Genomic DNA, 138,962 nt, shown 5'->3' on the forward strand with positions numbered 1-138,962 from the left:
GCAGAGGATGCAAAGAAAAACAGCAAAGAGTTCTTTACCGATGTAAACTCTAGAAGGAAAGGGATGAATCAGATTGGTCCACTGGATATTGATGGTTCAACAGTTGAGGATCCTGCTGAGGTGGCTAACAAACTAAACGAGTATTTCACATCTACATTCACACATGGGGAGTTATTCAGGAAGGAGAATGCCAGAGGTGAAGTAAACTTTGGCAGTGAGCTAGATGATTTTGTAATAACTGAGAGGAAAGTGTAGGAGAAATTGTTGAGGATAAACGTAAAAAAGGCACCAGGGGTGGATGGGATCTATCCAGTTATATTAAAGGAGGCAGCAAAGGAAGTAAGCAAACCCTTAGCCATAATTATAAGAGATTCTTTGGACTCAGGGGAGGTACCCATAGACTGGAGAAGTGCAATTGTGACCCCAATTCACAAAGGAGGATCAAAGGCTGACACAAGTAATTATAGACCTGTGAGTTTAACTTCTGTTCCAGGAAAATTAATGGAGGCACTGGTTAAAGGGATCATCTATACAAGACTTCAGTAACGATCATTCAGACAAGACTTAACAAAACCATGCTCGGACACAGCATGGTTTTGTTAAGGGGAAGTCTTGCATGACCAATTTGATTGCATACTATGATGCAGTCACAAAAAGAACTGGATTGCAGGGAATAACTTTGATATTATATATTTGGATCTTAGAAAGGCTTTTGATACTGTTGCATATGGAGGACTGCAGCACAAATTGGAGCAGTGTGGCTTTGGAGGCAAATTGCTGCTAGGGATAAAGGGATGGTGAGGGGGAGAAGACAGAGAGTGGTAATCAATGGACACTGCTCATCGTGGACTAATATTATTAGTGGAGTCCCTGAGGGTTCAGTGTTGTGTTCATTATTGTTTTCTGTATTTATAAATGATATTGATGATGCTATATCAAGCTTAATGTTCAAGTTTGCAGACGATACAAAGGTTGGCAGGGTTGTGAAGGACACTATTGACGCTATGCTGCTGCAACAGGATCTGGAAAGGTTGAGAAGATGGGCTGAGAGGTGGCAAATGAAGTTTAACACTGACAAATGTAAAGTACTATACTACATATGGGAAACAGCAACCCCAGAGCAACGTATCAACTCTGTGATACTACACTGACAGTGGTAGAGAATTAAAATGACCTGGGGGTGATTGTGCAGGCAGATATGAAGTTTTCTGAGCAGTGCAGACGGGCTGCAAGAGTAGATCACGGTGTCTTGTCAATGATATACAGGAATTTTTCTAGCAGAGATAAGGAGGCGGTTATTCCCTTGTATAAGGCAATGGTAAGGCACACCTTGAGTACTGTATACAGGTGTGGAGGCCTCATTTCAAGAAGGATGTAGAGCTGCTGGAACGAGTACAGAGAAGGGCAACAAGATTGGTGAATGGAACAAAGGGTTGCTCTTACGAAGAAAGGCTTAAGTTTTGCAAATTACAGTGTCTGGAGACTACGCACCGGCGAGGTGATCTGATAGAGGCGTATAAAGCATTGAATGGTTTGAGCATGCTCAATGCCGATGGAATTCTTCCTCTTCCTCAGAATAATCACCAGAGAGGGCATAAATTCAGATTGAGGAAAGACAGATGTAGGATAGATGTGAGGAAATTTGCCTTTAGCCAGTTGGTTGATGGAACAGACTTTCATCCTTCATTGCGGAAGTTGATAGCCTAAATAAATTTAAGCCTCAGCTGGTCAGATATTTCGAACGAACGGAGGGGTGAAATGGAAGTGGTGTTTTTTTTTTTTTTTTTTTGGCTGATGCTGCATAAGCTTGCTTTCTTGCATCATATGCCTCTACTAATGCTAAACATGCATATTTACCCATACTGCCAGGGGTGGTTTCACGATGACAGTGAGATCATCCACTGAGCCCAATCTGTAAAAAAGATTGGGCAGTGTGGATGATTTGTCATCTTACAATAAAAAAGATCACAATGAAATTTCATTGTCTGGCCAGCTCAACGCTAGATCTCAATCCCACTGAACATTTGCGGGAATAACTGGAAAGGCGTGTTCTTCAGCATAATCTTCTGGCCACGTCATTCTAATTGAGTACAGCTTTATTCTATGACGGGTCCAATATTCCTTCAGTTACTTTTGAACACCTTATTGACTCCATAAGACGTCGTGTCGGAGCAGTGATTCAAGCCAACGGAGTTCCAACACACTATTATTGCCTTGTGGCAGCACAACGTTTTTTTTTTATCAATGCGCGCCCACCCTGGGTGAAAAAGGTCTGAGTTTCAATTCCTCAATGACGCAAAAAATTCCTATGCGCTTTTTTTTTTTTGTTCACAACTTGGCTGAATTCGTTTGTTTCAGGCGAGGGTTGCATGGTTTTTTCCATCTCGGAAACTTCGCTTTTTCGTCCATCAAACAGCAAACGGACCGAAGAATACACGCAGTTAAAGACACAATACCCTTTGAGTTATTTTGACGCTTAACACACGCGCACACACCTAATCTAATCTAACCTAACACGCTATTTGTCCATGGTCCTAATAAAGTGGCTAGGCAGCGTACATTTCAGGCGATTAGCAAATACGGTGCACACCGCTTATTGTGATAATGTTATCACTTTTACAAAGTCTCGATCAGATGTACACTAATATATAGAGAAAAAATTTCGTTTATTGTAATCAGCGCTTTGTTTTATATTATTGCTTTTTTTGCTTTATCGCGGTTTATGCATGTGCAATGGAAGTGATTAAGTAACATACCGATTTGTTCTTGAACTCTATCGTTATTCTGTGAAAGAAAATACTGTATCTGTACTCCTGCCAATCTGACTCTTTTACAGTAGAGCATTAACGCTTTTCTAATTCTGAGATTTTAATATTTTCTTATTTCTTTTTAGTTGTTTGTATGAATTTCCAGCAACATTATGACAGTTTCATTTTTATTGATGACTTTCTGGAGAAATAGTGGACAATCAAATTAAAGTATTTTATGTTGCTTGATTTTCACGTTTTCTTTCTGTCCAAAGCTACTTTTTTGTGTATAAATTTTCGATCTGCATTAATAAACAGCGCTGAATATCTGCATTCTTGTTTCTTCGGTTCTTGTTATTAAATAAGTTGAGTCTCGAAGATATATCACAATAAGTGGTATCCCATGTAGTAATAAAAAAAAAATTTAAAAAGTAAAAAGAAACGACTTTCATGCGCTAACAGAAAACATGGAAAAAATAATAATTCCAGGATTTCTTCTACTGGTCGAATTTAATTAAATTTGGGAAGGCTTAACAAACCGGCCTAAAAGAGCGAAATAAAAAAAAATCATGAAAACTATCTACAGGAAGTCGAATTATTACATGCGGACGGACAGACAGAGAAATAATAATTCCTCGATCGGATTTCTGTTGGTCTGATTTTAATGAAATATGGGATTACTCTACAAACCTTTCCAAGAGACCTAACTATAAAATTTAATAAAAAATCGATCCAATTGGAGTCGAGTTAGTACATTCGAATGGATGGGCGGACAGACTGATGGACTTAGTGAAGACAAAGGCACATTACACATATATGCTAACATTCATAAAACTCAGATTAACTAACTCATAAAACTCAGATTCATATTCTCAAATGACTAAGTTAGCTATGACATAATTTTATATATGTATTATAATTAATAAATGTTATAAATACTTCTAAAATTTCTAAATAGTAATTAAACAACTGTTTAATTGGCATAATCCCTTAAGAATAGCACAGTATACACGATGTTACCAAAAGTATAGGAATACATAAAAAAAAACGATTTATAGTTCAGATATTAATACCACACATTGTTCCCATTGAACACCTTCCTCCAATTTGGCAATGTCCACTGATACATTTCTCCATTCCTTCAGCCAAGCCAGCCGAAAAGTTTTAACTGAGAAAGTGATTTTGACCTCCATAAACGAGCCCGCACATGTCTTTTCATTCACACTAAAAGTATATTTATACTTATCAAAAAGTTCGGGTACTGACTGTATCTTGAAATCCCAGCGTCGTAATGAGTTGCGACTTGCAACACATTTTCTTTCTTACAAAATCAGCCATTTATCTCAACTGGCGCAATTCCCGATTTCCTTTTCAACTCAGTCACTGAAACTGTTCAAGCACTTGTCGCAGTGGACTGCTTGACTATGCCTCTGTAAGTTTGAACTTTGTGATGTAAACTAACCTTCGAACTCATTCAGGTTTTTTGTGGGTTCAACAAAGAAGAAACACGCATCATCGTAAAGAAAAATCACTCCCTAAGACAGTAAGTAATCTAGATCAGTTTTAGCATGTAGAGTTTTCAAACAGTTGCCAAACACGCGACCTGAATGATCACACTGAGAAAGTTCACTGAATTTCTGAGAAATTTTGGCAATATATCATAAATTTTTTTGTAATAGCATTACCCTATTGCATCATCCATCTCTAGCGTTTATTATGAAAATTATCAGAAACTGGGAGTCTAAACAGGAAGAAAGGAAGTGGATGTCCAGAATATCTTCTGCAGACCAGGACAGCTTTCTAGTCCGTCTGTTATGTCCGAAACAGAAGATCCTCATCGATAGATCTCAAAACAGCATAGGAGGAGGACATAGGAGTAAAGGCAAGTACTATCGCCTTTAGGCGATAGTACTTGCCTTTACTCCTATGTCCTACTCCTATATGTCTACTTGCCTTTACTCCTATCGCCTTTAGGCGATAGTACTTGCCTTTACTCCTGTGATTAGTAGCATGTCGCCCAAAAAATGAAAGTCCAGCGTCTAAAGTGGGCAAAAAGCATGCTAATTGGTATGACGATCAGTGGAAATGTGTCATTTTCTCGGATGAATCAAAATTCAACTTGCATGGTTCGGACGGCCAGCAGACTATTAGACAAAGAAGAGAAAAAGAATTTCATACTGACTGTATCGTCGTCTCCACAGTGAAATATTCTGCATCTCAAATGATATGGGGCTGTATTTCACTTAGAGGAGCTGGTCATTATTTGTGACGGGCACAGTGAATTCTGAGGTGTACAACGACATTCTTGAGACAAAATTACTTCCCATAAATTTCACTATGGGAATGTTGCCAATCACTTTTTCAGGACGACTCTGCTCCATGTCATAGAGCCAAGACCGTAAGTACTGCTTCATAAAATTAGCAAAAGTTTTAAATTTATAAAACGTCGCACGCTGGCTTAAAAAATATGTGATTTATTTCGCTGTCTCTACTGTCCACAGATGCAAAAGTTGTTGAAGGATAAATCAATTCACACAATAGGTCTGGGATCAGTCGAGACCTCAATCCAGTTGAAAATTGTTGGAACAAAATGGGTGTTTCGGTAATGCAAAGGAAACCAGAAACACTTAGAAAGCTGCAGGAGGTATTAATCCGTGTTCGGTACCATGAGATTTCCCAGGAATACATTCAGAACTTATCCAGTCGATACCACGACGATGTGCTGCAGCTATCAAAGCAGGAGGGGGACGAAATATTAGTATGAATTTGGTGGTGTTTCGTTATTTTGCTTCCTGTTGTCCTAGAATGAGCAAAATAATGAAAAAAATCACTGCTTTCATATAAATTTGGAGAAAATTTCTTATTTCATTATATATTTACCCATAAGGCATAAAAGTAAATGTTTCTGCAATTAAGTTTCATATGCATACTTTTATTACTTATTTATGTTCTTTCGGTAATTTCTAAAAGATCACCTCAAAAAAAAAAAAAAAAATGAGGTGATGCAATTTTTGAGCACCACTGCAGTTGAAATTTTTCAGTGTTTCGAAACAAAATTCGAATTATTTAATGATCTCCTGCTCGTAAATATTCATATGGTTTTTTAGTTTAATTAAAGTATACTTTGGGATAAAAAAAGGCTTACGAAAATGTATTACGAGGTTGCTAAAGCAAAATTCCCGTAGTCTAAAATATATGCTTAAAAAGAGGGAACGAGAATATGATATCCGAAAGATATCTAGCGTTTACAGCGGACGCACGTTAACTACAATCGTATAAATATATTATTATTATGTATAAGTATAGTGCGAAAGCATCAATAATACATAGCCAAATCTGAATGAACAGAATATTAGTAAAGCGGCATCGTTTTAAGTTATATATCATATTGTGAATACCTTCACAACGAGTTGCCATGATATTGCACTATTTCGAATAAGTAACGCTCCACGTGAGGAGAAGATTAATGTTACTTATTCTCAGATGGATACCACCACCCAGACGGCACCGTTTCATTTTTTCTACATAGTCTAGACTTTCCATAGCTTGAGGCTTACGCCCTAAACGCTTTGTAGTTTATATATCTTATTATTATTAAATTCGAAATGACAAACGAAAACATTGCGAATAAAATCCATTCTGGCGATCCCCTATTCAACTCACTCTAATTTCAGGTGGCCTTTTGCGATTTGTATAACCTCGTTAACGCCTTAAAATTAAATCTTAGTGAAGTTTCGGATGGGAAAGAAAATGCATAACGCGATGAAGGGAAGGGATGTGAATATTAATGAAATTTTATGAGAATTTTGATGAGAATTTTAAAAAGTTTCGTATTTTTATGTGTATCAAATTAAATACAGCGACTATCTCGGAATTGCAAACTCATTTAATTGAAATGTAGAAATGATTGATAAAAATGTCTTTCCGAATTATATTTTTTGAATATCAAATACTGTCATAACCATGTAGATGCACATCATGAGATGAATATATTGAATTACCGTAATATGAATATCTACCAATTTTTTGTTTTTAATAGTTTACCGAGTGGTGTCACATTAATATTCTCCAGACAAGTAATGCTATTTAAAATACTCACCCTGCCAATATGCTTATTTAAATAAGTTGTAGCCATAGCTACTGTAATTAACGCTAGATGGCAGCAAAGGCTGAACGTACACGAGGTAAAACGCCAGATTTCTTAACTCACGCAACTCCAAGCACGAGCAACTTTAGGAGAGCGTGCGACCTATCTTGAATTAAAGATGAGTTAATTGAAAATATAAACACTACACTTTCAAAGTCCGCTTCTTGAAAATTGCAATTTAGATTATATAAAGCGGTGGCTGCCAGCATTATTCTATTATCAAACGAGTGCAGTGAAAATACAGATAATAATACATCGTTATTGAATATTATACAATTACAGCGAAATCAATAATTTCACTCAGAAAAAGCTTCTTTGAATTTATAACTAATTTGTAAGTTTTGTGTGATATTTTTTTTAATTTTAACCCGCTGAGTAGAAGTGAATGGAACGTTGGATTAGCGTGATAAAATATTTAATACCGAGCTGTAACTCCTTCAAGTGGTTCCTGATCGGCTTATCGCGCATCTTCTTGTAAAAATATATTTTTCCATCTACTCCCCACTGGAAAAAAAAAAGTAGCTAATATACGCAGCGCATTACATATCAGGCGCGTTAACAAATACTAATAATTCATGATATATATATTATATAAATAAGAAAAAGAAAAGGGCAGAAAGCAATGACTTTTCTGTAAGAAAGAAAAGCATTTCGTTTCTGCACATTCGCTATATTCCCATTGATTTCCTACAATTAAAAGGGGGGGGGGGAATAGTAATTTTCTATTGGTCCCATTTTAATGAAATTTGGGAAGGCTCAACCAAGTGAGCCAAATATAAAATTTCATGAAAATCCAACCACTGGAAATCCAATTATTACATGCGACGGATGGCCAAACAAATAACAACTGCCGGATTTCATAGCACAAATTTTAAAGGCAGAACTGCAGCTCACAAACCATCTGCATTTATTTTTGATTTAAAAAAAAATCAAATTCGCATTAGCGAATCACATTGTGTAAAGCACGCCAAACTTGAATTGTTGATCAATAGAAATCGGTCCAGTATAACAAGTCACGCTACACGTATTCACATTCTACATTTATTCTGATGCTCACTGTGAAGTTGGTTAGGTTAGTTGTCATGGTCTGGAGGAGATGCTTCTAGTGGTATAGTCTAGGTCCACATCTCGCCATCGCTGGACATCTCAAGGCGTGGAACCATGAATGTTCCCTCCGCGCTTGACGTTCTATACTGCAGGTCTGTAATCGGCGACTAACAGGACACATGTGGCCCACGGATCCTTTTTTGTGCAGGGTGTTTGACTGATAAGCTAAAATGCTTCGCGTATAATAACTATGGTAAATCAAAAATCGGCGGAATAATTCATGGGGGGGATGACCCTACTCCATCACCTGCGATCAGCTAACTACAGTCTGGAATGAAAAGGATTTTAGAAATTCTTTCACCCATCGACAGGAATCGAATTCAAATGAGTGACAAGTGGCGCAACCACTATACTGTCCCGGAGGACATAGCATTTGGCTTACTTTAAACCTTTAACCAAACTAGTGCTTGATTGGAATGAAGAGGAAAGGGAGTTTTTATACTGAACGTTGATGAAAGAGATATATAAGAGGAGAGGGAGTTGAGTTGGCCGAGTTAAGCCGAATCTCAGAAGAGGATATCATGGTTTTATTTTCGGAAACTCCAGTTTTCGTCAGGCAAATAAACAAAGCACAAACACACACACACGCCTCTAAATTCTCATCTCTCTATACATTAAAAAAGTTTTCCTCCTAGTAATATTTATTCGAGCCAATGGGAGAAGAGGCGGGGAAATTACGTCACTACAAATGCGAAAGTAAATAATTACATTGTTGTCTTCCATTGAAAGATAACTGCCTTCACTGTGTGCATGTGCTTCACTGTCTAATACATGACCACGCCCGGCATCATTTGATTTTCCATTGTAATGTCAGCTGATGAAGGTACTTCATATAGTTTGTATATTTGTAAATAGTTCAGTATTTTGTAAAATTTTTAAATATTTGTATAGTTTGTAAATATTTTAGTCCTGCTCTTTCGGATGCAACAACATTCTTCATGCATTATGGAACCCGAAGCAAAAGGCCTTTTCCTAAGTGACCAGGGCCGGATTTAAACTTCTCTCTTACCAGTCACCTGTTAAAATAAAAAAGGATTTTTTAAGACGGAGTGAGGCCCCTTGTAATGCGAGGCCCTAAGCTGTATAGCTTGTTTATATCATATGTAAATCCGGCCCTATAAGTGACCTATGTAAAATAATGACATAGTGATATTTATTTCACCTTCAAAATGCCACGTGGTGGGGTAGCCAATGGGAGAAGAGGGATGAAGGTCACGTGGTACAAGTGGGCGGGGATCAATTACGTCACTACAAATTACTGCAAATAATTACATAGGTCATTTCCTGATTAGATATCGATCAGTGCGTTTCAACAGGTGTCTTTCACGGTCTGCGCGGTAACACAGTGGTATCGTCACCGTCCTCCCCACACCGGGTGAAAAGGCCCGAGTTCGAATCCCGTAGAAGACGCAAAGAACTTTAATGGGCCTTTTTCGTTCCGTGGTTGAGTTAGTCGGTCTCAGGCGTAGATAGCAAGGTTTTCCCCCAGAAACTGGTGGTTTTCGTCCAGAAAAACAGACAAATCGACCATAAAACACACGCAATTAATAGACATAAGACACACAGCACGGCAAAGGAATTTAATTTTCGGGTGGCCTAAAAGTTTTAAACTTTATAAATATTTGACGTTCTCCGTCATACCTCTACATTTTACGTAGAAAAGCATGCGCGGGGGATGGCGAGCAGGGGGCGAAGCCCCTAGTGGTCCATTAAAAATAAAATTATTTATTTATAATACACTGGCACGATATATGGCCTAAGGTGCTGATTCGACGTAAAACGACTACTACCACCAACAACCATCCCCCAGCCTTTATAAAACCTTTCAACTCGCAACCCATCCACGATACAGTATATCGTAGCCCACAAGCCATGCATGATACTGAATTGAAAAACCTAGATATGATATAAAAGTTTTTTCATTTTAATTAAAAAGAAAACTTTAAACTTTATAAATATTAAAGAAAACTTAAAAAATTTGTAAGGTATTAAATCATAAAATAAATAAAAATTTAAAATCAAAGATAACCGTTGTAAAAAATATATTTATATTTTATTCTATATATATATATATTTATAGATTAGAATAATATAGTTTCTATAAATTTATATTTATAGAAACTATATATTATTCTATATAGTAAGTCTAGATTCACTAGCCTAATTAAATACGAACTTAGAAAGAAATCTTTCTCAATGTGTACAAGCAGATTCAAATATAATACGAATAATAATTTAATTATCACATGTTCGATTTTTCAAATTTTGTAAATAAGTTTGTAAATATTTAATTAATGTAATCAAAAATGGTAGCTTTACCACGTACATATATATTCACACATCAAATAATTTTGAACCAGTTACAAATATTTAACTTCAGCATTTTACTTAACCAACACTTCAAGATACAATATGACGTCGATACATAAACGCAGCAGACGATGAATCTAATTACGCATTTCGTTACTTACAAAAAATTCCAATACGTGGCACTAATACAAACATAATTAAAAAATAAACAGAATAAATTACTTAATATAAAGTATTTTATTAATTATATCGTAAAGAATAAACAGAAATTTATTTATTAATATTTATACTAATATAAAGTACTAATATTAAATATTAATATTCATGCTAACGTAAAGTACTAATACACGAATATTACTATTTGTGCTAATGAAAACTACTAATATACTAATATTAATGTAAATATAAAGTAATTTATTATACTAATTTATATTAGTGACAGATATGGGAAGCAAATCTGTGTTACAGTAACAGGGTGTAGCTATCATCCTCGCAAACCAATCTGATTTTGGATTGGGATGTGACGAATGTATAATTTTTTAGAATGGCCTTTTGCGATTAAATAATTATTTAAATGTGTCCTTTCTAGTATATGATTTTTCTCTCTTCTAAAGATATATATTTGTTATTTGTTACTCTATGTTAGCTTACCTTATATCAGAGATGGCGAGCCTTTATACCGCCTGCTGCCAAAATTAAAGGATATTTTAGCTTATAATTTACCGATGCAAAGTGATGCTAATCGTTGGCTTATGCATTTCTATGCGAAAGTTTTCTTAGCGATATTCATTAAGAAAGTAGCTAATGGTAGCTGCTGTAAGTTCTCTTGGCTTGTATGTTTTAAGCAACCCACACTGAAATAATTGAAATGGTTTCGTGCGTCTTGCTAAACCTTTCATTTGTAGCATCCATTTGATGGTTTTTAATATTTTAAAATTGGCCTATATTTATTATTCTGACCATAATTTAAAATTCATACCAGTGAAACCTCAGTCTATGTCACATTTGGCAGTGGTACAATAGCTCGCCATCTCTGGATTAAATTAGAAAATTTTATATTAAACTAATAATAATATTAATTGTGTGAATCACCCTTTAAATCATAGATAACAATAATGGTTTAATTTTTTCATTGTCTGCCTGCCAGTGACATAAATATTACTGTAAAGACTTCAAAATAACCAATGCAAATAAACATATCCCCCACCCGACATGAAAATGTACCATTAATAAAATTTTCCTTTAACGCTCTTTCCACTGGTGAAAACGTCCACTAATACGTTTTTGTTTTGCTGCTACTGAGGTCCACCGGCTGGATACGTTTGTACCTATATTAATACCACCCTGGCTAAGGAATATTAACTGAATTTATCTATTGTGGATATCTATCTATTTTGTGGAGTTTCAGAAATGTGATATTAGATATTAACTGATCAACCTTGATAACATCATATTTGGAATTTTATTTATTAATACTCGCATTTTTAAGTTTATTCATTGATAATCTCAGACATCAACAGGCTAATACAAAAGAGGCGTTCACTCTTTTTATCTACCGCTTAGAAAAGACTCAAGTTCTTGGGCCTTCCCTCTAAACAGACGGAAGTTTTATGAGTCTTCTCCTCTAAACTCGAGTTTTTCATTCAGCAAACAGACAAAAGTTTTATGAGTCTTCTCCTCTAAACTCGAGTTTTTCATTCAGCAAACAGACAAACGACATTAGAATGCGCTTATACAATAGTAATATACGTTTTCAGTAGTGTGTACGATGTTAATAAAGGTATAATTTTTTTTTTTAAAACTTTACAGTGACGTCTCCTAGCTTTATCTGCCTTTGTGTTTATTGTTTATCCCAAAAGAAAGAAACAATGAACAATACACAACTATAGTATTATATATTAATGCAACTTCTCTTTTTATCAGTGCCAACTGTTTATAGTATTTGTTTTAAAATGAAGCTGAATGCTAAAAAAAAAAAATTTGATGAGTTTCCTGATATTCGGATTTTATAATTCGAATCTCAGGAAGTTCATTTTTTCCTTGGCTATCTCAGAGGAGTTATATCTCGCTACGTAAGCGTGATAGTTTTTAAAGCATAAAAGAAACTGTTCTCTGAACCGCAATAAATCACTTCTGTTACTCCAGGACAGCCATTTGAAATTAAAAATATCAATGCTGTCCAAAAAGCTGGTCTCAAGATACGAAATATATTTTTTAAAGTAAAAATTCTCATTTTTCTCTGCATGATCGAGTTCTTTCATATCACAATGTTGTGTACAGGGTAGTCAAAAAGTTATTGAACAAAAAAGCTTGGTTATCTTTTATGTAAATTGGTTTTGAAACATTTTTTTTTTTCATCTCCGTGTCTGTCGCTCTTTCTCTTTCCTTCTTTTTTCTGTCGGCTATCCATCCATCACAAGTGTGGTCCCATGTTAAGTGAAACGGTGCCACTCCCTCCCTTGCAGTAGCACGGAAGATCGGAGGGAACTCCGCTAGTCCATGCAATATAAAGACGTTACTTCTCCTAGTTCCATCATCCGCATTCAAATGCGATCAACGAGGCAGAACGTGCGAACAGCAATTCCAGCAAACCAGAACTGAAAACCGTGCTTTTCTGGCTGGGACGGCGTTCCGGGGGTATGCGCACGAACTGCTCGCGCTCGTTTGTCTCCCTTAGTGACTAATGACGACACCGGGAATTCGACGACTATTCAGGAACGCCGCTCTGAAACGCCACTAATTAGGTAGAAATGTCCCAAGCACATCTCCAGTTGTTTCTTCCGTGGTTCGTCCATACATCAGTACTCCAGCGGACCGAGACTGGCGGGGCTGGAACTCGAGGCTCGGAGAGTTTCTTTTACAGGCGGCTGCTTCGCAGAAAAATGACGGCCCCAACTAGCGTGGAAGAGTAGGAAATGAAGCAAGTTGCACTTGAACGCTTGCACAGGTTCGGATCTTCTCGTATGTCGGGATGACAGTAGTGGAACCAGCAGTAAAAGACAACGCGATGGACAAATGAACATGCCGACTTACGCAAGCTTAATGCGGTATACGTTACAAAGCAGATAAACAGTAAATAAGGGAGCTCAGTTAGGCATGCTCCTGTGATTGGTTAGCTATCGTGCTGATAGAACACAATGTTAAACGGTCAACTGTAAACTAAGCGTGCTTGCGGTGATTGGCAGCTGTTGTGCTTATAGCGTGTGTATGCTGCAAGCATCAGCTGATTTAATTCCCTAACTTGTAATCAGACCGTAAACTCCTCCTCAGAATGTGTATCGTGGTTTGGATTTCACTTTCATATTGAAGCACACTTTTCCAAGTATATATGCAGTAGTGAAACTGGCAACTTGTTTGATCGTGTTTACATTGAAATGATTTATTAAAGATTACTCAGCATTATGACGTTCTTGGAGTAACTGAAGTATGAATTCGTCCAGAAACAGTTTGGAATACAAAGCACTTTGGGAGTCAAAATCTGATATCCAGAGCACGCATTACAAACAGGAAGATTCGGAGGAGGTGCGTGCGAAAATTCATTGCACCCGGCCACGCGTTTATAATGAATAATAGAGAATCGAAATTTAAGTTTTAATCTCAAACATACGAATGGGAGTCTTGTCATAAAGCATTTTTCCGTTGGTTATAAATAATTATTTCTAGAGTTTGCGGTTTATAAAACAGAATTTATCTTCGTACAATCAAAGCACAAGAATAATGAAATAAATAAATGAACATTAATATTTTTGCTCGGGTAACAAAGGCCGTGAGGCCTCAGTGTATCTGTAAATGTCCTGTGGTCCATTTCCTGTTTTTGGAATGAAAAAATCGGTTTCATAAAAAAATACTTCTTCATGTGAATTGATTAGCATCCCTTACCAATGAAGTGCGAAAATGCCACTCTCCAGAGGACTCGAACCTAGGCCTTTTTCTATATATCTGGAAGAACGCCGACCTTAACTCAGTACTATTCGCAAAACTCAGTACTTTCACGCTATGTTACTTTCATTAACTGTTTTGTTTAGATTAAGCACGCATGCCCAATATATTCTGTCAGTTTGCATGTTTTCAATGGTTTGTTTGTATATTTCTTGCAGAAATGCAGCCCTCGCCAGAAACAAATATCCCTAACTCCAATCACTCTCATCGCATGATTGGAATCCAGCGATGAGAAAAGGTAGAGGTTGCCGCCACTGTAACTGGGTTAGGGCTAAAATTTGGCCCTATTGTCTTAATATATTGTCTTAATATACTCTGCCCTCCAAAAGTATACGAACCCCTGTTTTCAAAGTCTATTGGACCTTCCCAGATAAATAAGTGACTCGGCTGGTATATAAGGAAAGCGAATGAACTACACAAGTTAGTTGCCTCGTCAAGGCAAGTAGAGCCGAGCTGACTGATTTCGAGATGGGTATTATTGTCGGATGTCACATTGCTAGCTTGTCGGATGTGTATAATTGCTGACGACCTACACCATCTACAGTGAACTGTTAGTAATGTCATGAAACGGAAGCATGACGGTATCACGACCGTCCGTTAACATGGGAAGACAACTGACGCTCCTCTACGTGCCCAGAGAGTACTTGGAAGGGTAATACGATAATCTGGTGAGACATCCCTACAAAACATCAACCAGGAGTTTAAAGCGTCAATAGGAGTTGAAGTTTGTACGAACACACTACGTACGCAGCTCCACAGCCATGGTTTTGGAGAGAGGTGGTGCATAAGCCAAATATCCCTAACCTACATCAGCGGTCTCGCCTTGCATGAGGATTTTTTATCTGCATACACTCGGATGTAGTCGGGTGCACATGCAGATAAGAAACAAGCATAAAAAATGCACGAAACGCCGAAGATATCAATAATAACAACCAGAATAAGTTGTGGTAAGCGGTCCTTGCGCAGTTCAAAAGAGCTGTGCTTGGGTTGTCAGTTGCCATGTAAGTAATTTGTCTGTGATACAACATCATCCACGAAGATAAGCATGATCCGGTAGCTAAAACAAAATGATAAATATAAGTCGGTGAATCTTGAGGTAGATGGCTTCATCATACTCGAAGACGTCACTACCAAATTTGACATCTAGAACCGAAGTTGTTTGTTTTTCATGGGAGAATTGTACAGCGGCTCCTTCCTCATCCTTCTTGGACGTTGAAACAAAATGGAACGATGTCCTATGGAAGAACTAGTCGCGCTACACAATGCTCAGGTTTTAAGGACAAGTTTCGATTTGGAGAATTCAAAGAACACTAGCCACCATTATGCATCTCCCAACATAGATTATCAAAAAAAAAAAAAAAAAAACGTCTTTGGGAAATGTTCTCTTTTCTATTTGATAGGTTTTCCACGTATAACACCGAAAAAGCACCAGATATGTTTAGGATGTTCTTAATTAGCGCAAAGGAAACAGTGCGCGTGTATGTGTGTTTATTATTATTATATTTATTTATGTATAAAATATTTAAGGGCAAAAGCCTCATGCTACGAGATAGAATGACTAACGTATGGGGAAGTGCGAAAGCAACTTAACTTAACTTAACTTACCTTAACTACTTCGGTAGCTATCTACCAAGGTAGTTAAGTTAAATTGGCATCGTTTTGATTATATCTCATATCCCATGGCAACTCGTTGTGAAGGTATTCACAATATGAGATATAATCAAAACGATGCCAATTTAACTTAACTACTTTGGTAGACAGCTACGTTAATTGATGCTTTCGCATTTACTCATAAATTTATTTATTTATTATTATTATTTATTTATTATTATTATTATTATTTTTTTTTTTTTTTTGGACAAAAGCAACTTAGACTGTGAGAAGTCAGTATCCTGCGCCTATAAATTGTGTTAGAGGTGGTTCAAAAAAAGATTTGTTTCACCCAGAAGTCGTTGTGATAGAAGTTTAAAAACAAATACCATGAACTCTGACTGTCCTTCAAGCTACGACTCGGCAGCAGAAATCACCTCATCATGTGAGGTGACGGGGGTCCTGCAGCATGCGAGGAATGCGCATGGGCATTATCGTGGACATGTAGACATGTATAGTATCTTATGTACAGCCGCTCCGGAACGTTAGTTCAACTCAGCCCCGGTATTTTGTGATAATACAGAAACTTTTGAAAACGGCCAGAAATGCGTGTAATGTTATGTTTGTGCATCGTGTGTGTTGTTGTGTTGTTTCTGGCCTCTTTGTCACCAGGATGGCGATCACCTGGAAAGTCTGCCCAATGTCCGTCTACACCACGGGGAGGTGGGCCACAACTAAGTGTATCCCTAACTACCAGGAGGTGAGACCCCTACAGTCTTTGTCTGTCTTAGGAAGGACAAAAAACACCCACTGGAGGTAGTGATATACCAGTGGGTGCCAGCAAATCCCATCCCCACAGCTGCTGAAAACTGGGGTAACAGAAAAAAATAATAATAAAAATAATAAATATAAATAAATTAAATAATAAAAAATTATAAGAGGAATAAATATAAATAAAATAAAATAATAAAAAATTATAAGAGGAATAAGTATAAATAAAATAAAATAATAAAAAGAATAAAAATAAAAAATTAAAAAATATAAAATAAAAACTGTTTTTTAAACCGGTTTAGATTTAAAACAACAAGGATGCTCTAACACAGATAATAAGATGGAAGGTGAAGTCAGTTTCTAAAGATATCAATAGACGTTGAAGAAGTTCGGTTGGTTCCTTTTTGTTGGAAAAGACTCGAGAAAAGTTGCTTTCTTTTGGTGAAAACAGCAATGGTAAATTGTTATAGAGCTGAGAACGATAGAGAATTTTCAGTCAGTACCATTTCATTTCCTTCAGAAAATTTGCTAATAGCAGTTTGTAGCGTACATCTGTCGTTGTGATACAGGTTGCAGCGATACAGAATGTGCGTCCAGGTTTCTTCAGCAACACACAAGTAGAGACTGGTGTCGGACAAGTCAAATTGAAATAGTTTGGAATTGATCATGCGCAGACCTTTCGACAGCTTTCCTCTCTATTTTCTTTTATAGCAGCAAGCAGTTTTATAAGGAGGTTGGGATAATACTTCGCCGTAACAGTACAGCCCTTCTGAAGGTAATCTGTATTACACCATGCTGATTCAAAAAAGTTGACATCACCTTTCCAGCACTTGACTGCACCTCTGCCTTTGTGTGGGTAATTATTTTAGATGTTTCCATTATTTTGACATTTGTTTAGTTTCGGGATCACAGTGATGGACCCAAGTTTCATCCATGGTGACTAGTCATGAAAAACTGCTCTTGCTTTTTCCTGGCACGTCGACAACATTTCATGGGAATATTGTACCCTTTGCTTCTTCTGGTGAAGAGTTAGAAGTCTGCGAACCCATATAGCAGACACTTTATTCATATGCACCTGTTGATGGATGATCTCCACAAAGCCTACATTAGTTTGGAGCTCTGCAGCTAGTTCTTTGACGCTAATACGGCGTTCTTCTAGGATTAATGCTCAATTTTGGCAAAATACTCTCTTCTATTACAGCAGTTGCTGGGCGTCGTGGGATTTCTTCATCATGCACTGAGGTTTTCCTACATTTGAATTGCTTATACCAATGTGTAAAGACACTGTAAAATGGGCAGTCTTCACCACAAACAGTTTTTTCTTCGTGGGTGTTTGGGTGTTTTTCCTTGTAGAAAGAGGAACCGAGCCACTAATCCATGTTCCACTTTATCCATTGTGGTGACACTTCATTCAGCGCTGTAAACAAAAAACAAACTGTCAGATCGAAACCAAAATTTGTCTAGTTGCTATATTTCGAGGAATCAAACAAAAAATGTTATCTTTCTATCACAACTACTTCTGGATGAATGCAAATCTTTTTTGAACCTCCCACCCTCGTATATTCTATGGCCGTTTTGCATGTTTTTCTGAATAAAAATTCGATTTTCCGAAGGGATAAAACAGTGTTTCGATCATCGAAGACCAACTAATTGGCCCTTCTTGTGAAAAGTCCATAAAAATTCCTCCCTTCTTCATGTAATTCGAACGCAGGTTTTTTGTCTACAATGTGTACGGACAGCAATCGTCAGCGCTTGACTACCACGCTGAGAAAGTTGCCTGTGTGTGATCTATCTACAACTTGCTTGTATGCGGGATGAAAACAGGCTGGAAAAATCCCTCCCTGAACTTGCTTCTCCCTAAGATTAGATTACTCATCCCCTTTTTCGCAGGCTCAAAATCGAACGAAGTTCACAGCAACACCATTCGGGTTCGTCACACAAGAATCACTAGTATCATGTACATAATATGATTAAAACTGAGATACTTTATTAACCAGCGCTCCGTTTCTTAAAATTTTCCATTTCGATTATTGCTTCTTCATCAATAGAATTTGAACTGGGCCTTTCATAAAGCAAATATATAGAAAAGTAAATATAGCTAAAGAAGAATGTGGATAAGAATATGTATGGAGTGCGTGCCAGCTCCAAGAAGGCTTAAAAATAAAAGCATTTCAATCGAGAATACTGCGCCGAATAAAAACCTCTTTTGGTTCTTTCAACCGTTCCTTTAATTTTTTTTTTTTTTTTTTTTTTTGGGTCGAATTCTGTAATTATTATGTCAGGGCACTTTATTATTGCATTTTTTCTTTTCTGAACTGGTTTTGACTTCACACAACTAACTTTGCAATGAACTTCTGCGACTGCGCACCTTAGCACGAATAGCACAGATTCCATGATCTTCAATTTCCTGCATTTTTGTCTGTGATCGAAATCCAATATTTGGGAAGATATTCCATCGCCATGAGAACTTCTTGTTCGCATCATTAAATGAATAATCTGATCTGACAGAACGGCTTTAGCTTGGTATGCAAAGTTCGAAAGTAAAAACAGAACTTTATAGATTATTATAAATCCTACTTCTTTTATGTGAAAATGCAGTATGTTTTCGTATAAGTAAATTATTACTGAAAGAAGTCCATATCCAATGGTGGGATAAACTAAAATATTTTATATAAACACTAAATTATATTAAAAGTTTTTATATACACATTATATAAAATTTTAATTATAATTTATACATTGGTGGAAAAAAGATCAAGCTATTTATGCACTCACTGGCCAAAAAATTTGAAACCAGTTTCAATGGGCGCCAACACTTCATTAAACGTACGATATGCAAATCTAAGTTGTCACGTGGTATTATCACACGTTCCTTGGTATCAGATAAATACTGTGCTCTTGCCTGGGGCTCTTAGGTCATCCAGCTATGATGAAGACATGTGATCTTTCCGATTTCCAAAAACGTGTTATTGTTGGAGCACGATTAGCAGGAGCCAGAAATTAGAAAACAAAGGAAATCACTGGTGTGTCGAAAGTAACCATCTCAAGAGTATACAATAAGTTCAAGATGAAAGGAGAGTGCAGCTGTAAAGGGAATAAATATGGCTGAAAATTGGTACTCCAAGAACGATTCTGCAGTAATTTAAAGCTAATTGTGCATCAGAATAAACGGTGCAGCAAATGACTGAAATTTTCAATTTAAGCAAAGAAAGATCCATTTGCAACCGAACTATGTGCTGGGAGTTGAAGAATCTGGGATTTCGTTGTCGTCGATAGCCACTTCTTTCTGTAAAAAAATCGAAAGATTCGACTGGAATGGTGCCGCCAGCTCTAAGACTGGGCGGGGGAACAGTGAAAAAACATCATGCGGTCTTACGAGTCTCGAATTACATTTTTTTGCATCAATGGTATGGTAAAAGTATGGCGCAAATCTCATAAAGCCGTGCATCCAGACTGTCTCGTATTCACCACCTAAGCGACTGGAGGTGGTATCATGGTATGGGACATGTTCTGTTATTACGGGCTGGGTACGTTCATACCGTTAGAAGGTCATGTTACCTGGAATGAATTATCTTTCTGTCATATCGGACCAACTTAACCAAATTACTGCTTCAGTTTTACTAGGACTGTAATGTATCCTTTCAAGACAAGAATGCAACCTCAAAAATTGTATCTGGAATGGTTTGAGGAATTTTTCCAAGATTTTCAATATCTACTTTAACCGCCTAATTCTCCAGAGATCCGAATCCAATTGAGAATGTCTAGGATATCTGTACCGGCCAGCATAGAGCAAAACTGACAAATATTCTGATGAAAGACTGGTCAATTATGGAGCTAGACTCCCTCAGACATCTAGTGTAATCCATGAGAGACGTGTATGGGCTGCATTTAAGACAAAAGGAGGCCATAAGAGATAGATATTGAATAAAGGTTTCTAAATTTTTAGACAGTGAGTGTATTTGACAAAAACTGTAATGGTTTTCAAAATAATTGATACAGATACAAAAACTTGGCACGGAAATATATTAGGAATACTACGTGCGAATTTGTGGGTAAAGAACGCATATATGAAGGGTAACTCATAAACCTACATATATAAAAAGGTTTATATATGTAGGTTTATGAGTTACTCCTCGGATAAGCCGCAATAATTTGAAAATTATGTTTATTTATATTGTCTTTTAAAATGCGAATACATCTGGACAGAGACATACCCCGAAACTGAAAACATCAATGAAAGGCACTGCTACAGAGGAAGTGGTCTGATGGCCAAGATGACGATATGATGGTATGCAAAAAAAAAAAAAAAAAAAAAATTGGATGATGTCCCATTGATAGTAAATGGCTATAAGTATTTAATATGGTGATGGGCATAATCGAATGATCAATAATCAAAATAATGAACTAGTATGCAAAGTATTCAACTAAGTCGATCACGAAATCGACTTAGTTGAATAAATTGTGGAGGGATTCGATCCGATGACATCAAAACTGAAGTGTTGTTCCCACTCGGGCAATAGATCTGTTTAGTCTCTGTCTCTGTAAATAGGCTCACTGAATCCTAGATACACCATTGGATTCTTCAGTTGATGTTTAAACTTCAATTGTTTATTGTCTAGAGGGATAAACTGCCAATTTATAAAACCCCGAAGATTCAGAGTTGTCACTTTTAATTTGGTTGCTCCAGTAAATTCCTCCACCATTGCTCAGATTTCCTCCTTTTAATCAACGGTTCCAAATTATGAATGTAATTAAAACAAGCTACTCTTTGTAACAGTGACTGGGTGCCCTCGTAGTACTCTAATAACACACTTCTCAGCCGAAATCGTGAAAAATGCGCATTCATATCTATTACAGGCCATAGGATTTCTTATCTGTATACCATACCCAGAACTTGTAACTTAATTTCCATTTCAAACGGAACTTGCATACATGATATATGATACTAAATAAAAACATTCATATTTTATGAATAAATTTTGTACGTATTTATTTAAAAAGGACATAGATATTTTATCTTATATATTATAAAATAAATAAAGTATGAATGCTGTTTTACCTGCTGAACAAGAGATCGTTGCACTTTTACTATTCACCTTAATGAGAATTTCTTATAGGAATCAACTTCCTATAAGTAGTTTAAATGTTATTAAAATTTCTACTAAAAATTACAATTAGCAGTTTCCACACTGTATTACCATTAAATTAACTTTAAAGTGAATGCTACTTTATTTTTTATTTTTATTGAATTGCCATTTAATGTCAGAAACCTCGTGACAAAACAAGAAAATTCAAACACCAAAAGGAACACATCGCATTAAAGTTGAATTTATTTAGAAAACTTAAAAATATTACTTCCCTCTTTAGATTACTTTACGTAAAAATTGTGAATTAAAAAAATTCTCCTTATTTAATTAACCTCTAAGCGTAATTTTAATGTTATATAGGTTACTTGGTTGTTTTTTTTATTTTTTGTAGTTGTTAGCGTATCGGCTTCTGTGGCCATAATGCACCTTCCAAGATTTTCTGCAGTACTTTGATACAAGCCCGAGGCGGGATTCGAACCCGCGACCTTTGGGGATTGCCAGGCAGGCACTTTACCCATCTGGCTAGCCCGGTCGGCAGGTTACTTGGTACATCAAAAAGTCTGTTATTAGAAAAGCAGACTTCTTTGGAAAACAGAGAAATCGAGAGAGAGAGAGAGAGACCTCTGATATTAATGTATAATAAAAGCATTGAGTAAAAATGAAACTGCACAGTAATGGGAAGTAAGTATTAATAAATTCAGTACTTTAACTGCAAAGCATAGTACTCTGTTTTCTAAAACTTCAGCAATATTCATAAAATATTGCTGAAGTTGCTGAAGGCTAGCATATCGCGGGAACATGTATAAAAACTGTCATAGAGCCACCCAAGAGCTATCTTAACTTCATCTGCCCATGTATATTATGTCCATAAATTGCGTGTGCTCTTTGGTCGATTTGTTGTTTTTTTTTCCTAGACGAAAAACCTGAGTTCCCGGAAGGATAAAACCTTGTCGTCCACGGTTGAGGCAGACTAACTCAGCCACTTTTTGAAAAAAAGCGCTAAAAAATTCTTCGCGTTATTGGCGAAATTCATGCCCTTTCAACCCTGTCAGGAAAGACATATTTACTGGAGTCAAGTAGTAGTGGCGATGCTTTTAAGACTTGAGCTCATATGCTCAGCTCTCCTCATCTGGTTAGGACTAAAAGTCACAAATTATAATGACTCTTCAGAAATCTGAACTCTATAACAAAGAAGTATATGGTGAAACATATGAAGAATATACAAATATAAGTTTGGAGATAACAAACTTTGACTGTAAACAAAATAGGTATCCAACAGCTTGTCCGGAAAGACAGTGATTGTAACCACTGAGCCATTCACGAGGGTCTAAATGAAATCAATAACATCATGTAAATATAATATTAATGCTGTATTAATAATCTGATATGAGCATGAAATTGAATTTAAGATTTCGATTTTGCAATTTTTTTCTCATTAAACTGACATATGGCCCACCTGTAGATTTGGAAAGAGCAAATTACAATTAATGGCAAAATGCGCAAATCATAGAAGACAACATACTGGTTTAGAATAGTTTAATAGTCGTGAGTAAAGGATATGGATCCCATGATTGCAACAGAAAACCCAATATGCTTCTCCATGCTGTGAAGTTTTCAAGAAGATCAGGTGGCAATGATGCCCACTAGCCATAAGAGCACTTTTGCACTGCTGAAGAACTTGTGGAATTGGTTGAAAGATAGTAATATAAATAAATAAATAAATTTTCTGTTTATACTCCGGGACGACCACGCGGTCAGAGGAGTTCACAAGATCGAGAGAACACAAGAAACAGCACCGCATTTAACATTCATGGGCTTGAACCCTGGTCACTCAAAGCACGTGTACTTATGTATCCTCGCACCTGATCACTCGGAAACTGCCGCCGTTTCACACATGCCTTTCAGACCATCCAACACATACGCTATAAGACTGAAGTCGGAAGAGACGTCATCCACATGGTGTGGCTGCACCATGGGGAAAAACGTATAAATTTCCAGATTGCTGTCAAACAGTTTGGTGTGATATAGTTACACATTGCCGTCCAGTAAGATGAAATTGTATCCTGGTGCATATGGTCTTACATAGGGATGTAGCACACAGCCTGGACGAAAGCGTGCTGGTCGAGGTACAAGGCTGGAAGGAGGAGCAAGCGTTAAGTAATTAATAGTGTAAGTTCGTATAAAAGAGTTCCCCATAGAGCCCACTATTGAAAGGTTGCAAACACACTGGTAGTTAGGTCTTCCAAAGAAATTCCAGCTCAATCTTCAGAAGTTTTTACCCATATTACAAGTCCATTTCAGTTGTTTTATCATTAAAATACCATGTTCTTGGCTATCTACAGATGACTACAACTGTGAAATCACTTTGCAGCAATATGGACTCATTGGTAAACAATGCACATCGCACTATTCTTGAAGCTATTGTAATATGCTATCTATTTGTACATCCGATTCAGTTAGGTTTTCATATAACATATGGTGAGGAAAACTCACAGTTCAGCATTAATCATCTTATAAAGAGGCTGACATCATACAGTGTTTGTTTGAAAAAAGTTGTATGATGTCAGTTGCATGAAAAAAGGTTCACATCTGCCTTAGTCCATGGGCTAATAAATATGTAATGCAGATGTAAGATTTTTTGTGGCAGTCAAGCGGTCCGAAAGCAGTCAAGACGGTATTGCCAACTTATTTATATTTAATCAGATTGTTTAATGAAGACAGGTAATTTTAATTGCTGTTTTCTCCCCTCGAAATCTATCTGCATAAGACTAGTATCAGTTCTTGACTTTTCGAACTTCCAAAGTCCGTGAACAACAGTAACAGTTAACACTGAGCCATCTCACTACATCTACTTTGAACTGACTTGCCTCTGCCCTTACTATAACTCTTCGGTGGAAACGTTCAAGCAGGTAATTCTTTTCAGACATTTTTAATACACTGATAAATATGGAGCGACTGTTATATTCCCTGAATGAAGAGTATGCTCGCTCTTCCAACTATCCATATAAAGTATGGTTATTGGATAATATTGCTAGGTTGTGAAACTATATTATGCACGTTAAATGTGTGTTAACAGTCAAGCAACTAGAGTATGAGGCGTCAGAATATTTGTCTGTAACTGCGTCTATTTTTAGTAGCTTTACAGTTTGATGGGCAAAAAACTTGCGTTTCCGAGAAAAATCATAAAACCCTCGCCTAAGACCGACTAACTCAGCTACGTTGTTAAAGAAACCCATAAAAATTCTTTGCGTCATTGACAGGATTTCATTTGAGACCTCTTTCCACCAGGTATGGAAGGACGGTGATTATAATCATTGTGCTACCACGACAGACAGCGTAATGAAAGTAAATTCACATGAAGTACGCTTTGACATATGGTATACGCACCAAAACAAAAAAAAAACATCCTTGTTATACTTGAATAATAAGGCTTGTTTATGATCAAAAGCAGAGCTGAAGTTTGCCCGCCGAATGCAGAACTCATCCCACTTTATATCCCATGTTTTGTACAACCGCGCACTGAGTTGGGTGCATTGCATCTCATGCATATATGTATCCTGCTCATTATCGTTCTACAACAGCAACATCATTTTGATGCACCTAAAATAATCATCAGCAATTTCCAAAATGAAATTATTGTATTGCACAAAAGTGCAAAATGTTAAACTCTCGCGAGTGATACAGTGGTTACGATTGCTGTTCTCCCCACACTGGGTGGAAAAGACCTGAGTTCGAATCCCGTCGATGACGGGAGGAACATATTTTTCACAACGTAGCTGAGTTAGTCGGTCTTAGGCGAGTGTAGCATGGTTTTTTCACTAGGAAACTCGGGTTTTTCGTCCAGCAAACAGAAATCTACCTCATAACACACGCAATTTACAGACAATATACACGGAGCAACATGGCCTTAGTCGCCGATGATCCTAAAACCCAACTACAACAACAGCACAAAACCAAGCAAACAAATAAGATCACAGTGTAAAGATTTTCTTAATTTTAAAGTGCGAATTCTTTCGCCCTTATGATTATTATTACAATTTCTGGTACTAATATGAGGATTACTGTATGTTAAATAAAACTAAATACGTATTACATAAATAAATAACAAAGTATATAACTTATTATGTAATTTATAGAATTTAAATATAGAATAACTACGAATACAGTACTGTCTTCTCCCCAATCAGTGCTCTTTAAAACTATCGGATATAAGCCATAGCTGAGTTTCACTTTAGGCAACTTTAAATACCAGCCGTCAAACCCCATTTTTAACCCCTCCCCTCCATGCAGAGGCAGGCTTGACGTATCGTAGTTTCATCACTACATTTAAATTTAGAAGTGCACTTCTGGGCACACTAAAGATGTATTTCTTTTGTCAATTGGTTTATCATTTATTATCATTATTATACATATATTATAATGAAACAAAATGCATTACAAATCATTATATGGAAACATAATAAACAAGTTTACAACGTTTTGGCATTAGATGGCGCTTCTGCCTTGTCCTCAAAGCGAAAAGCCTCTAGGTGTCTATGTACGGAGCTAAGCCTAAATTGTGCATGTATTGTGTCGTGAGGAATATTTATAAATAGTGTTATTTATATAAATGGCATCGTTAAATAAAACTTGGAAGTCCCTTCAACGAATACATAAAGAAAGACATCAGGTGTGTCTCAATGAATATAATATTGCTTCTTATTTTTGCATAAATTGTTCAATGATTAAATCTTAATGATGCTAGTTCTGCATAATTAAATTTCAGCTATTGCTGAAAGTCTCTAAATCATCAAAAGTAATATGAATACGCATAATTAAATTTTAGCGATAGCTGAAATTTAATTATGCGTATTCATATTACTTTTGATGTATTCATTAAAGTGTGTATTTCCTGTTGTTTATTAAATTTAACTTTTCCAGTTGCAATCAACCTAACTGAATAATGCTATATATCCAGGCAGCTGTTACACGAATTTTGGAACCGTATAACTTTGTAAATAACATTAATACGTAAAAAATCCAAAAATAATCCTTAAAGGTATGACTCAATCCTAAAAAATACTTTGCAGTTTCAACTGAAAATGAAAGTTGTATTATTAAAAGTGTGCTGTAAATTAGGATTTTTTTTCCTTTATAAGTCAGAATGGATTTTCATTTTCTAAGCTGTCGTAGAGTTCATATGAAACGAAAAAATCTGTGATATTGCGAAAGCAGCATATAGTGCCATATTTCAAAACTTGAAATCAAAATTTGGCATATATGACATGTTTAGATAGTGTTTATTAATAATGGTAATGCTTTTGGTAGAAGTATAAAACCTAGAAAAGTATGTTTTAAGGACATGCACACGATCTGTTTCAGAGCCAGCTAAAAGCTTTAAACAAACTTTTTTGAACTTATGACATTTTAAATAGTTCAGTAGTTTACAGTAATTAAAATATCATGAATGAGGTCAGCTTATAGATTTTCCATATATATTATCAATAGATAATTGGTAATCAATCTGCAAAAGTTCACCTTGTCATCATGCAGTTCTAGCCTAATTGTAATGAGGATGACAGTGTAGGAATTTGAAACCAACATTACTATTATTAACCATTGTAAGTTTTATTGTATGTTAGATACTGCAAAAGTTAACAGTGGTATGCATTTTTTGTGGCAGCACAGCATGTATGTTACCAGCCAGCCCCATGTTGAACTATAATGTATTGTGTATATATATATATATATTTTTTTTTTTCTTGAAACATTAGCGCTGTTGATTTTCAATTAAGATCTATTAGGACTGTTTGTGGTTGTTTTAAATTAAATTTTATTGGCATCAGTCACTGCAGGTGAGCATTTGGTTTAGGTTTACAATCAGTCTGCTTGTTGCTGCATAGAGAATGCAACAGGTTAAATTAAACTTAAATTAAAATATATATCAGAATTATATCTTTGCTAATTTTAGTATTCCTTCACATATAGTCTTGACATTTTGATTTGCATTATTGATTATGTTAGAAATGGAGAAGCATGTCTGAAAGACATTTGATTATTTGAAGATCCAAAATCAATCAATGCAATAACAGTACAGTGATATCATCACTGCATTATTATTGTAAAATAAAATGAAAATTTTCTTATGTAACTGATTGGTGCAGTAGAAGTAAACAGTGGACTGGCCATAAAACTTCCTTGAGAATATACCCAATATCTGGGTATATTCTCAGTGGGCCAGAGGCTGATGTGATTTTGGCCATAAACAATATGGCCATAAGCACTAGTATGAGGCCGCTACAAGTTTTCCACAGTAAGAATTTTTGAACCGGTCTGCCTCTGGCAGTAAATGTCTACAAGAGGAGATCATGGTATTCACTTTAGTAGTCACTTAGTTTTTAGAAGAGGTATAAAAAAGAGGAGCCATTAAAGTAGTGACCAATGCATGTTTTGTAATCAAGCCAGAAATATAGTTAATACAGTGTGGTATGTGTAAAAGAAATTTATATGTAGAAAAATAATACAAAAAGTACATTTTTTTTTTATAACACGTGATAAAAGTGACTCCACTTCATTAATTCTGTCTAACTTATTTAAAAATATATTTCAATGATATATGTTTAAATTATATTCCAGAAGAAATATTTCTGTTGAATTATACGTTGCTATGAAGGCGGTAGATGACTCTCATCAACCGGTGCAATACCACCACTTTGCTTATTGGAGGCTTGAAGTGGTGGAACCCATGTTTAGTCTCCAAAGCTAAGTTCCTGCCAACCCTTCCCCATCTCTTCCATCATGCAGTATGACTGATGACTTTTGAAGTTATGATGAACATCATGGCGAGATCCAATCTTCCTTACATTTCGAGGGTACAGCTCTAAAACGGTGTTCGCAGGCCGGCCGCTGGTTAGTACACTGGACCGAACCTATTGGTAACTCTTTAGGAGGCTTCCAGATCAGCTAGTGTATAATCTTGCTACCTCTACTCTGTCAGATAGTGGCTGGAGGGAGTTCGAGTAGTGTGTATGGGGGAGCATTGCCGAGGCCACGTTATGTCAATATCTGGGTATATTCTTACCATGTGTACACCATATCCAAAAATTTCATTACTTCATACACCATGAATTGTCAAACTAATAGAGTAAGCCTATCTGCAAAAAGATCTAAACCGCCCAAACACTTCCTAGTTCATTTCACAAATATACGTGGTCTCAATTCTAATCTCAACGATGTCCCTTTCCACTTGCAGTATCCCAAACCCCGTGTACTTTTTCTGACAGAATCTCAGTTATCGGTTGATTCAGTTGCTGCTCATCTCAGTTGCCCAAATTATTCGCTGTATGATTCCTTTCGATTCAAAGCTGGTACTTGTGCATATGTCTGTTTCGATATTCCCTGTCAGAGACTTTGGAATCTCCTCTTTTCGATCTTCTCTGTCTTAAAATCTCTCTACCTCATTGTGTCAAATTCATGTGTTGTCTCTACTGTTCTCCCACCTCCATTAATCACTTGGAGCTCTTTGACTTCCTCTCTTTGCAGCTTGACTTTCTCCAGTCCAACTTTCCTAACAGTGAGGTAAAATCACCAAGTGATTTTAATGTTGTGAACATTAAAATCACTTGGTGATTTTAATGTTCACAACTGCAGCCGGCTTCTGTTTTCTAGTCACACCAACCCAGCTGATCGAGATGCTGAGGCTTTTGCAATTACTAATGACCTTGCACAGATTGTTCATTTAACTACAAGAATACCGGGCAATCCTAACCATACAGTCAACACACTTGATCTTTTTCTCACAAACAACTCTTCTAAGTAAAAGTTCGAAGTGGGTGGTCCATTAGGCAACTTAGATCACAACTTGGTGATTGTCTCTGCTCCAATGGCGCCTTTATCTCACGGCTATTCCCAACCTCATTTTTGTTTGGCATTACAAGAATGCAAAATGGGATGACCTGCGAGATTTCATTTCTTCTTTTCCTTGGTTGGATTACTGTTTCAAAACTTCTGATGTCAACATTTGCTCAGATCGTGTCAGTGAAATTAGTCTTTTAGGAATGGAATCCTTTATTCCACCTCTACTTTAAAATCTCGTCCTTTATCTAAACCTTAGTTTTCCAATAAATGAGCCAAGGCTGTTCAATAGAAGTACTTTGCATATCGTAATTGGCTTGTTTCCAATTCTTCAGTTTCATTTTCTGCCTACACCAAAGCTCACAACAATTGTAAAGCAGTTATTAATCAGTCCAAACTAGATTTTGAACAGGCTAAGAGTAGGAAACTTGCTTCTTGCCCTAATGGTAGCCGAGCATTCTGGTCTCTTGCCAAAACTATTGGCCGGAACTTTTGCTCATCTCTGCTCCCACCTCTGTCAAAACCAGATGATTCTGTTGCCACTTTAGCCAAGAATAAAGCTGACCATCTAGCATCCCATTTTTCTTCTAACTCATGTATTAATGATCTTGGTAAAACACCTTCCACCATTCCCAACATGCTCCATTCAATGCCTCCTGTGGTCTTCCGTCAAAAGGATGTCAGAAGGATTTTGACGAATCTTGATGCTAAGAAAGCTCCAAGTTCTGATGGCATTTCTCCACTTGTTCTCAAAACCTGTGCTTCTGAACTTACTCCTGTTCTTTGCCATCTTTTTTTCACTTTCTTATTCCAAAGGTGTTTTTTTTTCTGCTTGGAAATTTGCTCATATCTAGCCAGTTCCTAAAAAAGGGTGACAAATCCCTCCCATCCAATTATCGTCCCATTGTAATTACTTCTACTCTTTCTAAAGTAATAAAGAAATCAATTACCCGCCAACTCTTAAACTACCTATTAACCTTTCATCTGATCAACGATCGCCAGTATGGATTCTGTCAGTACCAATCCACTGGCAAAATTCTGGCTCATGTTACTCATTTATGGATTAATTCAGTGGAAAAGTTTGGTGACACACAAGCAGTTGCTCTTTTCTGCCATTTTCTGGAAGAACCTTCATTCATACATATTTCCTGAAAATTACAGTCTACAGAAGTGCAGGTCCAATGTCAGCAAATATCTTGTTTTGTCTTCTCAAACTCCAACCCAAGCACGGTACTAAGTAATATAGGTTCTAATGTGTGACATTCAACAGTGACCTGTACTTAACAAGTACAGGTCACTGTTGAAAAAAAGCCATGAATTAGTGTTGAATTTGAAAGTGTGTGCAATTCTGCCCAGACACGATAGGAGGGAGTGTATGATGAGAGCCTTGTCGATCAATTCAGCCCTGAAAAAATTGTGCAAGGCTCAAGGGGTAGAATTTTTTTCAGCCTGGTCTGTACTTGTTAACAGAAGGGACTGCTTCTACAGGGATGGGATACGCTTAAATAGAAAGGATGCAAGAATATTTTCTGATGCTATCGAGGCAGTGTTAGGTGGGTTGGAAAACTGCTAGCTTGGGGGGGATACAAGAACTAATAGATTAACAGTAGCCACTGGCAGAGGTGAAAGTGATTCTTGCACTGCTTCTATTGGAATGAGCAGAAGCCTGGAAAACAAGATGCAGGATATTTCAGAGACTGCTGGGAGTCATTGCGGTACAAGTAAACACATGGGTTATGTTAGGGTAGCTAAGAAAAAGAGCAGGTGTATGTATTCTTGCGTGTGCACCAATGCTAGGAGTTTGGTAAATAAATTTGATGGATTTGTGGTATTGCTCGCTCAAAGCATCAAAGGCGGATATTGTTGGGATATCAGAGATGTGGTGTCACACAGATATAAGGAATGCAGAACTGGAATTTGGGCAGTAAAATGTGTATAGAAAGGATAGACAGGATAGGAAGGGAGGAGGGGTTATGCTATTAGTTAAGAAACACATAAAATCCAAGGAAGTGAAGCCAGTTGACATCGCTGGACAGTGTAGTGTCGAGTCAGTTTGGTGTGACATATGCATTGGGAGATCAAAATTGAGAGTAGGAGTGTGCTATACGCCTAATGACTCTGATGAGTATAACAAGAAACTGTACAGGGAAATATAGTGGGGCCGTAAATCAGAGTGTCTTATAATGAGGGATTTTAATTTCCCAGATATTGACTGGAATTTGTGGTTGGTCGCTCACACACTAGCAAGGCTTTTGTGTATTTATTGGATAATTGTTTTCTACATCAGCATGTTCGGGAGGCAACTAGAGGGAGTAATACTCTTGATTTGATTATCAGTAGCGATTCTTCATGCATTAAGAATCTGCAGATAGAGGAACCACTAGGTGGCAGTGATCACAGTGTGCTGAAGTGGGATTTACTCAAAGAGGTAACTACCATCAGGGGTAAAGGGAAGGGTTATTGCTTTCGTAAAGGCGACTACGATGGTCTGAGACAGTATTTAAATTCTATACAGTGGGACCAACTGATGATGTTACCAACAGCAAATTCAAAATGCAAAGCATTCAAAGAACTTATTAGCATTAGCATTAGCAGAGGCATATGATGCAAGAAAGCAAGCTTATTCAGCATCAGCCAAAAAAAACAAAAAAAAAAAAAAAAAAAACCCACTCCCATTTCACCCCTCCGTTCGTTCGAAATACCTGTCCAGTTGAGCTTTAAATTTGTTTAGGCTATCAACTTCAACAACCAGTGATGGAAGTCGGTTCCACCAACCAACCACCCGCTGGCCAAAGGCAAATTTCCGCACATCTATCCGACATCCGTCCTTCCTCAATTTGAATTTATGCCCTCTGAGGTGATTATTCTGAGAAAGATGAAGAATCCCATTGGCATTGAGCATGCTCAAACCATTCAAAGCCTTATACACCTCTATCAGATCACCTCGCCGGTGCCTAGTCTCCAGACTCTGTAATTTGCAAAACTTAAGCCTTTCTTCGTAAGAGCAACCCTTTGTTCCATTTACTAATCTTGTTGCCCTTCTCTGTACCCGTTCCAGCAGCTCTACATCCTTCTTGAAATGAGGCCTCCAGACCTGTATACAGTACTCAAGATGTGGCCTTACCATTGCCTTATACAATGGAATAATCACCTCCTTATCCCTGCTAGAAAAATTCCTGTATATCATTGACAAGACACCATGAGCTACTCTTGCAGCTCGTCTGCACTGCTCAGAGAACTTCATATCTGCCTGCACAATTACCCCCAGGTCCTTTTCATTCTCCACCACTGTCAGTGTAGTACCGCAGAGTTGATACGTTGCTCTGGGGTTACTGTTTCCCATATGCAGCACTTTACATTTGTCGATGTTAAACCTCATTTGCCACCTCTCAGCCCATCTGTTCAACCTGTCCAGATCCTGTTGCAGCAGCATAGCGTCAGTATTGTCCTTAACGACCCTGCCAACCTTTGTATCATCTGCAAACTTGGACATTAAACTTGATATCCCATCATCAATATCATTCATAAACACCGAAAACAACAACGGACCCAACACTGAACCTTGAGGAACTCCACTAATAACATTAGTCCACGTTGAGCAGTGTCCATTGATTACCACTCTCTGTCTTCTGCCACTCAACCATCCCCTTATCCATAGCAGCAATTTGCCTCCAATGCCACACTGCTCCAATTTGTGCAGCAGTCTTCCATGTGCAACAGTATCAAAAGCCTTTCTAAGATCCAAATATATAATATCAAAGTTATTCCCTGCATCCAGTTCTTTTGTGACTACATCATAGTATCCAATCAAATTGGTCAGGCAAGACCTGCCCTTAACAAAACCATGCTGCGTCTGAGCTATAACTGAATTCTTGTCTAGATGATCCTGCAGTGCTTCTTTAACCAGTGCCTCCATTAATTTACCTGGAACAGAAGTTAAACTAACAGGTCTATAATTACTTGGAAGCTACTAGGCTTTACATACCAACTAAGAAATATTGTTCAAGGTTTAGGCCTAAGTGGATGTCAGACGAACTAATGAGACATATGGCAGAGAAGAAAAATGCATGGGATACATATAAATTTACACGTGACACAGTAGCCTATGATAGATATAAGTTGATCTGTAACCAAGTTACAAAGGAGATTAGGCAGGCGAAGGCAGACTACGAGAAATATTTGGCAAGGGATGCAAAGAAAAACAGCAAAGAGTTCTTTACTTATGTAAACTCTAGAAGGAAGGGGATGAATCAGATTGGTCCACTTGATATCAATGGTTCAACTGTTGATGGTCCTGCTCTGGTAGCTAACAAACTAAATGAATATTTTGCATCGACATTCACACATGAAGAATTATTCAGCGAGGAGAATTCCAGAGGTGTATTCAACTCTGGCAGTAAGCTAGATAATCTTGTAATAACTGAGAGTAAAGTGGAGGAGAAATCGAAGATGAACAAAAGAAAGGCACCTGGGGTGGATGGGATCTGTCCAGTTATATTAAAGGAGGCAGCAAAGGAAGTAAGCGAATCCTTAGCCATAATTATGAGAGCTTCCTTGGACTCAGGGGAGGTACCCATAGACTGGAGATGTTCAAATGTGACCCCAATTCACACAGGAGGATCAAAGGCTGACACAAGTAATTATAGACCTGTGAGTTTAACTTCTGTTCCAGGAAAATTAATGGAGGCTCTGGTTACAAAAGCACTGCAGGATCATCTAGACAAGACTTCAGTTATAGCTTGGACACAGCATGGTTTTGTTAAGGGGAAGTCTTGCATGACCAATTTGATTGGATACTATGATGCAGTCACAAAAGAACTGGATGCAGGGAATAACTTTGATATTATATATTTGGATCTTAGAAAGGCTTTTGATACTGTTGCGCATGGAAGACTGCTGCACAAATTGGAGCAGTGTGGCATTGGAGACAAATTGCTGCTATAGATAAAGGGGTGGTTGAGTGGGAGAAGACAGAGAGTGGTAATCGATGGACACTGGTCATCATGGGCTAATGTTATTAGTGGAGTCCCTCAGGGTTCAGTGTTGGGTCCATTATTGTTTTCTGTATTTATAAATAATATTTTAATATGGTATATCAAGCTTAATGTCCAAGTTTGCAGACGATACAAAGGTTGGCAGGGTTGTTAAGGACACTACTGATGCTATGCTGCTGCAACACGATCTGGAAAGGTTGAGCAGATAAACTGAGAGGTGGCAAATGAAGTTTAATATTGACAAATGTAAAGTACTACATATGGGAAACAGCAACCCCCAGAGCAACGTATCAACTCTGTGGTACTACACTGACAGTGGTAGAGAATGAAAAGGAACTGGAGGTAATTGTGCAGGCAGATATGAAGTTCTCTGAGCAGTGCAGACGGGCTGCAAGAGTAGCTCATGGTGTCTTATCAATGATATACAGGAATTTTTCTAGCAGGGATAAGGAGGTGATTATTCCCTTGTATAAGGCAATGGTCAGGCCACAACTTGAGTACTATATATAGGTCTGGAGTCCTCATTTCAAGAAGGATGAGAGCTGCTGGAACGAGCACAGAGAAGGGCAACAAGGATTAGTGAATCGAATAAAGGGTTGCTCTTACGAAGAAAGGCTTAAGTTTTGCAAAGTACAGTGTCTGGAGACAAGGCACCGGCGAGGTGATCTAATAGAGGTGTATAAAGCCTTGAATGGTTTGAGCATGCTCAATGCTGATGGGATTCTGCCTCTTGCTCAGAATAATCACATGAGAGGGCATAAATTCAAATTGAGGAAAGACAGATGTAGGATAGATGTGCGGAAATTTGCCTTTAGCCAGCGGGTAGTTGGTTGGTGGAACAGACTTCCATCCCTTGTTGTGGAAGTTGATAGCCTAAATAAATTTAAGGCTCAGCTGGACAGTCATTTCGAACGAATGGAGAGGTGAAGTGGAAGTGGTTATTTTTTATTTATTATTATTATTTATTTTTTTTTTTTTTTGGCTGATGCTGCATAAGCTTTCTTTCTTGCATCATATGCCTCTACTAATGCTAATACCTCTCGTGTTTGGGGTTTTCATTAAAAAAAAAAAAACCCACCTGTTATGGCACTTTTGTAAGTCTGGTTTTAAAAAAAAATAAATATTCATTCTTATATCCGATATAGTATCAAAGTGTACATTTTTAAACTGTTTTTCACTTTTATTCCTAACATATCAAATTAACTACGAAATGTATATATACATACTTGCAACTTTTTTTTTTTTTTTGCAATGCCTGCTGGAAGGATAATACATGCATGTACTTTACCTTTTTGCCTTTTGTGGAATCATGTTCTCTCATGTACCATTTAAATGAAGTTACAGTATTTTATGTTTTTGTTTCAATTTTTTCTGTGTATTATGAAGGATGAGTTGTTTGCTTACTTTTGGTGTCTGTTAGATGACACATGGTTATAGCATCTATTTTTTAATTCATTGGAGTTTACAAACATCTCTCATCCAGCAATTATAATTTATTCTTTAGCCCTCACTATCCAGGATGGTTGTATGGATGAATAAGAGCAGTATATCTCCAATGGTGCATTTTGTAATTTGGATCATTGTTCCCATTGTGTTTATTTTTCTGCCGACCGGGCTAACCGGGTGGGTAAAGTGCTCGCTTGGCAACCCAAAGGTCGCGGGTTCGATTCCCGCCTCGGGCTTGGATCAAAGTACTGCAAAAACCTTGGGAGGTGCATTATGGCCACAGTAGCCTATGCGCCAACAACTACCAAAAAAAAAAAAAAAAAGTTTATTTTTCTGAAAATTTCTATTTGACATTCATTTGCCATATAAAAAAAAACCAGAAACATGAGAAAAGTGGAGTACAATAGAAGATGAGTGAAAAATGCATATAGCACAAGTAATTTTAGGCTGTGAGAAATTAGATAAATTATGTAAATTATTATTAAAGCCCATATTCAATTCTACAGAAAAAGTTAAAAATGATTTTTTTATAATAAAAACAAAGAGTGATGAATAAAATGTGTGCATGGGTTCTATTTAGAGTGGTGCAGATAAGCTAAGATCAGTTTCTAAATTTTTTACATTCTGTATACAATGAAAAAATATATATATTCATTCATTCGTTACACTTAATAGATTATTGTTGTGCATTAGTGTGATGTTTGCAACTGGAACATTAAACTTAAGTGGTAGTGTATGTCAGTTTATTTTTCTTAATTTTAAACTTCATCCAAATAGTGAGTTGTTTATTGTGTATGTTTGGTTTATCTTAGCCTGCAAGTAGGCAGCACCTGGGACTACTTGAAAAGAAGAAGGATTACAAAAAAAGGGCAAGGTATGTATATAAATTTATTTGAAATTTTAGTTATTTTATATTATTGATGCTTTGCCATTTAGGGGTGACTTAACAGATAGGAAAATAAAACAGAGAAATATATATTAACTTCATATATAAATTATGGTGTGTGTATTTTTCAAGATACGCACACCACAAATTCATATATGCTATATGAATTTGTTTACTGAAAATTACAGTTACGTAGGAAAAAGAGACGATGCAGACTAAAATTATCAGTTATTTAAAAGGAGAAATATGATCATTAATAATTTAAAATGTCCTTCCCATAAATGCATAAATTTAATTTATTTCACCTGCTTTGCAGTTTTGCATCAATTTAACAAGGGCATTTTGGGATAACTAATATTAGCTTCACTGCAAATGCACTTTGACCCCTTTCTACCTATCAAAAAGCAGTACCATTTCTGTGTATAAGAGTGGGGTTACCTGAAAGAATCAATTACCACCATAGTGACTCTGATTTTATCTCCTCTAAATTCATCAATTCCCAAAAAAAAAAAAACTTTATGGCAGTTATCTCTTTGAAAGAATCAAACTTTAATGTCACTGACTTTAGTAAAACTTTAGAGTCTAGTTAATTCTCACTTGATGTTAATATTGGTTAGTTATTAAAATAATCAGGTTCTTGTTGACGATCATTTAAGCTGTCAGTGCTTCCAATCTTTAGCACATTGACAGCTGTCAATGTGCTAAAGATTGGATATTATATATGTATAATTTGTATTAATATTAAATTAAATTGTACTAATTTATTAATCTTGCTTTCACTGAAAACATTTCATCTACTGTTTACCTCTTTTTTTGTGACTCTTTAAACTTTTCTTTTAAAGAGTTACATTAAAAACCCATTTATATATATATAAAGTCGAACTTGGTTATAACGAGCATCAAGGGGTCAACAGATTTCCTCATTATAACTGTTACTCACTATATTGGCACCTAAGTTGTTAGGTGGGCAGGAGCAGCAGTGCATACCACATGCTTCTTGATTAGACTGGGGTTCAAGCCCATGATCACCAAATACAGAGGATGTGGAAAGGTCAGGGAATGACCACCGCATATCCCCAGGGCAATATGGCCTTAGTTGCTAATGCTCCTAAAAACCATATAACAAACAATCAAACTCACTATATCCGTGATAGCGGAGATGGGGAAACCCCTGGGGTCATTAAACAATAAACACTATATCAGTGATGAGTTAAATCTACTTCCTGTTTTTAAAATTCTCAATAACTTGATAAAAAGTTAGATTCAAAAAACAAAAGAAATATTAGAGAGAAAAAAAATAATATAAGTACATACTTACATATTATTTGTATCAATATGAATTGATGTTTGTTTTAAAGATTTCACTTTGATATTTCTTAAGTTTCCCCTTAAAACACTTAACACGTTAAAAGTCTTATTACTTGCCTCATTTCCTTCAAAAAATTGACTGTGTCCATTGCACCATGAGTTTGTGAGATTGTCAGCACTGATTTTGATTCACCTGTCATCATATCGTCATCACAATCATCGTCGTTATTGTTTGTTGAGCACAGCATCTACAATGTCACTCTCTGTAGGAAGACCACTAGTTAAGAAGTCATCCACTCATACAAATTCATCGATGTTATCTGTATTAAAACCTACAACGTTGTTAAGTAGCAACCATTCGGATAATGGTAAGTTATTTTCTTCGATTCCATCATCTTCATCTACAATTGAAATTTCATTTGAATTTAATTTCGATTTCTTGAAGAAATTCGATATGGTTGTTGAAATAACATTATTCCATGCATCATTCAATAAATTTATAGCATCCAATATCGATATAGATTCTGTAAGTTTCTGTTTTCTTTGACTGATCAGATGTAGAACTAGAAATCCTTTCAGATAGAAATACTAGCTTAATGTTGGACAAATTTTGAATCTGTGGATGTGCAGGACAGTTATCAACTAACAATAAAATATTTTTCTTCTTTTTCAACAGCTCCTTATTCCAATCATTTACGTACTGCTGAAAAATATCCGAAGTCATCCAAGCTTTTTTGTTTGCAGTGTAATCCACAGGAAGTTTCCTTATGTTTTTGAATCACCCCGAGGTTTCAATGATTTTCCGATAACGAACAGTTTTTTTTTTATCAGTTCCTGTCATATTTGCATATACAAGTATCGTCAAGCGAGCCTTTGAACTTTTTCCACCAACACATTTTTCCTCTTTGAATTTAAATATATTGTGAGGTGTCAAATTATAAAACAGTCCTGTTTCATCGGCTTGTAGACGTCTTTGTCATTGAAATGTTTCCTGATTTCTGCCCAAACACGGTCAATCCATTCGTTTGCCATTATTGGATCTGCAGATCGAGATTCTCCACTCATTTTTGCATAAACGATGTTATGTCGGGTTTTTAAATTGATCCTGCCAACAGTTGTTACATACAAAATCCTCGCATCCAAATTGTTTAGCCAATTTTTTTTGCTTGAGCCTTCAAGATCGGACCATCTATTGAAAATCCAGCACTTCTTTGTGTAGTGAACCATTTAAGTAATGGTTCATAGACATCTGTAACCTCACACTTTCTAAAATTTTTTTTTTTTCTGTTAATGTTCTTTTCCAGTGTGATATGTAAACATTTTTATTCTTCCACAATGTCGATACACTTGAAGAGGACAAAGAAAACTTTTTACACACTTCAACATTTTTTGCACCACATTCTTACTCACGAATAATTTCCACTTTTTCGCGAATTGAAAGACTTTCTTTTATTAGTAGACATGCTTCTGAAGGAAGGGTTCATTTCTAACTGATTGTACTTTAAGAATGATAAAGTGATCTGCGTACAAAGTTCTTAGACAACCTGCAATGCATACAACGTTCTTAGAAGTCAAGAAATCCATTCAATGTTCTTAGAAGTCCCAAAATGCATTTAAAGTTCTTAGAAATCCCATTTCCAAAATTCTTAGAAGTCCCAAAATAAATTTATGGTTCAGTGAATACAAGACAATCTGTAAATAGAGTAATGCAACAAACGGAACGCCAATGCAGTATTGTATAGCCCCCCATCCCTAGAGGACAAGGTCATAAACCAGCTTCTAATCCGATGCAGGCGGTCATAAAGCTAAGTCGCCCTTTTCATTTTCGTCTATTCCAAGAATTGGGGTTTTCCGACTACCGCAGCAATTAAGAATGTTTGCATATTTACCGAAATTTGTTCAGTATATCCATGTAGTACGCTCGTTATAACCGTGAGCAATTATATGGGAATATGCGTAAATTAAAATCATTACAGCCGTGATCTCATTATTGCCATGCTCGTTATAACAAAGTTAGACTGTTTATATATAAATATAAATATAAACACCGGATAGCTCAACTCCCCTACCGAATACACAAATACACTGATATTACCTTTTTGTCTATTTTTCATTATGGTTGTCAGTTTTTTTCTACGTTTACCGTAGTACCCCAGATCCATAACCCAGTCTTATATATATTTTTTTTTTTTTGATAAAATTTCTAAATTTTAATTTCTCATTCCTGTTTACTAAGACTTTCTGTAATTTCATTGCATCTTTTTCATTTTTTATATATATCATTGTTGATTTTGTAAGCAACTAATTTGCATATAGTCAATTGTTTCAAATGACAGTCATTTGATTATGTCTGTCATTGCTTTGGAGTAGTTGACTTCCAATTTAGGCAACCCCCTAAACTACAAGGACTAATCCAGTCCTCATAGTTCAGTTCAGTAGGTGAACTGAACAAGTAGTGAAAAGGGATATTTTGTTCTTACAAAGTTCAAAATAAACCTGAGGTGGCACAATTGTTCTTTACCCTTGTAAGTTGTTGTTGTTATTTGGTTTTTAGGAGCATTAGCAACTAAGGCCATATTGCCCCGGGGATATGCGGTGGTCATTTCCTGACCTTTCCGCATCCTCTGTATTTGGTAGTCACGGACTCGAACCGCGGTCTGATCAAGAAGCGTGTGCTACGCACCTGCCCACCTGGCTACGGAGGCACCTTGTAAGTTGTAAATTTTAAAATTATTGAAAGCAAATCAAAAAGAAATTCTATGAAATCTAAAAGAAATTCTATGAAATCATAAGCAATCTTCAGCTTAAAAAATTCCTTGGCATAAGATGGAAACAACTCTGAGCTGAGTTTATTGACCTGTCTTTTCGATAAGCCTAGTGCTATTCTGAATGGCTCACAAGAAAAGACTGTGAAATTTAGCACTCTTTACAAACTTACAAAGCAGTAGAAATAAACATGGGCTTTGCATTAGTCAAAAAAAGCCTCTCAGCAGAGGTCAAGCACAATTTTGTTGCATTGCTATCAAATTTCCAATAATTCAGTATGATTACATGTAAGTCATGTCAGTGACTTGCATGTATATCATTCTGTCTGTAATCAGGTTAATATCATTCTGTTCAGGTCGATCAATTCAAGAGACAGGTGGCACAATATAAGTTTCCTGGAGTAATAATGTCTCTGACATTTTTTCGAATGATCTTGACACTTGAAGAACCAGCTTCTTATTTGGAAAGTTCTGCAGTGCCAGCATAAAGCATTTGGAATAACTTAAGGTTCTTCATTAGCCAAGGTAATAAAGTGATAGTTCCTATCAGTCTGACAGCTCAGAAAAAGATTCTCTGCTGATGCATGTTGAACACTATGGTGGTCAACATGCATCAGTAGACGGTAGTTGCAGTATAGTCAGTCCTCGTATAACACGTGTTTACACTACACGAATTCGATCATACACGATTTATAAATAGGGGAACAATATCGTATATAACATGAACCGAATTCGTTTATGCATGATTCGCCTTTGTGTTTACAAGAAATGGCAGTCGAACGCGGAATCATCCCAACTGAACGCAACACGATAGGAATGAAGAGAAGATTCTGAAAATGTATTTGTTCTTTTGTATCAATGAAGGGGAAACACATTTCACCACCATAAGGTAAAAACCCACACAATTCCAGCTATCGGTATTATCTCAAATGCCATTAGATCGAGTTTACTACCAGTTTATAACAGATTCCACTAGCAGAAACGCAACTGGAAATTGTTTTTATTGTTTTATGGTAGTAACCCCCAGAAATGTGCTTTAGTAAAATGTGAGGTGTTAATAGTGTATCTCTGCCTTTACGGTTTTGTTTATTCAGTTGCTACATGTGCGCAGCTTTGTTTATGTGTATCAAGCGTGCCTCCTCGTTTTGTAATTGTGCTTTATTCTCTAAAAATGAGTAAAATTCCTAAAAGGTATGAAGAGGAAGTGTCCTGGTGAAGACACTACAGATTCAGAGAGAAAAAGAAAAGCAATATCGATAAACAGAGGCGGACTGGGTCAAAATTTCTTACCCAGGAAAATTTGTAATGGCCTCATACTATAGTTTATGGCCAAAATCACACTGGCCTCCGGCCCACTGGGGTTTCGTCGGTAAGGCTTATGGCCAGTCCACCTCTGTTGATAGAGACAAAATATGAAATTGTGAAATGCTTTGAGCGAAATGAAAGACCATGTGATATTGCACGTGCTATAGGCCTAAATGAGGCAACGAGAGAATTAGAAAGAATGCAGAGAAAATAAAAACAACTTTCATAGCAGGAACAACTCAAAGTGTAATTAAAATCCATTAAATCAAGACACAAAGAATTGGAAGAGATAGAATGGCTGTCATCTGTTTGGATAGAAAATCAAACAAAAATCAAGTTTGCTTACGATATAAGCAAAAACATTAGCAATATTTTATTAAGTAATTACGTAGTAGTGGCATGTGATGCAAGAAAGCAAGTGTATGAGCTTATGCAACATCAGCCAAAAAAAAAAAAAAAAAATCACACCATTCCCTCCAAATGCCTGTCCAGTTCCTCCTTCAACCTATCAACTTCCACAATGACAGATGGAAGTTTGTTCCAGCAATTGACCACCTGCTGGCTAAAGGCAAATTTCCGCACATCTATTCTACATCTGTCTTTTCTTAATTTGAATTTATGCCCCCTTAGGTTCGTAATCTGAACAAGTGGAAGGATCCCATTAGAATTCAGCGTGCTCAACCCATTCAAGGCCTTCTATACCTCAATCAGATCACCGTACAGGTGCCTAGTCTCCAGCCACTGCAATTTGCAGAACTTAAGCCTCTCTTGGTAAGAGGATCCCTTCATTCCCCTCACCAATCTTGTTGCCCTTCTCTGTACATGCTCAAGTAAATCTACATCCTTCCTAAAATAAGGCCTCCAGACCTGTACGCAGTACTCAAGGCGTGGCCTGACCATTGCTTTATACAGAAGGACAATCACCTCCTTTTCCCTGCTAGCAAAATTCCTATATATCCTGCTCTGGCAGCCTGTCTGCATTGCTCAGAAAACTTCATATCTGACTGCACAATTACTCCCAGGTCTTTTTCATTTTCTACCACCTTAAGTGTAGTACCACACAGTTGGTACGTTTCACTGGGGTTACTTCTACCCATATGCAGTACTTTGCATTTGTCAAGGTTAAACTTCAGTTGCCACTTCTTAGCCCATCTGCCCAAATTATCTAGATCCTGTTGCAGTAGCACACTGCCATTACTGTCATTAACAACCCTGCCAACCTTTGTATCATCTGCAAACTTCGACATTAAGCCTGATATACCTTCATCAATATCATTGATAAATATACAAAACAACAGTGGACCCAACACCGAACCCTGTGGGACTCCGCTAATAACATTAGTCCACGAAGAGCAACACCCATTGATTACCACCCTCTGTCTTCTCCCACTTAACCATCCTTTTATCCATTGTAGCAACTTACCCTTAATACTATTCTGCTCCAATTTGTACAATAGTCTTCCATGCGTAACAGTGTCAAAAGCTTTCCTGAAATCCAAATACAGTGAAACGTCTCCTAACGGACACCTCTCTTTAACAGACATCTCTCTACAACGGACATTTTCAAATTCTCCAACTCTCTTTTATTGGTTTTAACGTGTTTTCAGCTGCTGTCTAGCGGACGTTCTCTGTAACAGACGCGGACAGGCAATCTGCACTGTTTCGTTTAGATTAGCACTTAATTTGATCTCCCCATAACGGACAGCGGGCGAGCTCACGGCCCTTTTTCTAGGAACGTTTCTTCCACGTATTGCCTCAATTGTGTTTTTATTTTCTATTTCCGATTCTCTGAATTTTATCAAGGTTTACGTCGCAGTTCTAAACCCTTTTTCAAGAATTTTAAGGCACGTGTAAAACTTCTGATGAATTCGGTGTGTGCAGGGGCGGGAATTTTGTCGGCCTTTCGTCTTTGAGTTTCAGTTTTGTTCAGTGTCGTGTGAAGTGCACAATGTCTTCTCGTAAACATTTAACTTTAAAAGATAAAGTCGAACTCATTAATGCGTATAATTGGCAAAAAAATAGTGTTCGCAATCTTGCTGCAAAATTCAAAATCGGGAAGACGCAGGTAAGCGACATCAAAAAAAAAAAAAAATGAACTGCTCAAACAATTTTCGCAACACATAAATGATCAGGTTCAAAAATCATTCCCGAAAACTGTTGTACTTCAAATTGACAATGTTACGTATGAGTGGTTTTGTCACGCACGTGTCTAAAAAAATTCCCATTAATGGGCCTATTATTAGGGAAAAGGCTTTGGAGGTTGCGAAATCTATGGGAGTAAATGAGTTCAAAGCTTCCGTGTGATGGCTAGACAAGTTCAAAACTCGGCATAAAATTTCTTGGAAAACCGTAAGTGATGAAGGTGGATCTGTTGATACTGTCCACTCTGACCGGTTGTAACAGAGTGGACCGTCAAATTGGAAGATTTATGTCGTGATTTTGAAGCTAAGGACATTTACAACTGTGACGAAACAGGGTTGTTTTTTAAAGCTCTTCCTGAAAAAACAATGAGTCTAAAAAACGAAAAGTGCCAGGGCCGAAAAATTTCTAAGGAACGCTTGACTGTACTATTGTGTACAAATATGCTGGGAGACTTTGAACAACCTCTTGTTATAGGAAAACCACAAAATCCTCGTTGTTTCAAGGGCATAAAGTTGAACCTTTTGAATGTTGACTGGAAGTCTATTAAAAAAGCGTGGATGACACGCGATATCATGAGCGAGTGGATAAGTCACTTTAACCAAAACATGATTCATCAAAACAGAAAAATTATTCTTTTCATGGATAATGCTGCATCTCACTCGCACATTCAATTGTCCACCATTCAAATCGTTTTTCTGCCACCAAACACATCTGCAGAGTGTCAGCCCTTGGATCAAGGAATAATAAAAAAATTTAAACTTCACTACAGAAAACGTGTTTTAAGACATCTCATTGCAAACGTGAACGACGTAACATGTGCGAGTGACCTTGCAAAGAAACTCATCATCCTAGATGCGATTCAATGGATTTCCTCTTCAGTAAACGCAATTAGAAAACAAACTGTCTTGAACTGTTTTGTAAAGTCTGGCTTCTCAAATGCAGAAATTGAAGTTGTGAACAGCAATGTGGAGCGCCAAGAAGAACAAGAACTTCAACATCTATTGATAATGTACGATACTTCCGCTACAAGTGACCCTGGCTACAAAGATATAGACTCGAACCTCACTACAGAAGATGGTGCTCTAGATATCAACGACATTATCATCGATATTTTTCAAGAAGTTCCTCATGAGGATGAAGAAATGGAAGGAGGTCATTCTGTCGATGAAGAAATGGAAGGAGGTCATAACATATTAACGACGAACCACCGATGAAAATAGAAGAAGCGCTCATACAAATCAATCGTTTAAAAATGGTTTTCGCCGCTTAAGAAGATACTGAAGGACTTTCGATGGTTTCTTCACTCCAAACAAATGTTGAAAACAAAATTATCAGCCGGAAGAAGGTGCAGAAGAAAATAAGTGATTACCGTATGTATTTTTCTTAAGATAAAGTCATAATATGCATAGCACAATTGTATGTATATTATTTACAAAAATATTGTTCAAAATCTGTATATATTTTAATTTAATTTTACATTAAATGTTTAACGATTTTTCTTTCTTTCTCTTTTTTTTTCCCTCAGATTTCTTGTTAGCGGACACATTCTCGTTCCCCATGATATCAAAATTACTTTTTGCATCCAGTTCCTTTGTAACCACATCATAATATCCTATCAAATTTGTCAGACAAGATTTTCCCTTAACAAACCCATGCTGTGTCTGAATTATTGCTGCAGTCTTGTCTATGTATTTTATTTCGATTATTTATTGTGTTTGGTAATATTTTGGTTACAAATGTGTGTTCAGTCTTGGGTGGTCGGCACCTAACCCTATTTTTCCCATAGGGTCTGTTGTTTATATTGCACGATTTTGCATTGCACAAGGGTTTCTAGGAACACAACTATCGTGCTATATGAGGACTGACTGTACAACCTAAGTTAGTCTTCTTAGTCCCTTCTTTCTAAGATACAAAAGAGATAGGAGAAAATGACATTGTATAATTCTCCACCAAGCATATAAGTTATTTTGGGTTTGATATTTCCCAAGTGTAAAATCTTGCATTTGTTGCATTAAAACATAGCTTCTACTTTTCTGGCCATCTCCGAATCCTGTTTTTAAGTAGTTATCATGAAGTGCTACCAATCATTAACTACCCTCCTGATCTTGACATCTGCAGATTTTGACATTGCACGTAGGGCTTACAGTACCAGTCAAAATCTTAATATCGGTATTTCGGTATTTTTAATTTATGAAACCGGGATACCGGTATTCCAAAAATAAAATAAACGTTTTTCTCAATAAATTTTGATGACAGTTAATAAAGTAAGGAAAAAACAAGTACTGCAATTACTTGAATTCAAGTTTTAAATAAATATTCTGAAAAAAATCATTAAAAATACAGTTATTCTAAAAACAAAAAAATACATATTGTTACTGCAAAGTTTAGTTATGTTTAAGCATCTACACTACCTCCAAATAAAGTGAGCTCTTAAGAAACATAAGCAATCAATAGTATGATCGTTTAAAATGGATCTATCTAATTTTGGTACATAATTGATTAGCGGCAGAAAACGCCCTTTTGGATTCTATTCTGGTACTGAGATAATCGAAGACGATCTCAGTCCATATTTTCTAGGCTTTGAACTTTTTTAGCAAAAATAGTTAAAAAAGTATTTCATTAATTTCCGACTCAAGTTCATCTTTTAAAATATCATTGGAGTCGGGCAATTTCTTATTTTGGAAAGAATTTGCGGAATGGTGATGTTCTGTTCCATGTTGGTCTTCCAAGATTCGATTATGTTCATCATTTTCTGAAGGAGAAAGATGTTTTATTCAGTGAAGTATAATTTTCACTATAGTATCTTTATTGAGTCTGGGAGAGAGCAAAGAGTGCAGTTAAGGAATTCTTCGCACATATAAATGCAAAGAAGAGAAGGACAAATCAGATCGGACGCATATGTAATTGCATGGGATAGTATTAGATACGCCAACTGATGTTGTAGATAAACTCGACAGTTACTTTGCATCGATATTTACAGAAGAAATGAAAAATTATGGGAGTGAAGTTGAAAAAAATGTAATTAATGATGTTGAAATTTCACATGTTGATTTAATGAGAAGAATTTCGCGCCCACAGGCGAGTAAGGCTCCTGTGGTTGATGGCATATACTCTATAATCTTAAAGGAGGCAGCAAGTAAGTGCATTGAATCATTAAACCATTATGAGAGCATCACTGAACTCCTAAGAGATTCCATTGGATTGGTGTTAATTGGAACATAAAGGCAGTTCTAGGAGTGTAACGGGAAATTACCGACTGGCCAGTCTAACTTCAGTAGTAGGGAAAATCATGGTGCCTCCGTAGCCAGGTGGGCAGGAGCAGCAGTGCTTAGCACACGCTTCTTGATTAGACTGGGGTTCGAGCCCGTGACCACCAAATATAGAGGATGCGGAAAGGTCAGGGAATGACCACCGCATCTCCCCGGAGCAATATGGCCTTAGTTGCTAATGCTCTTAAAAACCAAATAACAAACAGGGAAAATCATGGAGGCAGTGATCATGGGTGGAATTCAGGATCATTTAGATGGAAATGGAATGCTGTAGGATACACAGAATGGTTTTGTAAAGGGAAAATAATGTTTAACAAATCAGGTTAGCATTTTGACAGGTCACTCGTGAGTTGGATTTAGGGAATAATTTTGACAGTTTATTTGGATTTCAGCAAAGCATTCGACTCAGTTCCACACGAGCGGTTACTTTATAAATTGGAGCAGGGTGGAATCATAAGGAAAATTCTTAGATGGATAGCATGATGGCTTGAGGGCACCAGGCAGTGGGTTGTGATAAATGGTTATTTCTCAGACTGGGTTAATGTAAGAAGCGGGGTTCCCCAAGGATCAGTATTGGGACCACTGTTGTTTTTGATTATCTTAAATGACATCTATGAAAGGATACAGGGTGTAATGTCTAAACTTGCAGATGATGTAAAGATCAGTAGAGTAGTTAATGATCGCCGCCAAGCAGAGCTTCTTCAGAGTGACCTAGATAGACTTCTGGGATGGTCAGAAAAGTGGCAGCTATATGCTTTAATTCAGCAAAATGCAACAAGGTCTTACACCTGAGGAACAGCAACCCCAAAATAACTTATACACTTGGTGGAGTTGAACTAAAGTCAGTAGTGGAGAAACGGGACTTGGGAGTTACGATACGGTCAGGCATGAAGTTGTCCGAGAATCGTGGACAGGTTGCAATGCTGCATGGTGCCCTATCGATGATTTATCGAACATTTGCTAGTAGAGATAAGGACATCATAATCACATAAAGGTGATTTTATAACCTTAATGTAATTAGATTATAAACTATTTTTTTTTTTTAAATTAGTACCAAAAAAACGGTATTTTTGTATCAATACTGGTATTTGAATAATGAAAAAAAATTACCGATATCCCGGTATTCAGGAACCCAGTATTGTAAGCCCTAATTGCACTTAAGAAATCATCCATTTCACTTAAAAAAACTCAGAAACAACAGTCATCCTAGCACTGCTCCTAGAGGGACTTGACTTCTTATGTTAACCCAACCTGAAAAATAACCATTAATTACAACCAGTTGCCTCCTGCCTTGCAGTCACCCAGTGGTCCTCTGTCTAAAGATCTTTAACTGGGATCCAAACATGTTTCAGCTTATTCAGTAACCTGTTGTGCCAGATGGAATCAAATGGTCCTTGAAGCTGTCATGGACATTCTCTCAGGTGTGTCAATCTGGGCTTGCTACTCAGGAATCTGAAATGCTGATGGAACTGATATTCAGACTATCCTCAAGTCACGTTGACACCTAATTTCAGTGAAGTCCAGTTGGTCTATGACAGCCAAATTCACTGCTTGCACCTTCATGATGGTGGGGCTGACAGTAACCCTAGGTATAACCCCTGTGTGCAAGTCCTGAAATATGGCACCTAGTATACTGGAGACAACCACTCAAGTGCGAACCAATATAAGCAGGTCGAGGTATAGTGCTCACACCACACAGAGGAATATTGCCCTCTGTGTTACCAGGCAATTCTATGTGGTAGGTGACTCTCATCAACCAGTGCAGTACCACCACTTTGCTTACTGAAGGCTTGAAGTGGGGAATCCACGTTTAGTCTCCAGAGCAAAGCTCCGGCAATCCCTCTCCCATTTCTTCCATCATACAGTATGATTGATGTCTTTTGAGGCTATCGTGGCGAGATCCAATCTTCCTTACATTTCGAGGGTACGGCTCTAAAACGGTGTTTGCAGGCTGGCTGCTAGATAGTCCACTAGACTGAACTTATTGGCAACTCTCTAGGAGACTTCCAGATCAGCTAGTGTATAATCTTGCTACCTTACAGATAGTGACTGGAGGGAGTCCAAGTAATATATATGTTGGGAGGGAATTGCTGAGGCCACATTATGTTAATGAGCTGCATATTCTTGCTATGTGTATGCCATATACAAAAATTTCATTATTTCATACAACATGTTCTTCCTTCCTTTTTCTTATATATTTGATATTTCTAAAATCCCAAAAACATCATGAATAGTCAAACTAATAGAACAAACTTATCTGCAAAAAGGTCTAAACCTCCCAAATGCTTCCTCGTTCATTTTACAAATATATGTGGTCTCAATGATGCCCATTTCCACTCAGCCAAACCTCGCATACTTTTTCTGACAGAATTCCAATTATTGGTTGATTCAAATGCAGCTCATCTCAATTGTCCCAATTATTCACTTTATGATTCTTTTCACTTCGAAGGTGGTATTTGTACATATGTTTGCTCTGAAATTCCCTGGGATGGAATCTTTTATTCTGAACCACACCTTAAAATCCCATTCTTTATCTGAACCTTGGTTTTCCATTAAATATGCTAAGGCTGTTCAAAATAAGAATGTTGCATATATAGCAATTTGTTTGTATCCAAAATCTCCCCATGGTTCACTTCTTTTTCCCACTCTTTTCCTCATGTATATTAATGAACTTCTTCCATTGACTGGAAATTCTAATCCTATCCATAGTTTTTCTGATGATGGCACATTCCATCTTCCAGTTCGAGAAACCTTGCCCTGCACAAAGAGCTTCAACTACTCGAATATCCATTGCCAATTCCTTAAACATTGATCTTCAGATAATTCTCCAGTAGGGAAAAGATAACTTATTTGATTTAAATCCTGCTAAAACTCAAGTCCTGTCTTATATCTCTCAAAAAGGATTCTTCTGCTTCTATGCTTACCTTTGAATAGAGATATGTGATCTTGTCTAGAAATCTGACACAGATTTCTAGATAAGGTCACCTATCTTTATTAGGGATTATTTTGACTTCTAATCTCTCCTGGCATAAGCACATAACAAATATTGCTTCTCTGTATTTAAAAGCCCTGGGTTCCTCTTTTGCCATCATTGTTACTTTTCTTCCAAATAGCGGTTCACTCTGTACAAACCGCAAATCCACCCTACAATGGAATATTGTTTCCACTTCTGGGGTGATGCTGCCAAAACCTCTCTGACTTCTAGATTCCATTCAGAAGAGTTACAGTTAGGTTAATTAATGACTCATCTCTAACAGTCTCTTCATTTTTGCTTGTATATAAAATTTACATTTTTCTTTTATACCTTTTATACATTTGTTATACATTTTGACATAGTGACCTAACTAATCACTAGTCACTGAAAGTTAAAAATTTTTTATATATGACCTGGTCTTGGCGCATTATAGCCTTAGTAGCTAATGCGCCAATAAAATCAAAACCAACCAACCAATCTATATTTATCAATGATATTGATGAAGGCATATCAGGCTTAATGTTCAAGTTTGCATATGATACAAAGGTTGGTAGTGTAATTAATGACAGTAATCAAGGTAAGCTACTGCAAAAAGATCTTAAAAAATTAGGCAGATGGACTGAGAAGTGGCAATTGAAGTTTAGCATTGATAAATGCAAAGTACTGCATTTGGGTAGCAGTAACCCCAGACTAATGTACCAACTGTGTGGTACTACGCTCAGTATTGTGCAGTCCGATATGAAGTTCTCTGAGCAGTGCAGACAGACTGCCAAGATAGCTCATGGGGTTTTTTCAATGATATACAGGAATTTTGCTAGTGGATAAGGAAGTGATTATCCCATTGTATAAGGCAATGGTCAGGTTACATCTTGAGTAATGCACACAGGTCTGGAGGGCTCATTTTAGGAAGGATATGGAGCTGCTAGAACAAGTACAGAGAAGGGCAACAAGATTAGTGAGCAGAATAAAGGGGAGCCCTTACCAAGAAAGGTGTGTGTTCTGCAAATTGCAGTATCTAGAGACTAGGCTCCTGTGAGGTGTTTAAGGCATTGACCTGTTTGCCCTGGGGTTGAAAACTATGGGTTTGAGTCAATCTGGATTGAAAAGGGCAGAAGGATTTTTGAGCTTTCTTCTTACCACAACTGAATTAATCAGCCCCCAGTGATGGTTATTTGAGAAAAATATCCATATATATATATATATATATATATATATATATATATATATATATATTTTACTGAAAAATTGGAAAAAACATTCTAAAGGTAGGATGGTTTTCTTCCAACTGGATTAAAATCCAAAGCCACATATTTGCATTTGTGAAGCAGTGAATGCATTAAGAAGCCCTATAGCCAAATGGCATAGGGTTTAAATTAGTGTTTCATGCAGATCACTAAATATCAAAACCATGGCCAGTGAGATTATTGCTGAATGTATTCTTCAGAAGACTATTACATTTCAATGGAAATAAGGGCTCTCCATCTTGCTAAAATATGGTTCAGTTGAGGATATCTCATCCACTTAATTTGGGCAAAATGATCCTGATAGGATCTTGCTATATATTTTCCAAATTAATGTAGTAGCTCTTAAGTGTACTGTTAATTTCTTCCTTCAAGAAATATAGGTCATTCAAAAACTACCTTTCTAGTGAGAAAAAAATGCAGAAAATTTTGCATCGATCTGACATTTCCTACTTGAGTAATACTAGAACAGCAGAAACTATATATAGATTTCTATAGGTGATGAACAGGGAAAAAAATATGGATTTGAATATAAAACCATTCCAGCTTTTTGGTTAAATTCCATGTTCCTCCTCCATATTTGATGTTAAATTTTTTTTTTTTTTTTTCTCTTATTGAGTTTAATTTCCAAACATCTGGAACATTCTTCCATTTATTTATATTCTAACTCAAGATTTTATATTTAAAAAAAATATATATATATGAATTCCTATTGGGATGATTTTAGTCAATTTTGGATGACTTAACAAATCTTTCTAAGAGGCCTGAAATATAAAATTTCAGGAAAATCTATCTGCTTGAGTTACAGGTGGATAGATAGATAGATATGAAGCCAGTAGGGGTTTTATGCATTTTTCAAATGCACCTAAAAGGGGAGGGGGGCTCAGTATTTAAAATTAAATCAAAGTTTTAAATATGTACCTGCGTGCAAGCATTTTTCTTTCTGTATGAAAGGTTCTTTTTTAATTAGGAAACATACATTCCCTTTTATACTGCAAGAATGATTAAAAATTCATTGGCAAGTTTTCTCTAAAAGAAATTTTTTTTTTTTAAGATTTTATATATCACTGTGCATTACCGAAAATGTCCCTAAAGTTTATAGTCATCATTTCCTGTTGTGTTTTCATTAATTTTTTTTAGTATTTAATATTAGAATTACTTAATTTTTAATACTGAATCCTAACCCTATATCCATTGGTATTAATCTAATTTTAACTATTTTGTTTTGCTTGGCCAAGCAGGACCCAGAAAACTAGACATATGATGCTTTCCATTCTTATAGGGCTGTTCCAGAGGCAGCTTATTTATAACATTTAATTTTAACCAAATTGGATGAGTTTCTATGCATATTTTTGTTCACATATTAAATACAGAATCAAATTTTTCTAGCTATAAAATCCTGAATTTACAGTGACTAAACAGAAAATGATTGTGGTTGGAAAAATTATTTTTATTATCCTTTTAGGAATTTGAAGTGTTATGTAAGAAATATTTGACTTTTAAAAGGTGGGGAGAGTTCCTAAACTACAATAAAATGTGTTTTGCGTACTGTAGTTCCAGTTATTCTGGAACTATAGTAAAATTCAACGTCCATTTGTAAATATACTCCACAGCATTTATAAACAAACATATTAATTCCTTCCAAGAAATAAGTTTATCAACAGTATAGGAAATATGTTTGGCAGAATGTTTATCATAGTTGAAACTTTTCTCTTTCTGCATCATTTAATTGTTCAGTAAATATTTCTAAGCATAATTTGTATTTTTAACATTCCTTGAAGCATATCTGATAAGCATTCTATTGAGAAACTAAATAGTGCACAAGTTCTTTGTTAACTATACAGCGTTAGCAGTCTTCGGCAAGTACATACGTGGAATGGAGGATGGGATCAGTCCCAAGGGTGCCTGGCACTTAAATAGGGTTGTTTTCCCAAAGCTTCTCTTACATCTAATGTGTGATAAACACTTCTCTCTCCACTGCTTCATCTCTGAGGGCTATTCACAAAACTTCCCCAGCTGTGTAACATAGCCATTGTCATTGAGTATACTAGAAGACAGGTGAATGGAGGCGTGAACAGAGAGGGGACATTCTTTATTTGCATAGAAACCCCATTTGTATGGTGTGCATCGGTGATAGTAGAGGCATCTGCTAGTGACAATTTACATGAGAAAGGAGGCCTTGCTATAGTCTTCTGTTGTTGACATCTGCAAGTATTTTGCCCCAAGTTTTGTGCAAGGATGCAAAATAATTTTATGGCAGAAGGAAAGTTGACACCATTGGAACAAATTAAGGGTGCTCCACTACTGCATTTGGCAAATGAATATATCCATTCCCCATAGTATTTTTTATGTTGTGTAGTATACACTGGCCTGAGGGTAGTGCACTTTTAGAAGAACAGCTTCACTTCAAGTATTTGGAAGAGTGGAGAAAGTATTAAGCGGGTCGTTGTTTAAAATTCAAATGGTCTGTCATATCTTTGTGCTGAATAGAAGGTAGTCTATAAACCTTAAGCTGCTACATGCTTGCAAGTAGTTCAGGCTGAGGGCTCCTAAAGGGCAAGAATGTGAGATCACTTTTTGTAGCTATTACTCTAAAGTAAGGTCCTTTGAAGGGCAGGAAAGTAAAGACAAAATTGCTCTCTTTCTCCCTATCTCCCTAAGTACTTTTCTTTATCAAAGCATGAATGAATATGAATAAATTTGAAAGCATTTTGAGTATAAAGTTTGAAGCATTTTATTGATTTTTTAGAAATGTTAACTGATTTAAGAATTACTCTATATTGATTACTCTGTATTGATTGTGTGCGTGTGTGTGCGCGCGTGTGCGTGCGTGCCAGTGGAACTCTTGACATTCTGGAGATATTACGCATGTACTTTCAAATTATTCTGCACTTTGTTTTCAGTGTCAAGACATCTTTAATTATATAATTAGCAGATATAATTAATTTGCTTCTTTCATTTTCATAATTTTCTTTCATAATTATAATATGGTACTAGTTGATTCATTATGTTATTAATGGGCATCATTAATAGTATCTTTTTTTTATAATCAAAAATTCATTTCTGTGTTTAACATGAGATGCTAGATGAAGAAACTGAAAGCTATTTTTAATGTGATGGATAAAAATCCTATTTTACATAGTTTGTCATATTTGTGTGTTGTACAGTGAACAAAATCAGTTGCATTTTTGTCTCTTTTTTTTTTTTTTTCTTTCTTTTTTTTTTTCTTTTTTAAATATGTATTATATTTCTTTTTTAAATATGCATCCATTTTTTGTGATATTTCATGTAATTTGGACCTGGTGCTATCTTCCGGGTTCCATTAAATTTTAATTAATTGGCATTTTATAAATTTATGTTATTTGGTATTTTATTAATTGGCTTTTTCTAAATTATTTTAGGTGTATTCCTTCTACAATACCTTTTTCTCTTGACTCCCCCCATTTATTATATATTGGTTTATTTTTGTTTCTTACTCTACTGGTTTGCCATGCTACTGGCACCTGTTTCATTTACTTTTTTTTAAATTATGTACATCCTGCATACACTGTATATATATCACTTGCTGTAACCAGCCATGCCCTTCACCCTTATTCAGTAATGAAATTAAGTATATGGCGGGAATAAGTTCTTCAAAATGTCCTGCAGTTTTATATTCTTGATGAAGAAAAGAAGAGCTAACTACATGCTTGCATGAAACAGCACAACATCCATCCCCCCAGTTTTTTTTTTTTTTTTCTGGGTGTACAATGGTGTTCCGTGAAGGATATGTGCACGGTGTGGTGCACACATTCTGAGGCCTACGTTGTATTTTTCTGAAAGTAGATCTAATTTATCTAATTTGGGTTGTATGACTATACGATCATATTTTATACCAATTAGTTAGTTGATATTTTGATATTTTCCATATGAATTGTATGGGGGGGAAAAAACAAATTTGCAGATTAAATGTAGTTTTCATTCAGTATTGTTAGCTTTAGGCAGTTTGTGCATGAGACACGTGAACATTGTGTTGTTTGTGAACAGATACATCTATATAAAGAAAACAGAGACTTAAAATTATATGGGAAAGAGCAATAAATATTATGAAGTTTTAATTAAACTGAATAGCCAAGTTTCGAGAATATAAAACTATAGAGATTTATTAAGTGTTCTAACACATTTTCAGCATGTTTTGTTGGTCCCTGGAAGGCTTTTAAGATCAATCATAACCCCACCTCAGCCACAGAAATCCATTCATATAAATTAAATATTTTGCATATTACTCTAGAATGAGAAGTTGGATTGAGTCCAAATTTTCAACCTATGTTCTTCTGGTGTTTGAGAAAATTTCAGGTTTAATTACAATTTTACAGCCCTTGTTCTCTCCCCCATCAGAAATCGGTGTAAATGAGTGTTTTCACATTAATTGACAAAAAAAAAAAAAGTGCAGATTGCTACCAAATTTTCAACATATATTCTGTTTTCCTCTGGGATGGTTCTAAGTTCAATTCCAGTTTCACAGCATTCCAGCCTGTTCCTCCTACAGAAATATCTCTCTAAATTGGAACAGGAGCTCTGATCCATTTCAAAATTTCAGTATTTACTTAGAATATTTTAGGAATCTTTGTAACAAATTTTTATGTCAATGGGTTGATTTATTTTGTTATAAATTATGAATTGTTACACTAACTAACACACTGCATACATTAACTAACCTGTTATTTTTATAATCATAGAATATATTTAACTTTCTGCTTTCGTAGTCTCCCTAAAATCTATCACACGTTGATCCATTCCTTATCTTATGATTTATTGCTCTAAAGCAGTTTGTCCTGCATATACTTTATGCAAGGCTAGCAAGTTTAGATTTTGTAGCTGTAGCTTATTTTTAGAAGCTAGCATTTATAATGGAAGCATTAAATACCAATGTTGCATTTGCTTATGTTCCACTTTGAAGATGCCTAAAAATATATAGATTATACACAGTGTTGTACACTTACACAGTACTATGTAATAACCTATATCATGCAGCTTTTTTTTTTTTTTTTTTTACAACTATTAATATGACTGCTCAAAATATTGAAAGTTACAAAATCTAGCAAGGATCGGGTCTGCGGTCTTTGCTGGATTTGAGAGGTTTGGCTGCAGTAATGTTCCAAGTCTCATAACCATATTATATATTTATGAAAATCATATACAAGAAAAATATATAGTTACAAAACTATTTCTTTTCTTTTGAAATCCTTAAATTCAAAAGAAAAAAGTAGAACTGATTTTATTTTCTGTATTAAAAATCAAAAATATAATATCATAACACAAGCACCTGACAAGAAGGATGTTAGCAACTTGTCATTTGAAAATTTAAGTAAGATGTTTAAATGAGTGGCAGAAATTTGCTTGTATGTAATTTTGATATATCAATTTTTTTATTGAATAATATAAGCTTAATTAATAATGAGAAGGGGAAAATTCCTGGGAAGGTGATAACAGTATAAACATTATAAGAAATCGAATTTTCACCCTCATATGTCTCTGCTACATTTCTCGATAAAAATTATAAGAATATGTTAAGAAGAAAAATTAATCAATATGCTTGAACAAACTTGCTCAAACTAAGTAATATGCTTGAATAAAATTGCTAATAAACTAGGGTGACCTAATCTATTTTCTTTAAATAAAAAATTAAAATTCTCTTTGCAGAGATTTTGAGCGTAAAAAGAATAAGTTAAAAGTTTTAAGGAAAAAGGCATTAAATAGAAACCCTGATGAGTTTTATTTTCATATGATCAACTCTGGATTAAAGGTGAGTTTTTTATTTTTAGTCATTTTGTAAAATGATTCTAATTAGTACAGATTACTGTTATGTTTTGTGTGCATGTGTGAGAGAGTGATACCGAAACTTTAATTATTTTATTTCATTTTTGTATTAAAGTCAATGGTTCTGTTAAAATGTTTGTTGATTAAATTTAAATGCAGTATGAACGTTGTATTTTTTAATTATTAATTGTTAATGGGATTTGTGGTTTGAATTAAAAGCTGGATAATATTAGAAACACTTTTAAGATTTAAGTAGAAAAATATTGATACCAGCCAAGAAAAGAAAAAAAAAAAAAAGAAAAGAAAAATGGATGAAATACTTAAAACAGAATGCTGATTCATCATTTTATGCTAGTAATGTAGAACAGCTGGTCCTAACTGTTTGCATCTCCTTCTGCTTTCCATTTAAGTATGCATCTTAAGTCTCATATTAGCATTATGCATATTGGCACTTTAAAGTTTTTCTCTTCCTCAAAGTGGCCAAATTTGCTTAATACAGAAATGATATCTTTTCAAAGTTTTAGAATTCTTGGAAGAGTTTTTTTCATTTTCTCAAAATTAAGGGTAATTTTCACATTGATTAATGAGATTTTCATTCAATAGCAACCTTTGTTTTACAAAGGTCAGCAGTAAAAATCTATAGATGGTACATTTGATAGAATTACTTTGCATTGTATTAATAAAAGATTGTATTACTGTCTAGCATTTATGAAATGAAAGATGGTTGACAGAAGCAGGTTGTTTGAATTTCAAAAGCAGGTATATACTCTATAATAGGAAATAAAAAATCAACAAAAGACTAGACTTGAAGAATGTGTAGTATAATATTATCCATTTTCATTGCTATTTCATGAAAATTTTGTTAGTATAAATTTTCAATACCAATTTAATTGTTGAAGCTATAGTAGAAGGAGAATACTGAGAATTAAAGCTAAAGTGAACATTAAGATAAAAAAAAAAAGTAGCTTAGCTTTCTTTTCAAAAATAGAATACTTAATATTTACTACAGGAATAAAATAGTATTTTTGAAATATATATATTTTTTGCATTTTGTTTTGATAATTTTTAGAACACCTTTATTATTTATTTTATTGTATTTTTTTGTTAACTGCAATTCATGAATTTTTTGATACTATGTTATGAGTGTATATAATTATATATTTTTAATGTGTATAGATTCCAAAGCTTTATTTTGATCTGCAAGCTCCTACCCCCCCCCCCCCCATTTTATTATTGTGTGTTTTGAATAGTAGTTCCAATAAAGTTCTAGTATAAGCAGTATAAAATTAATCTTTTTTAAATGCAATGTATATAAAGGCATTTGATAAAAAATCAAAAAAAGTTCTGTCAAGTGAAAAATAAACCAGAAAATAGTAATATTCCACACTGTCTTTAGGGATTGATCATAACAGCTTACTGTTATGACCAATACTGTTACAGTAAACAAGGTATTGTTGGTGGCTATTGAGTATCTTCTTGAGAAAAAAGAGAGAATGGTAGACACTGCTGATCAAGTATAATTTAAAAAAAATATGACTTCTAAATAATCTATTAACAGTCCTAATTTTTAATTAGAATTATTTATTGTGTGAAATGTATCATAAAGTAGGGTCAATTTTGTTTTACCTTTACATAATCTTAAAACAGTAGTTTTGAAGTATAGATGAGAATGACATTAAAACAGCTTGTTTGAAATATCTGATTGACATATTCTTAGTTCAAAACCAAGTAAATATCATACAATATTATATTGATTTTTATTTAATAATAATTTTTTTTTTTAATATTTTGTACAGGAGAATTCTGGTAATTGTGAGTTTGCTCTTCATGGATTTAGCATTAGCAGAGACACATGATGCAAGAAAGCAAGCTTATACAGCATCAGCCAAATTCATCAGCCATCAGATTTTTTTTGATTATGCATAGATAAAATATTTGAGTTTGCCATCACAGATGAAGTGATTGGTCATTTGCAGATAACTTCTTTGGGAGTAACCTTTTACTGAATTTTTTGCACTGAGAATTAGCACCTTATTGCAGTCAAGAATGACTGCGACAAGGTGCTAATTCTGCAAATACAGTCAGCACTGAAATTGATATTGTATTTGCAGTCAGTGCAGAATGACTGCAAATACAGTAAGCACTAAAAGTGCTGACTGTATTTGTACCTTTAGGAGAAAAATGACAGATCAAAAAAAAAATTTTTTTTTTATTAGTTATTGTTATTGTTTGGTTTTTAGGAGCATTAGCAACTAAGGCCATATTGCTCCAGAATATGCGGTGGTCATTCCCTGACCTTTCCGCATCCTCCATATTTGGTGGTGACGGGCTCGAATCCCGGTCTAATCAAGAAGCGTGTGGTACGCACTGCTGCTCCTTCCCACCTGGCTACGGAGGCGCCTTTTATTAGTGCATAAGAGCACAAAAAACATCAAGTATCATGAAAATAACTGCAAGCACTTTCCATTGGAGAGTGATGTGGCACTCTTCTAAGTGAGAATGGTTGGTCATGAATCCAGGTAGTGACACTTCTCATTTGGGCTTGTCACTTTTCTTGAGAAGGCATGATTGTGTGAATTGTTGCTGAACGATACATATACAAGCACTATAGTAAAGAACAGTGCTATGATGCTCAATGTGTTCTACATTGATTTCAATATTTGTAGAAGAGTAAGAGAAATTTACCTCAATATGCTATGTAGAACACTGTTTTTTTACAAAATTTATTAATTTTTAAATTAATTAATTTATTTAATTTCTTAACTGTTAAATTATAAATTAAAATTTTAACTATTTTTAAAATTGTTTTCAGTTGATTCTTTACTGTAATCATTTTGCATTAATCTTTTATTCATTTTAATTTCTGGAGAGTATCATTTTGAAGTGTTCTACGTAGTATATTGAGGTAAATTTCTCTTACTCTTCTACAAATATATGAGCACTGTACATTATATGAATAATTGCTGGTTTTTGTATTGTACAATATTGTATTTTATATTAGGGTTCTCCACTCTCTGTTTGCTTCACTCACCAACCCTTGTCTCTGCAAAACAATGCATAAAATGTATTTTGAATCCTAATGGTTGATTTTTGTTGAATTTTGTATTTGGTAAATTATTATTCAGTTGAATAATAATAATAATAATTAAAAGTAAAAAATATATGTAGTAATCTATTTCTTACCCTTTGGATACATTACTTAAAACTTAATACAAAATATTGCTAATTGTATTGGTCTCCACTAAACCTTTGGTGCCTGTAATTTGAATTTTGATGTTGGCATTTATGGCTGACCATGGGCAGTGGTCTGCTTATTTTGATGTATGCTATAACTTGTGCAGGTGAAGTTTACCCTGAAATTTTTCAATTGTCATAGAAACTGTTGAGAATAAAAGGTAAATCTTAGCTGTCCTTCGTGTTTAGTATTATATGGAGAATAACATTGATATTACCCTGTTTTTCACCAGTTAAAATTGAACAGCAAATGATTGATTTTTTTTTATTATTTTTTTTATGTGAACCCCAAACACGAGAGGTATTAGAACCTATAGTACTTAGTACCGTGCTTGGGTTGGAGGTTGAGAAGACGAAAGAAAATATTTGTTGACATTGGACTTGAACTTCTGTAGATTGTAATTTTCAGGAAATACGTATGAAGGAAGTTTGTTCCAGAAAACGGCAGTTGAATGAATAAATGAGGAAGATGAAAAGTTGGTTCTGTGGGTCTGAAGTTGGACAGTAAATGGATGTTGGCTGGTGGCGGCATGTGTTCGGCCTGTTTTGAAAGAGAGAGCGGGAATTATAGAAGCCAATTCAGAAGAACAGTGCCCATGGAAGTGCCAACTTGATTAGCCAACTTTCTGAACAACCAACTCGGTTAAAAGATAATCTGGTAAACCATTAGTGCATCTGACTTAGCTAAAGTGAAAGTTATTGTTGCAAATCCTGGACTGCACCTGTTGATCAGTTGGTTGAGAATATCCTGGATAAGAGCTAGAGTTGCTGTGATTCCTGATTTGTTGTTAGCAACTGATAAGCTTCCTGAGCTCACTTCACTGAAATCATGGCAGTGCCTCTGTTTAACTTAGTTACTAATGTACTCAGAAAATTATAATATAAAGGAATTACAATACAGTGGGGTCCCAACATCTGATGATAATTTGTTCCACAAAACCCATTGTATGTTGAAAATATCGTTAGTTGAAACCAATAATAGATTGATTTCCTGTAATTCCTTTCACACTCTTGGCCGGCAGCCCCAACAACACATAAAATGGGTATTTCTTATGTTATTCTTGATTTTTACATTAAAAATGGGTGTTTTATAAAGATTATTTAATAAATAGTTATAAAACATCTTAAAATAAAAACCAAACAATAAATTAGCATTTAACTTAGTGAAGTGCAAGGCTGATGAAATCAATGGTGACATAGTGGTGGCGGGATTAGATCAGATGTCATATGTCTTTTCAGTCTTTTGTGTTTTGCTTCTACTGGCAAAGAAACTGTCCAAAGTCGACTGTTTTTTACAACTTTTTTGTAGCCTCCTGAAGTAAGAAATGACTTCGTCTTCCATTTTGCACACCATGAATTCAGTGTTTTCGATGTTGGGGTGTTTTTTATCACTTCTCTTAAATGCTCCCAACAAGAAATGACAGTCTTCAACTCTTCAGCTGACATTTTTTGGGTGTCCTCTTCCTCTCCAGTGTCACTCTTCGTAATTTTCTCCAACTCTTGTAGCTCCTCTGTCATTAGCTCTCACCCATGAGCATCAATAAGGTCCTCCACACCCTCTTCATCAACCTCCCCATTGATTTACTAAGTGTGACAATATCATTGGTCAAAGCACCATCCTCTTCAAATCAGTCAAAAGTTATGGATGATTAAAGGCCAGATGTTTTTCCAGGCTGAATTTAAGCATCTGGTGGAAGCATCATTCCAAGAACTTATGATTAGCCTCACACAGTCTAGGATGTTGAACTTCAACCTTCAAAAATCTTTGAGGGTGACAGCATTTTCAACAGGTCACTGCAAAGCAACTTGCAAACATTTTTTTGGTATAGATTTTCTTGAAGCTTGCAATCATTTGCTGGCCCATTGGTTGAAGCAGAGGAGTTGAACGATAATAAAGATGCTAATTGGTTGAGAATAATCGTATGAATGATGTTCCGTGCACAATGCATATGAAAATTTCCACCAATGCATCATTCCAGCTATATCGGAAAGCCATCGGTTCCTGCAAATATCATTGGTCCTTAAAATAAAAGATTGTATGGAAGATAAATTGGTTCCTGAGAATATCAAATGTTGATGTCATTGGAAGTTTAGGCCCCACTGTATATAATTAATGTTTTTACTTTATTTATATATTTAATGTAAACTACACATTCTGCAGAAAATTACCTTCTTAATTATCAGATGCCCCTGCTGAGTAATAAACAAAAATTTTTAACTATACTTGTTTTTAGTTATACAGTCAGCATAAATATATTGAACAGCAGTATAAAATAGCAAACAAGTAGTCATTGCAAACTAATAAAATGCAATGTCAATTAAAAAGCATACATTAAAAATATATTTTCTCCTGGAAATCTGTGTCAGTGATCAACAATCTACTTATTCTTTTCATCTCTCAATTTGTCAAACAGCCATATAGTATTTGCAGTTTTTCAACATATGTACTTATCTTAATTTTGAGTTATTAATCTAACTCATTGCTAGGTAATGCAATATTGTAGTAAAAACAAGAAAATACAGTTGGTGATTATTTCCCTTTCTTCTGCAAGTAAAGTTATCCTTTTGCTGAAATGTGATTTTGTTTTTAGAGACCCTGTTTCTTGTGGGAGTTTATTGCAATTTAGCGTTCAAAGAATTGAAATGGCTCTGTTAATGGCTTCTAAATTTTTCTTTTACCTTTTTTCATGATTGTTTACTGAACAGAGAATTCGGATTTATATTCTTTTACTGAAAATTTTTTAAGGCTTTTCTACCCATTTGAATTCTTTATTCTCAAGTTGAGTTTCTTCCATTTGATCTTAAATTTTTTTCTTATGCTTATAAATTTTGAGCTCGTGCAAAGAAATGTAGTGGAGGAATGGTATAAAGATAATTCTCTATATAATTCAAACTAGAAAGAATAGGAGCTGTGAAAAGTAGTAAAATGAATGGTTTGTCAAAGTAATTAAACATAAGATATGCCATTGCTGTGTATTTTTGATATCTATATTAAAATTATTGATGGCTGTATATTAAAACAGAAAGTAGGTTATGGACTGTAGGGATGAAACTTTACTGGCAGTTCAGTTTGCAGATTTGATAACTGACATAAATGATGTCCGTTATTGGCCGTATGGTGTGCATAAAAATTTTATTAGTCGTTAGACTTTTTATGCTTTGCAGTCCATTAGTGTCATGTAACTGATAGTTTTATTTATGCTAAACTGTTGGTAAATTAACAGTTTATGATATACAAAACTATTGATTTAGTTTTTTAACCTGCGAATTTAATGCATGCATAAAATTTTTAACAACTATTAAAGTTTTATGCATGAGACCCTAACATAGTTATATTGATTTTTAAAAAAAAATTGAGGTAACTTTATGTGAATGCTGTTTTCAGTGCAAAATGTGTCATGCTATTCACTTCCCTAATTTTCAGGTAGTATAAGAATTGTGTCTATGTTTCCATGAATCAGTATAACTCTATAAAGTACACTTGAGTTAAGGTTCTGCCCCACACTTACAACACTCTGTCAGCCAGGCCGCCGGTGTGTGTGTGTGTGTGTGTGTGTGTGTGTGTGTGTGTGTGTGTGTGTGTGTGTGTGTGTGTGTGTTATTACCTTATGTATTGTATTTATAGAAAATGGTTTCTTGTCTTGATTTTTACTCATTTATTGGACAAAACAATTAATACACAATTTAGAATTTCACAGCTGATTAAGATTAAATCCATGGAAAATGCTAGTTATATAACAGTAAAATTGTGATTGCTTTTTTTTTTTTTTTAGCAGTTCTTGGCTTATGAGTTTTTTATTCTATGTTATGATACTAATGTAATCATGAAAAACTGCATGCCATAGGTTCCAAGAAACATAAAAACATAATTGGATACAAATACTGATGTAATTAAGTGCCCTGAGAAAGGTGATAACACCTGTAAACATCAGTCAGGCCTTTAAATATCCCTCATGCATCAAAAAACACAAGTAAGGATTATGTTAAGACTTTGCTCCAAAGCAAGCAGTAGTGATAAACAAGCAATGAGTATGGCTCATTGCTTATTACTCATGTTGAAAATCTTAACATTTGGATTCAGACTCAATCAAACTCAATGCCATGTTCTCTTGAATTTAGTTGTATATCAAGAAACGTTCAAGGAGTCATTTTGCTCATCTTAAACAAAGGTGGGGGAGAGTTCTAAAGCAATGAGTATGAGGTGTGAACAAAATTTTTCTTCTTATCTTGAAATTGTGCAGCCCTTGTGATTTGTCACATTGTTCAGTGACTTATCTAGTCTTAGTAATGCATGAATTGTTCATTTATATGTAGTCAGTCAGAATTAGCAATTAAAAAGGTGTTCCATAGCATTTTAAAATGAATGGTTTTACTGAGCAGTAAATTTTCATAAAATTTTGTTTCAAATTAGAAAAAAATGTAACAGAAACAAAAGAAATACTAAAAATAGCTTTTGGAGAAAGTGCTATATATTGTTCAAAGACTCCAGTAGTTTACAGAATTAAAGAGAGCTATTTTGCCTTCAAAGATGATCTTTACCGCCCTTCAATTTGTGAACCGCCTATTCAGTTACTCATATTCATGATCTGATCAGGAGTAATCGACGTTTAACTATACACAGAGTGAAATTAGTATTTCTTATGGGATACATCAATCAATTTTAATGCAATATTTGCGAATGCAATGCATTTTATCCATGTTTGTCTTGTGGCAAGTTCTCGCTTGTCAGAATCTTTGTCGGTGTGCTGCTACTGACCCACACTTTGTTTCTTTCATCATTACTGGTCACAATGATGAAATCATTGTGACCAGTAATCATTGTCACAGTAATCATTTCATCATTGTCACAATGATGAAATCATTGTGACCAGTAATGATGAAACTGGGAGAGGACTGGGTCTTTGCTTTCAGGTCACAATGATGAAATCATTGTGACCTGAAAACAAAGACCCAGTCCTCTCAAAGGAAAACTATCTTCTCCATGGCAGAAAAGCAAGACAATTTTGATCAAATGTGAAAATCAAGCTTATCACATTTTTTGATTCAGAGGGCATTGTTCATTACGAAATTGTCCCACATGGTCAAACAGTCAACCAGGAATATTACTAAACAGTTCTGTGGCGATTGTGCAGTGCTTGCAAAACACTCCATCATTGTGTCCATCTCCAAGTGCTCCAGATTTAGCTCACTGTGATTTTTTTGTTTGTTTGTTTTTCAAGCTTAAAAGGTCACATATTTGCAATGACTGAGCAACAACAAATCAGCAATAACTGAGAAATTATTTAGAATGTGACATTAGATCTATTAACTATTAAAAAAAAAAAAAAATTCAGGAATACTTCCAGAAGTTGCAGAAGCATTGGTATCTATGTACACAGTGTCAAGGTGATGCATCCAAATAGCTGTGATTAGATCAGTCCTTGAACTTTTTAATCACACACCATACGTACTTTATTTTTTTTTGGTACATAATGAGGTGCAATCAAAAAGTTTTTTGATTTTCTACTATTTGAAAATGTTTTTCCAAGTCAAGATTATTGTATCCTTATAAAAAAAAAAAGATTAGCCTTTAATAAGATATTTATGTTTACAGTATTTTTGCCTGTTTACAATATTGTCATTTTATAAAAATAAATTATCTGCCATTTTTCCAGGAACATAGCTGTTTCCTGTGAAAATTTGAATTTTTAACACTGCCACTGCCATCTCATCTTTCAGATCTCTAAAACTAATAAATACGGAGTATACTATTAACTCTGTGATCATCGAAATTTGTGACCAAGTTAATGACTTGGGGATTCTCTTCTCCAGCAGTGCTAAATTTGATGCCCATGTCCTTAAAATCACCAGCAAAGCATTCAAAACACTGGGATTTATCAAACGGAACACCTACAAGTTCAAAAACTACAGATATGCTGTCATTCTTTATAAAGCTATAGTTCTCCCAATCCTTGAATCCAGCTCACCCATCTGGAATCCTCACACGAAAACTTTAATTAACAAAATTGAAGCAGTCCAAAAAATTTTGTCCGTTACCTTAAGTTCTGTAATCCTCTATTTTATCACACAGTGTACTATGAATCGCTGTGTGATTAGTTTCATCTGAAGCCTCTGTGCACTAGAAGAGTTATTGCTGACATCACTCCTCTAGCCAAAGTAATCACTGGAACTTATGAAGTTCAGTCCACTGAACAGAATCAACAAATCAGCAAATGACTCTCTCATTGACTTCTTCGACAACTCCCAGTCACTGATGAACTCCATCCACAAGTTTGCCTCTTCTCTTCAAATGCAAAATGACTAGCTTTCATGTAATTATTGTAGTTTATTATTATTATTTGTTTTATTATTTTTCTATTCTCTAACTGATTAATTATTACTTGTTTTACCGGTAACTTAACTTAATGCAATCCTCTTTTGTACATATGATTTTAATGTTTGAATCTATATCAATGTTTATCTTCCTGTTGGATCTCTTATTATTGTAATTATGTTTATTATTCTGATCTCAGATACACTATTAATGGTTACCTGTTGTGTATTTTGTTATTAATAAAAATAACAAAAAATTAGCAGAAAATGTGCTCCAGCTTACAATGCATCAACTTAATCTGTGAATTTTCAGTAATTAATTTTGTCAAAATGTTAAGACTGCATTTATACTGAATGTAGAGGATTTTTAGAAAATAGTTTTTTGATTTGTAACGTTTGTTTTCTTATTTAAAAATTCCTGTGTAATTTCCAGTCCCCTAAGAAACCAGATTTTTGTTATACTTATTTTGCAGATTTTGAATTATCTTTGTAAACCCTTTTCTTTTTTTAGATTAAATAAAATGATTGTTATAGGGAATTTAATTAGTTAAGGTTATATATTTTTTTGAAAGTTATTTTATTTTATTAGGATGGCATTCACTATGAAAATGATAAACAAGATGAATATACAGAAGAACAGCTAAAACTAATGCAGACTCAAGATATTAATTATATCAACTATAGACATAGTGGCGAAACAAAAGTAAGTGCTTCTCTAATATTCTTTATGTAAATAAATGCAATTTTTAATAATTTTATTTGTTTGTTTTACTGTGAAGCCATATAAATCAAGTGTAGTTCTGTTAATTTTCTGATGTAAATTAAAATATTGTGTTTTAACTGTTAGTAGTTGCATGTAGTGTTCCTCCACTCTAGATCGCTCACATGGTATAAAGTACTGCATCAGTGACTGGAGAAGAATGCTTTTACAGCTAGCCATCCTTTATATTAATTAAAGGTATGCATTGCTGGCTAGAAAATTTTACCTCAAGCAGAACTGGAATTAAACAAGAAACCCCCTATTGTCGGTGGGACAATGTGGGCTGTTGCACTCTGCCAACCCAGCTACATGTGGCCCTCTCTTTAAATAATTATTTGAATATATTACTATGAAGTTTACTTTTATGTTGTGGTGGGCATAAATTCTTTGTTGTGAACACTGCACACATTAAATTACTGTTTATGAAATGCATTTTTTTTTATTTATCCACTGTTTGGTAATGCATCAGATCTTCACCCACATATAAATTATAATACTCTATTCACTTTAATCCTGAGATGTCCAAATATACATCAAGTAGCCATTGGTCAATTGCCTCATTTTTCATTTAGAACAGTTCTTATTTCTTAGTGAACTTGCAAGAAACCCATACAGTTCAGTTTGCTGTAATTTGAAACCACTGTGGGGAGGAGGATCTATGTTCTCATCCATGTTGTAGCCATATAACACAGTCTGCATGTAAACTTTTGTTTTCTTATTACTTTTTACCTTGTAAAAATTGTTTACTTATTGTTCATCTTTCTATCTCTCTCTCTCTTTATTTTTTGATAGCAGTAACTTTTAATCTATCGTAATATTAAAATTTAAACATTTGTGCACTAATGATAAATTATTATTTATAAAAAAGGATAAATGACAGTACACTACTGCAACAGGATCTAGAAAAGTTGAGCAGATGGGCTGAGAGGTGGCAACTGAAGTTTAACATTAACAAATGTAAAGTATTGAATATGGGAAGCAGTAACCCCAGAGTAACGTATTAATTGTGTAGTACTACACTGACGATGGTAGAGAATGGAAAAGAGCTGAAGGTAATTGTGCAGTCAGATCTGAAGTTTTCGGAGCAGTGCAGATGGTCTGCAAGAGTATCTCATGTCTTGTCAATGAGGCAATGGTCAGGCCACACCTTGAGTACTGTATACAGGTCTGGAGGCTTCATTTTAAGAAGGATGTAGAGCTGCTGGAACAAGTACAGAGAAGGGCAACATGATTAGTGAATGAAACAAAGGGTGCTCTTATGAAGAAAGGCTTAAGTTTTGCAAATTAAAGTGTCTGGAAACTAGGCACCTGTGAGGTGATCTGATTGAGGTGTATAAGGCCTTGAATGGTTTGAGCATGCTCAATGCTGATGGGACTCTCCCTCTTGCTCAGAATAATTGCCTGAGGGCATAAATTCAAATCGAGGAAGGACAGTTGTAGGATAGATGTGCAGAAGTTTGCCTTTAGCCAGTGGGTGGTTGATTGTTGGAATAAACTTCCATCTATCATTGTAGAAGTTGATAGCTTAAATAGATTCAAACTATTTAACTAGACAAACATTTGGAGCCAGTGGATGGATGAAATGACTAGGTTTTTTTTTTTTTTTTTTTGGCTGATGCTGTATACGCTTGCTTTCTTGCATCATATGCCTTTACTAATGCTAATGCTAAATGGCCATGGTCATATTAGAATCTTTGTTTCCTATGAACATTTGAATTTTCAAAAAGCAAAATGATTATCAAAGCAGGTAGAAAAGTAGAAAAATGGGAAGCAAAATTTTACAAGTTTTATTCCTTCTACGTGACCAGTCCTCCGTTATGTCATCAGGGGCTTTGAATGGCTAAATATCCAACTGGAATGAATAGTTTATGCATATATGCTAATTCTTCTTATAAGTCAGTTTTGAGGTTGTAGATTTTGTATATATATGATAATGATAAAGAACCAAATTAACTGAAATATTTTCCATTAAATTTATAGCCCTATGTATTATGTTTTCTTCTAAATAATTAATTTAAATTCTCCATAGTTCAATTACAATGGTAATGATTTACTTTTCACTAGGATTTCAGCCTCCTCCTCCCCCACCTTTTCCTAAATTTGGATATAGTGGTCAAGTGCATGCCCGCTAAATGCTAAGCTTAATGGATGACTGTAAATGTATGACAATCTCTAGGTCATGTCATATCTTTGTTTTCTGCCACTGTGGCAGAAAACAAGTGTAGTTCTCCACCCAAATATTGGAGCTAAAATCTAAATTTTAGCTTCACAATTTGGGAACTAAAATTTATGTTATAATAAATTGACGAAGCATAGTTGGAGCAATATCCAAAATCAAGCCTCATATTCTGTTTGTGAATGACAAATCCATCTTATACGTTTACCTATATGTGATGGGCCTATCAAGTAGACAAGAAATGAAATGTTTGAAATATTTCGCTTTGTTCTGCTTCCTCCTTATAGGTTCTAATTTAAGTTAACTCGGGAGTGAACTGAATACTTTGCTATTGATAGTATGTAATCTTATCACTACTAACATTGAAACCCTGGTTCTTACATAAATTTGGTGCTTTGGTTTAGTGTCAATGGGAATTTTGTTTTTCTCCTTATTATTTCCAACTTGTTTTGTCTTAGTGCTGTATTGGTGTACATTACAAATGAATATTAAAACTTTCATACAGCACCATGTTTTTATGGTGCTGCAGACCAGTAGTAAACTCTACACCCAGGATCCGGAGCTTGGATATCATCATTCTTCTCTTTCTTGGTGATTCTCTCTCTCTCTCTCTCTCTCTCTCTCTCTCTCTCTCTCTCTCTCTCTCTCTCTCTCTCTCAGGTTTCAGGCTTCCTTGCACCATATAGCTAATAATAGTAATTTTACATTCTTTTACAACTAATTAGATAGTATGAATCAGAGCTGTAATACTCAATATGTTCTACGTTGATAATAATATTAGTAAATTAATAAGAGGAGTTTACCTCAATATAGTACGTGGAACACTTCCGTATGATACCCTCCAGAAATTAAAACGGAAAAAACGAAAAAATCGACAACTTACCGGTACATTAAAGCAAAATATAAATAATTAAAGTAAAATATAAATAATTAAATAATCAATTTAACACAATTCAAAATCAATTCAAAACAATTAAAATTCAAATTAACGCAATTAAAAGAATCTAACAAAAATATTCAAAACGATTTTCCTTCCTGAAGCTGACAATGCTTTTCGACCGACTGTCGTGATCACAGGAATGAAAATTACCGAATCAGGCTAAACCTGCAACTTAAATAGTGATTATGTGTCTTCGCGCATGCGCGTAAAGGTCCACGCATCGGAGATCAAATATGGCCGCCGAACATTAACAGAATTCTCGTGTAATTTAATTTCAACGGTTTCTGCAATTAATAGTCGCGTATAATTACGTTGAACGTTAAGTATTTTGGCCTCGTTAAATAAAAAAGTATGTTTTTCGTTAATGGCATGAAAGGCTAATTCTGACGCTGCTGAACGAGAAGCACGAACTGAGGCTTCGTGTTGATTTACACGGATATTAAGAGAAAACCGCGTCGAACCCTGATAAGACGAGTCGCAATCACCGCAAGAAATGTTGTATACTAGATCATTAATTTGTGTTGCGAACGCGAAAGAACCGAGCGATTGTTCAGTATAGTGTGTAACTTCCGTATAGGCCTAGCTATAATTTTAAATTCGGTATCTTTAAAGAATCTGTTAAGCTGTTTGTGCCACTGTTCAACATATGGGACAGAAATAAAGTATTTTTTGATATTACTATTGTTGATTGGTGCAGTATTTTGTATCCTATCCTTAGCTTGTACCCTAATTCGATTTATTGTGTTAATGGGATAACCCCTGTTCAAGAATCTGCTAGTTAATATTTGTATTTCTGAGTCTAAAGCAGAATCCGTCGTTGAATATTTATAGGCATTTAGAAATTGATTAAAGATAATCGATCTTTTGTAGGTGAACGGGTGGTAGCTATTATAATGTAGAAGCATACCGGTGTTTGTGGGTTTTCGATAGATGCTAAATTGTATTTTGTTCGAGTCCCGGGTAAGCGTGAAATTTAGAAAGTTTAATGACTTAGTATCCGTATCTTCCCTTTCCAATGTAAATTTGAGTCTAGAATGAATATTATTAAACGAATGTAAAATGTCTTGGATAGTACTACTATCGGTAATAACTAGAACATCGTCTAAATACCTCCCATAGTATGTGATACGGGGACGAAAAGGTGTCAAATGTATCTGCTCAATCGTTGAGAGATAGATCTCTGACATTAAGCCACTCAGGCTCAAACCCATTGGTAATCCAAAAATTTGTTTGTACACCTTGTCTCGAAAGGTGATGTAGTTAGCCTCGACTAATAGTTTAATTAAGTGAAAAATCTCCTTTATAGGCAGCTTCGTATAATTAATCGGTGTCGAGTTTTTATTTAACATATCCCAAATAATATCTAATGTGTATTCAACGTTTACATTCGTATATAATGTGGTAACATCTAATGAGAATAAATTGTCATTGTCGCCGAGTCTACAGTCTTTAAGATTATTAAATAATGTATCGTAATTCTTAATCCCAAATTGTATAACCTGTCTAAAAGGTTTTATAATGTTATATACATGTGTGGCTAAGGCTGAAAATGCCGAGTTCCTGTAGGAAACAATAGGTCGAATCAGAAATCCAGGCTTGTTAATTTTACCTGACCAAAAAGTGCAGGAATATTGTATGTTCTGGACTTCAATTCCTTCAACTGAACCATAGTAATGTAGTCGTTTTTACGATATGTGGTTAACGTTTTATTGTATTGATTTACCAAATTGGTAAACAGTGTCGGGTCCACTTCACAATAAGTGGAGGTATCAGATACAACTGAATCTAACTTATTAATATAATCATGTTTATCTAGTATTACCACTGTATCTCCTTTATCTGCCCTCTGTATAATAATGTCCTTATTTTCTCGAAGTTCTCGTAAAGCTGAACTGTCATGTGTATTCAATTTAGGAAGTCGCGTTTCTTTTATGTTATTCACTACTTGGTTAACTTGTTGAATAAATACATCTTTTTGTGGAACACTACGAAGTCCAAATTCAATATCAATTACGCATTGTTTTTTTGGCAGCTTTCGAGGTGGTAAATTATAATTTAATCCTTTGGATAAAAGTGAAATCTGGTCCTGCGATAGTGTACACGAGGAAAGATTTGTAACCTGTTGATATGTCGGTTCGTTGGATACTGGGTGAGGGGGTGTTCGTGAACTAGCCGACATATTCTGTGGTAGTGCGTTATGTGTCTGTGGGGGGGATGTCACCCAACTCGTGTGAACTTGGTCGCAAGCTCGCGACAATGTGTTAGAATTCGCATGAACGTGTCTTGAACTATTCGATAATGTTTGCAACTTATTAACGTGTCTTTTACTATTCGATAATGTTTGCAACTTATTAACGTGTCTGTTTTTTATTTCTGAGGCTTGTGCTTCCCGTCGCAAATCTATGGAGGTCTTCAATACAGACCAATCGTTCGGATGTAGATAATTTTTTAATTTATCGCGAAGCTTCCTAACCTGGGAAAGGTATTTTTGTTTATCCGAATATCGAGATTTTAAGGCAAGCTTAACAATATTACGTGATGTCGCCAGTGATAGTTGTTTTATGCCTGAAATTTTTCGATTTAAATTCACCCTGGCAAACTTCGGAACGATGTTGTTTTGAAGGCAATATTTTAGGAAAGAAATATGGTAACTTTGGGCCTAGTACCTTAGTGTAGATTTAATGTAATTTTGTACCAAGCCATTCAAAAAATCTCCCATAATTGTGTGTATCGATTGTATACTACTGGAGAGGTAGGAAGTGAATGAAATAGTCAATAAGAGTTTGAAAATTAATTAGATAGTATGAATCAGAGCTGAAATTTTTCGATTTAAATTCAGCTCTGATTCATACTATCTAATTAATTTTCAAACTCTTATTGACTATTTCATTCACTTCCTACCTCTCCAGTAGTATACAATCGATACACACAATTATGGGAGATTTTTTGAATGGCTTGGTACAAAATTACATTAAATCTACACTAAGGTACTAGGCCCAAAGTTACCATATTTCTTTCCTAAAATATTGCCTTCAAAACAACATCGTTCCGAAGTTTGCCAGGGTGAATTTAAATCGAAAAATTTCAGGCATAAAACAACTATCACTGGCGACATCACGTAATATTGTTAAGCTTGCCTTAAAATCTCGATATTCGGATAAACAAAAATACCTTTCCCAGGTTAGGAAGCTTCGCGATAAATTAAAAAATTATCTACATCCGAACGATTGGTCTGTATTGAAGACCTCCATAGATTTGCGACGGGAAGCACAAGCCTCAGAAATAAAAAACAGACACGTTAATAAGTTGCAAACATTATCGAATAGTTCAAGACACGTTCATGCGAATTCTAACACATTGTCGCGAGCTTGCGACCAAGTTCACACAAGTTGGGTGACATCCCCCCCCACAGACACATAACGCACTACCACAGAATATGTCGGCTAGTTCACGAACACCCCCTCACCCAGTATCCAACGAACCGACATATCAACAGGTTACAAATCTTTCCTCGTGTACACTATCGCAGGACCAGATTTCACTTTTATCCAAAGGATTAAATTATAATTTACCACCTCGAAAGCTGCCAAAAAAACAATGCGTAATTGATATTGAATTTGGACTTCGTAGTGTTCCACAAAAAGATGTATTTATTCAACAAGTTAACCAAGTAGTGAATAACATAAAAGAAACGCGACTTCCTAAATTGAATACACATGACAGTTCAGCTTTACGAGAACTTCGAGAAAATAAGGACATTATTATACAGAGGGCAGATAAAGGAGATACAGTGGTAATACTAGATAAACATGATTATATTAATAAGTTAGATTCAGTTGTATCTGATACCTCCACTTATTGTGAAGTGGACCCGACACTGTTTACCAATTTGGTAAATCAATACAATAAAACGTTAACCACATATCGTAAAAACGACTACATTACTATGGTTCAGTTGAAGGAATTGAAGTCCAGAACATACAATATTCCTGCACTTTTTGGTCAGGTAAAATTACACAAGCCTGGATTTCCGATTCGACCTATTGTTTCCTACAGGAACTCGGCATTTTCAGCCTTAGCCACACATGTATATAACATTATAAAACCTTTTAGACAGGTTATACAATTTGGGATTAAGAATTACGATACATTATTTAATAATCTTAAAGACTGTAGACTCGGCGACAATGACAATTTATTCTCATTAGATGTTACCTCATTATATACGAATGTAAACGTTGAATACACATTAGATATTATTTGGGATATGTTAAATAAAAACTCGACACCGATTAATTATACGAAGCTGCCTATAAAGGAGATTTTTCACTTAATTAAACTATTAGTCGAGGCTAATTACATCACCTTTCGAGACAAGGTGTACAAACAAATTTTTGGATTACCAATGGGTTTGAGCCTGAGTGGCTTAATGTCAGAGATCTATCTCTCAACAATTGAGCAGATACATTTGACACCTTTTCGTCCCCGTATCACATACTATGGGAGGTATTTAGATGATGTTCTAGTTATTACCGATAGTAGTACTATCCAAGACATTTTACATTCGTTTAATAATATTCATTCTAGACTCAAATTTACATTGGAAAGGGAAGATACGGATACTAAGTCATTAAACTTTCTAAATTTCACGCTTACCCGGGACTCGAACAAAATACAATTTAGCATCTATCGAAAACCCACAAACACCGGTATGCTTCTACATTATAATAGCTACCACCCGTTCACCTACAAAAGATCGATTATCTTTAATCAATTTCTAAATGCCTATAAATATTCAACGACGGATTCTGCTTTAGACTCAGAAATACAAATATTAACTAGCAGATTCTTGAACAGGGGTTATCCCATTAACACAATAAATCGAATTAGGGTACAAGCTAAGGGTAGGATACAAAATACTGCACCAATCAACAATAGTAATATCAAAAAATACTTTATTTCTGTCCCATATGTTGAACAGTGGCACAAACAGCTTAACAGATTCTTTAAAGATACCGAATTTAAAATTATAGCTAGGCCTATACGGAAGTTACACACTATACTGAACAATCGCTCGGTTCTTTCGGCGTTCGCAACACAAATTAATGATCTAGTATACAACATTTCTTGCGGTGATTGCGACTCGTCTTATCAGGGTTCGACGCGGTTTTCTCTTAATATCCGTGTAAATCAACACGAAGCCTCAGTTCGTGCTTCTCGTTCAGCAGCGTCAGAATTAGCCTTTCATGCCATTAACGAAAAACATACTTTTTTATTTAACGAGGCCAAAATACTTAACGTTCAATGTAATTATACGCGACTATTAATTGCAGAAACCGTTGAAATTAAATTACACGAGAATTCTGTTAATGTTCGGCGGCCATATTTGATCTCCGATGCGTGGACCTTTACGTGCATGCGCGAAGACACATAATCACTATTTAAGTTGCAGGTTTAGCCTGATTCGGTAATTTTCATTCCTGTGATCACGACAGTCGGTCGAAAAGCATTGTCAGCTTCAGGAAGGAAAATCGTTTTGAATATTTTTGTTAGATTCTTTTAATTGCGTTAATTTGAATTTTAATTGTTTTGAATTGATTTTGAATTGTGTTAAATTGATTATTTAATTATTTATATTTTACTTTAATGTACCGGTAAGTTGTCGATTTTTTCGTTTTTTCCGTTTTAATTTCTGGAGGGTATCATACGGAAGTGTTCCACGTACTATATTGAGGTAAACTCCTCTTATTAATTTACTAATTCTTTTACAACAAATTAATTACTATGAGTTAAATGTTTAAATGCAGATACTGTAAATATATTAGAAATAAAAAATTATGAACGCATGGCAGTTGGAATATTTAATTATTTACTCTGTATTGTTATTATTTGCTTTAACTTTCTTTTTAATTACACATTTATTTTTGTTTTAAGAAAATCGAAAAGTTGCAAGCGACTTTGCATCTGCTAGATGTTGAAGATAAGCCTAAAAATAATCATATATTCTTTGTGGACACTGTGAAAGAAGGTAAGTTTTGTTTATTTTATTATTTTCTCCCTTTGATTAACCTTTAATCGGGCAACTTTTTTCCTTTTTTTTTTTTTTTTGTGTTCCTGTTAATTTTGAACCATATTATAGTAGTAAAATGACCAAATGATGCAAGGAACAAACTTTTTCTTATATCTCTCTCAAAAAAAAAAAAAATTCCTAAACACCTACTTTTCTTATCATCAAAAAAGTGACCATCTGTTTCCACCTTAAACTGTACAAAACTCTCTGCCTCATGTTGCCTTGGAGGTAACTAATGTTGGTGATCAGTAGCACATTGTGAAAACCAGAAGCCCCTAAATGCCAAGTGTTTCTTTGTGGCTAAGTGATCTTACATCTGATAAATAAAGTGATTAAAAAAGGGTAAGTTCTTCACATTATAAACAAAAAGGAAGAGAATGAATTGCCTTGGCTAGTTGTGAGTGTTCAACTGTTGATATTCCTGCTTAGGTTGCTGAAAGACAAGTATTTTCATCTACATTCACCCTAAAGGCATTTTTTAGGAATGGGGATGCCAAATTTTTATCAAAGTATAATGGGGAGCTAAATGAATTTGTGATAACGGAGGGGAAAGTGGAAGTGAAATTGTTGAAGCTGTACATCAAAAAGGCAACAGAATGAGATGGGATCTATCCAATTATATTGAAGGAGTCGGCAGACCTTTAGCCATAATTATGAGAGCTTCCTTGGATTCAGGGGAGATCCCTATCACTGGAGATATGCAAATGTATTCCCCTATTCCCAATTCACAAAGGGTGATGTTGAGTAATAGACCTGTTAGCTTGACTTCTGTTTCCAGGGAGAATAATCCAATCTAGACAGGAATGCAGTTGTAGCACGAATTTGTTACAGGGTGATCTTGTCTGAACAGTGTGATTGAATACTGTAATGAGTAACAAAGGGAACCGGATACAAAAAGTAATTTTTCCATCATATATAATGGAACGTGGTTATAACGAGCATCAAGGGATTGACAAAATTTCCTTGTTATAACCATTACTCGCTATATCAGTGATAATATACCTGTTTATTTACCTGGTTTTTTTTTTTTTTTTGTTTTTTTTTAATTCTCAATAACTTCTCAGGCCACACCTTGAGTACTGCGTACAAGTCTGGATGCCTCATTTTAGGAAGGATGTAGAGTTGCTAAAACGAGTACAGAGAAGGGCAACAAGACTGGTGAAGAGAACAAAGGGGTGCTCTTATGACATTATCATCCATAAGTTCTGCAAATTGCAGCTTCTGGAGACTAGGCACCTGCGAGGCGATCTGATTGAGGTGTATAAGGCCTTGAATGGATTGGGCAAGCTCAGTGCTGATAGGATTCTTCCTCTTGCTCAGATTACAAACCTTCTTCTTCTTCTTCAAGAGGTGTGTTTCCATTTACAGTGGGTTTCCTCAGCCTACAAGTTATTTCTAGTTAGGAATTTTTTCCTGCCATAAAGTGCGGTTCAAGGTGTCTTGGTCAGTTAAGCCTCAGGCTGTCGTGCACTCCCGTACCAAATCCATCCATGTCCTCTTAGGTCTTCCTCTTCTCCTTCTTCCAGGAGGTATCCATTCCAGGATAGCCTTTGGATATCTGTTTTCTTGCATCCGTTTTACATGGCCATACCATGTTAGACGCTTTTCTTTGATGGTGTCAATAATAGTCTTTTTCACTTCCATTTTTTCCCTTATGTCTTCATTCTGTTTTCTGTCTCTTCTAGAAGTTCCTGCTGAGCGTCTCCAAAAATCCATTTCTGTGGAGAGCAGTTTGTTTTCCGCTCACCTATTCAATGCCCAGGTTTCCGCTCCATACAATAGAAGACTTTGTACAATCGTTTGAAATATAAGTTTCTTTGTTTTATTTAGGATATTTTTGCTCCACAGAACAGAGTTTAACATGCCGATAGCCTTCCTGCCATCTGCAATTCTCTTATTGATCTCTGCTTGGGATGATCCATCACTTTGTAAGATTGATCCCAAATATTTGAATTTATCGACTTGTTTGATTTTAAAACCTGCAATATTTAGAACGTGTCCTGGCCCTGAAGACAACATTTCAGTTTTGCTAAAATTGATTTTTAGACCCTATTGTTTATATTCCTCAAACAATTGACGACATGCATACTTTGCATCTTCTAAGTCTTGTGCTATCACCACCTGATCATCTGCCAAAAGTACATTGTGAATATAGGTGTTCTTATTAATCGGCAATCCCATTTTATTACATTTTTTTGACCAGGATCTTAGGCAGATGTCGATATAAATTTTGAAAAGTGTTGGTGACATGCAACAACCTTATAATAAGCCTTTTGAAGTGTGGAATTCAGGTGACAAAGCTGGTCCCACTTTAATTCTGCATTTATTATTCCTGTAAATTGCCTTAATAATGTTAATCAGTTGTCCATCAATATTTGCCTCTTTCAGTGCTTCACATAAGAGTTTTCTTGGAACACTGTTATATGCCTTTTCAAGGTCAATGAAAATCATAAAGATTTTTTTTCCTTTTGATTGGCATTTTTCAAGGATCTGTCGTACTGTTGAGATATGGTCTATACATGACCTCCTGGCTGAAAAACCACTTTGTTCTTCTGATATCTCGATTCGGGCTTCTAAATGGTTCCTGATCCATTTTCCAAGGATCTTTAACAGCAGGTTCAGGACACATATTCCTCTGTAATTTGAACAGATTTTCCGATCGCCCTTCTTATAAATTGATGTAATATATCCTGTTATCATTTCTTTCGGTATTTCTTCTCCTCTCAGTATACTATTTAACAGTTTTTGTATCAGAACAGCCACTCTTCTTCCTCCATATTTCAGAAGTTCTATGTAAACTCCGTAATGTAAGAAGACCGGGAAGAGTTCAAGACAATGAACTCTTCCCGGTCTTCTTTTAAAAGTCCTTCATAGTACTCCGTCCGGTCTTTCAAAGGTATTAATTGCAAACCAGCGTTGTGTTTATTCTGTTTTCTCAAGTCTTTAAGGACCTTCCACAATTCCGCTGATTGCTTTAAGCACAATTTGCTATTAATAGTTGCGCATTTCCTTTCCCATTCTTCATTTTTCACTTCTACTACCAACCGATTGGCTATTTTCTTTTTTTCAACTTAAATGTTCCTATATGCATCATTCCTATTACCCAGCCATTTCTGATATGCAAGTTTCTTTTCCTCTACAGCAGCTCTTACTTTCTCTGTAATCCAGGTCTTTTTTGGTCCTTGGCTCTTCTTTTTGCCTAGGATTTCATGAGCTATTTTTTTAACAGTATTTTTTAAATATTCGTAGATTTCTTCAGTATTATCTTTTATCTCTATGTTAATTGCAGCATCCAGTCTCTGGGTGAAGTTGTTTCTAATGCTGTTGTCCTGGAGTAGGTCAACGTTAAATTGATCCACTTGTAGCATTTCTCCTTCCCTGCATTGTTGGTTGTCCACACACATTTTCTTAATCCAGTTCCACCTCAGTGTTGTTTTAACAAGAAAATGGTCAGATCCACATTCAGCTCCTCTATAAACTCTGACATCTTTCAATACATATGTCCCTGAATGTTTTGAAATAATGTAATCTATAACTGATCTAATTTGTCTTGTCTCCTGTGACCAAGTATATTTATGGATATCCTTGTGTTGGAAAAAGTGTTTATTCTCAAGTCGAACTGTTCACAAAGATTGCATAGTCTAACTCCGTTGTCATTCCTCTCTTTCTCTCCAAATCTTCCAATAACTTTGCTGTTTTGTTCAGCTCCTACTCTTGCATTGAAATCTCCCATTAGAAATATCTCTTTGTTCTTAGGAATTTTTTTCTATTAGTTCTCTCAGATCCTCCCAAAATTCATCCTTCAAGATATTGGCAGTGTCATTAGTCGGGGCATATATTCCCAAAATACATATTTCTCTCCCATACATTTTCAGTTCCAGTGAGATCATTCTTTCATTAATAAATTGCCAGTTTTTGATGTTGTGTCTCAATTTCTTTTTAACAGCAATAGAAACTCCTGCTCTTGCTCTTTCACTCTTGTCGACTCCACTCCAAAAATGGTAGTATTCTCCCATTATTTCCTCTCCACATCCCTTTTTCTTTGTCTCTGATAAAACGTCTAACTTGAATTTTTGCAGTTCATCCGGAAGAAAGTTTCTTTTAGTTGAAAGGCCTTGAATATTCCAGCATCCCAAAATCATAGTCCTTTTCCATTTGCCGAGTCGTTTCCGAAAGTGCAGTCCATTTTCATTTTCACTTGTAGGTTGTTTAACTTTTGTGTATTTTTTACACTGAACGGGGAGCTAGCCCGTTGCAACAACCCCCAACCTGGAGGGCCAGGGTATCTCTCTTAGTCTTGCCCCTACCTTTGACCTGTCCAGCTTGGGAGGCCCTACCAGTAGCTAAGCTACAGCTGACTTTGCTCTCCGTGTCATCAGGACATGCAAGCCCCCCCACTGCAACAAGGTGGAGAATACCATCAAACTGAGGGAAGACAGTTGTAGAATAGATGTGCGGAAGTTTGCCTTTAGCCAGCAGGGTAGTTGATTGCTGGAACAAACTTCCATCTGTTATTGTGGAAGTTGATAGCTTAAATAAATTCAAAGCAGAACTGGACAAACATTTGGAATGACTGGATCAGTGAAATGGGAAGGGGTTTTTTTTTTTTTTTTTTTTTGGCTGATGCTGTATAAGCTTGCTTTCTTGCATCATGTGTCTCTACTAATGCTAATTCTAACTTGATAAAAAGATTGATTCAAAAAACAAAAGAAATATTAGAGAGAAAAAAATAATATTAGTATATACCTACATATTATTTGAATTAATATGCTTGTATTAGGTTTTTAAATCGATCCAGCCAACCGTTGTTACATACAAAATTGTTTAGCAAATTTTTTCGCTTGAGCTTTCAAGATCAGACTGTCTATTGAAAATACAGCACTTCTTTGTGTAGTGAACCATTGAATCAATGCTTCATCAACATTTGTAACCTCACACTTTCTAATTTTTTTTCCCTCCTGGTTATGTTCTTTTCCAGTGCCGATATGTGAACATGTCATTCTTCCACAATGTCGATACTGTTGAAGAGAACAAAGAAAACTTTTTACACACTTCAACATTTTTTGCACCATGTTCTAACATACGAATAATTTTGACTTTTTCGCGAATCAAGAGACACTTTTGTTAGTAGACATGTTCCCTAAAGAAGGGGCGCCTACGTAGCCAGGTGGGAAGGAGCAGCAGTGCGTAGCACACGCTTCTTGATTAGACCGGGGTTCGAGCCCGTCACCACCAAATACGGAGGATGCGGAAAGGTCATTCAGGGAATGACCACCGCATATCCCGGAGCAATATGGCCTTAGTTGCTAATGCTCCTAAAAACCAAATAACAACAACAACAACCCTAAAGAAGGTAGGTTCATTTCTAACTGATTTTACTTTAAAATGACAGTAAAGTGATCTACATACAAAGTTCTTAGAAGTCCCGAAATAAATTTATGGCTCAGTGAATACAAGACAATCTGTAAATAGGGTAATGCGACAAGCGGAATGCCAATGCACTATTGTATAGCTCCCATCCCCGAAAGCAAAAAGTCATAAACCAGCAATTAATCCGATGCGGCTGGCATAAATGCTAAGTCGCCTTTTCATTTTTGTCTATTCCAAGAATTGGGTTTTTTCAACTACCCGAGCAATTAAGAATGTTTGCATAGTTACCAGAATTTGTGCAGTATATTCATGTAGTACGCTCGTTATAACAGTGAGCGATTGTATGGGAATACGTGTAAATTAAAATCATTATGGCTTTTTGCTCATTACTTACGGCTGTGATCTCATTATTTCCGTACTACACTGGTATGCAAAATATAAGAACCAGTCAGGTTTTCACCTGTAGCTTCTCATAGGAGTGGCCTAGATATGGGAAAAGCATACCAAAGGAACCTTGTGAGGTATAGAAATAATGAAGGAAACAACACCGACACAACAACGGAAACAAAACGGTACAGTGGGACTTTATTCAAAAATGGCAGCATAGCACTGGCTGCCGTGATACAGATGCCAAATATGGAAGGAAGGGAAGAGGTGGTCCTCAGTAGGAGATATGTCCACCCCTAATGTCAATGCAGGCTTTGCACCACCTGTCCATTCTTAGAACAATGTTGTTGATAAGTTCTTGCGGTAACATTGCCTATTCCTCTGTCAGTGCCATCTTCAGCTGGTGAACATTTTCTGGTGGGTGTGGATGTGCCACTAGGTGTCTCCCCAGAGCGTCCCATATGCATTCGATGAGATTTAGATCAGGGAACTGGCAGGCCAATCTATACGAACAATGTCCTCACTTTCCAAAAGCATATCACAGCTGCAGTGTGATGGGGTGTGGCATTATCATCCATAAACATGAACTCTGAACCAATAGCACCTCGGAACAGATGCACATGGGGAAGGCTTACCTCAGTACAGTAGCATGCACCGGTTACAGTACCGCCTTCCAGTATCTGGAGTTGTGTATGTCCATCCAAGATAATGCCTTCTCAGACTAGAACACCTCGACCACCATATCGATCCCTTTCAGTGATGTTTGCGGGGTGATACCGTGTGCCAACCTCTTGCCAGATTAGCTGACGTCCAGAATCACTGCTGGGACTGAATCAACTCTTATCAGTAAGAGTACCTTAAGTAAAGATTTTGTGGTTGTAACCTTTAGAAATAGTGTTGCCTTATGTTTTGCACACCAGTGTAGTTATAACCAAGTTTGGCTGTACTTATATTTTAGAAATGTTTTGATACCTTGCACATTTTTTTTTTTTTTTTTTTGCTAGGAGTATTAGCAACTAAGGCCATATTGCTCCGGGATATGCGATGGTCATTCCCTGACCTTTCTGCATCCTCCGTATTTGGTGGTGACGGGCTCGAACCCCGGTCTATCCTTGCACATTAAAGACTGCTGTATAGATTGGAGCAATATGGCATTAAGGACAAGTTACTGCTGTGAATAAAGGAATAATATTGACATCTTTGCGTAAGAAAATTTATGAACATTCAAAAAGTACTTCACATATACAGGCTGAAAAAATCTTGCAAGCTGCAAATGAACAACATTCAGAAGTGGTAGTTGATCAAATGAATGACTCCGAAATTTCTAGCACCTGTAAGGTTTTTAGAACTGCATATTATATTGCAAAACATGATCGACCATATTCCGGCCATATTGAGTTGTTACAACTTCAAGAATTGAATGGCACTGTTATTGCTCACGGTTTGCCTTCAAGATTAAGTGCTACTAATATAATAGAGCATGTTGTAAGGCAAATGAAATTAAAATTGTGCCAACAAATTGTGGATATACTTGGAAACTTATCAATTCTCATTGATTAGTGTACCACTCTAAGCAAGAAATCTACTCTGATTATTTATTTAAGATGTGAAACCAATAAAACAAAAAATCCACATTACTTGTTTCTTGATTTAATCGAATTGCCAGATCAAACAGCTTTCACAATAACAGAGTGTCTCTTAAAATGTCCTGAAAAATACCGATCTGACCACAATTATTTAAAACACTATTTAATTTCTTTTACGAGCAATGGGGCAAGTGTAATGTTGGGCAGAAAATCTGGAGTTGAAAATAAATTATTAGAAAAATATCCAAATTTGATCATATGGCATTGTTTAAACCATCAGCTCGAGTTATCAGTTGGAGATGCAATATCAGAAGTTCATGAAATTAACCATTTTCAAATATTTATGGACAAGCTATACACTTTGTACAGTCAATCTCCAAAAAACCAGAGAGAAATAGAAGCATCCACTACCAGCATCGGCAAAGAAATTAAAATGATTGGATCAGTATTGGTGGCCAGCTCCTTTAGGACCGTATCAGTAGTTTGGCAAAATTTTGCATCTTTATGCCATCATTTTGAAAATGCCAGTAAAGATAACAACCGAAACAAAACTGAACAATCCATGTTCAGTAGATTATATAAACGAATTTCATTCAAACAATTTGTTCTAAATTTAGACCTGATGTACGATGTATTGTTTGAGCTATCGATTCTTTCAGAGCAATTGCAAAAAATAGATACGACAATATTATATGCAGACAAATTGATTCGTTGTACAATTCGTTACTTGGAATTTTTAAAAGATTCTCAAATAGGAAAAAAGTTGTTAGAAGCCTCAGATGCTATCAAAAAAATGCAATTATTTTCAGGCGCCTCCGTAGCCAGGTGGGAAGGAGCAGCAGTGCGTAGCACACGCTTCTTGATTAGACCGGGGTTCGAGCCCGTCACCACCAAATACCGAGGATGTGGAAAGGTCAGCAAATGACCACCACATATCCCCGGAGCAATATAGCCTTAGTTGCTAATGCTCCTAAAAAAAAAAAAAAAAACCAAATAACCAGCAATTATTTTCAGTAACATTAATGGACAATAACAAAGTAACATTAATTCATAGAAATCAATTTCTAAACAGTATTATTAATAATATGAAGTTAGTACAGATTTTACTGAAGGAATTTCAACTTCAGAAATTATAAAGGAGTTGCGAATTCTTGAACAAAGCGAATGGCCATCTGAAATTGATCTTAGATTCGGAGAAAGTGAAATAGGATTTCTCTGTAAACGTTTTAATTTATCTTTCACAAAATGTTTGAATGCCTATAGGGATTATTTAGCTAATGGTGGTCGTAGCGTGCCCACAGATTTGGAACATTTAAAAACTTATTCCAAAATTATAGCTTGCAGTTCTTCTGTATGCGAGCATGGCTTCATCAGTATGAATTTAATATTAACCGAGAAAAGATCCCGTATTCTTGTCGAACATGTGGCAAGTTTGTTGTTTATTAAACTACGTGGTCCACCATTAGAATTATGGAATCCAATTTTTATGGCCGAACTTGGTTGCAGTCTCATCGTTCTCTTGTTCACCAACAAACAAAAAGGGCAGTCACACAAGAATATGTAATCGATCCTGTATGGGAATTTTTATGATTCTTTTGAACAGTATTTTTTATATTATTTTGGTGTTTTTGTTTTTTTTCTTTTCTGATTTTTTAAATTTTTTGTCTTTGTTTTTTACTTTTGAAACTTTTATTTAATAGTTATAAATAACTACTGAACAAATATTCTAATCTTTGACTTATTTATTTTTGCAAATGAAAAAAGCATAGGTAACTATTTGTAGTTAATCGACGAGCATTCCGGTACTATTTTTTTTTAGCAATACACCTCTGCACAGGGTTCAGTGCTAGGTCCATTGTTGTTTTCTTTGTTTATTATTGATATTGCTTGAAGGCATATCAGGTTTTATGTCTAAGTTTTCAGACGATGTGAAGGTTAGTAGGGTGGTTAATGACAGTGATCAGAGTATGCTACTGCAGTACTAGAAAAATCAGGCAAATAGGCTGAGAAGTAGCAATTCAAGTTTAACATTGACAAATGCAAGGTACTGCATGTGGGTGGCAGTAATACCAGATTGATTTATAAACTGTGTGGTACCACACTCACTACTAGCAGAGAATGAAAATTAGGTGGGCGTAATACCAGGCAGGCTGCCAGGACAGATTTTGGGGTTTTGCTGGTGATATACAGGAATTTTGCCTGCATGGATAGGGAGGTGATTATCCCATCGTATAAGGCAGAGATTAGACCACATCTATGGTACTGCATATAGGTTTGGAAGCTGCATTCTAGGAATAATGCAGATATGTTGGAACGCATGTAGAAAAGAGCAAAGAGATTACCGTATTTCCCCATGTATAAGACGCACTTTAATTTTGGGGCCCGAAATTTGAAAAAAAAAATGTATTACATAAAATTATTGAACTCAAGTTTTATTCATCATAAAATTCATACAACTCATCACAGTCAAAACTCCCATCCATTAGCTTTTCCTCATCTGTGTCTGATGACGAATCACTGTCTTCATATATTGCCTCATCCTCAGTTCCATCTATGGCATTTGAAATGCCACACTTCTTAAATGACTTGACAACGATCTCAATCTTGATATTATCCCAGGATCTTTTCACCCAGGTACAAACTTCTCCTATAGTTGGTTTCTTCACTCTTCCTGCTGGTGTCAGATTGTCCCCAGAAGACTTCATCCATTGGTTCCATTCGTCTCTCATGTCAGCTTTGAAGGGTTTGTTAATGCTAACATCAAGTGGTTGGAGCTGGGATGTCAAGGTATGATGGCAAGTTTTGTTTTTTGCTCTGCAGCAATCTTCTTTGTATTTTTTGTTATGTGTGCCCTGAACTGATCAGGCACTAATAGGGTAGGTTTGTGTAAGAGCCCACCTGGTCTCCTGCTCCAAACTTTCTCAAACCAGATCTTCATCCCATCCTCATCCATCCAACCCTTGTCATGAACGTGGACAATCACTCTTCGAGGAATGTCTTCTTTTGGCATTGTTTTGCATTTGAAAATCAGCATAGGAGGCAGCTTGGTTCCGTCGGCACAACAAGCTAGAACGACTGTATAATGGCTCTTTTCATGTCCACTTGTCTTCACAGTTAGTTTTCACTCCCTTCTTATCAACAGTTCTGTTACTTGGGACATCAAATTGAAGGGCGACTTTGTCCATATTTGCAATCTGTCTCAACTCAAACTGATGTGTCTTCTGACATTGAGTGACAAAACAATGAAATTCAAGGACCTTCTGCTCAAAGCTTTCAGGCATCTTTTGGGCAAGTCTGGTGCATGTACGCATGCTTAGTCCATTCCGTTTCATGTACCTGAAGCGTCCTCCTTTGAAATCAGTAACTTCTTTTTCATCAGCAATTCTTCTTGCCTCATGCTGAACTATCTTTGTGGGCACAGGAATTCCAATTGCCCTTTGCTCCTCAATCCATATCTTCTATTCCCTCTCTAAATCAGGCCATTTTGCTGACTTGCCGCTAATGGCCTTCTTCTGCCGTGGCGTTTTCAGTAGGGTTTCTTCTTCCCGTAGCCAGTCTCGGATTGTTTTCTCAGTTGGAGGAGGACCAAACTTACGTTCAGCAGCACGATTTCTGTTCACTTTTTCAAACTGGATCACTTTTAACTTGAATTCAGCACTGTACAAAAATCTTTTCTGAGCCATTTCTGGGCAGAACGTGGCAAAACGTAACCTAATATACCGGTAACAATTGCAAAACAATGAGCACAAAGACAACAAGCGCGAAAAAGCGGGAAATGCAAGTAAAAAAAAATCTACAACCACTGTATGAGATGCACCCAGTTTTTAGACCCCAAATTTTTCAAAAAAAGGTGCGTCTTATACATGGGGAAATACGGTATTTGTGAGGAGAACAAAAGTGGTGCTCTTACCAGAGAAGGTCCCAGTTCTGCATCTCTCACACACACACACACAACACCAGTTGTACTCTGTAAATGATCTGAAAAGTCTAATAGATATCTACTTCAGGCTGTCACAGACATTCTCTCAGATATGCCAGATAAGCTGTGTTTGCTACCTGGGAGTCTAAAACAATGATGGAACTGATATTCGGGTTACACTCAAGTCAAGTGGACCCAGTTTCAGCAAAGTTCGGACAGTCTGTGACAGCCAAATCCTCTGCTCGCACCTTCATGATGGTGGGACTATTAGTAATCCTGGGTATAACCCCCATTCGCATGCACACTGTGGGTGACCACCCAGGTGTGAACCAACGTAAGCAGGGATCGAGGTGTGGCACCCACACCACATGGAGGAATGCCACCCTTCTGTGTTACCAGGCAATACTAGGTGGTAGATAACTCTCATCAACCGGTGCAATATCACCACTTTGCTAATTGGAGGCTTGAAGTGGTGGAACCCATGTTTAATCTCCATAGCTAAGTTCCGGTCAACCCTTCCCCATCTCTTCCATCACGCAGTATATTTGATGCCTTTTGAAGTTATCATGATCACCATGGCGAGATCCAAACTTCCTTACATTTTGAGGGTACAGCTCTAAAACGGTGTTCGCAGGCTGGCCGCTAGTTAGTACACCACACCGGACCGAACCTATTGGTAACTCTCTAGGAGGCTTCCAGATCAGCTAGTGTATAATATAATCTTGCCACCTCTACTCTGCCAAATAGTGATTGGAGGGAGTCTGAGTAGTGTGTATGCGGGGGGAACATTGTCGAGGCCACATTTATGTCAAGGATCTGGGTATATTATTACCATGTGTACTCCATATCCAGAAATTTCATTAGTTCATACAGCATGTCCCCCTCCCCCACTTTTTCTTACTATTGAATACACCATGAATTGTCAAACTAATAAGCAAACTTATCTGCAAAAATATATAAAATTTCCAAACACTTACTGGTTTATTTCACAAATATATGTGATCTCAGTTCAAATCTCAATGATGCCCATTTCCACTTACAGTCTGCCAAACTCCATGTACTTTTTCTGACAGTATCTCAGTTATCGGTTCATTCAACTACTACTCATCTGAGTTACCCAATTTATTCACTGTATAATTACTTTCATGTGGTACTTGTGCATATGTCCGTTCCGATATTCCCTGTCAGAGACTTGGTAATTTGGAATCTCCTCTTTTTGATCTTCTGTGGCTTAAAATCTCTCTGCCTCATTCTGTCAAATTCATCTGTTGTCTCTACCATCCTCCCAACTCCACTTTTGAAGTCAGAGTTCCAATCACTTGGAACTCTTTGACTTCCTTTCCCTGCAACTTGACTTTCTACAGTACAACTTTCCTAACAGTGAGGTGATTTTAATGTTCACAACTCCAGCTGGCTTCCATTTTTTAGTTGCACAGACCCAGCTGGTTGAGATGCTGAGACTTTTGCAATTACTGATGACCTTGCACAGATTGTTCATTTACCTACCAGAATACCAGACAATCCTAACCATACAGCCAGCCAACATGCTTGATCTTTTTCTCAAAAACAACCCTTCTAAGTACACGGTCGAAGTTGAGTGGTCCTTTAGCCACCTCAGATCACAACTTGGTGATTGTCTCTTCTCCAATGGAGCCTTTATCTCATGGCTATTCCCAACCTTGTGTTGTTTGGCATTACAAGAATGCAAAATGGGATGACCTGTGAGATTTCTTTTCCTTGGTCGGATTACTGTTTCAAAACTTCCGATGTCAGCGTTTGCTCAGATCGTGTTTAAAATTATTCTTGTAGGAATGGAATCCTTTATTTCACACTCCAATTTCAAATCTCATCCTTTATCTAAACCAGTGCTTCTCAAACTTTTTTGGATCACTGCCCCCCCCTAAAAAAAAAAGCCGTCGCCAGGCCTTTTTTTAGCCCACCAGTATAAAGTGAAGCTAAATAACTGAAATGAATATTTGTCTGTTTGCCTCCAAAAACGTAAATACAGCCCTGCATGTATGTGTGTGAATTATAAAGAAAACTATTTACTGCACTTTATTCCTTCTTTGTAAAAAATTACAACTACATAAATAAAGTCAGTTATAGTCACTTAAATTAAGTCATAAAAATTAAAGCTAATTTCATAAATAAGTCATGATATTAATGGAAATAGTTAATTATATTTTAATATGTAATGTGATGGATGAGCTTGGTGGAGATTTATTAGCTTATCAATATTAGGTTTAATATCTGTAAGTAGAAGTCGTAAATCGATTTCTTTGTTTTGTCAGCAGTTGAGATATAGCACTGAAACCGGATACGACTAGATATGATGTTGGAAAAGAAATCAGTAATTTTTTTTACAATTCCCCACAATGCAGGATAATGGTCAGGGATTTTCTTTTGTAACCAAAATTTCTGATATGAATTTTGAAATTTTGGCTTCAATTCAACTTCATTTTGTAACTCAATCAATTCTTCTTCTACAAAACGTTCACCATCGTCATTATTTAAAAGAGGATTTATAACGCAATCTGGAATTTTCAAATTTAGGAGATCTTCGAACCTTTCCTGCATGTCTCTGTGCAACATTTCTAGAAAAGTTAGTTTTGTCAGCTATTTTTTTTTTTTCTCTATTTCCAACAGTTTTGGAAATTGATACAATTCACGTCATCCTATGTTGCACATAAAAAGCTTTAATTTTGAAATAAATGCTGAAATTTCAGTTTTTACCTTAATAAGAGTTACATCTCGTCCTTGTAAATGTAAGTTCATTGAGTTGAATCTAGTAAATAAATCTGCAAGATAAGCAATATCAGAGTTCATTTTCTTGAGGTCATTACTAAGGTCGTTGTTCCTATCTTCAAAAAACTGGACAACAGTATCAAAGAGTTCATAAAATCTATTGAGACAGTTGCCTTTTGACAGCCACCGAATCTCGGAGTGAAGTAACAATCGTTCAAAATCTTCACTGTTTTGATCACAAAGCTTTTGAAATATACGATCATTATCATTCAAAAAATGTGCTTTAATTTTGTTTATAGCAGTAATAACAGTTTGTAGAGAATTGTGCAGTTGATCACCAAGTTTTTTTGCAACTAAATGCTGACGGTGAATGACACAATTTATAGTAATAATATTTGGCACAGCACTTTTTAAATAAGCCATAAAACTCTTGTAACGACCAATCATTGATGGTGCTCCATCCGCCCCCTGTCGCCTCCTTTCATGCCTATCACCCCCTGTCACCCATCGGGGGGCAGTATCGCCCACTTTGAGAAGCACTGATCTAAACCTTGGGTTTCCAATAAATGTGCTAAGGCTGTTCAAGAGAAGAATGTTGCATATCGTAATCGGCTTGTTTCCAACTCTTCAGTTTCATTTTCTGCCTACACCAAAGCTTGCAACAATTGTAAAGCAGTTATTAATCAGTCAAAACTAGATTTTGAACAGCCCATGAGTTGAAAACTTGCTTCTTACCCTAATGGTAGCCGAGCATTCTGGTCTCTTGCCAAAGCTACCGGTTGCAACCTTTGCCCACCTCTGTCACTTCAGCCTGCTAGCATCCCATTTTTCTTCCAACTCATGTATTAATGATCTTGGTAAAACACCTCCCACCATTCCTAGCACACTCCATTCAATGCCTCCTTTGGTCTTCAATCAAAAGTATGTCAGAAGGATTTTGATGAATCTTGATGCTAAGAAAGCTCCAGGTCCTGATGGTATTTTTCCACTTGTTCTCAAAACCTGTACTGCTGAACTTACTCCTGTTCTTTGTAGCTTTTTTTTTTTTTTTTTTTTTCACTTTCATATTCTAAAGATGTTTTTCCTTCTGCTTGGAAATTTGCTCATATTTAGCCAGTTCCTAAAAAGAGTGACAGATCACTCCCATCCAATTATCGTCCCATTGCAATTACTTCTATTCTTTCTAAAGTAATGGAGAAATCAATTAACCGCCAACTCTTAAACTGTCTAGAAACCTTCTGTCTGATCAACGATCGCCAGTATGGATTGTGGCTTACGTTACCCATTTATGGACAAATTCAGTGGAAAAGTTCGGTGAAACGCAAGCAGTTGCTCTTGACATCTCAAAGGCTTTTGATCATCTTTGGCATAAAGGTCTTCGAAACAAGCTTCCATCTTATGGTTTGCCAACTGTTTTTTGTAATTGGTTATCCAGTTTTCTCTCTTACTGCTCACTGAGGGTGATGGTAGATGGCGCTCTGTCTTTTAACTTCTCCACTAATGCTGGTGTACCCCAAGGTTCAGTTCTTTCCTTCACTCTTTTCCTCTTATATATTAATGACCTTCTTCAATTGACCAGAAATCCTATCCACAGTTTTGCTGATGATAGCACATTGCATTCCACCTTCCAATTTGAGAAACCTCGCCCTGCTCAATCAGTTTCAACTAACTGAATATCCGCTACCAATTCCTTGAATGCCAATCTCCAGATAATTCTCCAGTGGGGCAAAGACAACTTAGTTGATTTCTCAATCATTTTAAAACTCGGTCCTGTCTTATATCTCGCAAAAAGGATTCTTCTGCTCCTATGCTTACCTTTGGTGACACTCCGATTTCTAGGCAAGATGATATATCTCTTTTGGGGATTTCCCTGACTTCTAATCTCTCTTGGCAGAAGCACATTACAAATATTGCTTCCTCTGCATCTAAAAAACTGTTTTCTCTTTCGCTCTTGGCATTACTTTTCTTCCAAACAGCTGTTTACTCTGTACAAATCGCAAATCCTCCCTACCATGGAATATTTTTCCCACAACTGGGGTGGTGCCCCCAAAATCTCTCTCAGGCCTCTAGATTCCATTTAGAAGAGGGCAGTTAGGTTAATTAATGACTGCCCTCTTCTAAATGGAATCTAGAAGCCTGAGAGAGATTTTGGGGGCACCACCCCAGTTGTGGGAAAAATATTCCATTATTCTGGAATATTGCCAAAGCATCTCCATTAGTGGAGAGACTCTAACAGAGTCTCTCCACTAATGGAGATGCTTTAGAGAAATATAGGATACTTCTTCAGAGAAGTATCCTTTTCTACAGATACTTCTATGAGCACTGTTCTTCTGAATTAGTTTCTATAATTCCCACTCTCTCTTTCAAAACAGTCTGAACACACGCCGCTACCAGCCAATATCCATTTACTGTCCAACTTCAAACTCACAGAACCAACTTTTCATCTTCCTCATTTTTTTCATTTAACTGTTGTTTTCTGGAACCTTCTTTCATACGTATTTCCTGAAAATTACCATCTACAGAAGTTCAAGTCTAATGTCAACGAATATCTCCTTTCATCTGCTCAACCTCCAACCCATGCACGATACTAAGTACTATAGGTTCTAATTCCTCTCATGTTTGAGGTTTTCATTTTAAAAAAAAAAAAAAAAAAAAAACCTTCCTTTTATTGGAGATTTTAATGATCATCAATCCACTGTGAAGATATCTATGGACAAGAGAGAAGACTTAATAGAACATTTGCTCAATGCCTTTCATTTTAATCATACTCTGTTTAAAATTTATTATTATTATTCTTTTAGGTGATCCCAAACTCATTAAACCTTATGACATACATAGAACCCATACATGTACTTAGTATGTGTAGGAGTTAAATGTTGAAAATACAAAAGTCTTGTCTTTTCATGAATAAAATCTTGGCATTGAACTTGAATTTCTGCAGGGTTTAATTTTCAGGAAATACATGCAAAAGAAGGCTGTTCCAAAGAACAGAAATAGAATGGATAAATGAGCGAGAGAAAAAGTTTGTTCAGTTAGTTTGGAGTTGAATAGTAAATAGATGTTGACTATAGTGGAGTCATGTGTTTGGCCAACTTTGGAAGAAAGATGTGGAATTAGAGTTTCCAGTTAAGAAGAAAATATTCATGGAGATATTTGTTGAAAAGACATGCAGTAGAAACAAAATGTCTGTGTAATAGAGTGGAGAGAGAGAGAGAGAGATACATGATCTTGTCTAGAAATCTGAGTGTTGTTGAAGGCAATAGAATGGCAGAATCTTTTTTGCGAAAAATTTTAGAGCATTGAATTTTAAAAAGATTGAGTAAAAAGTTTTCTTCTTCCCACTGGAGAATTGGATATCAATATTTAAATTAGTGTCGATATTCAATAAGTGATTGTTTGTGAAGTGAAATATTTCTCAGACTAGAAGGTGGAATGTAGTGTGTTATCGTTGGCAGAACTATGAACAGGAAGTCCAGTCACAAGAAGAAGGTCATTAACATACAGAAAGAAAATACCACAAGAAGAAAGAACCAAACCTTTTGGAAACTCTAGCATTAATAGCATCATGAGCCTCTCTACTAATTAGGAAACAAAGCATCTACCATCAGCAGCATGAATGGTCAGAGAAAAATTCGCTACTACTTGCAAAAAAAACCATAAGATGGAAACTTGTTAAAAAAAATTTTATGCCAAGGAAAACAAATGCTCAAGAGCAACTGCTTGAGTTTCTCCAGACGTTTCCATTGACTTTTCCCAAAGATAACAGCATAAGCCATGATAGCATAAAAGTTGATGTATTTCTCCATTCATTTTGGAAAGATTTTTATTTATTATAATTTTGGAAAGATTTGTGGTAAATGCAGTGGGATGAAATTGGAAGGTAGAAATTTGTTACTCTTGTGTGGTATTGGGTGGTATGAGCATATAAGTGCTGTAACACAGATAAATTGGAGAATTGCTGTTAGGTCTTTGGAGACTTCTTTGCATCAAAATTGTTCTGCTGGAAGACCAAGAGAACCATTTGACTGGAATGTATGGTAGGAGGGAATTTACAAAAATGAAGGCAAGAAGAGTTGGAAGAAAAGTGAGGTGCTAATCAGTCAGCTTTATCTTTAGATGATATTTTTTTAAGATGTTTTTTAGTAGAACCATCAAGATGTAATAGGAGTGGTAGAATATGTGAACAGGAATTGCATTCAGGCTTTGGCCAAAGACCAGAAGACCCTACTACAGTTTGAGCAAGAAACTAGTTTTTTGGCTGTTCATAATCAAGTTTGGATTTATTAGGGTAAGCAGAAAATGAAGCTAGAGCATTGGATGTAAGCCAGTTGTATAATGCTGTGGTTCTATTTCAGTATTGGCAACTCTATTGGAAAAATCAAGAAATAACAAACATGTACTGCAAGCTACTCAGTAAACTGCCCCAAGAATATCACAAGCCTTAAATCACACACAAAAGCTTGGTGGAATAATAAATGTAACCAAGCCAAGCCAAGTGTAAAAGAAATTGCACGTTGAAATAACTTCCACAGATACCCTACTGCTGTGAATCCAGTATAGTTTAAGAGAACTAGAGCTAATGCCAGATGCTTTTAACATGTAAGTAAAAAAGAACTGTGGAAATGATTTGCCTCTGTAATTGCTTGATTCACTGAAATTCAAACCATCTGGAATAAAATCAGCAAAATATATAATAAATATTCTACACCCTATCTGTCCATACTGAATGTGAATAGACATTTGCTATCCTGGAAAAGGCCTCTGAGCTTGGGAAAATTCATATCTTAGCAATAAATAAAATTACTACACTATGTATTTACAAAAACTAATATTATAATAAATTAAATTATGTACATTGTGAAAACATTAAAACTGTAATAAAATCCTTGCAATAAAATATACTAAAATAAACCGGATTAAAAGCGATAAAAACCTGGAGCTTTCGGAAGCATTGCCTTCCTTCCTCAGCAGTAACAAAACTTCCTGCAACACTTCCTTATATAACAGGCTCACGGTACTTATACACGTGGTTCAGTCGGCGCATGGTCTGAACTGGAAGCGGAAACAGCTCGGGAGCGTGTCAAGCAAAACCGTTCATCCGTTCTTATTTCAACAAGCCTTAAATCACACACAAAAGCTTGGTGGAATAATAAATGTAACCAAGCCAAGCCAAGTGTAAAAGAAATTTCGCGTTGAAATAACTTCCACAGATACCCTACTGCTGTGAATCCAGTATAGTTTAAGAGAAATAGAGCTAATGCTAGATGCTTTTAACATGTAAGTAAAAAAGAACTGTGGAAATGATTTGCCTATGTAATTGCTTGGTTCACTGAAATTCAAACCATCTGGAATAAAATCAGCAAAATATATAATAAATATTCTACACCCTATCTGTCCATACTGAATGTAAATAGACATTTGCTATCCTGGAAAAGGCCTCTGAGCTTGGGCAAATTCATATCTTAGCAATAAATAAAATTACTACACTAAGTATTTACAAAAACTAATATTATAATAAATTAAATTATGTACATTGTGAAAACATTAAAACTGTAATAAAATCCTTGCAATAAAATATACTAAAATAAACCGGATTAAAAGCGATAAAAACCTGGAGCTTTCGGAAGCATCGGCTTCCTTCCTCGGCAGTAACAAAACTTCCTGCAACACTTACTTATATAACAGGTTCATGGTACTTATACACGTGGTTCAGTCGGCGCATGGTCTGAACTGGAAGCGGAAACAGCTCGGGAGCGTGTCAAGCAAAACTGTTCATCCGTACTTAGGGCAATGGTTTCAAACAGAGGATGCACACACATACCTCTGTCCCTATTCATGATGTTGTTGTCAGACGAACAGATTTGTAAGCTCTCAAACCATTTACGGTCCCAGAACCCATGCGCTCGATCCACAATAACCGCATCCTCTGGGGAGATTTGATGCTGCCTCTCCCAAAAATGCTTGGCCACAGCAGACTTGTTGTAATCAGCGGTTTTTATAGCATTTGCATGCTTCCCCAGACGATCCTTGAGCCGTCGTTTTGTCTCGCCCACATAACATTCCCCACAATCCGGGCATTTTATCCTGTATACACCGCTCCACTACTCAGGTCCTTTACTATTGGGTCTTTTACTTGGGACACAACTGTGTGCAACCTCCGCCCGGGAAGCTGTACACAGCGTGTTTTATAACCAGGCAAAATCTCTTCTCAGTTCATTCAAGGCTTTTCTTTGACTAAAGTTAAGATTCAGATATAAAACACGCTGTATGTTTGTTGAAACCGTTGTCCTAAGTACGGATGAATGGTTTTGCTTGACACGCTCCTGAGCTGTTTCCGCTTCCAGTTCAGACCTTGCGCCGACTGAACCACGTGTATAAGTACCGTGAGCCTGTTATATAAGGAAGTGTTGCAGGAAGTTTTGTTACTGCTGAGGAAGGAAGCCGATGCTTCCGAAAGCTCCAGGTTTTTATCGCTTTTAATCTGGTTTCTTTCAGTATATTTTATTGCAAGGATTTTATTACAGTTTTAATGTTTTCACAATGTACATAATTTAATTTATTATAATATTAGTTTTTGTAAATACATAGTGTAATAATTTTATTTATTTTATTTTAATTTGTAAATTTTCAGTTACAGTAAAATACTTATTCTTATGGTTGGTGTATGAGTTTATTTATTGCTAAGATATAGACATTTGCTATCTAAAGATATATCTGATACTTTAGGAGGAGCTTTTCTCAAACCTCTGCCATAAATTCATACCTGTCAGCCTTCAGAATTTAAAGTCCTCTCTGAAAAACAGACCCTAAATTTGACTACTCACCATCAGTCTGACAACTGTTTATTTGCCATGACTGAACTACATCTTGCTTTCGGATGTTCAAAACATAGCACCACTGGACTTGATGATGCACTATGTTATGTCAAAACAGATCAGTGAAGAAGCACACATCCCATCCATCATGTGCTTCTCCTCTTATATGACCAGATTTTCCCAGAAAATGCCTTCTGAGGTAATTGGCACTATGTACATGTCACAGTCTTATTAAAACCAGGCAGAGACCAGAAGAATCTATGCCACTATCTGCCAGTTGCCCTTATCAAATGTATGGGAAAAACTATGGAAAAAACAGTTAACTTATCATTAAAATATAATCTTATTATCCCATTACCCTGTGGCTTTCATGCATTCATGTTTGCCCTACATTTCATGATTCAGATAGAAGCCTAGTTTCTTTTATCATGTGCTAGTACCAAAGCCACTGTTCTTGGCTGTCATCTTTAACAATTTTAAAAGGTTTAATTTTTCAAGTAATTATAAAACTTCACGAATACATTAGCTTATACATTGATATTCTTATACATTAGCTTTTTTTTATGATTTTTTTTAAATACTCAAATAGCATTCTTAACTCAGTTTATGACTTTTTTTCTTTATCAAAAGCAAAGAAGTTTGATGTTGCAAAACATTTGGAGACACATCCTTCTCTGTTAGATAGAGCTTATAATAGGCCGCGTATGGATACATTGCAGAAAGCTACAATAACAGGAGCATGGGATGAAGAATGTTTAAAGGTATGTTTGGCTGACTGAATTATGTTTATACAGAAATGTTTTATTTTACTTATTCTTAGGCTTTATACCTCAAAATTATAAATTATTTTCAAAACCCATATATTGTATTCTAATGATTATACTCCTTATCTTCAGTACTGGTAGGAGTAAAAAAATGAACAGCACAAGTTAACTATTAAAAGAAATTATTTCACATTTGTTGTTTTCTCTATCTCTTCAAAATGCTTGGCAAACGGTTTTTGCAGGCCAAACTTCTATGTAGTCCATTGGACATCACCTGTTGGTAATGCTCTAAATGGTATCTGGATCAGCTGATATCTAGTCCTGCTGCTTCTGCTGCCTCTACTCTTCTAGTTCTGATTGTAGGGAGTCAGATTATAGTGTGAATGTTAGTGAAACTGGCAAGGCCACGTTTTGCTAAGGATCTGAAAACAACCTTGCTGTCTTATCTAAAAATTTTATCAGTTCATACCCCCCCCTTAACCTTAAGACCAGCAGTTCCAAACCTTTTGAGAATACTACCCATTTTGGCAAGTCTTTGCAGCCCAAGTAATTTCAGATTTAGGGAAGGGAACCCCAACACTGGGAAAAATTTTTGAAAATGACTATATCAAAGGGACAAACTGAGTGTCACATCTTAAATTGATTGTGGTTAGTGTTTAAATGTCATTACAATATGTTTGGTTTCAGCAATTCATTTGAAAGAATGTACATGCATTCAAAGTATACCCATACTTGATGCATTTGTCCTTTTTGCTGGAGTCATTTTTCAAATAAAGGGCAAAATAAAATGTATACCACAATGCTGTGCTAATTAACAAAAACATGTGCATAAGTTAGGTTGCACAAAGTAAAAGCAAATCACTGCTCTGCTAATAAAAAATGTGTGTATACATTACAATTGTGTAACACCCACAGATTATAACTTGGTTAACAAAAAAGTTTTCAGTTTAAGAAAGGCAGGTTTTGAGCAGTGTGTATTAATTATTGTGATGTGGTTATAAATAATATTTTTTTAATTAATAGATAACAGAGCTGCAGAGGCTCAATACGTTCTACATTACATATCAATTAGTTAAGAAAAGGAAGATTACTCTATGATGTCTTGTAGAGCACTTCGATGTAGAACACCTCTATGATGTCTTGTAGAACACTTCGGTGCTGATACTCTCTGTTGTTGAAACAACTACACAAATCGTTTACATGTATTCCACACCCTCATAGACAAAATCAGTGATCCAATGCACCACGGAATTGGAAGCCTGTGAACCCCAAAATACATTGAATCATCAACCCTAATCCTTGAGTGAGAGAATGCAATCCATCTGTATTTTAAAAAAGTGAAATTTTTTGAAACCAAATAAATAATGAATCAATATTTTTTTAACACTTTGAAAACAAATATTAAAACATAAAAACATTACTAATCCTCTGAAACATTAAGAAACTAAGGAATTTTGTTATTTATTTTGGAGTTTTCGGACCTCCGATTCCGTGGTGCAATTGGATCATTGATTTTGTTTACAAGGGTGTGGAATATATGTAAACTATTTGTGTAGTTGTTCCAACAATGGAGAGTATCAGCACCAAAGTGTTCTACAAGACATCATAGAAGTAATCCTCCTTTTCTTAACTAATTAATATTTTTTTATAAATCTGTGTATAAAAAAATATATTTTCACAGCTGTTAGCAGATGTGTTTGGTGACCCATTTTGGGTTAGGATCCATAGATTGAGAATCACCATTTTAGATAATGTACATTAATGCATCAAAAATAATTATATAATAATAATAATAAAAAAAAGCTTTGCATTTATTTTTAACTATTTTGTGTGCTTAATCCAATGGTTTCATTGGTTTTTCTCCAGTATCAGTATTTTGGTGGCAAAGGTTTTATGAATGTTTTATGTTTTTGAGGCATGTGTATTATATAAATGGATACCAGTACTATGATATATATAAGACCACTCTGTAGTATTCTTATAATAAATTTTTTGTAGTTTGTTTTCTGGAGAATATCAGAACATTCACTGTTATTTGACTGTGTAGTGATCAATGATTGAAATAAAACTCCTTTTCGGAGTTGCAAATGCGAATGTCCCTTGAAGAAAGAGTTCTTATGGACTCTGTTTCTGCTTGTGGTATTTTTTTGTTATTATTTAACACGTTAAATGCCGACTATGAGTTAACTCGGACTGGTATGACTTGCCTTTCAGGTGCAGTATATTTGTAGGGTATATTTGTAGCAAATATGTGCAACTGATGGATAGTTGGCTTCTGGAATAAGAATGAAAAATCAACCACGGTGTCAGAAATCATAACTTATTCACAAAAAGAAATATTTTCTTCACACAAAGAGCTAGCTTCTCTAGCGCACTGGACAATAATAGTGCGTTCTGTGACATTTTTTATTTCTCCATCATACTTGACACAGCTTAGTCGGGCGTGGTTTTTTTTTTTCAGTTGGTGGTATAGCCAACTGAAATTCTAAATAATGAATTTTACATTCAGACCTAATCTTCTTTGGAACGTTTAGAATTTTTTCTCCAATCAAAGATTCAAGATAACTTTTCCGTCAAGTTACTGGTTCCACCATAAAATATCCGAAATTCAGAGAAACCCATAACTTGACGGAAAAGGGTGTATGCGTTATGCACATATATTTCTATAATATATGATGCAGTTTTTTTTTTTTTTTCGGACATCTGATGGTTTTCTTTGTGCCGAATAATACAAGAGCATTTGATCTGATCGATCTATGAACCAGGACCGTACGAGTCGTCAAAAAGCTTTTCAAATTCCGAGTCACTTATATTAGCATAGAGCTCAAGGTCTTCTTCGGTCAGTGGTCTCTTATCCATGTTTTAGGTTCTTTTTAGTGCGTAACAAAGTACTAAATGCAACGTACACACCAAAGTCTGTGTCACTGCAGCAGATTTACACACAGCACAGATTCATATACAGAGAATTCTGCAAGTTACAACACGTCTGATTTAATCAAGTTAACTCGTAGTTGGCTGCCGCGAAGAATTTTCTAATACATATGCCAACTACAAGATAATTCACAATGTTTTTTTTTTTTTTTTTTATGACAATAAGCTTTTTTTATGAGTTTTGGTGATGAATATATATTGTAATTTTGGTTTTGAATAATTTAACATGCCTAACTCAAATTGGCATCGGAGACCAGTTTACCCAAATAAGCCTTGGCAGTCAACGTGTTAAGTGGCACTTGTTCTTTGGGTTTTGGGGGTGCAGGCATGTGTCTCTTTAGGCAAGGAGATATGGGTTCGCTCCTGTGGGTGTGTGCTTTGACCTTTCTGTTTTCTATTCTTAATCTTATTTTTATTTATTTTTGTTTTGATATAAGTTTAGGTTCACAGGAACAGAATATCACCTTTCCTAACCCATAACCCTTTTAAACATTAATTAATTTGCTGTTTTAATTTTGTGGCTTAAATGTTTCCTAAGTTCAATTTGTTAAAAGGATGGCTTCATGGTAATATTAAGCACATTCCTTTTGCTGTACCTTGAATATGGAGAGAGCCTGCAAACCATCATAAAGATTGCTACTTTTGTACAGTAGGTATATCAAAGTTTAAAAAGTCTGCAGGTCAGAAAGCTGCAATGTATACCAAAATATCACCATCTATTGGTCCAATGAAGGTCTACCAATTCCCAATCCACCTTCCAGAAAAGAGTGTTCAGAATTGGATGGAGATAATTGGGATTACACCTTAGAAGCGTGTTTGGTAAAGCACAACACACCCTAATCAGTAAGAATTGGATGATTTAGTGATGGACTTAGATGTAACCAAATTCAGTGCACATATCCTGATATTTCATTTAAAAGGGTGGAATTTATTGGATCCTAGCTGTAATACTTTCACATACATAAAAAAAGAATATGTCATCTATGCATATGTTTACACTGTTGCAGAATCCCTGTGCTATTGTTTTGATTTGATTTGCCTTTATGAAGGTGTGATAGTAGCTTCTTTTCATAGACATTTAAAATAAAAGTAGACAGCTGTTGCTTTACATTGGGAGAATTATGCACCCATAAATTCCCATTGCACATTCCTTCATATTAAAGAAGACTACAGAAACGTGAAGCACATATTAGAGAAGATCAAGTATGACCAGTATAAATGGGATGTCTGTAGGGACTTCAAGGTGCTGGGTTTGCAAGGTGGTTTCAAAATTCCCTTGTTTTCTCAGCCTCTGGGACAGCAGAGCATTAGATGAGTGCTACAGAAGTTGATTGAAAATTACAGAAAAAAGGAATGTAGAATGTCAGTCAGACTCTGTCACTTGCACTCTTGCCTGAATTTCTTCACACCAAATATGGATGATGTTTGTGAAGAGCATGGGTAGAGATTCTACCAGGGTATACAAAGGGTACTAGGAAAGTTTTGCAATACAGCTTTGTTTATTTAATTTTTTCAAAGTAATTTCCTCTACATTCAATACACCTCTCCATCCTCCGAAACCAATCTTTAAACCAGTTCTGCTAAGTTTCACTAGGGAGTAAAGCACACTCGTTGTCCCAAGCCCGTAGAAGGTCCTCATCACTGGAAAACTGCCTCCCTTTTAGCTTCATTTTCACATGCGGGAACAGTGCAAAGTCGCAGGGAGCAAGGTCTGGACTGTAGGGAGGGTGCTCGAGAAGTTTCAGTCCTGTCATGGTCAAATATTCGGTGCAGGCTTTGGCGCGGTGAGTTGCAGCATTATCGTGATGGAGGTACCAGGTGTCCATTCTTGACTTTGGCCACAGGTTCTTCGTAGATCCAATGACTTTAGGCAGGCATTGTTCAGTATACCACTTAGCTGTGACTGTCTTCTGCGTGTCCAAAACGACACGTTCCACAATTCCACTCGATTTGAAAAATACAGCTATCATTTTCTTCTTTACAGATCGGGATTTTCTGACAATTACGGGTGTGTCATCATCATCAAAGACCCAAACTTTGTTTTGAGCCTTGGTCGGCAGATCGGAATAGTACAGCCAAGTCTCGTCACCTGTCACGATGTTGTTCACATACCGAGATTGTCCCTTATCAAACTTTTTTAACATCTCCCGGCACCAAGTCACACGTCGTGTCATCTGCTCTTCAGTCAGTTGATGCGGCACCAAGAGAGAACAAAGTTTCTTCACGTGCAAATGATCTTGCAGAATCGAACGAATTGCTGGTGCATTTAGGCCCAAAGTATCCTCTATCTATTGGTAGGTCACTCGCCTGTTTTCGTCAAGAATTTTCCTCACAGCAGTAACGTTTTCCTCCGTAACTGACGTTCGTGGCCTTCCCGGCCTCTCAGAATCCTCCAGAGTGAAATTTCCCCTTTGGAATTCTCTATACCACCTGAATATCGTTGTACGATGTGGCCAATCATCATCTAGTGCAAGAGTCATTTCGTCTAAGCACTGGTCTATGGCTAAACCACGCACGAAATTATACCGCAAAACTGTCCTTATCTCATTTCGTGACCACGATGCCATCGCAAGCACTTTACACTCTCACTACTAATGAATAACTGAGCCCATCAACTTGGCGCGGCGGCTACTATGCACGTATGAACATGTCTCAACATGCAGCAACAAGCAGCTTCCTGTGATTCATTGTTGCGTCATATTGCAAAACTTTCCTAGTACCCTTTGTACAGTCAATGGAGAAGAGCTACCAAGAAAGATGAGGTGCCATCAGTTACAATACCTGTCCACCAGATTGTTTTCTTGATGCAGAATGATCTTGCACCATGTCCTGTAGGATCTTTTGCATAGCCTTGCCAATTTGTGTAAATTCATCCCTCACAGCCTTCCTCAGCCATTCAGTTTGTTATCTTTTCTTGGCTACACAGTGCTTAATTAGAAGAGGTAACAGGAGCCTAAGAGGCACACCAGTGAAATATGTATTGTGTATTAATTGTCAGCCCAAAATTAGTTTAAAATTTGTTTGCTCTTGTCTGCATTCCTCATACACGGTTTTACTTGTAGTTTTGGAAATGATATGTGCAGTGTTTATGCAGAGGTATTAAAAATTTGTTTACAATATCATTGGACAGTTCAGATATAGCTACTGTAAGTTTAATGCTGTTCGTTTTGCATTTGAATTATATAAAATAGTAACTGTATATATATAGATTATTTAAGTATTTTGATAGTTTAATAAGGTTGGTTCATAAATAATTAAATATGATTAGATAAAATATGCTTAAAACTTGATTATAGTGACTTATGGAATAAGGCTGTTAGTCAAGCAGTTAAACACCACAATCATAATGGATATGTAGTTGGGTAAGTACATAGATTGACTTATACATAGATGAATAAAAAGTTATATCTTAATGCATATACAAAAAAAGAGTTAAGTATATACAAAGCATATTATATATAGCATCTTGTATACTGTTTAATTTTTAATGACTTTTTCAAAGGTCAACCACTGAGATGTAAGCTCTCCTCAATTAGGAAGATAACTTGCAAAGTGGAAATGGAAATTTAAAAATATTTTCTTTGTCTCCTTTCAAAATTTAGCAAAAATTTAGGTTTCTCCCTGGAAATAAATGTTTTTTTTTTTTTTTTTTTTTTTGCAAGCTTTGTTTTGTTTTATTTTATTTTTGATTTCATCTTATTTTATTTTTCCTTTTAGTGTTCTTTTAATCTGGTTCTCTGTTGGATCAACAGTAAGCTGATGCTTGCAATAATGATAACCTTATTCAGCTTCCATTTAGCTTAACCTTTATAATCAAAATACAAAATATTAATCTATATTATTTATTAATGTTACTTGATTGTAGCTTGCTACAGAAACAGAGGACCCACATATTGATGTCTTTTGTCTCAATTTTAGTGGTTGACCTTGAAAAAGTCATTAAAATTGGGTGGTATACAACAGTATGCTTATAGTAAATTCCTTTTTTGTGTGTATGTGTACTCTATAGACTCACTAGGATATTTTCTCCAAGATGTAACTTCCTATTCATATAATCTTACATTCTGTGTACCTATCCAACTACACACACGCGCGCACGCAATTTTTTTATATTTAAAATTAACAATCAACTTATTCAGTACGAATTTATATTTAGCCATATTCCAGTGTTTGCATTGTAATAATGATAAACAATGCTAATGATAAAAAATACATAAACTTTGAAACTGAGGTGCTCAAATGTGTAATTTAATTTAGCAATAATATTACTACTAATTGCAAATGAAAACTGATCCTGTGAGTATGTATCAGAAAAATATAATACAACCTTCTTAATTGTGTGAACAGATGAAAAGTGTAGTTTTGAAAAAGTAACCAAACTACACTCCTCCCATTATGCCTTCTGCCATTTTCTGCAATATTGGTAAATTTACCAAAAACTATATTTTAATTTATAATACAGATAAAGAAATAATGATAATGCTAAAAATAAAAATGATAATTAAAATGCAAATGTAAAAAGTTTACTAAAAATTCTTTTGATGGTGACTTTATTTTATGAATAGTCTCAACTGTTTCCTTCTCTGCTATTTAAAAAAGTTTTCATAACCTTTTTTTACAACAATTAAAGAAATCTTTAAAAAGTCCTCCAGTCTGATGAAATTTGAACTCAAAACATTCTCCAAATGAATAATAGTTGGCAAACCTGCTATATTCTCACAGATGACACAACATGCACCATTTTAATGACATCATTTGATGGGGCATGCCACAAGTAGAGAGTTGTCACTGTAGTTTGAGATTAATGAAGGAAGTGTATATGCAGTTCATTAACAACCTGGGTTATTCAGTGGAAGGAGGTACTTTCTCCCCCCCCTCATGTGTGTAAACAAGATTAGCCTTCACAATGATATCTTTTTCTTTGCCTCGAAGATAATTATTTTGTTGATAACTAAGTGTATTATAAGATTTTGTCAGTAAAAATTAGATTGTGTTTAAAAAATACAAACATACATTAATCTGTTTTCTTTATATAAAAAAAAGTAATTTAAAGGTATTATTGATATCATTCCACCAACAGAATAAGAAAATTTGTTGTTCATGTATAAAAGCTAGGACTTCTACAATAGTGCTATATTTTAAGAGATTTGTTTTAGCAAGTGCAAAGTATTTTATGGTACAAACTCTTAGAGATATGAGATTACTGTTTAGCTTCATATGTATGAGGGAAAAATATCATATTGCTACCACTTCCCAGTACTCTCCATTATAATTTGAGCATATTTTAGCCCATATGTGATTTTGCTGAAGTGAAGTTGATATTAGAAAATAATTGGCATGCAAAATATAGATTAGAAATCCTGTATTAAACTATTCTGTTTATTGTGGTTTTTGGTTTTTGCTGGAGTCTTTCAACTTAAGGCTGTCCCTATATGTATGAGGTAGAGTTTGTTGCTAAATGTGGCTAAAACTGTAATTTTTAATACTGTTCTGTTACTAGTAATAGCTATAATATACTATAGCAGATAGCATAGATTGTATTTTTAGTTCTGCTTCAATTTAAGCCAAAATAAAAATTTAATGAAAATGTTTGTTTCTTGTTATTTCTAGAATGTAGCCAGAGAAAGGAGAAAGAAGTATCAGGAACTTGAGAAAAGAATAGAGCGGGAAAAGGAGTTAAAAATAGTGACCCAGAAGTTGGATGTAAAGAAAAAGTTACTGGTAAATAATGTTGATATGCTGTCTAGTATCTTAATTGAAGTACTTAATGCTTTTTTTTTTTTTTTTTTAAGTAATCCACATAACCTAGGATGACCAGATGTTGACAGTCACAACTGGGACAAGTTGAAATATAAAGCCTAAAATCTGGGGGGGGGGGGACACTGAGACCTTCATGATGTTGGGTAATATGTGCTCTGAAAATGACATAAATATTTATAAAAGAGAAAATATGGTTTGGCATATGAAATAATTACATTAATATATTTGAGGAATAATTAAACAGTATTGCAGTAAAATAAATCAAGAGCTAAAGGCTTTACACCTTTAATTTATGTGGCATTACTGGTTTTTACATCCAGACATCCAGTTTTTACATCCAGACATCCAGTTTTTACACCACATTAATTTATGTGGCATTACTGGTTTTTACATCCACTGGCCAATGAACATTTACAGGACAAGGTGGCATTCTAAAAGGTTTAACAATTGCCATAAAGACAGTTGTAAGACTGCACTTAAAACATCAAGCTTCTTAAGAAATGTCCAAAGACAGGAAAGACCTCAAATTATGTGAGCTACAGAGCTTGGCAGCTGGGCACCTTGGGGGGGGTGGCACTTGATTTAATTCTATAAAGTTCAGAGAGGGAATAGTAAAATTAATGAAGGTGAAATTTTCATTGTTATAAATTATTTCTGAATGGGGAGTCACAAATTCAAATTACAGGGAAAGAGATTTAGACTAGATTGTAGGAAGTTTTCTTTTAATCACCTAGTTAATTTCTGGAATAAGTTTCCTTTATGGGAAGTTTAGGATGACAGCTATTCAAAGGTCAACTAGATAGTTGTGAGGAAGGAAAACACTCAGGGAAACCTGTGAGAGGTGGGAAACACATAGGTTGTTTATTTTCTTTGTATTTTTTTATTATTGTTTTTTATTTTTATTATTAGTGTTGTATAGTGCAAGGAAGCCACAGGCTTTGCTGTACCAGCCAAAAATAAATTAATCAATAAAATAATAAGAAAAATATTTATTTTTATTTAGTTATTTTATTATAGTGTAGGGAAGGCACAGCAAAAGCCTCTACACCCCCTGTTTAGGGGGTGTGCTAGAGCAGCTTATGATTCCCTTAGCAAAAAAATGCTTTGTTTTATTTGGTTCTCTAGGTGTTCTTACATCCCTCATTGGTGCCTTAGGACTAGTAATTACAAATTATGAAATCTTTTAAATGAATTATAGATAACTTAAATATAATTTGAGAACTCAATAGTAGAGCTAAAGTATGAACATTTATAGTAATTTTGAATAATGATTCATGAATTTTTGAATATGAACTTTCAATATTTCTATTATTTGCCAGAATGGCAAACGAAAACCAGATAATTTTTAAATTTCTGAAGTCTGTCTCGAAATACAAACTTCGGAAAAACAGTGACCACCAACTGTAACAATATCTCTTATGCTAGTCATCATTACCCTCTTTCATCTCCTCTAAAATGAAATTTTTACTGACTAAATTTGGAAGGAAGTTCAAAACATGTATAAATGTTAGTAGTCAGTAAAAATGAAATTTTTACTGACTAAATAAGTTTTATCAATTTGAAATTTGATATCAATAATACATTTACACATGTTTTGAACTTCCTTCCAAATTAATGTACATTTTAAAAGAATTTATTCCGTAAATTTGAATTTATTGAATGGCTCAGTCCATTTTTATAAGTATTCGCAAGTCACTTTATACAAATTAGATATTTTATCTTTAAATTATATAATTTCTTCAGTGTGTAATTTTAAGCATTTCAGTTGTCTGATGCATTAACTCATCACCTCTATTATATTAATTACTTATTGAATAATCCAAACACTGTGTATAACATGGTATGTTTCATTTAATTATAATTCAAAAAAGTTTACAGTAAATTTGAGCACCTTTTCTTCTACAAGAAAAAAGTGCCTTCAATATGTCAAAAATTTTACTACTCAATCAGTTGCTTGGTAAACTTAACCAGCGAGTTTTTGAAAGTGTCAATAACTTTTTACGTCACATCTAAAGAACAAAATCCTCAAAATCACAAAGTTTGAACTGATTAATTAAAAATAACATTGCATCTTTGAGCAAGATCAATAGGAGTGTTTAAGGCTGAGTATAAGATGGAATACACTAAATACTGATGGCAAACTCCTCTTTTTTGAATGACACACATGAAAACCCTTTAAATTGTTCTCTTGTGTATGCCATCTGAAAAAGGATAGTTGTGGGATGAAAGTGTGGAAATTTGCTTTCAGCAAGGAAGTGGGTTGTGTGGGTGTGGGGCTAATGCTGTTTGCTTTCTAGCATCATTTTATTAATACTAAATATTTTTCATGCTCTTTCCCGTTCCTTCATCCAATTCTTCTGATCAGTACTAATATCTAAGCAGTATAATAATACACAGTATTATGTTAATCCAAGAGTGTCACACCTTATTCTCATTCATTCATTGCCTAGAGCTTTAAACTTTTGGCATTTAAATATTTAATTTTCTAATTGTTTCTTGAATTTTAATTTTTATTACTTTGTATGTTATTATTCCAGAGGTTATATGTCACCTGGGGTACAATGCAATATATTTGTTCCCCTAAATAAATAATTAAATGAATAGTGTGCCCCATGGCAAATAACCGTATTGCCTCCCCCCCCCCCCATTTGTTATACCACTGTATTATTCTTTACCTTTTTATCTCCTAACAAATATACCAACTGAAATAATTACTTCTGCATGAAAATAAAATATTTTGTTTATTGTTAACTACAACCACTCCCCGACTCACGTAAGGGTTGCGTTCCACAGAACTCTGCATAAGTCGAGTTTTACGTAAGTTGGCATTTCCCTAAATGATGCTTATGCAGCACTCACAACTATGCTTGCTGAATTTGACTGAAGTAAAAAATAAAATGTTCGACGAACGTGTAAATAGAATTATTTATTCAATTTTTTTTATCTCATGCATAGGAAAAATTACAAAAGTGTGCAATTACAAAAATTTCAAAATTATAAAATTAAAAAAAGGAAAGGGGACAGACCTAACATCAGCAAATTTTACCTTTAAAGCGTCGCTACCAGAATCAACGTCTCCAGCTGATAAGTACAGCGCTGCAGAGGTGGAGGGCTGTGGAGATTTAGAAGGGATTTTGTTGAACACAACACAAAATTTCTCTGCTGCTGTAGAATCAGCACTGGCAACTTCACTGCACACTTTAACATTGTGGAAACCAGTACGATGCTTGAACCTATTAAACCACCCATTGCTTGCCATGAACTTGACTTGGGGTTCGCCGTACTTATCCTTAATATCTTCATAAATACTTCTTGCTTTTGCTTGAATGGCCATTAGACTCAGGGGCACTGGCTTCTGAATCAAATTTTCTATCCATATTATTAATAGCTTTTCCATCTTTGATATAGCATCTGAACACTGTTTAGTGATCACTGTTGATCTTAAATGCCTTGATCCTTTAACATGTTCTTTTATACATGCACTCTCCCTTAAAATAGTGTTCACTGTTGAAGCAGCAAGAACTAATTCCCATGCAATAGATGACAAACTTTGTCCTGCTTCTTACTTCTTAATCATTTTCATCTTCATTTCTAAATCAGTTTTGTTTTGTTTCCTATCATTGCCATCACTTCACTTTCCGTTGGTCGCTTTCCCTTCACCATTGTAATAAGTAAATAGGATGAAGAGATTCTGAAAATTTATTTATGTTTCTTATATGATTGAAGATTTCAGTTGAAGGGGAACATATTTTACCATAATAACATAAAAACCCACACAATTCCAGTTATCAGGATTATCGCAAATGCAATAAGATCGAGTTAACTACCCATTTATAAAGATGCACTAACAGAAAAGCCCAATAAACCAGAAAGTGTAAATTGTTTTTATTGTTTTATGGTCATGATCTCCAGAAATTTTCTTTAGAAAAATATCTACAAAGCCATTCAAAATCGATTCTTATAAGGGAACATATGATAATAATGAAAGGCCAGTGCTCCATTATAAAAATGACCTTTTAGAGAGATAAATAGCTTAGTTATATAGAGAAAATTTCAACTTCCTTGGTTTTGGAACGAATTACCAAAAAAACAATGTGTTATTGGGTTCACATTGCGATGTTTTCACAATACCTCCATTTATTCCTGTGGGATGCAAAATACGCTTCCACGATTTTAAGTTTGCACTGGCCAGCAAAAACTTACATAAAGTTGAATTTACGGAAGTCAGGGAGTGCCTGTATTCTAAGAATCTAACAATTGTTTGTTTGTTTGTTTGTTTGTTATTTGGTTTTTAGGAGCATTAGCAACTAAGGCCATATGCGGTGGTCATTCCCTGACCTTTTCGCATCCTCTGTATTTGGTGGTCACGGGCTCGAACCCCGGTCTAATCAAGAAGCATGTGCTACACACTGCTGCTCCTGCCCACCTGGCTACGGAGGTGCAATGAATCTTACAATAAGCAAATATAGAATTTAGGAATGAACTAGGAAAGTTTAGAAACATGCCATATATTATGACCTGTTTCTGCTGCTAGCCTTGGCAGTGGCTAACATGGGTCTAAAGTAGAGGTGGCTTGTATGTAATATGTTTTTTTTTTTTTTTTTCACTTTTATAGTTTAAGCTTTTACTTAATAAAGGGAATTTGTTAAGAAAGAAAGAAAAAAAAAAAAAAAAAAAAAGGGTCACAGGCCAGTTAAAAGGTTTACCCAGCTGGAAAGAATTTTGAAAATTGTCCTAATCAAATTTTAAAAAAAATACTGAACTTTGTTGACTGTTGTACAAAGCACAACAGTCAACTTTGAGACCATTCAGTTATAAGCATGCACCCTCAGCATTTTGATATACAAACAACACAGATGCAGGTGAGTTGAGATCATTTCTAGAAGCTTAAATAACAGAAGTTCTTTTTCTTCTAATTGCTATTGACAATTAAATATCAATTTTTAAAAATATTTTCTTATTAACCCTCTAACTGGTATGCAAAAATCGATAACAGCTGGTGCTTGGTGACCTTTTTTGCTTGATCAGCTTTAGTTTTTTGGAAGGGCAAGAAATAGCTTAAAGTGAGAAACTCTAATTCTGATATTATATTGCATAGTAAGTTCAAAAAAAAAATCGTTAGAAACAATGACGTAGCTAAGGAATTTACTTATGCATGGGTAATGCATAAGTAAAACAATGTTTAGAACAATGTTGTTAGCCAAAAGAGGAGGCGGGTACTACTTCGGATTTAGTTTCATTGAACATCCATATTTTTATATTTTTTTTTTTCTCTCACAGCTGTGCTTTTCTGATTAAAAAATAACAATGGAAATCAAAAGTGAATATCATACTGAAGCACTACTAAAATTCACAATAATGCAATTTTAAATATGAATATATAAATTTATGAGATTTCCTGTTTTTGTTGTACAGAATACACCAAGTGTGTATGCTACAAGTGAACCTTAAATTCTGCAGCTTAGTTATTCTTTAACATAAGATTGGGCATCACTTGTCTAAAGCAGTGACTACCAACTTGAGGTCTGTGAATTTTTTTTTTTTTTTTTATGAAACCCCCAAGCACAACAGGTATTAGAACCTATAGTACTTAGTACCATGCTTGGGTTGGAGGTTGAGAAGACGAAAGAAGATATTTGTTGACATTAGACTTGAACTTCTGTAGACTGTAATTTTCAGGAAAGCCATATGAAGGAAGGTTGTTCCAGAAAATGGCATTGAATGAATAAACGGGGAACATGAAAAGTTGGTTCTGTGAGTTTGAAGTTGGACAGTAAATGGATGTTGGCTGCACATGTTCAGACTGTTTTGAAAGAGAGAGTTGGAATTATTGAAGAACAGTGCGAGTGAAAGTATCTGTAGAAAAGGCATGCAGCAGAAACAGTATATCTAGGAGTAACTGCCCTCTTCTGAATGGAATCTAGAAGCCTGAGAGAGGTTTTGGGGGCACCATCCCAGATGTGGGAACAATATTCCATGGTAGAGTGGATTTGCGATTTGTACAGAGTAAACAGCTGTTTGGAAGAAAAGTAACACCCGAGAGTGAAAGAGAAAACCAAGTTTTTTAGATGCAAAGGAAGCAATATTTGTAATGTGCTTGTGCCAAGAGAGATTAGAAGTCAGAGTAATCCCCAATATCAACTTGCCTAGAAATCGGAGTGTCACCAAAGATGAGCATAGGAGCAGAAGAATCCTTTTTGCGAGATATAAGACAAGACCGAATTTTAGAAGGATTGAAATAACTAAGTTGTCTTTGCGCTAGTGGAGAATTACATGGAGATCGGCATTTAAGGAATTGGTAGCGGATATTCAAGAAGTTGAAGCTGATTGAGCAAGGCAAGGTTTCTCAAAATGGAAAGTGGAATGCAATGTGCTATCATCGGCAAAACTATGGATAGGATTTCCGGTCAATGGAAGAAGGTCATTAATATACAAGAGGAAAAGAGTAGGGGAAAGAACTGACCTTTGGGGGACACCAGCATTAGTGGAGAAGTTATAAGACAGAGAGCCATCTACCATCACCCTCAGTGAGTGATCAGAGAGAAAACTGGATAACCAATTACAAAAAACAGTTGGCAAACCATAAGATGGAAGCTTGTTTAGAAGACCTTTATGAAGGCCAAACACAATCGAAAGCCTTTGAGATGTCAAGAGCAACTGCCTGTGTTTCACCAAACTTTTCCATTGAATTAATCCATAAATGGGTAACATAAGCCAGAATATCACCAGTGGATTGACACTGACAGAATCCATACTGGCAATCTTTGAGCAGATGGAAGGTTTCTAGGTAGTTTAAGAGTTGGCGATTAATTAATTTCGCCATTACTTTAGAATGAGTTGAAGTAATTGCAATGGGGCAATAATTGGATGAAAGGGATTTGTCACCCTTTTTAGGAACTGGTTGGATATAAGCAAATTTCCAAGCAGGAGGAAAAACACCTTTAGAATAAGAAAGTGAAAAAAGGCAACAAAGAACAGGAGTAAGTTCAGGAGCACAGGTTTTGAGAACAAGTGGAAAAATACCATCAGGACCTGGAGCTTTCTTAGCATCAAGATTCTTCAAAATTCTTCTGACATCCTTTTGACGGAAGACCACAGGAGGCATTGAATGGAGCATGTTGGGAATGGTGGGAGGTGCTTTACCAAGGTCATTAATACATGAATTGGAAGAAAAATGGGATGCTAGCAGGTTAGCGTTATCCTTGACTGAAGTGACAACAGAACCATCTGGTTTTGACAGAGTTGGTAGCAGAGATGGGCAAAAGGTGCAGCCAATAGCTTTGGCAAGAGACCAGAATGCTCGGCTATCATTAGGGTAAGAAGCAAGTTTTCTACTCTTAGCCTGTTCAAAATCTAGTTTGGACTGATTAATAACTGCTTTACAATTGTTGCGAACTTTGGTGTAGGCAGAAAATGAAACTGTAGAGTTGGAAACAAGCCGATTATGATATGCAACGTTCTTCTCTTGAACAGCCTTAGCACATTTATTGGAAACCCAAAGTTTAAATAAAGGATGAGATTCTTTAAAGTGGAGTGTGGGATAAAGGATTCCATTCCTACAAAAATAATTTTCGACATGATCTGAGCAAACGTTGACATCAGAAATTTTGAAACAGTAATCAGACCAAGGAAAAGAAGAAAAGAAATCTCGCAGGTCATCCCATGTTGCATTCTTGTAATGCCAAATGATACAAGGTTAGGAATAGTCATGAGATAAAGTTTCCATTGGAGAAGAGACAATCACCAAGTTGTGATCTGAGGTGCCTAAAGCACCACTCACTTGAACCGTGTACTTAGAAGGGTTGTTTGTGAGAAGAAGATCAGCATGTTGGCTGTATGTTTAAGATTGTCCGGTATTCTTGTAGGTAAATGAACAATCTGTGCAAGGTCATTAGTAATTGCAAAAGCCTCAGCATCTCGACCAGCTGGGTCAGTGTGACTAGAAAATGGAAGCCAGCTGGAGTTGTGAACATTAAAATCACCAAGGAAAATTACCTCACTGTTAGAAAAGTTGGACTGGAGAAAGTCAAGTTGCAAAGAGAGGAAGTCAAAGAGCTCCAAGTGATTAGTGGAGTTGGGAGAATGGTAGAGACAACAGATGAATTTGACATAATGAGGTAGAGAGATTTTAATCCTGAGAAAATCGAAAAGAGGAGATTCCAAATTACCAAGTCTCTGACAGGGAATATCGAAACAGATATATGCACAAGTACCACATTTGAGGCGAAAGGAATCATACAGTGAATAGTTTGGGCAACTGAGATGAACAGTAGTTGAATCAACCGATAACTGAGATTCTGTCACAAAAAGTAGATGAGGTTTGGCAGACTGTAAGTGGAAATGGACATCGTCGAGATTAGAATTGAGACCACATATATTTGTGAAATGAACTAGGAAGTGTTTTGGAGGTTTAAATCTTTTTGCAGATAGGCTTACTCTATTAGTTTGACAATTCATGGTGTATTCAATAGTAAGAAAAAGTGGTGGAGACAACATGCTGTATGAAGTAATGAAGTTTTTGGATGTGGCATACACATGGTAAGAATATAACCAGATCCTTGACATAACTTGGCCTCGACAATGTGCCCTGCATATACACTACTTGGACTCCCTCCAGTCACTATCTGGTAAAGTAGAGGTAGCAAGATTGTGGACTAGCTGATCCAGAAACCTCCTAAACAGTTACCAATAGGTTCGGTCCTGCGTACTAACTAGCGGCCAGCCTGCAAGCACCGTTTTAGAGCTGTACCCTCAAAATGTAAGGAAGATTGGATCTCGCCACGATGTTCATCGTAACCTCAAAAGTCATCAGTCATACTGCATGATGGAAGAGATGGGAAGGGTTGACCAGAACTTAGCTCTGGAGACTAAACGTGGGTTCCACCACTTCAAGCCTCCAATAAGCAAAGTGGTGGTATTGCACCATTTGATGAGAGTCATCTACCACCTAGTATTGCCTGGTAACACAGAGGGGCGACATTCCTCCATGTGGTGTGGGTGGTCACCCACCGTGTGCTTGTGCATGGAGGTTATACCCAAAGTTACTATCAGTCCCACCATCGTGGAGGTGTAAGCGGAGGATTTGGCTGTCACAGACCGTCCGGACTTCATTGAAATTGGGTCCACTTGACTTGAATGTCACCCGAATATCAGTTCCGCCAGCGTTTTAGACTCCCAGGTAGCAAGTATATCTTTTCTGCCATACCTTGAGACAACCTCAAGGACGGAATTGGGGCTTTGAAAATAGTATTTGTGGTCTGTGGACTATTTTCCTTGCAATAACTATTATATTATTACAGTAGCTCATTTTGTTACTATATGGTTTGTTGATTTGCTCATATCTGCAGAAATCTGTATTCAGAATACAGTATGCAGCTAGGTGATATAAAATGGAGGGAATAGAGTTTTTCAGTTTATCTTGAATTTGCTATTTATCTTAAATGAAATTCAGTATTTGTAAGCTTTTTACAGCAATTAACGGTAAATTATATATATAATTCAAATTATATCCAAATGAATCAAAGAATAGACAACAAAAATAAATGTAAAATAAAATGAAAGTATCCACGTGAGTAACAAGTTTTTTCTGTCTCGTGTTTTTTTTTTAACATTGCGTAAGGACCACCGTTATACAAATCTATTGCATTGGCAGTTTGATCATGGTATCATTCTGTCGTGGCATGGATTTGTTTAGCATTCGAATTGCAGTGGTTCCCCTGGCTTTTATGGCCTCATGGTCCTCTGACAAGATGGGGCATAATGGTCATATCCTCTTCAGTTCAATATTATTTTATGTTCTACTATTTTTAGTCTTATTTTTACTTATTTTTCCTGTATTGTTGGCAGAATACATTTACATATAGTGATATTTCACGTAATTCAGAAACAGGTGCCATTAAATTTCTTTTAAATTTGGACTTCACTTTCACTCTGCTGGTTTGCCACGCTACTAGCTACATTTTATTTAAGTTACATATATATATATATATATATATATTTTTTTTTTGTTTTCCACAAAAAGTATTTGTTATTTCAGTTCTAGCGATCTGTGTATTGATATGCCTTTTAAAAGTTATAGTAGGAAGAGGGAAGAAAAATTACCCATTTAATGTAGCCACTTCTGTGCCTGCTGAATGATTTCAGAGCAAAATTAACACTGCTTAACTCAAGTCTCACCTATATATAACTGGAATGAAACTCTGTTTCGTTCCTATTTGTGTTTGGGTTGAGACTCCTCCTCCAACTGTTTTATCTTTGTAGCCTTGGATAACAAAAATAAAACAGTTTAGGGGAAAAAAATAAAACATGGGGATTTTTAGTAAATTTGTAGCAATTTGCATCTGTCTTTGACTGTATTTGTGAGATGAAACTTTTTATGACCAAAAAAAGAAAAATTAAAACATCTTTCTTCAATTTTAAATTTTTACTTGATTTCAGATTTTTATATTTTGAACTTCACATTGCTCTATTTTTTAGACTAAGCTTTTAATATTTTGTGTATGTATATTTCAGAACAAGAAAGATCCTCCTGTAAAGAAAATTAAAGAAGGCACAAAAACTACAGCACCAGTTTATTTGTGGAGAAAAGAAAGAAAGCAATAGCAGTTGTGTACTTTTATATATATAAAATTTGTTTAATGGAAACTTTACAAATGTAAATAGCAGTTGTAATAAAAATTAAATTCTTACCATGTTCATTGTTTGACATATAAATTTCATTTTTGATGTGTGTTTTTTTTTTTTTTTTTTGTTTTATTAAATCTGCAGTTGCCCAAACAAAGTTTGAAATGTATGGGAGATTAGAAATTTAAGTAAGTACTTGTCTACTGCTTTTAACTGTTAAACAAACACACTGTAATGAACTAAAAACATTTATTATAAAAGTTAAGAAAATTACATTTCAAGAAATATATATCTTTCAAATCCACTTTATCAAATAGATATTGAAAAAATGAAATATATACCAAATACTTGTGCAGTAGCATTGTTTTTGACAGTTTCTTTTCTGTTATGTAATATTTTTTGGGGTCATTTTAATTAGTTTCTCTGGATGCATTATATTTTGTCACTTTTTTTTTTTTTTTTTTGTAAATTTGGGGAAATCTATTCTGTTTTTGATCTTGCGTTCTAAATGGTATCTTTATTATATGCTGGTTTATTGCGGTTCACATTTAAAGCTCACTATGTGGTTTGGATATTTATGCAGTTTACCTTGTAGTACAATGTAACCAAGATGCATGGTAATGTAAAGAATGACTGACTTTTTTTTTTTTTTTACACTTCAGTGTGAAAAAAAAAAGAAAAGAATGACATATGGTTGTTCTAAGATGCCCTTCAGGTAAAAAAAGGATAGAAGACTCATCTTATTGAAGTATAGAAACACTGCAGACTTAGTCTTATAATTGAACTATGAGTTCTCAATCCCTGGCCAAGTTGAGTGTATTGGAGGTGTATATATTGTTTCTGCAATAAAGAATATTTAATAAATAAAAAGAGGAATAATAATGCAATTTATTTTCATAAAAATTTCAAATAAAATGATCGCCCAAGGATTTGAAATCAAGTGCTTAAAAAAAAAAAAGTGCTAAATCAGAATCATTGTTAGGATAGTATACTATTCTGTGTGTACAATTTGCATTTTCCAGATCTCAAGCCCAACTATACCTGAATAATTTGTCACATGACATATATCAGTACTCTGTTGAATCTCTTTCCATTGCTTCACAGTCCACAAATGATGAGCAATGCTCTACTTCAAATGACAGATAATGTTATGTGGATCTTGGTAGCTGCAGCTCTTCCAAGAAAACCTTCAACTCTTGGAGAGTCTTTAGCATTGCTGCAACCTTCTTCACAGTTTTCTGATCCTTTCGGTCTATTTTCTTGGCTTAACAGATTATGGTTTAACTGGCACACTATGACCAAAATAGTTAGTGCTACTTTGGTTATAGTGTGCCAGTCATAGGGACACCAAACAATCACAAGCTAAATATGTAGTGTGAATTGCATTATTCTTGTGGAGTACATTTCCCATTCAACCATATTTAAAGTCTCATATCTCAGTCATTCTTAAATGTAGAATTTTTCAAGCTATTGGTTTATCTTTATTGAACAAATTTATGAAAGTAATCATCACTGTCTTTATTTTGGTTTCACTATATATACAGTAAACCCCCGCTATTCGCGGTATCTGTATTCGCCGTCACTGATTTAATATAAAATGAAACCTAAAAAAATGTGAATTTTAAAGCGCCGTGAATATTTTCTGCCATAAAAAAACATGGGCGTGGCTAAAATTATCTTTCCCAGTCAAAACAGCGCTCAGTGAGTGGGGGGAGAGGGGTGACAAAATTGCAAGCTTGGATGTTGTTCGCTAATCCTTGTTCAGTATGTGTTATGCGCTTGTCGTGGAAGGTTTCATCTTTTGCTTTTAATTTATATGCTTAAAAATTGAATAAATTTATAAATTTATATGCTTACAAAAGTGATAAATCTACCGTTTTGCAGTGTAAAATAGACTTTTTTGAGTGTGTTAATGGAAGAAAGTGACTTTATTGTGGACAAGTTCTTTCTAACCCGTACAAAAATATGGCTACGAATAACAAGAGAAATGTGAAAATATGAAAGAAGGTGATGACATTAGTGAATAAAATTGAGTTATTAGACAAAATTTCTATTGGTGAAAGTGTCTCCTCAGTGGCAAAACGTTATAAAATCAATGAGTCAAGGGTACGATCAATCAAAAAATCGGAAGAAAAAATCCGCCGTAGTGTCCGTGAAAACGCGCTAATTGCTTCAAAAATTTTCTCTGTAACTCGTGATGTAAAATTAGAAAAAATGGAAAAGGCTTTAAATCTGTGGATAGAAGACCGAACTCAAAATAAAATTCCGTTAAGTTCACTAATCATTCGTGAAAAGGCAAAACTCCTTTATCAACACTTTAGCGAAACTGGTGATAGCACTGGCGGGATAAGTTTTTTAGCTAGCAAAGACGCTGGTTTGAAAGAGTTGTTTGAAATTTCTAATAAATATTACATTTAATATTAAATTGTTTCTTATTTTCATTTCGATGCCTTATGCTTGCATTTCACTATGTACTGTCTATGTACATAGTCATATTATGAAGGTAGATATAATACGTACATAGACAAAATTTTAGACTAGTTTTTCTTATATTTTTCATACTTTGGAACGGAACCCCTTTATTACTATGGGAGCCATAACTCAGTATTTGCGTTTACTGTATTTAAAAGGTACCTTTTTATGAGTATATATTACACACACACACACACACACAGTTTTTATGTGTGGTCTCTATGATATATGTTTTTGAAAGCAGTTCATATATGACACTAAGTGCTGGCATCTCTTATTTTTGTCTTCAAGTAATTGTAGACAAAGTTTGTAATAGATGGCAGCTTCAAAATCACAGGTGATATCATTTGTCAGCCATTATTGTCCAATTGGAGTTTAGAAAAGCTGATTTTCTCTTGAATTCAGATCCAGAATGTGTTCATGAAATTGAATCAGCTGGTACATAAATAAATATAAAATGCTATTGGTTTGTCAAAGGAAGAAGTAAAAAATGTGGTTTTTTTATCAGTAAAATTTTTATGATTTTTTTTTTTTTTAATTCTGATTTGATTTTTAACAAATTCAGTATATTAATGGACAGCCAAGTTGAGATAATAACAAATTACTATTTAAAAGAGTTTCTGTGGAAAAAAGTGGCAGGCATTCATGCAAGCAGTAAGTTTGCATGAAACTCACTAACGAAGCCACACATTGTCGGGGAACTTACTCATGAAAAGAATGATAAGCTGATTTTATTGTTTTGATCCTTCACTCTGCCTGTGCATTCAAATTTCTTTTGGAATGTTTTCATATCCAGTGATGCCACTATGCAAGAATCTCATCTGCTAGGTCTCTTCATTGAATCTTTTCAAACAATGTGGAATTTCCTCTCTTAAATTTAGATATTTCATCAACATCCAAATACAAAATGAAATTCTTAAATCCATAAAGGTTCAGTATTCTCAAAAACTTCAGGATTAAGATTCCATTGTGTATTAAGAATATAGCTCTCTTTTTTTTTTTTTTTTTTTTTTTGCTTTGTCTTTTATCACTTTGGGAATGAACCTTTTACATTCATATTATTAATGAAAATAGTCTGACAGAATTATCTGCTAGAATTCGTCTCTTCAACCAAAATAGTAATCATAATTTGACCAACACAAATTGTCAACTTTTCTGAATAGTTGCTATTTTTGTATTGTTAATGATGATCTTGAATTCCATTTGGCATGGAAACTAGATGCTGCTGGTGTCTTTATTTTTTCTCAGATGACATGCACAGTGGCACATAAATTAAAAAAGGATGGTTTCAGAATAGGAGATGTACAGAAATTTGCCTTTAGCTAAAGAGTAATTGTTGGAATAAACATCCACCTAATGTTTTTTGTTGTTGTTCTTGATATTGTAATAAACTTTGCTTCCTTAAATCCTTTTGGTAATACTAAGCTTGTTTTGCCAAGATTCGTTCTAAAAGTTAATACTTTTAAGATTGGAAAAATTTTTTCTCTTGTATTTAGTATTAGCTACATGGCAGCTACATTGTATTTCTCTTGTATTTAGTATTAGCTACTTTTTTTTTTATTGGCGGCTGAAGCCCTAGACTTCAGCTGCCAATAAAAAAAAAAATAATAACTACCAATGTGATTCCCTCCTCACTTAGTTACCTGTTCCACTGATCGTTGAATGGAAAATACTTATTCCAGTAATTAACAACTTGTTGGCTAAAAGAAAACTTCCTGCAATCCAGGCAAAACCTTTTCCCCTGTAATTTTAATTTATCATACCTAGTTACAGTGTCATTGATAACCATGAAAATTTCAGCTTCATTTGTTTTACCAGAGCTAGACCTTATACAGATTCTCTCTAAGCTGCCTAATTATCAAGCTCTGTTGTAGCTCACATATTAGAAGTCTTCCCTCGTGGGGACATCCTTTTGCCAATCTCATCAAGTGCATTGCCTGTCTTAGTAGCCTTCCAAGAAGCATGATGTATTAGGTGGTCTCTATTCTTGGACATGATAATCCAAGTGCGGTCTTACAAATGCCTTATACAGTAGGATTATGACTTCCTTATCTCTACAAGAAAAAGTTTGATGTCACCAATAGGACACCATAGGCTTTCTTTGCCACCTTCTACACTGCTCAGACATCTTCATATCTGATTGTAGTTCAAGTTCCAAATTCCCTTCTTCCTCTTTTTTTTTTAATTCAACCCCATCAAGTCTATAAGTTACTTTTGGATTGCTATATCACTGTAGCTGTCACTTCTCTGATCATCCCTGAGGTCTAAATTGTGCTGAAGAAGTGCTGCTGTTGTTACTGATCATCAACTACTCTCCTGGTTTAGACATCTGAAAATTTTGATGTTCTGCACTTTGTCAATGCCATTTAAGAAAATCAGAAACAACAGTGACCACAGTACCAATCCTTGGGGGACTCCACTTCTTTATTAGCCCATTAATCACAACTCTTTGCCACCTACTCCACAGCAGCTCTCTGACTCATCTTAGAATCTTACTTGTGGTCCTAACATGTTCCTCTTGTGTGGGACTGAATCAAGTGCTTTGCTAAAATCCAAATAAAACAATGTCAAATTTATATGCTCATCAGTGACTCAAAGTAGCTAACCATATTGGTTAAACATGATTTTCTCTTTACAAAATTATGCTGTTTCCTTCAGAATCCCATTTCTATACAGATTCTGCCCAGACACGATAGGGGAGGGAGTATATGATGAGAGCCCTGTCGATCAATTTGGCCCTGGAAAGATTGTGCAAGGCTCAAGGGGTAGAATTTTTTTCAGCCTGGTCTGTACTTGTTAACAGGAGAGACTGCTTCTACAGGGATGGGATACACTTAAATAGAAAGGGTGCAAGAATGTTTGCTGATGCTATCGAGGCAGTGTTAGGTGGGTCGGAAAACTGCTAGATTGGAGGGATACAAGGACTAATAGATTAAGAGTAGCCACTGGCAGAGGTGAAAGTGATTCTTGCACTGCTTCTATTGGAATGAGCAGCAGCCTGGAAAATAAGATGCAGGATATTTCAGAGACTGCTGGGAATCATTGGGGTACAAGTAAACACATGGGTTGTGTTAGAGTTGCTAAGAAAAAGAACAGGTGCATTTTTACTTGCGTGTACACCAATGCTAGGAGTTCAGTAAATAAATTTGATGAATTTGAGATATTGCTCAAAACATCAAAGGCAGAAGATATTGTTGGGATTTCAGAGACGTGGTGTCACACAGATATAAGGAATGCAGAACTGGAATTTGGGGAGTACAATGTCTACAGAAAGGAAGGGAGGAGGGGTTATGCTATTAGTTAAGAAATACATAAAATCCAAGGAAGTGAAGCCAGTCGACATCGCTGGACAGTGCAGTGTCGAGTCAGTTTGGTGTGACATAAGCATTGGGAGATCAAAATTGAGAGTAGGAGTGTGCTATAGGCCTAATGACTCTGATGAATATAATAAGAAACTGTACAGGGAAATAGAGTGGGCCAGTAAATCAGAGTCTTATAATGGGGGATTTTAATTTCCCAGATATCGACTGGAATTTGGGGCCTGGTCACTCACACATTAGCAAGGCTTTTGTGGATTTATTGGATGATTGTTTTCTACATCAGCATGTTCGGGAGGCAACTAGAGGGAGTAATACTCTTGATTTGATTATCAGTAGTGATTCTTCATGCATTAAAAATCTGCAGATAAATGAACCACTAGGTGGCAGTGATCACAGTGTGCTGAAGTGGGATTTACTCAAAGAGGTAACTACCATCGGGTAAAGGGAAGGGTTATTGCTTTCGTAAAGGCGACTACGATGGGCTGAGACAGTATTTAAATTCTATACAGCGGGACCAACTGATGATGTTACCAACAGCAAATTCAAAATGGGAAGCATTCAAAGAATAAGTTCTTTGAATGCTTCCCATTTTGAATTGGAAGCTACTAGGCTTTACATACCAACTAAGAAATATTGTTCAAGGTTTAGGCCTAAATGGATGTCAGATGAACTAATGAGACATGTGGCAGAGAAGAAAAATGCATGGGATACATACAAATTAACACGTGACACAGAAGCCTATGATAGATACAAGTTGATCTGTAGCCAAGTTAAAAGGAGGTTAGGCAGGCAAAGGCAGATTACGAGAAATCTTTGGCAAAGGTGCAAAGAAAAACAGCAAAGAGTTCTTTACTTATGTAAACTCTAGAAGGAAGGGGATGAATCAGATTGGTCCACTTGATATCGATGGGTCAACTGTTGATGATCCTGCTCAGGTAGCTAACAAACTAAATGAATATTTTGCATCGACATTCACACATGAGGAGTTATTTAGCAAGGGGAATGCCAGAGGTGTATTCAACTCTGGCAGTAAGCTAGAGAATCTTGTAATAACTGAGAGTAACGTGGAGGAGAAATTGTTGAAGATAAACACAAGAAAGGCACCTGGGGTGGATGGGATCTATCCAGTTATATTAAAGGAGGCAGCAAAGGAAGTAAGCAAACCCGTAGCCATAATTATGAGAGCTTCCTTGGACTGAGGGGAGGTACCCATGGACTAGAGATGTGCAAATGTGACCCCAATTCACAAAGGAGGATTAAAGGCTGACACAAGTAATTATAGACCTGTGAGTTTAACTTCTGTTCCCGGAAAATTAATGGAGGCACTGGTTAAAGAAGGACTGCAGGATCATCTAGGCAAGACTTCACTTATAGCTCGGACACAGCATGGTTTTGTTAAGGGGGAAGTCTTGCCTGACCAATTTGATTGAATACTATGATGCAGTCACAAAAGAACTGGATGCAGGGAATAACTTTGATATTATATACTTGGATCTTAGAAAGGCTTTTGATACTGTTGCACATAGAAGACTGCTACACGAATTGGAGCAGTGTGGCATTGGAAGCAAATTGCTGCTATGGATAAAGGGGTGGTTGAGGGGAAGAAGACAGAGTGGTAATCAATGGACACTGCTCATCGTGGACTAATGTTATTAGTGGAGTTCCTCAGGGCTCAGTGTTGGGTCCATTATTGTTTTCTGTATTTATAAATGATATTGATGATGGTATATCAAGCTTAATGTCCAAGTTTGCAGATGATACGAAGGTTGGCAGGGTTGTCAAGGACACTACTGACACTATGCTGCTGCAACAGGATCTGGAAAGGTTGAGCAGATGGGCTGAGAGGTGGCAAATGAAGTTTAACATTGACAAATGTAAAGTACTACATATGGGAAACACCAACCCCAGAGCAACATATCAACTCTGTGGTACTACACTGACAGTGGTAGAGAATGAAAGGGACCTTGGGGTGGTTGTGCAGGCAGATATGAAGTTCTCTGAGCAGTGCAGACGGGCTGCAAGAGTAGCTCGTGGTGTATTGTCAATGATATATAGGAATTTTTCTAGCAGGGATAAGGATGTGATTATTCCCTTGTATAAGGCAATGGTGAGGCCACACCTAGAGTACTGTATACAGGCCTGGAGGCCTCATTTCAAGAAGGATGTAGCGCTGCTGGAACGAGTACAGAGAAGGGCAACAAGATTAGTGAATGGAACAAAGAGGTGCTCTTACGAAGAAAGGCTTAAGTTTTGCAAATTACAGTGTCTGGAGACTAGGCACCAGCGAGGTGATTTGATAGAGGTGTATAAAGCCTTGAATGGTTTGAGCATGCTCAATGCTGATGTGATTCTGCTTCTTGCTCAGAATAATCACCTGAGAGGGCATAAATTCAAATTGAGCAAAGACAGATGTAGGATAGACGTGCGGAAATTTGCCTTTAGCCAGCGGGTAGTTGGTTGGTGGAACAGACTTCCATCCCTTGTCGTGGAAGTTGATAGCCTAAATAAGTTTAAGGCTCAGCTGGACAGGTATTTCGAACGAACAGAGGGGTGAAGTGGAAGTGCTTATTTTTTATTTATTTTTTTTTTGGCTGATGCTGCATAAGCTTGCTTTCTTGCATCAAATGCCTCTACTAATACTAATGCTAATGCTAATAACCTTCTATTGCACTCTTGAACTTTGCCTCCATGATTTTTCCTGCACTTGAAGTCACACAGACTGGTCAGTAGTTATCCATTTTGCTCTAAGAGTAAAGAACACCTTTATGTATTGGCAATGCGTTGACACTTCTCGTCCAAAAATCTCTTCTGAGTCCAGTGAGGATATCATTGCAGACCAACTTGTAGCTGTTATAGGCTTCAGTACTTCTCATTGCCCTGTAACCTTCCATGCAACCTTTCTACTCTGTTAAACTGGCTAGCTTGTTAATCATCCATCTTGGCATGCTCCTCATTCTGTGTCCTCAATTGATGAGGGCATGTAGCACCTGAAGCTATCAGTATCCTTTCTTAAAATTAAAACCCATTCCTTTGCTTTTAACAACTTCTATTTCTATTGTAATCATCCAACTTAGAACGCTGTGATCATTCCTTGCTAATGGTTTCTCTACTATCAGCCCTATGATATCATCTGGTTAATGATTGTGTAGATGCCCACTAAATGCTCACCTCTCATTTTAAAAACTGATCTACAATGAGTCAAATTTTCTTTTCTTTGATTTTATTGCAGATCCTACTTTACACTCCCTCTTCAGCATCCAGCAATACTAGCCCATCATGTTGACATTCCACCTTCCCTGATACCTCTTCTCTGTGTCTTTAATGTACTGGTGAAACCTTTTACCATGTTCTTCACTAGCACTTCCTAGATTTTCTGGGAAGTAATTGATGTAGGAGTGTAAAAATGTACCTTGACACTCATGTTGCAGCCCAGTGTCTTGAAGTTTGCCAACATATTGTCAACTACACTGGTGTGCAAAATTTAAGGACCAGTCAGGTTTTCACCTGTAGCTTCTCATAGGAGTGGCCTGGATATGGGAAAAGCATACCAAAGGAACCTCGTGAGATACAGGAATAATGAAGGAAACAACACCGACACAACAGAAACAAAACGGTACAGAGGGACTTTATTCAAAAATGGCTTTAAAAGGGACTTTATTCATCACTGCCAAAGATGGAATAAAGGGAAGAGGTGATCTCAGTAGGAGATATTGCCACCCCTAATGTCAGTGCAGGCTTTGCACTGCCTGTCCATACTTAGAACAATGTGTTGTTGATAAGTTCTTGCGGTAAAATAGTCTATTCCTCTGTTAGCGCCATCTTCAGCTGTTGAAAATTTTCTAGTGGGTTCGGATGTGGCGCTAGGCGTCTCCCCAGAGCATCCCATATGTGTTCGATGGGATTTAGATCGATAGAACGGGCAGGCCAATCCAGACGAACAATGTCCTCACTTTCCAAAAGCATATCACTGCTGCAGTGCAATAGGGTGTGGCGTTATCATCCATAAACACGAACTCGGGACCAATGGCACCTCTGAACAGACACACATGGGGAAGGATTACCTCAATACTGTACCGTGCACCGTTACAGTACCACCTTCCATTATATCTGGAGTTGTGCACGTCCATCGAAGCTAATGCCTCCCCAGATGAGAACACCTAGACCGCCATATCGATCCCTTTCAGTGGTGTTTGTGGGGTGATACCGTGTGCCAACCTCTCGCCAGATTAGGTGATGTCCAGAATTGCTGCTGAGACTCAATCTACTCTAATCAGTAAAGATTACCTCAAGTAAAGATTGTGGTTGTAATCTTTAGAAATAGTGTTGGTCCTTAAGTTTGCACACCAGTGTACATTCTTGCAGTCTGGATCCTTGTTGTTCCCCGAGAAGTTCTCAACAACTGACCTGAAGCTAATCCATGCCTGTTTTTCTCTTTTATTCACAGTTCCCTTAAAATCTGGCTGTCATCAGTTTGTAAGTTTAAGGTCCAACAAAAATACCTTGTTTTAGCTTTTCTTCGGTGATTGACGGGAATTTAGTACAAAGATAGTTGAAGTAGGAACCTTCCTGGGGTAAAGCTTTCACAAACTGTTTCATCAAACCTAGTTTGATATGCAAGGGTGGAAGAAGGATAGTTTGGGGGTCTACCAGTGGTTTCTGAACTATGTTCTTTGATCCAGACAACAAACTGCCCCTCTTTTGCCAGACCTTGACATCCTGGTGCTTACTCCTTGCCCAACTGCTCCACTCACGCCAAAATCAAGGCAATTTTGTGTAGCCAGATTGCTGTCCAAGTAACATGCTAAGTCAGCACAGACCAACCAACCAACCAAGTTCTTCATACTTAATATTTGTCAACAACTTCTTCAAGTTCTTATGTTTCATTCAAATGCACAGTGAGATACTGGAATTGACCCATATTTATTTCCATTGTGAGGCAACACACTTTTAAGACTCCTCTTTGATGAGTCAATAAAAAGTCTCTACTGTGTAGATTTGCAACTAATTCCTAAAAAGTTCATTCAGTCATTTATATTACTATATTTATATTATCAAGAGAGGCTTAAGTTCTGCAAATTGCAGTGGCTGGAGACTAGGCACCTGCGCGGTAATCTGATTGAGGTGTATAAGGCCTTGAATGGGTTCAGCACGCTGAATTCTGATGGGATCCTTCCACTTGTTCAGATTACGAACCTAAGGGGGCATAAATTCAAATTAAGAAAAGACAGATGTAGATTAGATGTGCGGAAATTTGCCTTTAGCCAGCGGGTGGTTAATTGTTGGAACAAACTTCCATCTGTCGTTGTAGAAGTTGATAGGTTGAATAAATTTAAGGAGGAATTGGACAGGCATTTGGAGGGAATGGTGTGTTTTTTTTTTGGCTGATGCTGCATAAGCTCATACATTTGCTTTCTTGCATCACATGCCACTACTACTACTACTGTGAAAAACCATAGAATCATCCTCAGAAAAGTAGGCGACTAGTTTTCATTCTCTGTGTCTGTACCATAAGAAAAATGTCTCGTGTGCTAGATTTTTTTACTTAAATCTAGACCCAAGGAGTTCTGCAGATTCCTTTAGTAAATTTAAATCTCTTACCATATTGAGTTCATGTTGTGAAAAGCTCCAGTGAGGACTGGACTTAATGTCTCCAGGCATGTAGACTTCAGTTTCATCTTCAGAAGCTTCACTTTCAGCACTCTCTGCTGCTACTTTCTCCAATATAAGTGGAGGGCATTGAATCGGCAAGTTATCTCCATGTGGGACTGGTCTAATGGCAGATGGAATATTAGGATATGCAGTGCCCTTCTTACTCTTTGTATTGTATCCTAGTACATTAACTAAACAAAAGTAACAGTCATCACAGATTATGTGATGACTGTTACTGATTTGTAGGCTTCTGCCAAATCATGGGAATTGCAAATGGTATAGCCTTCTTTTTACCATTTTTCCACAATCTCAGTGGAGCTCATTTTGGTCACAGAGTTTCACTCCAAAATAAGCACAATACACATTTTTTACAAATTCTGTAATACAGGCGGGCCTCGATTAATTCGTCCTGCGAGCGCATCGCACAAAACGGAAACGCGTTATTCGAACATAACCAATAGGAAAAATTATAATTGGTCCTTGACCTTCTGGAATGTCCATAAAGAATTTAAAAAATATCTTTTAAATAACTTTTTAACTGGATATAATGTAAAAGATAATGAAAATAATTATGGAATTAAATGTTTATTGCATAAAAAAGCGGTTCTTAAACTGTGCGCCGCGGAATATTTTAAATTTTCGAGGGAAACACAGTGATACTCGACATCTGTTGGACACCGTGCGAGCTACTAGCTCGATGTAGTTCACAGTTTCAGCATTTCTTATTAAGTTGTTTGGATCTAACTACTAAACGAAACTGTTAGGCATTTATTTTGGTCTGGGTGCGCCTTGAAAAAATTACTGAGACATTCAAGGCGCCGAGAAACTTTGGGACCCTCTGACATAAAATACACAATGAAGAAATTACTGTTGCAGAAATATTTGAACAGTGTTGACTTTCTCTTTTCATCAGTCAATTTCTGATAGCCGACAACAATCTTCTCTGGGCCCTGGCGAAATAAATATCGCAGAGAACATCAAACCTCTTGTTTGAGGTTCTATGCGATACGAAAGATTTCATCTAATTCTTTTACCGTTATCTCCTTTGCGGTAACATTTTCACTGGCTCATTTAAAAATTTGAATTTTTAAATGCAAGTCTGCATTGACTTTATTAGCAGGAGACAAACACGTCTTCTTCCGATGGTTGATGGAACACACCGAGGCGGGCAGCAGGCAAACGTTTGTTTATTGATCGTACGACTCGTGAGCTTAACGCGCGATCAACTATCACATAAAAAAAAAAAAAAAAAAAGATAGTGTTAACTGGAAATTTGCATCGTGAAAAGTGGTATCATTTTTAAAATAGCGTTAACTGAATATCGCGTTAATCGAACTCGCGTTATGCGAGGCCTAGCTGTATCTTGTTTTTGCTTGTGGACAACTTGCGTGAAAATGTTTTACTCACTTTTCAGTACAAGTTTGACATAACTTCAAAAATAAACTGAGCTGACATTGATAAACACTGCTGCATGGAGCTCTCAAAGTTAAGAAAGAAATGTCTGAAGGCAGTGTTGCTAGATTTAGTTCACAAATTTCCAGAATTTATTCCTAACTTAATACACTCAAAAATACAACTCATAATGTCAGCTCAAGTGATTTGTGAAAAAACAGTACGTGATAGAAAAAAAAAACAAATAACATTTCTGAAATCAGAAAAATATAGTTAAAAACAGCAATTAGTTTACAAACACCAAAAACTATGCAGAGTGGTGTTATCTAGTTGATTTAAAAATTTTGTTCCCCATGGGAAGTTTCTCTCCCACTTGCTTCCCAATCAATAAAGAGCAAATTGAAATTGCCATAAGACATTTACCCTTGCTTACACATTCCATCCTGCATGTGGAGGCACTTGTCATAATGTTTACAATCTTCGGCTGTCATTTAATCCAACTTTTTACTATTTTATGTGGAGATTAATGTTCATTGTTAGCTCAATTAAGTTGAAGTTCTTGTTTGTCATGTGTTTGCCTCTTGAGTGTTACCTTTAGATATAGCATGTATAATCTTTTTCCCCCTTCAAGGAGCCAGTTTTTTTCTGCAAGAAATAATGTTACTTGTTCTTGCCTGGAAACCATCTCTTAAAAAAAAAAAAAAAAAAATGCAGTGTACGATTTCAATGCAGGTATTGAAATGGTATACTGCTCTGCATTACATTTTTCTATCTTTACTTTTGGGAGGAACTATTGTCCTTCCAGAGTGAAAATCAGCTCTAAAGAGCATAAGCCCAAGCTCTGTTGGTGTCACTAGAAAGACAATAGTTTTCCCCCTGGCAGAAAAGACAGAAGAACATAATGTGAAGTAATGGTATTTTCTCAAACTAAAAAAATTACACATGCAACACTTAGAGGAATATAGATAAGTATATTTTGGAATGTTAGCTATAAAAGGATAAAAAGGATCTGATTCTGATAATTCATTACAATTTTTTTTTCTGTTTTACGAAAATTAATATTCAAAGTAATTCATTCTTTAGTTGAATTATGTTGAATTTCTTGGTTTATATTAATAATCTGTTGAGCATTATTCTCAAATATAAATAAATTTTCTGTTTATTATACTCTGGGATGACAGAGGCATTAATACAATAGAGAGAATACAAAATTATTATAATGTATTTAGTAACCATGTGGGCTTGAAGCATAGTCGCTCAAAGCATGTGCACTTTTGTACCCTTGCTCTCGACCACTTTCTTTTTTTACAAAGGTGTAGTAAAGGAGCTAGGTATTATTTGAAACAGGTATTGAAATAGTTTAAGAAAATAATGCCACTCTGAATTATGTTTTTATGCCAGGGGACAGTAGACTCTAAAGAGCATCACTGGAGGAATGGTAGCATTTCCCAGCAAAAAAGACAGGAAAACATAATTGAGAGTAGCATTATTTTCTGAAACCTAAAAAATATATATACAGTATATATTAAATGCTGTTTTTATAGTAGGAATGTTGACAAGTATATTTTAGAGCGGTATCTATTTGAAAAGGAACTAGTTTTGATGAATTACAATTTTTTTGTGTGTGTGTGTATGTTTCAAAAATATGCTCAATTTGGGACATAGTCTAGGGTCTAAAATAAAAGTAAAATGTGTTGATTCTGAATATTTACAGTATATCCATAATTACAGAGCTATGGGATGTTTGAATTTTAAAAACTGGCTATAACATTTTGAATTTTACCATTAAAAATAAATAATAAACAAGCATATACTTGTTTTTTTTTATTTTATCATTCATGTTTATATGAAATTTTCTTTTGATGAAGCAGAGATGAAGTTTAACAGTTCATCAGCAGAGTAAAAACTACTGGTTTTTGTTTACCATTTTCAAAGCTGCATATGAGATGCCATGCTGGAAATACAGGTGTCCTGCAGTAAAAACAGTTATGTTTTTGTCACATTTGTGATCATTACCTTGAGTTTGAATTATTCAAGAAAATTTATTTTCTAATACCTTGAGATAATTGTGTGTCTGCTGTATTTTCCTTTTCCTGCTCATAAGTAAATTAGATTACAATAATTTGAAAATCTTAAATCTGCATCATTGATAACTGACTCTTAATTTTAAAATTACTGGATGATAAATAAAGTAGATAGATTTTAAAACATCGTGTAAAGTATTAATCTGAATGCAAAGAAATACTGATACAGAGCCACTGGTCAGAGGAGCAATACTGGTATTAAACAGGTTAATATAATTTTAACATTTAACAGTCTTTTTTATAAAAGTAACAAGACCTTGCATAACAGAGGTTTGCAACCAAGGAATGTAGCCCTGGTTGCAAACCTCTGTTATGGGCTGTTGCACATTGATTCCTTTTGTAGGCTAGAATACATTCTTGAACAGTATTAACCTTATAAAGTTAAAGTTTGTTATGATTACCTCCATTTAGGTAATAGTATAATTTAAACATTGGTGTGGTATGTTATGCCTATAATGATTGAAATCTGCAGGTGAAATGGCCGTGATCAGTTTGTTTACATTTGAATGAAGTTAATCAAAAGGGATATTTGAGCAGAAGCTAATCAGTATTCAGTATTGCAGTTCTTTTGGTTTTGCTGTTGCATATAAATTTTAATCAGACTTCACTGTTGTTTCTTTCACTCACTGTTTTTTTTCTTTATTTATATATATACACAGGGTGTCTCAAAAATATTCGTACAAACATTTAGGGGAGGTAGGTAACATCTAAAGGAATGTGAATCGCATAGGAACCCATAACCGGAAACGTCACCGTAAGTCGGTAGACGCCGCACGAAGAGCATGCATCGATATACGAACTGTGAGCTGGCAGACATGCACCTAGTATGGATTAGCAGAGGGCAATGGATGAGTTGCTCAACGAATTTATGCAGAATGCTTCCCAGACAGACATGTACTGGACCACCATTTGTTTGCACGTGTGCATCAAAATTTGTGCGATTATGGGTCATTTAGAGGTAACAGGAGTAGTACAGGCAGACCACATTCGACGCAAACTCCCGCCATGGAAGAAAGTGTGTTGAATGGCTTCTAGAATAATCCTACTACCAGCACACGTGCCGTTGCTTCTGCCTTAGGAGTGTCTCGTTGCAGTGTACAGAGTGTCTGGCACAACGATTCCTTACGCCCCTTTCATCTCCAAAGGGTTCAGTTACTGCTCCCCCAAGATCATCTGCACGTGTGACTTTTGTGCAGTGGTTTCTCCAAGAAAGTGTTCAAGACTTGAATTTTCCAGCCTGTGTTTTGTTCACGTATGAGGCTTATTTCACTCGGGAAGGCTTATTCAATCAGCACAATGCTCATGTGTGGGCTCACGACAACCCACACGGTGTGTGCTCCCATGCGGCACAACATCGCTTCGCAATAAATGTGTGGGCAGGTATGGTCAGTGACTGCTTAGTCAGCCCATACCTGTTACCATCCCGCATGAACTCCGCTAAATATCGGATCTTTCTAGAACAAGTTCTACCAGGGTTACTTGACGATGTTCCAGCAAATGTGAGACGCAACATTTGGTTTCAACATGACGGGGCGCCTGCCCATTATGGAAGGTGTGTTCGTGACCATTTGAACAGGCGTTTTGGCTGTCGATAGATTGGCCGTGGTGAACCCATTGCCTGGCCCCCACGCTCACCTGATTTATCGAGCCTTGATTTCTTTCTGTTGGGGACCCTCAAATCTATCGTGTATGAATCGCCTGTGGAGACGGAAATGGATCTCGTGGCGAGACTCATCTGCGCTGCTGCTACTGTCAAAGAAACTCCAGGTGTGTTTGACCGTGTCCGCCAATCCATGCTGTATCGGTGTCACGCATGCATTGTGTCTCATGATGGAACCTTCGAGCATCTGTTGTAACATCATGAAATGCATCCATCTCGTACTCCATTGTTAATATTATGTCAAATAAATGTTTGCCATTAATTACTGTCTTGTGTCATTTCTGCTTCTTGTGCCTTTGCTACAACTTTCCTGTGACATTTTCGGTTATGGGTTCCTATGCGATTCACATTCCTTTAGATGTTACCTACCTCCCCTAAACGTTTGTACCAATATTTTTGAGACACCCTGTATATATATATATAGACAAATGTATTTGATCAGTGTATTAAGTAGGGTTGCTGACCTGTCAAGTGCTCACTTCTTTAATCTCCGATACAGTCCTACATTCACTACACTCTGCTAATTTCACTGACTCTGGTCTGATCCTACAGTAAGTTGTTAAAACCTGACTTTATTCTTTCATCTTAAGTTTACTTTGTTTAAATTTCAAACTGAGAATTTTTCCTTCATTTATCCATCGGCTGTGTAGCCCATTCGCGGCAAAGTGCGACTATTGGTCCATTGCGATATTTTGTTCTGCGCACCAAGGTTGTATTCTGACATGATGTGTGACATTGTGGCCTGTCTGTTTGCTTACACAATTCTAGCCATCCTCCTCTGACCTCTCATCAACAAGTGATTTTCTTCTACAGGAGTGCCATTGAGAGGATGTTTTCTGTTTGTTGCACCATTCTCGATACATCCTTGAAACTGTGGTGCTTGAAAAGTTCAGGAGAACTGCCGTTTCAGAGATGCTTTGTCCAGCACATCTTGCACCTAATACCATGCCACGTTCAAAGTCCGTTAGATCACTCCTTTTCCCCATTCTTGCTACGGTTTGTATGCTTAACTGATACTAGAAAGGTTGTTCTGCTGTTTATATCCACAACTGTGGTCATGTGACTTGCAACGTTGTAGGGCAAGCCATTTGTGTACACAGCAGGGGTGTACCAAAAGTGGCATCACAGTGTATACTGCTACCCTCTGAAATGATAAATTATTTTTTGTGCTCTCCAATTAATAAAACTAACAATTTCATTTTGGTTATAATTTGAAAAGAAAAATGAAAAGAATTTGACAAAATGACTTAGAAATTGAACTGCAGTATTTAATCAATGCCTCTCTAAGAGAAAATAATCCATCTCAATTAATTCACAATATATCAGAAGCTAAAAATAGATTAAATAATCCCTTTCACTGAAGTAGTCTATTACATAAAATATTAAACTTGTTCTTCCATACCACAGCCAGTTAGCCTTGACTTAAAAATATTTTTTCTGACAGATTTTATTGTGATTTTCTCCTCATACCATAAACTAAGTGCACGATTTAATAATTATAAAGATACTTTGAATACAGTATTTGAGGTTACCAACAACATAGTCTATGTAATCCATTGTCATATCAACAACACTGCTGTAGAATATGAATTAATCTCAATGTTGAGTAGCAGCACTTATTTCCACCAAATCGGTTTTCTATATAAGCTATGTACATACCTTTTCACACCATCCTTTAGGTGATTCTTCCAAAATCGCAATAAAATTAAATTAAAATCACTAGTTACTAAAACCTGAAGCTTAGCCATTAAATGTTTTCAGCAGAATAAGCCACATAATGTTCTTAACCATAAGTACCAGCAAACTTTTCATAGCTATAGTAATTGAACTACATCAGATTTCCAACTCGTACTAAGTATACATCATGGGAACTAACCTCATCTTAAATAATCTTCCCTTCACGTTTGCACATTTTGAACCAACTGTTGATGCTTATGAAAGTCAGGTGTTGGGACTTTTAAGCTTCCACATACTTTAATATGGTGTTAGCTTTCATAGTAATGAACTGTTGGGAGAAAAGTTCACTTTTTTCCCCCCAGGAGATTTAAAGTTTGTTCTTCATGTATTTTTAATTTTCTATTCAGTTCTGCAGTACTCTAGTAGTAGTAGTAGTAGTAGTGATGAACTTATGCAGCATCAGCAAAAAAAAAAAAAAACATAAAGTTAAGAGGTAAATTTCGTAATGATATAAGCTATGCTGTAAATTGTTTTTTATTTTAAATAAACAAAAATAGTATACATTTAAAACCTGAGGAAAAGTTTTTAAAAAAAATTTGTGACCCGCCTTAAGTGTCTTTTAACCCCCTCCCAACAAGAGTCACCACAGTTTGAGAATCACTGTTTTAACAATTTAACAGCACAGCAAGTTCTTAACTTTTCAATAAATAAATAATTGGAAAAACTCAATTGGGTCAACAGAGTGATTTAGAGTGCAAATGAGCTTTATGCATTATCTTAAATGGATGACAAATATCATGTGTAAAATATCTTCTTAAGATATCATATGTAGTTGTATTTTTAGTAAAATAGTGTAAATAACTCAGTACAAAGATTGCACAACAACCACAGTAGATTCATTTATTGTATATAACAAGAAAAAACATCTTCAACTCCAACCAGTACGATATATAGACACTGACAAAAGAAATTCAAAAACAACAACAAATGCTTTTTTTTTTGTTTTCTTTTTTGTAAATTTTAAGGCATTAAATGACAATGTACAGTTTTCTGAAAATAGTGGTAAAAAAGTAGGGTCTAAATATTAACTTTGAGGCTATAAGTGCATCACAGTAATTATTCATGTTGCATTTATGGGAACCATACTGAAAGCTATTTACAGTTCAGGTGCAAGGTTACGTAGTTTTCCATTAAACATGTGATAATGCCAGTGAAGTCTGGGAACTTGTAAAGATGAGCAGAAAGTCTTGTTCTTATATAATAAACTTTAGTGCAGAATGCTCTAAATATTTTTTTCTTTTTTTTTCTTTCCAGTTTATAAAGCAAGTATTCAACATCTGCAGTTAATATCTCTTAACTCAATGCCATTACATTTTGATCTTACATATGCTCTGAGATCTTGCTGTTATTATAGAAATATGCATAGGCAACACTATAGTTATAGTCCATACAATTGTTGCAAGTATGATTTGCAATATTTTATATTGTAGTTTCCATGGCACACTTATCTGCCAGTTTAATATAAAATATTATTGAACTGTGCAGATTTTCCATTCACATCGCTAGGATTTCTGTTCCACACCTTCTGGGTTAGAATTACCAGTATTCAGAAACCACCATATTATTCTTAATTAGAGGCAGAGTTCTCAGAAAATTTAGACTAATTGATAAAAAAAACCCTTATTAAATAAAGGTACTGCATGTTACACAAAGTATGGTCCATGGTTGTGGTGGTCTTGTGCATTTTGGAGATGGCAAAGAGTTGCATGTTATGATTCCCACTATTACTTTTCCAGGGCATTTTTTGCTCGTTTCTGAGTTAGTTGCTCTCATTCCTTGATTGTGATGTTTTGTTTCAGAATTACTTCAGTTTTACTCCCCTATTGAAACAGAAAAGTCGATTGTTGTATGCTGGGGGATCAGAAGTGGATTTACCAATAAGTAAAGTAGACAAGTGCCTATTTGGCATATTTTAACATCTTATTTGGACATGCAAAAGTTGTGGAGAGGGGGGCTGTCCACACTGGGTTTATAAATCTGCCCCTATGTGGGATGTCTGCATCTAACCTGTGGAGGTTGAGTTAAATAGAATTAATCATGTCCTTGGGTTGTTTGTTATCTGGTGTCAAGACATTTGGCCATAAAACTTATTGTAATCATTGTTGGGAGGCCCTAGATAAATCTGGAAATCACACACTGCTGAAAATTGACATCCCTTGTTGAAATAGATTACTGGATTAATAATGTATATACAAAGTCATTCTAGAAAAAATGAGCACAGTTGTTTGTGCCTGTCATACATGCTTGCATGCAATGAATCATATTGAAAGTACAGAGGGACCTCATATATTATGAATATTACAGCTCCTGTATTCAAATGTTAATTTATAGGAAACAGTATTTATATTAGTATCATGAAACTATATATTTTACATATATAATTAATAGACTTTCTTAAGATATGTTAAGAATTTTCTGTTGACAACAGATTCAGGTAATTTCTTTGGATAAGGGCTATTAGCATGCAGACTAAGTTTTGCATCTAATAAACATTTAAATTAAACATCTAATTGTTTTAACATTTTTCAAATTAAAAACATCTTACACAAAACAATATGCTCATTATAACCAATAAGAACACCATATCTTAAAAAAT

General features: G+C 35.8%; 1 protein-coding gene across 1 annotated transcript; it reads left to right on the forward strand.

The window, feature by feature from the left end:
• Positions 1-26,264: 26,264 nt before the first annotated feature.
• On the forward strand, positions 26,265-118,049 carry LOC150081256 (putative U3 small nucleolar RNA-associated protein 11). Its single transcript, XM_090379544.1, has 8 exons — positions 26,265-26,367; positions 36,784-36,845; positions 57,544-57,646; positions 67,796-67,909; positions 77,017-77,110; positions 98,605-98,735; positions 107,280-107,390; positions 117,942-118,049. Exons 1-8 carry the CDS (start codon positions 26,308-26,310, stop codon positions 118,029-118,031), a joined length of 765 nt encoding a protein of 254 aa, XP_090235670.1. The 5' UTR covers positions 26,265-26,307; the 3' UTR covers positions 118,032-118,049.
• Positions 118,050-138,962: the final 20,913 nt, after the last annotated feature.

The sequence above is a fragment of the Mastigoproctus giganteus genome, chromosome 8 (genome assembly GCF_048544385.1).
Source record: "Mastigoproctus giganteus isolate SK-2022 chromosome 8, ASM4854438v1, whole genome shotgun sequence".
In the NCBI taxonomy this organism is placed as follows: Eukaryota; Metazoa; Arthropoda; class Arachnida; order Uropygi; family Thelyphonidae; genus Mastigoproctus; species Mastigoproctus giganteus.

Coding starts and splice junctions, on each gene's coding strand:
- LOC150081256 (XM_090379544.1), top strand. CDS start 26,308: ATGGCATCGTTAAATAAAACTTGGAAGTCCCTTCAACGAATACATAAA. Junction 26,368..36,783: donor TACATAAAGAAAGACATCAG/GTGTGTCTCAAT, acceptor GGTTTATCTTAG/CCTGCAAGTAGGCAGCACCT. Junction 77,111..98,604: donor TGTGGACACTGTGAAAGAAG/GTAAGTTTTGTT, acceptor CTTTATCAAAAG/CAAAGAAGTTTGATGTTGCA.